The sequence below is a fragment of the Rhinolophus ferrumequinum genome, chromosome 11 (genome assembly GCF_004115265.2).
Source record: "Rhinolophus ferrumequinum isolate MPI-CBG mRhiFer1 chromosome 11, mRhiFer1_v1.p, whole genome shotgun sequence".
In the NCBI taxonomy this organism is placed as follows: domain Eukaryota; kingdom Metazoa; phylum Chordata; class Mammalia; order Chiroptera; family Rhinolophidae; genus Rhinolophus; species Rhinolophus ferrumequinum.
The window spans coordinates 64832562-64951372 of NC_046294.1; the positions used below are offsets into that span (position 1 = coordinate 64832562).

At 37.4% G+C, this 118811-nt stretch overlaps 4 protein-coding genes and 10 non-coding genes across 28 annotated transcripts; 5 read left to right on the top strand and 9 right to left on the bottom strand.

The window, feature by feature from the left end:
* The first annotated feature begins 12084 nt into the window (after positions 1-12084).
* Positions 12085-62319, top strand: CEP295 (centrosomal protein 295). Of its 3 annotated transcripts, none has more exons than XM_033121503.1 (28): positions 12085-12207; positions 16973-17105; positions 20757-20957; positions 22739-22863; positions 23579-23672; positions 25901-25996; positions 29752-29892; positions 32189-32372; positions 32597-32752; positions 35458-35676; positions 39451-39549; positions 39692-39795; positions 41561-41698; positions 42365-42462; positions 42726-45747; positions 46760-46931; positions 47068-47199; positions 50601-50753; positions 54505-54605; positions 55107-55206; positions 56641-56780; positions 57765-57945; positions 58754-59433; positions 60171-60308; positions 61338-61434; positions 61606-61773; positions 61848-61941; positions 62020-62319. In XM_033121503.1, exons 2-28 carry the CDS (start codon positions 16998-17000, stop codon positions 62177-62179), a joined length of 7101 nt encoding a protein of 2366 aa, XP_032977394.1. In that variant the 5' UTR covers positions 12085-12207; positions 16973-16997; the 3' UTR covers positions 62180-62319. The 3 variants fall into 3 exon arrangements, with proteins under 3 accessions (XP_032977394.1, XP_032977393.1, XP_032977395.1); XM_033121502.1 differs by lacking the exon at positions 12085-12207 and having other exon boundaries at positions 16983-17105; positions 62020-62119; positions 62204-62319; XM_033121504.1 differs by lacking the exons at positions 12085-12207; positions 16973-17105; positions 20757-20957; positions 22739-22863 and having other exon boundaries at positions 23632-23672; positions 29756-29892.
* On the top strand, positions 54729-54808 carry LOC117031376 (small nucleolar RNA U2-19). The gene has a single exon (XR_004424523.1). It is a non-coding gene; the product is annotated as a small nucleolar RNA U2-19 (small nucleolar RNA).
* Positions 54950-55019, top strand: LOC117031374 (small nucleolar RNA U2-30). Its single transcript, XR_004424521.1, has one exon. It is a non-coding gene; the product is annotated as a small nucleolar RNA U2-30 (small nucleolar RNA).
* A 138-nt stretch (positions 62320-62457) lies between the features above and the next one.
* LOC117031362 (small nucleolar RNA SNORA25) lies at positions 62458-62584 on the bottom strand. The gene has a single exon (XR_004424510.1). It is a non-coding gene; the product is annotated as a small nucleolar RNA SNORA25 (small nucleolar RNA).
* Positions 62585-62916: 332 nt separating this feature from the next.
* LOC117031368 (small nucleolar RNA SNORA32) lies at positions 62917-63038 on the bottom strand. Its single transcript, XR_004424515.1, has one exon. It is a non-coding gene; the product is annotated as a small nucleolar RNA SNORA32 (small nucleolar RNA).
* TAF1D (TATA-box binding protein associated factor, RNA polymerase I subunit D) lies at positions 62918-72158 on the bottom strand. Of its 9 annotated transcripts, XM_033121511.1 has the most exons (12): positions 71954-72158; positions 70336-70458; positions 69223-69598; positions 68183-68358; positions 67831-67891; positions 67303-67468; positions 66406-66446; positions 65335-65379; positions 65111-65145; positions 64171-64221; positions 63735-63781; positions 62918-63160 (listed from the first exon to the last, which is right to left on the bottom strand). In XM_033121511.1, the coding sequence occupies exons 2-6, from the start codon at positions 70392-70394 to the stop codon at positions 67340-67342; spliced, it is 801 nt and encodes a 266-aa protein (XP_032977402.1). In that variant the 5' UTR covers positions 70395-70458; positions 71954-72158; the 3' UTR covers positions 62918-63160; positions 63735-63781; positions 64171-64221; positions 65111-65145; positions 65335-65379; positions 66406-66446; positions 67303-67339. The 9 variants fall into 9 exon arrangements, with proteins under 9 accessions (XP_032977402.1, XP_032977404.1, XP_032977406.1 ...); XM_033121513.1 differs by lacking the exon at positions 66406-66446; XM_033121515.1 differs by lacking the exon at positions 65335-65379.
* LOC117031439 (small nucleolar RNA Z40) lies at positions 63466-63538 on the bottom strand. The gene has a single exon (XR_004424574.1). It is a non-coding gene; the product is annotated as a small nucleolar RNA Z40 (small nucleolar RNA).
* Positions 63920-64051, bottom strand: LOC117031363 (small nucleolar RNA SNORA1). The gene has a single exon (XR_004424511.1). It is a non-coding gene; the product is annotated as a small nucleolar RNA SNORA1 (small nucleolar RNA).
* On the bottom strand, positions 64292-64430 carry LOC117031361 (small nucleolar RNA SNORA8). Its single transcript, XR_004424509.1, has one exon. It is a non-coding gene; the product is annotated as a small nucleolar RNA SNORA8 (small nucleolar RNA).
* Positions 65219-65290, bottom strand: LOC117031384 (small nucleolar RNA SNORD5). The gene has a single exon (XR_004424530.1). It is a non-coding gene; the product is annotated as a small nucleolar RNA SNORD5 (small nucleolar RNA).
* LOC117031370 (small nucleolar RNA SNORA18) lies at positions 65426-65557 on the bottom strand. The gene has a single exon (XR_004424517.1). It is a non-coding gene; the product is annotated as a small nucleolar RNA SNORA18 (small nucleolar RNA).
* On the bottom strand, positions 66623-66749 carry LOC117031380 (small nucleolar RNA SNORA40). Its single transcript, XR_004424527.1, has one exon. It is a non-coding gene; the product is annotated as a small nucleolar RNA SNORA40 (small nucleolar RNA).
* Positions 72159-72206: 48 nt separating the features above from the next.
* On the top strand, positions 72207-90129 carry C11H11orf54 (chromosome 11 C11orf54 homolog). Of its 5 annotated transcripts, none has more exons than XM_033121505.1 (9): positions 72207-72330; positions 77493-77644; positions 79600-79698; positions 82338-82411; positions 82598-82699; positions 83681-83857; positions 85832-85981; positions 87892-88008; positions 88942-90129. In XM_033121505.1, exons 2-9 carry the CDS (start codon positions 77590-77592, stop codon positions 89113-89115), a joined length of 948 nt encoding a protein of 315 aa, XP_032977396.1. In that variant the 5' UTR covers positions 72207-72330; positions 77493-77589; the 3' UTR covers positions 89116-90129. The 5 variants fall into 5 exon arrangements, with proteins under 5 accessions (XP_032977396.1, XP_032977400.1, XP_032977397.1 ...); XM_033121509.1 differs by having other exon boundaries at positions 72310-72330; positions 77498-77644; XM_033121506.1 differs by lacking the exon at positions 72207-72330 and adding an exon at positions 76576-76870.
* A 5363-nt stretch (positions 90130-95492) lies between these two features.
* Positions 95493-113498, top strand: MED17 (mediator complex subunit 17). The gene is made up of 12 exons (XM_033121279.1): positions 95493-95968; positions 98702-98868; positions 99915-100134; positions 101821-101957; positions 102047-102131; positions 102480-102632; positions 103531-103658; positions 104528-104712; positions 107040-107177; positions 109889-110006; positions 111765-111924; positions 112946-113498. Exons 1-12 carry the CDS (start codon positions 95719-95721, stop codon positions 113155-113157), a joined length of 1953 nt encoding a protein of 650 aa, XP_032977170.1. The 5' UTR covers positions 95493-95718; the 3' UTR covers positions 113158-113498.
* Positions 113499-118811: the final 5313 nt, after the last annotated feature.

Sequence of the window (118811 nt, forward strand, 5' to 3'; positions counted from 1 at the left end):
GTATTTAGTCCTGAGACCAGTGAGATCTCCTAAGGAATGAATGGAGATGGAGAAGAGAAGAGGTCTGAGATCTGAATACTGGGATGCCCCAAAACTGGGGGTGAGGGGGACAAGGAGAAATAAGCAAAGGGGACTGCAGGCAGTGAAAAGCAGTGACTGATAAGAGAAAACCCAAGAAAACGCTTTCATGAAAGGCAAGGGAAGAATTCCCAGAAAGAGAGGAATAGTCAATATGTCAAAGGCTACAAGAAGGATAAAGACAGAGGACCAGCCATTGGGTTTGACAACATGGTGGTCACTGATGACCTTCATGAGAACTGTTTGTGGAGGGCTGCGGATGAAAACCTGATGGGAGTGGGTTCAAGAGACAGCAGGAGGATAGAAAGTATAAACGCCTTTTTCAAGAATTTTAGATGTCTAGGGAAACAGAACATATGCGGTAGCTGGAGGTGGAGTGACATCAAGAAAGATTTTTTTTTTTTAAGGTGGGAGCTATTATTTGATATCTGTTTGCTAAAGACACAGTATGGCAGAAAGGAAATGATGACAAAGGAACTAAGGGAGATAAGATGGGACCCAAGTAACAAAAGAAAGCATGACTTGGATAGAAGCAGATACAAAGAATTTGCTACACAATTGTTTATAATGATAAAAAACTGGACATAAATGAAAAGTTTATCAATAGGAACTGGACAAGTGATTTAAGGGATCTAAGTACAATAAGATAAAACACAATGATTAAAATTGATACTGAAGAATCTCTACCTAAGTGGTAATGTATGCACAATAAAAAAACAAAAAAATTTTTTTTTTTTACAATGACTACATATAATTTGTTTAAAGACGTTTTCTCAAGTTATAGCTGCTGACATAAGACAATGACCCACCCTGAAGCCCTCTTACAGGCTTTGAACGGTGACTTATTTACCCTCTCAAGACTCATCTACCCCCTCCTTCACATACATCAGTTCAAATTTCCACTGCTGATAATTAGATTCTTGCTTTTGAGCAATATACTGGGGGTGCCAAAAACATGTATACACGTGGACACTTTGGTTAACGTTGCTCAAACAGTAGTTCGCCATAATCAGAAGTGCCTGGATGCTGATGGTAACCACTTTGAGCACCTCTTGTAATTGCAGAAGTCAAACACGACTTGTATGCATCTTTTGTTGTCGGTATATATTGAGTATTACAATTTTAATAGTTTTTTCCCTTCTTAATATGTGTATACATTTTTTTGGCACTCTCTGTATTTAATGTTAATAAGCCTGTTTCTTCACCTGTGAAATAGTGATTTAAAAAATTTGCTTCAGAAGGCTGTTGTGGGATCAAAGACGATAATGTAGGTAAAACGCCTGGCTCGGTGCCTGGCATGTAACAGGTACTAAGTACTAGGGTGTTACCGCCTGGATGTGTTACCTGTTTACTTCCCTAGGGTAGGCTAGACACACTTAGAGAAAAAAATAAGGAGGAGAACCTGCTCTTATCGATAGCAATGGCATTCACTTTGCTTTTTCCTATTTCTGGTGACTCTGGTGTCTTCTCTTGCCTAAGGCACGGGGATTTTTGAAAGCAAGAAAAAAAATTCCCACAGTTTAACCGCCAGCAAACATTCCAAAATTTGACGAAGCTGCCCTCTAGTGGTAGACATAATAATTGCCACCACTTTTCCTCCGATTAGAGTTGAAATAGAAACTGCCCATCAAGGGTAGCATCTGAGGTGTTTGCCACACCTCCCACTACCGGTCCTGCCACTACCATGTAAAGGTGGGAAAGTGCCTAAAACTGGCGCAGGGCTCACTCATTACCTTGTGCTGAGGCTTTGAAAGGCTTTCTTAAAATGCAAACCTGTGCCTCTGCCTAGAAGTAGTCTGCCTGTGAATCCTTGAGCTTGAATTCAGACAGCCTGGGACTCAGCAGGATGAGGATCAGGAAAAGTCCATGGAATGTTAGCCATAAAAGCAAGCTTAAAGGGGCCCCTGGATATTCCAAGGGTGACGAGCAGAAGGCAAGAGTCCCCCAAAATGCTTCTTCTGCTCCCTCAAAAATTGCAATTATCTATCTAGGAGTAATACCACAGAACAGTAGTTGATGTAATAAGACTGGAAATTAGGTCTTGAAGGAAAGGAATGCAAAACTACCTAGCCTAAAAGGTGATTCTCTTTAATATATGCATTAGTATGCATTTGTGCTGGCATAAAGAACCTTATATTTTGGGTCAAAAGACCACGGATTGAGTGCCAATGAACTGGAAATAAGAGACTTAACTCACAGAAATATGACAAGGCTTTTTTTGAATTAAAGCCCAGAGGTATTTTCAAAGCTAGGTCATATTATAATAATCAGAACACAGACCTGAAAGCTATCTAATGTCTAGTAACTGTGGGTCCATATATTCTTTCGCTTGTTCATCAGATGTTTATTGAGGACTATGTGGTTCAAATGCTGTCCTCTACCCAGACCTATAGAAGTGCAAGATAAATTAGACAGGGCAGTTTCCTTCAAGATGTTTACAGTCTACTAGAGGGTGTGGCATAGTTATAAAATAATTACAAAACTAAGTAGAAGGTGCCACGGATGTTGAACAGAGATAGTTCATGATACAGTCTGATCACAGCTGGCTTGAAGAGAAACACAGAAAGCACAGAGCATTATTCCCACAAGCACTCAGTAAATCTTTATTGAGTGATTGGAGTGGAATAGAAAACAGGGAGTGAATGGGAAGAGTATGGACTTTAGTGTAAGAAAACCTGGGTAAAAACTAAGCTCTGTCACTTGAGCCATGTAACACCAGGCAACTTAAGGGCTCAATAAAATGGGAGATATTATGAATGCTGAAGATTACCTTGGCCTTGAAAAATGAGTATGTTGTATAATAGATGTGCGAAAATAAAGAGAAGGGCATTTGTATCCTACTACTTATCAAGCTTGACACTCTAAGAAATCATCCTTCCGAACCAGAAGCTCCCGTTATAAGCAAGCAACACAGCAGCATGCTAGGAAGTGGAAAGCCACCCTGGGAGACACACAACATTGAGCCCACACTAGTAAGGAGCGAGGAATCTCACACACTTTCCACATCGATGATATTGTGATTTTATGCTGTGAAGTCCTGAGCTGTAAGCATGGGAACAAGAGTCATTTCCTGTACTTCATAGTCCTTGCACTAACTTCAAGAGGAAGTGTTATGGGTTGAATTGTGCTCCCCACCCCCTTAAGAATTCATGTGTTGAACACCATAGACTGGCTGGCTTATAAACAACAAACATCTATTTCTCACAGTTCTGGAGGCTGGGAAGTCCAAGACCAAGTCAAAAGCAGATTCAGTGTCTTGTGAGCACCTGCTTCCTGGTGCAAAGATGGCTGTCCTTCCGCTGTGTCGTCACCTGGTAGAAGAGTGGGGAGCTCTGTGCAGCTTCCTTTATAGGAGCACTAAAACCATTCATGAGGGCTCTACCCTCATGACCCAAAAGCTCCACCTCCACGCACTATCAGATTGGCGGTTAGGATTTCACATATGAATTTGGGGTGAGGGACATAGACATTCAGTCTACAGAACCTCCCATTGTAATTGTCTGCTTGGTCATCTGGCCACAGATGGGGAAAAGATCATCCTTCCCACCAGCCACGAGCACCTTGAGAGAAGACTCTAATAAACAAATAATAAGCTGTGTGACACAGGCTCTATGTGTAACATTACCTAGGTAGGAGAAAACGGAAGGAGGAGACTTCAGAGGAAATAAGACATGAACTAGAACTGAAAGACATGGTAGGCTATGAGGAGCACTAGCCACAATGGCACCAGAAGTGACAGCCGCAGCAAACACATATCACACTTCCTGCACGCCAGGCCCCATTCTAAGTGCGTCATACCAGTAACTCATTTAATCTCCAGGACAAGAGAATCTCCGTATAAGAGATTCTTAATCTCCGTATAAGAAAGCACCAGCTATCATCCAGACGACAGGCAGTCTGGCCTCAGGGCCTAGGGTCTTCCCCCATCTCGCTGGGGAATGACACCAACTCAGAGAAGTGAACGATCCCAGCATGATGTAGCCCAGCTGAAGGGCAGCAGAAGGGGTGTCATGAAAGAAGGGGGGATGGCTCAGAGCACCAGAATAATAATAGTAATATTTGCATAGTACTTGGTAGTTTACAAAGCGCTTTCAGATGCATCCAGTTGTTTGACTGCCACACAGTCCTGTGAGTTTGGCATGGTGGATATTATTATTTGTATGTCATAAAGAAAGAAAGTAAGGCTCAAAGCTATTAGTGATAAACTCACACCCTGAACTCTGCTCTTTTTAGAGCCGTATTATGGAGCATTTGGAAAGATATTAAGAGACATTTGGAGTTGATGTACTATGCAAAAGAGAACCACGGTAGGTTTTAAGCAGGGCAGGAATGCTTATAACGGAATGTCTGGCTGGCTGCAAGATTCGTCTCATGTCACCACTGTTCGGAATGCTGAATCAAAAAACAAGCCCAAACATACAGACATTGACAGCATAAATTTATTCTGTCAGCCGTGCTTGGCAGTGTTTTAGAAGAGCAGAATTCCTTTCAATATGCCTGTTTCACTAAACTACAGTCATTTAAATAAATATTTTAATATTTTACACCGTCAACACACAATAATACCATATGCATGAGACATTGCTCCCTTTGAACTTGCTAGACTATCTTAGATCCTCACCTGTCTTCTTCCTGGTGCCAAAGAATTATAGCAGAAATTTCTCCTTTCTGGAAACCGTAGAATATTTACCATATGTGCTGGATCTCTGGTGTAGCTGACCCATCAATTGTGCCCTCAATAGTCACTGTCCCCTTCTTTCTGCTCATCCTAGCCATCAGTTCATCAGTTATGTGGGAACCCCATTTTAGGCTTAAAAAAGGCCCTGGCTAGGTATACAGGTATGTAAGGAATGAACAGACTGTTATTGCACTTAGCACTGTCTTGAAAGAGCCCGTTCACAATTCTGCACTGACTTTTTGAGGGCAGGATCATGTCTATCGCGTGCATATTTGTAGTCTCAATATCTGGTCAACCACTGTATTCTCAACCAAAGTACCTGGTACTTAGTAGATGCTCAATGAATATTCAATGAATGAATCTAATGCAGCCAAAATGCCTATAAATGGATAATACCATCTTAGTAAGAGGCCCAGTACATACACACCTCCCAGGTTTCTGGGTGAGAGCTCCTGTGAAGGGAAATACGATACGTGACAAAGATCACACCCATTATATTATTACCCTCCTGGACGCACTCCATCAAAGGAGTAGAAAGGAACGATGGGTTCTCAGCTCTGTGCTCAATGCTTCATGTAAATTACATTGTATTTTCCCCATTTTATAGGTGAGAAAATTGAGCACCAGAGTGACTGATTTTCTAACTAAGTGGCAGAGTTAGGATAAGAACTGCAAATCCAGTGTACTCTTTCTACCACACCTCATACCTACAACGCCAGTGGCCAAGTTCTACATTAGTAAAAGGAAGCACTATCTCATTTTTGATGGTGGCGTGGTCTACCTGTTACTTATTTATATTATGACCCACACACTTAGCCTTTCCTATTCTATTACCTTGTCCTAAATGTACCTCACGTGGGGTTTTGTGTAGAGCAGTGCTTCTTCTCAAACTTGAATGTGTGTACGAACTGCCGGCAGGTCTAGTTCCAATGTACATTCTGGTTCAGCAGACCTGGGGTGGGGCCTGCGAGTCTGCATTTCTAACAAGCTCCCAGATGCTTCTGGTCCTTGACCACACTTTGGGTAGCAAGGGTGTAAATTCTTGTTATGTCCACAGTAAATGGAAACAATTTTGGATGAAGAGAACTCTGACCAAATAGGGCTAATTCATGTTGTATAAAGCTGGATCCGTTACAGCAGGTCAAATGGCAGTCACAAAAAAACTGCAGTACAGAAATTACCTTCCCTGAGTCTGCACTGGTGGCCAAATTGTGGTATGATCTTTTCTAGTTATTCATATACTTTTATGTAGGATATTTACAACTTTTCTGTTCGGTCTTTACAGCTACTCTATAAGACAGGACGGGTATTCACATCCCTGGCACATAGCATGCCTGATAAATTTGGGGTATTTTTATCCCCATTTTATAGATAGGGACTGAGCCTCAGAGAGATTAACTGTTGATAAAGCAGATGTTCAAAGCCACATTTTCTGACTGTAGCTCCAAAACACTTCCCCACACCTCCCAATCCTCTTCAACTGCGATGTACTTTTCTGGGTTGTAAATAATCTCCCTTTTCTCCCCTTTTCATTCAGGTGTCCCTGTCTTTTTAAGTGTATAACTCACAGTCACCTATGGCTTAATTAATATTAACAATATTAATAAGTATCATATTAGCAATGCGTTGAAAAGATTTAAAAGATGAAACAAAATCAGTTAATTTCCCCACTCTTTCCTCTCATTTCTCTCTCCTTAAATAAACGGCCCAGTTCCTCCCCACCTGCATAGGTACCACACACCTTAAAAAAAAAATATTGACAGCTTTTAAAAGCCTTTCCCAGCCCATCTTTTCTCTCCTGCTGGGCACTCTTAATCTCTCTCCTGGTAGCAGCTGTAAATGATCCTATCGAGATACTATCACTTTTCAAGCTTTTGTGGTGTTTATTCCAGAGAGAAAGAGGGCAGTTTGCAGGTGGTCAGATGGAAGTTTGATTACTTCTGTTCTTGCAGAGATTCATCTCTTCTGGATTTTATACAGAATTATCGAGCCTCCCTCCCCCCGCTTTAATGTCAGTCTCTCACAGTGGATGTGGATAAAGATTCAAGTAAACTCAGAACAGTGAAACTGTTACCATCAAAGAAACATCTTAAACTAACTCAATCCTTAAATGGCCTCAGTTGCATTTTGAGATGAGGCAGCGTTTCATGGTAACCAGTCACACAAATGCCATTACCTCCTAGGGACAATGCTTCCTCTTCCTCAATGTTATTAACATTCATTCCTACTGGGATAACAATAGGAAAAGCTTAGCATGCATATTTCTTCCTAGGTCTGTAAAGTACAAAAGGACCTGATGAAAAATTAAACCAAAAACACCAATGAACACATTTAAAAGGGATTTTTTTTTTTGCCTCCTATAGTCTAAAATTATCGTATTAAAACCAAAGCCAAAAAAGATAACATTTATTGCACACTTTGTGCCAGGCACTGTCTTAAGTGCTTTAAACCTCACTTTTACTACATCCCTTTTAAAGATGAGAAAACCGACTTTGGGGGAGGGTCAGGAACTAGTCACAGAGTTGCTAAGCCAGAAATTTAAATCCAGGCAGTTGGACTCTAGGTCCAAGATCTTAACTTTTATTCTATACTATTTCCCAAGACGCCCAGATGTTGTTTGTCTATGAGAATTTAAATATAAATCTGCAGCCTTTTTTAATGTGCAAAAAAAGAGAAACTCCCATTTGAAGCAGCTTAAGTAAAAGGGGGTGAGGGGATTTAACGACTTCCTATCTGTAGGTTACACAATGAGCTGACATCAGGGACGTCTGGATCCAGGAACTTGAACACCATCAGGATTCCCTCTGTGTGTTCCTTGCTGAATGTCAGACTCTTTCTTCCATACCAGCTTGTGGGGGTCCACATGGTGGGGAATCTCACTGGGGAAGTTCCAGCTTTATATCGTGACATGAGCCCAGAGAGGAAAACATTTGTCCCTGCTGTCTCAGGTAAGAAAAATTCATGTGAAAGACTCTGACCCAGTTCAGATTACATACCCATCCCTGGGTCAATCCCAGTGACAAGAGAGATAGAGAACTATGATTTTCCCCGTCTGAGTCACAAGCCTACCCCTGTGGCCTGGAGGCCTGCATCTGTACCAGAAGAGGGCAGAAAGGTGTTGGACAGAAAAAATAAAATAGCCGTTAAACTACCTAACATGTGTATATCTCTTTAGAGTTTACAGTGCTCTCATAGGATTCATGCCTTTTGAGTCTCACAACCACTATGTAAAAAGGGCAGGTCAAGTACCGTGTTTCCCCGAAAATAAGACCTAACCAGAAAATAAGCCCTAGCATGATTTTTTAGGACGACATCTCCTGAACATAAGCCCTAATGCATCTTTTGGAGCAAAAATTAATATAAGACCCGGTCTTATTTTCAGGGAAACACGGTATTACCGAGGAAAACAGTGGTGGATAAAGATGGCCACAAATTCTGTGTCACTCTCTCCATAGAGAGATGGTGTTCATTTCTCCTTCAGTTGAATCTGCACTGGCCCTTAGGATACTTAATCAATAAAATGTGGCAGAACTTACTGTATCTACTTTTCTGCCTGGCCTTTAAAAAGACTTGCAGCTTCCATTTTCTTTCTCTGGGAATGCTGACTTTTAGGACACTCCCTCTTGAAACTCAGCTGTTGAGCAGTCCAACTCACATGGAGAGGCCACATGAAGGCACTCCATGCAACAGTCCAGCTGAGCTTTCAGCTGACAGCCAGCATCAACGGCCAGCTGTAATGAGTGAGCCATTTTGGACATTCCAGGGTGGTTTGGTTGGCAACAATAAAGAACCGAAACAGAAAGTAAGGCTTTGGCTTAGTTTCCTACAGCTAGAAAGTCTCAAGAGTTGTGATGCTAAACCAGACACTCTGACCCTACCGGGCCTTCTTTGATTCCTCACTGCCTTCTGTTAAAAATAGAACAAGCCGGGGTGGCCAGATGGCTCAGTTGGTTAGAGCACAAGCTCTGAACAACAGGATTGCTGGTTCGATTCCCACATGGGCCGGTGAGCTGCGCCCTCCACAACTAGATTGGAGACAACAAGCTGCCGCTGAGCTTCTGGAGGAGCAGCCGGATGGCTCAGTTGGTTATAGCACAAGCTCTCAACAACAATTGCCGGTTCAATTCCCACATGGGATGGTGGGCTGCGCCCCCTACAACTAAAGATTGAAAACGGGACTGGACTTGGAGCTGAGCTGCGCCCTCCACAACTAAGATTGAAGGACGACTTAGAGCTGGTGGGCCCTGGAGAAACACACTGTTCCCCAATATTCCCCAATAAAATTAAAAAAAAAATAGAACAAATCTCCAATTGTAGAATTTCTTCCCAGGATGTAAGTTGGGTGTCAGGCAGGGTCTCTGGTCCCGCTCCCCACACCAGAACGCAGGACATGGTGAGGCCAAAAAGGAACACCCACGGAGCCATAGATAGGGGAGTCATACCACTATAGTCTCACTGGCGGCTGGGTTGGAGACATAGGAAGCAGGAGCCACCCAATCCGCAATATGCCGTCCGCTTCTTCGCCAACCAACCAACTCCCTTCCCAGCATAGCCACATTTATAACATCAGTAGCCAGTTAGATTAGTGGCTAATGGCTAATCGGTAATAGCTGATGGCCATCTAATAACCAAGCCAGCACCTTTCCACGTGAGGTCGAGAGCCTGGAAACTGTTCTGCTGGCTCTGTCCCCACATTGGGGAAGTAGAACATATAATTACTTCTTTCCACAAACATTTGAGAAGCTCTATGTGATGGGCAACTGAACAAAAAGCACTCCCGGTTCTTAAGGAATTCAGGGTCTAATCAATAGAAAACCAGACCCATAAATAACTCATTTCAATAAGGACAGATAAGTGCCATGATGAGGAATACGCCGGGAGCTTTTGGACCACTAGACGTAGCCCAAGGCATGAAATAGTGGGCATATCTTTTGTTGGGTGTGGGAGTGTATTTCGGAGTCCGTGTTGAGGATGTTGAAGTACATATTTAGAATGAACAGTTACCCATCCAAAGAAATGTTACAGGAAGTGAGGAGGGAGACAGGGATAAAGAATCCTAGTATTTGGGATAGGGACATGAATTCTAGACCTGGTTCCCCCTCACTTGGCCAAGTCACTGAATCTCTCTGTAACTCAGCTTCCTTTGTAAAACTGAGGTGGGGGTCACACTATTTCTCCATGTACTTGACAGTTCCTTTCTCCAACTCCTTTCAGTTTTGGTGTTCCTCAGAGTTGGTCCTAAGCTCATCACTCTTCTCATTCTGCAAATTCTCCCTAAGTGATCCCATCTACTTCTTTTTTTTTTTAATTAAAGTTTATTGGGATGACAATTGTTAGTAAAGTTACGTAGATGTCAGGTGCACAATTCTGTAATATATTAACTATATCTCACATTGTGTGTTCACCATCTAGAGTCACTTCTCTTCCATCACCATATATTAGGCGATCTCATCTACTTCTATAGCTTTGGTTACAATTCATATGGAAATGAACCTGAAGTCTATATGCTAGCCCAGTTCTGTGGGCTACTATTGTATTCCTCAACACAGGCATGTGAAGTTCAACGTGTCCAAAACTGAGCTCATCACCTTGCCTACTTCACTGACTCCCACTTCTGATTTCTTTCTTGGTTGGTGGCACCATCATCAACATTGCTCCCCAAGCTAGTAGCCTGTGAGCTTAATTCAACTCTTCCCTTTCTCTCAACTTCACATGCAATTGTTTGTTGCAGTGCTATCTTGCTTCCTAAGTACTTCTGCAATTCATTCCTTAGTCTCGGAATCCTACAAACAGCACAAAGTCAATTATTCAAAGCTTAACTCATGACCCCTTCAAACCTGCTCTTCCTGTGTTCCAGGAGGATGTTGTCCCCAATCCACTCAGTTGCCAAATATGGAACTCAGGCATCACAGTTGATTTCTCCCTCTCCTTTGCCTTATATAACTAGGTAACTACCAATTCCTGATGTTTGGCCTCCTATTTGCCTCTTAAACCTACTGTCACGCAGGGTGTCATGCGGGGTCTCTTGTCCCACTCCCCACATAAGAACTCAGGACACGGTGAAGCCAAAAAGGAACACCCATGGAGCCATAGATAGGGGAATCATACCACTATATTCTCGCTGGCGGCTGGGTTGGAGACACAGGAAGCAAGAGCCACACTATCCGCAACCTTCCGTCCACTTCTCTCTGCCAACCAACCTCACTTGCTAGCTGCAATCTGCCATGCTAACCGCAATCCGCTCTTGCTAGCTCAGCCACCATCTTCTTGCTAGCCCCCATTTTCTGCTAGTGTAGCCACGGCTGTTATATTAGTGGCCAATGGCTCACTGGTTACAGCTGACGATCAGCTAACTAGCCACAGCTGATGGCCATCCAATCACAGTTGATGGCAATTTACTACCTGAGTGAGCACCTTTCCACGTGTGGGCGAGAGCCTGGAAACTGCACTCCCGGCTCTGTCCCCACACCTACCCACTTCTCTCCATTCTCAGTGTGATCATCTTTCACTTCCTGCAGTTGTATCCTAATTGATTTCCCTGCCTTCATTCTTCAGTCTTAATTCCCTGTGACCTCTGCTTTAAAACCAAGACAGAAATGATCATGTCAGTAACTTCCCTCTCCACCCCTCCCACCCCATTTTCTAATCCTGATTCCTGGTATGTTTAACTAGACTACAAAAGCCAGGATAAGGGCCCCAATCCATTTACCCTCGTCTCCCCTGCACCTAGCCGACTGTACTTCGCACGTAATAGATGCTCAATAAATATAAACCTGTACTCATGCCCTCTCTGATTACAGGTTATTTACAGCAGACAAATCCTTGACATGTTCTAGGTGTGTCAGACCTCTGGAGGCACAGCGGATCGTGACACGGTTTACTGTTGGACGAGTTGGAAGCCTTTAATGAAAGCAAGCAGAAACTAACTGTCGCATAATCGTACCAAAAGAGTCGTGTACTCAATACACAAAAGGATGCAAATCCCAAGGCATCTTCATGATTTGTACCTTAAGACTACAGCCGCCCTCCTGGCTTTGTACAAATATCTTCCCCTATTTGGAGATCTGTCTCCTGACCTGTGAATTGAGCATGTTGAGAGAGAGGAAGTAAAACTTCAAAGCCGCTGTACGAGAAATAATGGGGCTGTACGTACTTAGGGGCTGGCGCGTGCCCGTGCGCGTGCCCGTGCGCGTGCCCGTGCGCGTGCCCGTGCGCGAGGCGCGGGCTTTGCCGGCGCGGTCGTCCCGCTGGCCTCGGGGGAGGCGGGACCCGGCGGATTCCCGCGGTGTGGCCCCGCCATTGGCGGGCGGTTTGAATGACGGAAGTGACGGCGGCTGGGCGATGGCTGCCCCGCAGGCGCACGAACGGCTGTTGGGAAGCTCATCGGCGGCGGCCGCCGGGGCCTTCCCTGTCTGAGCGGCGGTTCCTGGCTCCCGGCTCCCAGTTCTCAGGTGAGTGACGGTTCTCACGACCTCCTGACGCCCGGGAGCTGGGAGTGTGCGGGGAAGGAAGGGGACGTCGGAAAGTCGCGGCGCCGCGGATACAGCACGGCCCGCGGTTCCCAGGCCTCGGCGGGCGACGGGCCCTGGCTCGGCTTTAAAGAGCTCCGGGGCAGTGGGCACGGCCGGACCCCGACCCGGAACCCCCGCTCCACGTGAGAGTCTCCCCGGGGACTTTACGCGTGTGGCTTTGCGCGCTTGTCCGGGGACGGGTCGCGCGGGGACCCTGAGCTTCCAAGGCCGGGGCTCCCGGCAGGGCCTCCGCTGTTCCTGGTGCTGCTGAAAACTCGAATCGGTGCGTCCTGCCCATCTTCCCCCCCCAGGTCACTCGCGGACGCGGCGTGAAACCTGGTCGCCGTTTAAAAGCACCACGTGGAATGGTTTCATGCGGAGACATTGCTCTTTTTTGGTGTCTGTCACCTTTAATGTTTTGGGCATTAAGTCCTGCCCCAAACTGAGATTTTAAAACAATGGGGAACGTTTGAGTCTTTATATAGAAAGCATTTGGCAGTTTCAATTTCAGTAAGGGACAGAATCATCAGATCGTGTGGGGTAAGGTATTATTACTCCCAGTGTGTAGTTTAAGAAAAGACCCAAGTGACTTGACCAGTGTCTTGTGCTATAAGTGGCAATGTTGGGTCTTGAACCCAATCTTCTAAATCTAGTATTAATTTTTGATTACAATATGCCGGGTGTCATTTAATCAGAACAAAATTTTGCAAGATACATAGTCTTTCTTTTATTGGATAGTAATAATACATAGAATTTAAAAATCTATATTAGTATAAATAAGTGAGGAAGCAGGGGAATTCCTTCCTTGCAGTAGAATTCCAATTGATAAATGTAGAAGGAATAGTGGAAATAGAAAATACTTTTGGATAGTTGCCACAGTAATTGTTTCAGACAACATTCATCAGTGGATGCTAAACAGAGTGGGCAAAAGTTTGATGAGCTTCGGATTTATATAGCCTCAACTGTCTCTTCATCAGATATTACAAAGGAAAAGTAGTAACTACAGTGGAGAAACCCAGTAGATACTGCCTTAACCACCTGCTCAAAATTCCCCTCACTAGTCGTGAGACAGGTTATCCACATTTACCTCCCATGTGATGCCCTGAGAAGGGTGTGTTATCACTTCTGTGGTGTTCTCGCCACACATACATAATCTCATTTTAACCACAAGAAAAAGATTGAACAAATCCAAAATCGAGGGACATTTTACAAAATAACTGGCCAGTATTTTTGAAAAATGTCACGATCTTGAAAAGAAAGACAGGCTGAGGAACTGTCCCAGATTAGAGGAGTTGAAGGAGACATGACAACCTCTGCAGCCAGGAGAATGTAATTCACAGACTTTCGGCACCTGCGTTCTGAAGTTCATATGGATGGATGCTTCCCCGTGGGCTGCTCCTAGCCAGGGACAGAGCCTAGCCAATAACATAGTAGGCCTGCTCCTGAGAAACAAGGGACTTTGGCTTGAGGACTTCCCAGAGGTCTTGCAGAACCTTCCTTAGACTGCATGGCAGTCTTAAGAGGCATCTACCCAATTTTTCTCCCTCCTTCACTCTGTCAGATTTGCATGAAAGTCTGCATTGTTCCCAGCTTTTACTAACTCCCCATTTTTCTCACACAAGCATTTCCCCGAATAAAATCTTTGTGGGTTTAATCTCATCTTGGTACCTGCATAGTACCACGACAATCAAATGCAATATATTGCCCTTGGATTGGGTCCTAGTGCAGAAAATGGACATTAGTGGGATAATTGATGAAATTTGAACTTTTAACTTTCTCTGTAGACGAGTTAAAAGTATTGTGCCAGTTGATTTCCTGGTATGATTATTGTACTGTGGTTACGTAAGATGTTAGTTAACATTTAGAGATGCTGGCTGTCATGCGGGGTGTCATGCGGGGTCTCAGCTCCCACTCCCCACATAAAAACGCAGGATATGGTGAGGCCAAAAAGGAACACCGATGGAGCCATAGATCAGGGAGTCATACCACTATATTCTTGCTGGCGGCTGGGCTAGAGAAACAGGAAGCAGGAGCCACACGATCCGCAACCTGCCGTCCGCTTTTCTGCCACCCAACCTCACTTGCCAACTGCAATCCGCCATTGCTAGCTCAGCCACGGCAGTTATATCAGTGGCCAGCGGTAACTGGTTACAGCTGATGGCCAACTAGTCACAGCTGATTGCCATCTACTACCCGAGCCTCACCTTTCCACGTGAGGTTGAGAGCCTGGAAACTGCTCTCTGGGACTCTGTGCCCACACTAGGGAAAGAGCATATGGGAATTCTAAGTCTGAAATTATTTCCAAGTAACTTTTTTAAGTATATAAATGAGAAAACAGTTACTCTATCCCATCTTAGGAAGTGAAAATAACAAATGTATGTATATTTTCCTATAATCCTCTAGCAAATGAGACGATGAATCCTCAAAACAATCTGAAAAATGCGGTTTTTTCTTTTTTATTTAGGTATAATTTAGAATGAAGTACACAAATCTAATATACCATTTGAGGAATTTGCATATTTATACACCTGTGTAACCACACAGATCAAAACAGAGAACATTTCCCCACTCCAGCGGGCCCTTTGTGTGCCCTCCTAGTCAGTAACCTCCAGAAAGATGACCCCCTAGTTCTAACCTTTCATCATGGATTAGTCTTGCCTGTTTTTGAACTTCATATAATGGAATTTTATAGTATGTGCTCTCTCTTCCTTTCCTTGATGCTATGTCTAAGATTTATCAGGAATTAGTTTTAATAGTCTCAATATGAGTGAATTTTTGAAGACCTTCAGACAAATTAATAAAGACCCATTGTTAAGACTGAATTTAATCTTGCTGATTTTTTCTTCATTCAGTTCTTTCCTATTCTTCAAGCCCCGCTTGCAAAAAAATACTAGCCTAAACAAAATTTCTCATTTTACATGTTTTAGCATGTCAGAAAGTCAGGAGCCATGTTGAATAAGGAAACCAGATTCTTCCCTTGGCTTTGCCAGTAAATATTGTCACTTAGGTCAAGTGCTTTAACGCAAGAGGCCTTTATTTCTTCATGTATAAAATGGGAAAAACAAGTGGCACTTACCTGCTATTACCAAAGCCTTGTGAATATCAGCTGAGGGCGATGTATTGGAAAACCTTTTCAAATGCAAGCAATTATTCCTTTTGGCATTGGAGTCCTATTGAAAATAATGACAATGAAGTATACCACTGTAGCACTTTATGAGTATTAACTCGCTGAATGAATCATTTTTTTTAGTCAACACAGTTACTGAAGTACCTCGTATTTATTTATGTTCAAGGCTCTGTTTCTAGTCTGTGGACATAAAACCATGAATAAGACCGTTCCTGCCCTCATTGAGCTTGTGTTTTGATGGAGAATTCACTGGGAAAGTATTAGTCCCCATTAGGTAGTTCTGAATTCTCCTAGCCACTGTTCTGTTTACACTTTAGTAAAAACAGTATCCAGCCACGGTAAGTGAAATACTGCCTAATAGTTGTTACATATTAAATTAATATTAAAAGAAAACTATAGGTTTTGTTCTTCAATTGTTGGGAATCTAACTAGAAATGGCAAACTGTAATTGATGAAAAACTAGAGGAAAGTCATACCAAGACAACATAAGATTCGTCCCCATACGAATGTATGATCGGTGAGCAAGTCAGGAATGAGTGGATGGGTGGGTGGAGCAAGAATCACTAGAAAGCAGCCTCTTGGATAGGTGAGGCTTAATTAAGCGAGCTTCAGAAAGATGTCAGTATCCAATCACCCACATTGCCTGCCTGGTCATTGTGAGGGGACCTGAGAAATACTGACTTACCTCAGATAAAACCATGGTCATATACTGATTGTATCTAATTTTTGGAAATGGCGGTAATGGGAACGAGAAGATACCAGAATCACCTGAGGAGGGTTTTCAAATTATAGAATCTCATAGATTCTTACATTCTTTCCATTTCTCCCTAGCAGACTCCCCCAGATAGGGGCACATTAATCTGGTACAGAGAGTGTGAATGTATTAAACAGTACAAGTGTAAACAGTACCCCTAGATAAACAGAACTGGGTATCTGAATACCTGACTCATCCAAACAACAGAATTGTTCCAAGAGGAAGTTCTTAAAATGATTATTCATTTAAAAATCACACCATTGTAATTAACGAAGAATTGTTTACTGTTCAGGGCTTGATGTGATTCCATATGACATGGTGACACTTGGTGATCAAGTTATATACAATGGGGAGTTGAATCTAGGGACCAGGAGCCCTTGCAATTACAGCAGTCTTGCTGGTTATGAACGGTTATCAAATGTCTAAAGTGTTAAATTGTAATTGTGGAAACATTTATTCTGTGCTAACACATCTTTTTAAGTCTTTGTGCTTTTTTACATGTAAGCCAGGTAAACCCTGGAAATCCCAGTCAGGAATGTCAGGTCCCAGATACTCTGTGTAAACTATTATCTGCTGTAGATGGGGAAAAATTTTTCAAGTAATTCTGATTCACCCTCCACTTACCCCCTTCCCATCCATCTGAGAACCACTGATTTAAGTGCTGAATTAATAACTGATATCTGTAATAAGTTGGACTGTGTTTACCCAAATTACTCTATTTGCTTGTATACAGCCCTTTATCAAATATATTAATATGTGTTTTAAAAATTATTCTCATCTTTGCTGCCCTATTTTAATAGACATTTTTCTCTTTTCAAATTCAGAACCTTTATACATAAAGACACAGAAATGAAAAGAAAGGTAATAAATGCTGGCAAACTGAGATTGAGTCCTAATGAGGAAGCCTTCATTTTAAAAGAGGATTATGAAAGACGACGAAAACTAAGATTACTACAGGTAAAAATTTATTTGGAACAAAGTTTCAAATTCTTTGTCTTCCCCAAATTATTAGTAATTTTTACATTAGAATGTTCTAAATAAAATGTTTCCTGTAAAAACCTTTTCTGGCTGTACAAGACCTCTGGTTCTTGCATGTTAACTAGTTTTTGGAGCATTTGAAAAAATAGGCTGAAATAGTAAATAGATTGAAGAAGAATTTGAGGATAGGGATTATTTGACTCAATAATTATTGGAAAACAGTTCTTTAAATATTTTTAATTAATTAATTTTTTAAATTAGTTTCAGGTGTACAAAGCAACGTATTAATAATAGACATTTAAACCCCGCATAAAGTGATAACCCACCCTCCAAGCTACTACCCCTCTGACATCTTATGTAGCTGTTACACTACCATCGACTGTCTTCCCTATGTTGTACTCCACATCCTGTGACTGTCTATACCTATATATTTAGTTATAGTTGATATTCAATATCATTCTACTTCAGCTCCTCAGGTGTATATCGCATTGGTCAGGCATCTACACCGTCTGTGACATGATCCCCCTGATAAGTCCAGTGCCCATCTGGCATCTTACATGATCTTTACAACATTGTTGATTATATTCCCCATACTGTATTAACTACCAATTTGTATTTCTTAATGCCTTCACTTTTTTTTTACCTTGGCCCCAACCCCATTCCCATCAATCATCCTGATAGATCTAGTACCTATCTGGCACCATACCTAGTTATTACAGTATTATTGACTATATTCCTTATCCTATACCCTACATCCCCATGACTGCTGTATAACACCAATTTGTACGTCTTAATCCCTTCCCCTTTCACCCATCCTTATCCCCACTCCTATCTTAAAGAAGTGCCCCTAAGATTCCTTATAATACTGGTTTGGTGGTGATGAAATCCTTCAGCTTTCTCTTGTCTGGGAAGCTCCTTATCTGTCCTTCAGTTCTAAATGACAGCCTTGCTGGGTAGAGCAATCTTGGTTGTATGTCGTTGCTTTTCATCATTTGGAATATTTCTTGCCACTCCTTCCTTGCCTGGAAAGTTTCTGTTGAGAAATCAGCTGACAGTCTTATGGGATCTCCCTTGTAGGTAACTAACTGCTTTTTTCTTGCTATTTTTAAGATTCTCTCTTTGTATTTAACCTTTGGCATTTTAATTATGATATGTCTTGGTGTTGGCCTCTTTGGGTTTATCTTGTTTGGGATTCTCTGCACTTCCTGGGCTTGTATGTCTATTTCCTTCACCAGGTTAGGGAAGTTTTCTGTTATTATTTGTTCAAGTAGGTTTTCAATGCCTTGCTCTCTCTTCTCCTTCTGGTTCCCCTATAATGTGAATGTTGGTATGCTTGATGTTCAAGAGGCCCCTTAAACTCTCCTCAATGTTTTGGATTCTTTTTTCTTTTTGCTCTTCTGGTCGGGTATTTTCTGCTACTTTCTACATCGCTGGTTGGATCCTCTGCTTCATCTACTCTGCTGTTGATTCCCTGTAATATATTCTTCATTTCTGTTATTGTATCCTTTATTTCTGACTGTTTCTTGTTTATGGTTTTCATCTCTCTGTTGAAGTTCACCCTGAGATTATTGAGCATTCTTATAACCAGTGTCTGGAACTCTGCATCTGATAGATTGCTTATCTTCATTTCTCTTAGTTCTTTTTCTGGAGCTTTGTTTCTCTGTGTTAGGTAGGGCTCCTATGTCTTCTGGTCTTAGTAGAGTGGCCTTATGTGTTAGGTGTGCTGTGGGGTTCAGTGGCACAGTCTTTCAGGTCACCTGAGCCATGCACTCCAGGTATGTCCCTTGTGTGGGTTGTGTGTGCCCTCCTCTGTAATTGAGCCTTGGTTGTTAATTGCACATCAGTGGAAGGGACTGACTCTTGGGCTCACTGGTTGTGAGGACTGGCCTTGACTACAGTGGAAGAGTTGTTGTGCAGGGGCTGATCCTACAGAGCAGGATCTGCCTCAACAGGACTCTGGTTCCTGTGCAATCCTCCCCTTGGGTGTATTATACTTGGAGGTGGCTGGGTGATGCTTCAGCTCATTTTGAATCTGGCCCCTGGGGGTGCCAGCCCCAGGACTCCCTTGGAGGAGATTTGCTGTAAGTCTACTTCAGCCACAGCCTGTGCCCCACCTGGGGCCACCTAGTGGGAGCCAGAAAGAAATCTGCAGATGGCTGCCGCCCTTGCCATGCTTTGGAGCTCCTTCAGAGGCCAAGCCGCTAACCAAGGCCAGCTGCCACTAGTGCCAGCTTAGGGATGCTCAGCCCGAGGTATAGGACATGCTCAAGCCAGATGCTGCTTGTCTGGGTTCCGTGAACCTTTGAGAGATTATAGGAAAGTCTGCAGCTTGAGCCAAAACAGGCGGGGTGCATGAAAAAGCCACTGAAAGCAGCCTGGGTGTGCCCAAAAGTTGGGCCTGGCCAGGTCTCAAATTGCCAGGGTGTGGCGAACGACTGGCAGAGACTCAGGTATGGCAGCTGCCTGTGTTCTCACGCTGGGAGGGGGAGGGCTCAACAAAGAAACAATGGCTTCTACCAGCTCCGCCATCCAGGAGAAAGCCACCTCTCCAGCCCCCATCCCAAGCCAGACAACTCAGTCCTCCACCATTTGTCCCTGCCGTCTTTCCAGTTGCTGCCCCAGCGCTGGAGCTCAGAGAGAGTGATTCCACTGGTGGTAAGTCCGTGCACAGTCCCTTTAAGAGGAGCACCTAGGAGTACAGCCACACTCAGTCTCACTCAATCACAATCTCTGCTGGTTTTCACAACCAAAAATTATGGGGTCTTCTCTCCCCGGCACTGGAACCCTGGGCTGGGGTGGGGCTGGGATCTCTCGCTCCTTTAAGGGATGTGGGGACCCCCCACAACCGAAACAGCCCTCCCAATCTTTAATGGTTACACGAGGGTGTGGGACTAGCCTGTTCCGCGTCTCGGACCTTCCTACCCGTCTGGAGGTTGTTTCTTCTGCAAGTCCTTAGTTGAAGGGCTTCAATTCAGTTTGATTTTAGGCGATTCTCAATAATGGTTGTTTTGTAGGTTAGTTGTAATTTTGATGTAGTTGTGAGAGAAGGTAAACACAGCGTTTACCTACTGCGCCATCTTGGTTGTCCCCTCTTTAAATATTTTAAAAATTAGTGTAACTGATGAAGATTATAGCAGGAAGATTAGAATGACTTTGAAGACGACTTACTGGAAAGATTAATAGCTGTGAAACAAATTTATTAAGAAATTGTTTTTTTAGAATAAGTTAGTTAAGTCTTTGTGCAGCATGTTTTAGGTGCCATTCTGCCTAGAATTGGGGATGATGTAGCACAGGTATAGAGTTCTCATCCAGCCTTATCTGTGCTCATCTGGGCTATAAATTTTATTGAATCATGCTTAACCATTTTAGCCTCTTAAGTTATTAGAATGATAATGGCAGTACCGTTAGGGTTTAGGGGGCAATAACCAATCAGGAAACTTTAGAAGTTGTCTTGAGATTTTAGTTTTCTTCTATATCACTTGGATTTTTTGCTTATCTAATATAATATGAATATTCAGGAGAATTGATAGACCTAAAGAGAATTCATTTGGGTTCCTATTTCTAAATAGCTTTTCAAAAAACTTTAAGTAAGCCTCTTGTTATATAATCTGTTAAATATTCATTCTTTAGGTTCGAGAACAAGAAAGGGGTATCGCTTTACAGATAAGAGAGGATATAAAACAGAGGAGAAATCAGCAATTTATTCGTTTGGCAGAGGCACTAAGGACAGAATGGGAAGAATCACAAACTCAGAAAATAAAGAACTTGGAAAAACTCTATTTGGCAAGTTTAAGAAATATGGGAGAGGGACATCAACAAGCCAAAGAAAATGTAAGTGAACACTTATTTGACTACTTCTCTGTGGTAGTCATATTGGTTAAAAGTAAATTGTATTTGTTAAATGCTTGTGTGATAAAAATATTTTCACGTAGAATTTGTTTTGAGCAGCCTGAACTTTGTAAATTTAATATAATTCAAGAATGCTGCTAGGTTCATTTCCTAGTAAGAATCATGTTAAGTAAAATCTATTTTCCTGTGATGTTTAAATTATCATTATTCTTTTCTGTTCCTTAACTATGTGGGTAAATAAAATAGTAACCTTCTGAATCAGAAGTTGTGGTTTCAAGGATTTTGGACAGATCCAGGGGGGGAATTCAAATTTCCCACTTTGTTATTCCTCATACCTGTATAGGTGATGTGTACTTTTCACATCAATAAAATGTGTACTTTTGTAAAACATGTATAGATGAATGTGCATATACTTAGATTTCATTCACACATAGTAAAAATTCTTTGATGACGGGGCTGGCCTGGTGGCTCAGGCGGTTGGAGCTCCGTGCTCCTAACTCCGAAAGCTGCCGGTTCGATTCCCACATGGGCCAGTGGGCTCTCAACAACAAGGTTGCCAGTTCGATTCCTGGAGTCCCGCAAGGGATGGTGGGCTCTGCCCCCTGCAACTAAGATTGAACACGGCACCTTGAGCTGAGCTGCCGCTGGGCTCCTGGATGGCTCAGTTGGTTGGAGCGTGTACTCTCAACCACAAGGTTGCCGGCTCCCCTCCCGCAAGAGATGGTGGGCTGCGCCCCCTGCAACTAGCAAGGGCAACTGGACCTGGAGCTGAGCTGTACCCTCCACAACTAAGACTGAAAAGAATAACAACTTGAAGCTGAACGGCACCCTCCACAAGTAAGATTGAAAGGACAACGACTTGACTTGGAAAAAAGTCCTGGAAGTACACACTGTTCCCCCATAAAGTCCTGTTCCCCTTCCCCAATAAAATCTTTAAAAAAAAAAAAAAAAAGTGAAGTTTAAAAAAAAAATTCTTTGATGACTTTCAGAAAGGCAAAGTACGTAGAACTTAACTCAGTACTTAAGACTGCTTCCTGGCCTTACTTTGTTTATTGTGATTTATGGTTGGAAAATACAGGCATACCTCAGTGATATTGAAGGTTTTGTTCTAGACCACTGCAATAAGGTGATTCACCCGAATTGTTTGGTTTCCCGATGAATACAAATGTTGTTTCTCCTGTAGTCTATTAAGTGTGCAATCACATTGTATCTAAAAAACATTGTACATACCTTTATTTAAAAAATGCTTTAATGCTAAAGAATGCTAACCATCACCTGAGCCTGTTGGAAAAATGGCTCTGATAGACTTGCTCAATGCAGCGTTACCACAAACCTTCATTTTGTAAAAAAATGCAGTATTAAGTACAGTAAAGCAAAGCACAGTGAAACGAGGTGTGCCTGTACTAGATTGCAGTCCCAGAGGTAGTCACACAAAATAAACAAGCTGGTTCCAAAGAAGGGAGGTATTTGATATCAAAATGCTAGCAAGGAAAAGAAATACCTGTAAAGAATGTGGCAATCAATTATGTCCCTTGTTTTAGTTTGTGTTTTTAGTAAAAACCGTAAGTTCTGACATTAGATATTTGTAGCTTTATTTATGCCCCTTGAACTTTGTGTGTTAGTTCAATATTTACTAAACTTCAGACATTAGAATACCGCCTTCATGATTTTTGCCTTGATCTGGGGAATCAACCAGGGGTTGTACTGTGTATTACCTTTTAATCTTGTTTAACATAACATTTTAAGTAATATATATATTTTAGGAACCTGACTTGAATGCTGTGGCACAGCGGGCAGCAGAAAGAAAAAGAAAAGCAGAAATGAGGCATAAAGAAGCTCTGAAAGTACAGAAAAATCAAAAAGAAATGTTAATGAAACAAAAAACCTGGTAAAGTAATAATTTTTACCATATTTTCCACGGAAACTGATTTAGCTAGAAGTAGAGGCTGCGTTGGATATTGTTGAAGCAGATATTAAATAAAAGTCATCACATATCCATTGTGTTTGTTAACTTGGTTTAAAAATAATGCAGTGAGGGAGTGGTTTGCTGAGGTGACCATAGTAACAAATGAGCTTTCCTTCTAGTCTGACTGTAGCAACAATTACTAAGTGTCTATAGAAATGTATGGCTAGTTCAGAATGCATGTCAACCAAAATCTCTGCCGCTGATGTAAAAAACAGAAAAAAATCAGTGCGATTAAGAACATTAAAAGAGGTTGTTGTAGACTCTTTGGAAGTCATTAGTGAGTCTTTTTGCATATTCTAAAAATGAAAGAGGCTGTTACTGATCAGCAGTGGTCATTGTATCCAGGGGCCCATCCTTATCAACATTTCTAGTTTTTTACTCTACACTATCCTAAATTAAGGAACATTGGATGTGTGTTGAGTCAGTTCCACTTTACAGGTTTAGATACCTCTCCTTCACTTGGTAAACATTTTCTTACACGTCCACTGTGTAGAGACTCTTTATTAAACAGCATACTGAGCCTGTGGAATCAGACTGGAGGATTTCCTCAGATCCTATGGTTTTTATATTTTTAACCCCAACAGTTGTGCTGTAATATTACCTGAGAGATTAATTTATGACATCTCTTGTTTTTAAGGCATATAAAAGCTCGAAAGGAAGCACTGCTTGTGGAAAAAGAGAGATCTGCCAAAATTACAAGTCTGCCGCCTCCTCCTCCAACTCTTTTTGAGGTGAATTATTTTGACTGTTAAGAACTAGGTTATACTAATTCTTTACTATTAGAATTCACTGTAGATCAAAACACCATTTGTTAATTTTAAATTGTATGAGTAACACAAGTATATCTGTAGTATTTAAAAATAATGCTACAGGGGGTGGCCGGTTAGCTCAGTTGATTAGAGCGTGGTGCTAATAACACCAAGACTGCCGGTTTGATCCCTGCATGGGCCACTGTGAGCTGCACCCTCCTAAATAAATAAATAGATAAATAAGTAAATAAATAAATAAATAAATAAATAAATAATCATTTTACCTGTAAATACTTTAGTATGTATCTCTGATATATAAGGACTTTTTTTTGTAAGCACAATACTAATGTTATTCCCTATTTCATCTAATATCCAGTCTGTGGTTCAGTTTTCCCCGGTTGTCTCAAGAAATCTTTTTGTTGTTTGAAAAAACCTGCAGTGTTTTTGATTTTTTTAAAAACTGAATAGTTTGGCCCTTAAAAAAAAAAAATGTCCTTTATATATATTTTTTTTATTTGGATTATTTGCTCTATAGACTTTCCTACATTCAGCATTGTAGGAAATTGTACATAGATATCATTTTATAAATAAAGAAATTAGGTTCAGATAAGTTAATAAATTTACGTAAGATTACATAAAGTAATGAGAGAGGTCTCTTAATGGGAGTAAAATGTGTACTTTTGTGGCTTGGAGCTGATTTTTGAAAAAAAATTTATTAAGTAAAGCGGAAATTATTTTTCAAAGGTATTGGTTCTCTTGTTCACATTAGCTTGTTGTGGTTATTGAGATGGCTATTTGGATGATTATCAGAATTAAACTGTTATTTTTATCTAATAAGTTAAATAGAAAAGAAAATTAAGACCTAAACAAATACAGGAATGTCTAATTAGTTGTATATACAAGTATATATATGTGATCAACGTTAAGTACTAGATGTTTGCCTCTTAAGCCTTTCCTTTTGTCAGCCTTCCTGCTTTTATGTTGAGCCATCTGCCGTGCAACATTTGATCCAACAAAATACAAATGGAGCAGTCAGATTTCAGTCACTCCCTCAATACCGTGTTAAAAGGCAGGCAGTGTTTTATCCATGATGCCTTTTGATTACCTTTGTCATAATTCCTAATGTCCCTAACAAGCCAAGGTCAAAAAAATTTTCAAAAAGCAAACAAAATAGTGTGTGTAAGTGATTTGGCAAATATGAATTACATGTAAATGTGAGGTTATAGCTTTTTCCCAAAACTTTTTATTATGAAAAGTTTCAAAATTTTCAAAATACAGAGAAGTTAAAAAAAGAGTACAATGAATAGCTGTTTGCACTGTGTATAGATTTCAAATAGGTGTTTGTATATATGTATGTATTTGAAGGTAAATTGTAGAGATCACCTTTTACCCTAAATACTTCATAATGCTTCTTGTAAGAATAATGATATTCTCTTATGCAACTACAGTATCACACTAAGAAAATTATTGTTAACTCCTTAAAACCATTTAATATACAATCTATAATAAAAATTTTCCAATTGTCCCTAAATTGTCTTATTTTACAGCATATTTTCTTTTTTTATACCAGGATCCAAGTCAGGGTTCACCGGTTGCTTCTGATTATTTTGTCTCTTTGGTCTCTTTTAATATAGAACATTATCTCTCCTAACCCTAGCCAACTTCATTATTTCAGATTTTTTGAAGACACTAGACTAGTTTCTCATATTATGTATTTGTCTCGTTTAGTTATGGTGGTGATTACATGAGATAGCCATCATAAAGGTATATTTTTCTATTTTTAATTACCAAGTAATCTGGGAGATGATATTTGGTACCAAGCAGGTATCTATTATTCTTCTACATGTATTCATTGGCCTACTTCTATTTGAAAAAAGAAAAGAGAACTTTCTCTTATTAGTGGGCATGAACCACCGTAACCAAATGATCAAACTTAGAATCAGTAATAGGAGAGCATCTTACCTTTATGTGCCTATTGATATGATACATTAAATTATACAGCATCACCTATTTAATATTCGTGACTAAATATAATCTAGCTTTTAAACCTAAATTCAAGTTTAGTGGAAATACAGTGCACATGATCCCATGTGAAAAAAACAAATAAGGATAACTGATGAAAATGCAAAATTATTTTTTTGCGTTGGGTCCAGCTTTAAATGAAAATTAATGCGTTTAACGTAATCTATTTTCTGTGCTCCGTTTTTCAGAACATCGAAGTAAAGAGGATTTCTAATGTGAAAACAAGTAGTTCTACCTACCATCATCTTCATACTTTCGTGAATAGAGAGGTAGACACAAAGCAGGTGATTGACTTACTGTTTGTTCATGACCGTCACTTTGTTATTTCTCATTGAATTGAGTTATAGCTTGGTTTTGTATGGGTTGTTTCCATATATCAAAATTTGAACAACTCTACCAATGCTATAGAGTAATGATGAAAACATCTTTGATGATGAAAACATCAATATGCTTTGAATTATCATGTCATGTTTAATATGAATGATGGTTTAATATGATTGAAAGGAGTTGGCTATTTAAATGGTTATATTTTAAAGTAGCTGATTTAAAAACTTTTATTGTAAAAATAATACATGCTCTTTGCGAAAAATTTGGAATTATCCTGTTTCCCCGAAAATAAGACCTAGCCAGACAATCAGCTCTAATGCATCTTTTGGAGCAAAAATTAATATATGACCCAGTATTATATTACATTGCATTACATTACATTATATTATATAAGACCCAGTCTTATGTTATAGTAAAGTAAGACCGGATTTTATATTAATTTTTGCTCCAAAAGGCGCATTAGAGCTGATTGTCCGGGTAGGTCTTATTTTCGGGGAAACATGGCATACATTCAAGCATAAACTGTAGGAAAAACATGTATTATTTCATCACTAAAAGGAAATGTGATTAATATGTTAACGAATTCTTTAGTCTTTATATATAACTATACACACTTTTTAAAACATGAGTTTTGTAGGTGCTTAATATTTCGTCAAAGAATTTATTTAACCATTTTTCTATTATCCCATTTTTTTTCTTCTGTAAATAATGCAAACATAATGATCTTATATGTTTTTGTCTACAACTCTGTATTCCTAGAAGAGAACTTACTGGTTCCAAACTGTAACATTCGGCAGATACTTGATATGGATCATTAAATTGCCTTTTAAAAAGCATTAGGAATATATGAGAATGGCCATATTATCAGACCCTTGTCTGTGTGGAATATTATAGTTTAAAAACTATCTCCAGTCTTAATGACAAATGATATCTCCTTGTTGTTATAATTGTTATTTTTTTGTAACAGTGGGTTTTAATTTTTTTTCCATGTTGGATATGTTTGGCTACTAGGAAAATCAGCATTCTAAGTTTTGCATTCATTTGGACTTTAGAGTGCCACAAACACACATTTTGGTTGACTACTTAATAGCAGGTATTAAAATCAGTATTCAATCAAGACCTAAGATGAATATCGTCGTCATAGAATTAACTTGTAAGAATAAATATTGAGATTTGTTTAAAATCGTAAATTATCACAAGTTCAGTATTATAATACAGGAATAATAATTTTAGTCTATTGCTAACTTGCTTTTGTGGTTACTAATACTACATTTTTGTAGTATTAGATAGATGTTCCTTTTCAACTCAGATTAATGAAGAAAGACTTTTTTTGCCTAGCCCTAATACAGGGTACCACTATTGGTGTTACAGGAAGTTATTAAACTTTCCTCTTTAATAGTAACTAAAAGACCTACCTCCTCTTCAATTTCTGGACTTGAAGATTGGATCAGTAGCTATAATACAGTTTTAGAAAAGCAGTCCCACAAACTAAAGCGTTCTAATATTTTCTTTTTACTTCTTCACACCATCACTTAGGAAAAAATCTGTCCTTAAACCTTGGGTTTAAAATATGGCAAAAAAAAAAAAAAATATGGCAGTGGAACAATGTGCTTGGTTTGCAAGATAACAAAATTATCTCTGAATTTTAATCTGCATCTAAGCTTATATCACATGCACAATAATTTAGCATCTTTCCTGGAGTGGAATGATAGGCTCTTTAGCAGGTTTCTGTAAAAAAAATACTTGCACTTTTGGCATATATGTTTGGTTATTTCTTTAGTAGCTTCCTGCAAATAAAGTATTTTCATTTATTCAGTTGGCCTTTTTAACGTGTGAGAGCTGCTATTATGTTTTGTTTGAATATCCTGGTAAAGTACTTCTAAAATCTCTTGTATGCCACAAAATTTGTCGTTAGCTAAAGAATGATGAAAGTGGCCTGCTGTATTCCTAGAACCATTCGTTCTCTAAATTATGTTTTGCTGCATTTACTTTCTATACATGCAACTAAACAAAACATCATATGCTTAAAATTCCTAAATTACTCACGGCCTTCATCATGTCTGTTCTTTGACAGTGACAGTTGCATAGCACTTTTTAAAAATGGATTTTTCATTCTAGAAATATTTTTCCAATCTGAGCCATTATGTTGGTTGCTGTGAGACCCAGGAATATCTGCAGACAAGTAAAGCAGAAACAGTTAAATTCATCAATTTAAAAAATAACTGATGTGCAATCCAAATGTCTGATGTACAAGATATAGAAGTAACATTATTTAATATCATTTACATTTTGTGCACTGCAGATTATAATTCATGAAAAATTTTTTCAGAAACATGTTTTCTAAAAAGAATTTTTGCTTGGGATTCACAGTTTTTGCAAATTTCACATACCTTTTGAAATCAACTACTGAAAATGGAATCTAATAATTATTTTAGTCAGATTTTTGTTTAAATTTTTAATTGCATTGACACATATCCATAAAGGATTGTCTTCCTAAAGCATTCTTGTAAAATCTTATTTCGAGGTTTGGACAATAACAGTAAAATTTGTTTGGGGTACTTCATTTTTCTCTAACTCTTTATTTTCTTCCTACCCTTTATATTCCTCATTGTGTCCAGACTTAAAATGTCAATCATGAATGTTGCATGTTTTAAAGTTTTTCTTCCCTTAAAATTTTGGTTTACCAAAATTCACATTCTGCTTTTAATTTACCCTTAAATGGTGTGAAGAATCCCTAAATGGAATGAAATATTGTTCCTGAAGTTCATTTGTTTAATGTTACACATGTTAATGCACTAAATAATTTTATGGAGATTATAATTTTGATTTAATTTAACTTTTGTTGTTCTGCCCGGCATATTTAGATTGCATAGCTATAGGCTCAAAAAGGATATAATATTTTTCATAAAGTTGTTTGGCCATTGCATTCTCTCTTAATATATTAACTGTCAGTCTCCTTACCTATTTATCTCCCTATTTGAGAGTTTTAAATAATTTAGCATACATACTTAATAGCTTCCATGGTCAACCTTAATTATTGTTTCACCTGATCAATAGATTTCAACATATAAAATACATAAGATTTTTACTTAAAGTTACATTTTCAGTGTTTACCTATATTTGAAACTGAATGTTTAGATATAATAGTAAATCCAGGTTATGTGCCTCTCCCCCCTTTTCGTATTACTATTATGTTAATGAGATATGATGACTGAGAACAATCTCATAATCATTGGTTATGCACAATTTCTAGGAAGCCAGAAATTATATTAAAGTAGGTGTTTTGGTGCTTTGGGCTTCCTAAGGCCAAAGCTAAGCAGCAGATGTTGGCTTAAAACCAAAGACAAATCTCCGTGCTTCTCTAAATGACTTACATAACCTTTGATGTTTGTGGTTTCTTAACTACTAGCTTTGTGGGTGTTTACCTTTCAACATTGTCAGTTTTAATAGAATTTCTCTATTAACAAAAAATGATGGAGTAATGCATTTGAATGAGTATAGCGTAATTTGGTTTGAAATGAACTAGTAAAACTAAACCAACAATTTGATCTTTTTCGTAGACACATGCTGATAATGGTGGGCACTTAAAAACAACTTTTGTTATAGTTTAATTTTAGATAAGTAGAAAAACATCTTAAAGTTGCTTTGTTTTTTAGTTATCGCTTTGTTTCACACTTTTAAATTGTCTAAAATATTACTGATTGACTGCTAGCCAGATCCTCATTTGGCTGCTGAGGAAGAAGCTAAAAGATTGGAAGAAATACAAAAACAAGCAGCGAAAGAGAGAATGGAACAGAATGAAAAGGCACATGCACGGGGTTTCCAAGCAATGAAAAAGATCCATTTGGCTCAAGTAAGAATTAAATTCTGGCTGTGACCACTACAGATAGATTTACAGATAGCATCGTAGAGCTGATCAGTGAATGTGCTCACATTATGGAAGTGTGAAGAATGTGAAAATATGGTCTGAGTCATGATTTCAAGTTTCCAGACTTTCTTTTACCTCCTGTTTCAAATTCAGCTTGGGCGAAGCTGTCTGTTCTCACTTATAGTATATTACTATTCTAAAACTTTTACTAATGATGAATTTATTAAAAGTTTAATATTTTAATCAGTTCAAAAATAGCATGGGAAGAAGTCACTTTTCTAATTACTTGAATTGCATTTGTGATCTGCAAATTTTAGGATTCAGTTCATTAAATATTTCTTGAACAAAAAGTGCTTGATGGCTTTGCAGAGAATTGATTCAAAGGCAGAGACATGGTCCTTGCTCAAGGAGCTTTGAAAAAGCAACTGTTGCGGAGTTGCAAAATACATATAATGAAAACTGGCTTTATCATTTTTGCTTCACTTCTGTCATGCCTACTCAGTGAGTGTTTATTCTTGAAACAGCATAAAAATGATTCGTCTTTTTAGGAGTCTGATTTTATATTCTGAATTTGATTGATGCATTTGGGTGTTTTAAATACTCATCTGAGGAATGAGTTTTTAAGTATTTTTGGATAGGAATTAAATGCCTATCTTATTAAACTATCTTGTATAGTTTGGACTGAATTATGACATTCTCCCTTAAATTTTTAGCTTTTATAAACTGTAAGTAAATTATGACTAAAATAACTGAATGGCTGAATTATTAGCAGGAATTCTCATCTAAGTTTTAAGCCTATAGAAAAGAAGTGTGAAAGCATCATAAACTGATCACGTTCTTGCACAAATCAATAGTATGTAATGGTTAAGAAAGTAAACTCCGCAGTCTGCCTGAGTTTTTCTCCCTTCTTCACTGCTTTGCTGCTGGATCTCAAGCAGGTTACCTAACCTCTCTGAACTCTGTTTCATCATCTGTTTTGTGAGGATGAAATGAGCTTAGTAAAGCCCCTAGAATTGTGCCTGGAATTTTATAAGCTCAGTGGTAGTGGTAGTTGTTAGTATAAGTAATTCAAGTAGAAAAATATGTAGTGATTTTAGAAAATTTAATGAGATGATTTGAATCTTAATGTAAATGAAATTTATTCATAATTTGAGTTTCAGGGCATGGCAAAAAAATTTATCTTCAAACGACAAGATATTTAAAACTTTACATAAGAATAAGTAGTGTGTGTATGTTATCACTTGACAAACACCTTGTTATTATACAGGAGGCTGTCCACCTTTTTGTAGACTTGGTGTCTCTTACACAAAATTGGCACCAAAACCGTGCAGTCCCATTACTGTTAGAGCATTTTTTTTTCCCCTCTCTGAACCTTTTTGCTGTAGACCCCGTTGTGCTTTGGGATCTTATTTCCTGCTAATGTCTATTGTAACTATTTGGCCTCTACCTGCCTCTTTAACTTTATCTTTTTTGCTTTACTACCTTTGCCCTCTATGCCCTATCCATAATGAACAGCATACTTTGAACACCCCAAGCCTTCATCTCCATACCTTTCTGTTTCAGTTGTTACTTCTCTCACTTGTACTCTTCCTTCACCCACTTTTGTCTTGCTAAATCCTCATCCCAAGGGATGAGAGCTTTTGTGTCCCTTCCCTGTCCTCCATCACCAAAATTCGGTTGGATAACCTCACTAAAACATTTGTTTAAATTTCCATATTAGCTAGACTCTTTAAGCTAAAAGAGATACTTACAGATCCCCTTTAGTCATAGGGATTTCTAAGAGTGTGAAGTAATAAAAAGTATCCTCTGTTAAGCACAGTCACTGGTTCTTGGTGCCTACCTGAGACTGGTATATGCTGCTGGCTCTGAGGAGACCTAGCAAAAAGTACATTGCAGGAGCCATGGCAACTTACATAGAACGTAACTTCATGACTGTCCTGAGAAAGAACTGTAAGTGGCAGGTACTTTTGAAGCTTTGTGGCCTAGTCAGTACCACCATCTTACAGTACTTGCTAACAGAATACTAATTACCTATTTGTTGGTCTGTAGGCTATAGGTGAGATTATGTCTGTAGCATCTACCATGGTATCTGGCATTCCGTAAATATTTTTTTGAATGAATAAATTAACTAATATACTTTGGGGGCAGAACAAATGGTAGAGGAGGAAAGGGAACCCCAGGCCTTGTTCCTCAGGATTTCTCCACTTTTCCCGCACTATTAATGTTACTATCCAAAATTTGTGACTCAGCTGTTGTTAATTAATTTTCTTTATTCTTGAAGAATCAAGAAAAACTAATGAAAGAACTCCAACAGCTACAACAAGAGGACTTGGCACGTAGGAGACAGACTGTAGCAAGAATGCCGCCACAACTACTTGAACTTCCATACAAACGTAGTGAAATGAAAGAAGATTGGCAAAGAGAGCTAGAATTTGCCTTTGAAGACATGTACAATGCAGACAATAGTAAGATATTTTCAGTTAACTTTCAACAATTATTTTAAATGTTTTGGTGGGAAAATATATTTGTATTGATGAAGCAAGTTTTATTTTGAAATGAATTTTCCATTTGAAGGAGGCCCTCACATTTTAGACTTAGAAACTATGTATGATGTCCTTTAAATTTTTATGCTCAAGTTCTTTTGAGTCGTTTTTGGAATGGAAACATGTCTCTCTATTTCTTTATTGAGAGGTGAAAGGAAACCTGATTTTGCACCTTGAACCAGAGCCTTTGCCCACTGTGACTGATCAGATCCAAGATGAAGAACTGGACCTTTCAATGGAGCAAGAAAATTTAGGCGAAACTGAAAACCTTCCAGCGACAATATGTTCTAGTGAAGCAAACGGTAAAAAACTTCTGAGCTGAATATTACAGTATTTCCTAGAAAAAATGGTAATCATTTGCCAACAGTTAGGAAAGCTGGGTCTACGTTAAGTGCAAACAATGACTAGTACTCATAGGAGTGACAGAAAGAAGAAACAATGTTTTCCGATTTCCATCATTAATGATCCTTTTCATATACATAGGAGGAAAGTTCTTTTATTCATATGTATATATAGTCTGAAGATTTTTAGGTTATTTCGTTGAGATATTTAATTCTGAATTCATTTGTAAGGTCAGCAATTTTTTTAGACTTCCATCAAATCACCAGAGATCCTACGGTGTTCATTACTGCTGGGCCCTTCATGTGTAATGACGAATAGCACACACTGAGATCTCTCTTCTAAACTTTCTCTTGCTCTTCACATTCTGAAATTTTTCACTGGGCTGTCGCACAGGTACTTAAAATTTATTGTCTAACGTAAATTTATCCTCTCTTGCCTACTGACACCTTCCTGTTAGGGTTTCCAGGTGGCAATTCCCGCCTGTTCCTGGGAATTTTTTTCGCTTTCCTGTTCCCGAATCCCAAGAAAAGTTGGTCAGGGAATCGGGAAAATCGGCTCCTTGAACCCAGTAATACCCACAGTGGGAAATAAACGTACTACTCACAGTGTATCTATCTCTTAGACAGTTTTCCTGTTTATCGCTAGGGTTTCCGGGCGGGAATTTTTCTGGACAGGAATTCCCTCCCGTTCTCAGGAATTTTTTTCTCTTTTCCGTTCCCGGATCCCAAGAAAAGTTGGTCGGGAAATCGGGAAAATCGGCTCCTTAAAGCCAGGTAGTTAGTAGTATTGGCTGTCACTTTGTGGAAATAATTCATCACGGAGAACAGAAAACAGTTTGTATCTCGGGAGTCGGGAATGGGAAAGCGAAAAAATTCCTGAGAATGGGCGGGAATTCCCGCCCGCCTGGAAACCCTACTTCCTGTCTTCCTCGTCTTAGTGAAGGATACCACAGTCTGCAGTTATCCAAGCCAGACAGGGAAAGTTACTTCTAACACCACACTCTCTTTTACTCTACATCTCCTTAAACACCAAGTCCTTTTTATTTTGACCTCTTTTTACCCCCACAGTACTGGTATTGCCTTTGTTCAGAACCACTCAGGCCTTCTTAATCATTTTTACCCTACACTGTGGATGGGTAGCTTTTTGGGGTTCCAGCTTTATGTGGGTCTCCTATCAGACTCCCTGGGTGAGGACTCTAGGCTTTATCCCTGCCCCTATGCCCACAGTCTGTCCAAACAAAGTGTCAGGTTATTGAGGTTTGGCGTAAACTTCAGAAGATAGTTTCAGGGCTCACTTGCCTTCCAGAATTCCCACTTACACTTCATTTCTGGCCTCTACAGAATCTCTCATTTTCTTGCCAGATCAGCCTTTAAGAAGATATTTTATTGTTTCACCCAACTCTTTTAGTTTTTTCATTGGGAATATCATTCAGATCTCTAGTTTGTCAGAATTAGAAGTCCTGCCTTATCTAACAGGACAGTTACTCTTCTGCTCCTGCCTCTTCCATCTGGGATTGCTGGCTTGGTGTTGCCAACTGTCTTGATTGCTCAAAAGAACCTAGGAATCCCATTGTTTTTAAATCCTTATTTTTAAATACTGGCAATTAATTTTATTTCTTAAAAATGAGTGAGTCACAGATTAATGGTGAGTGAAAGAAGCCAGGCAGAAAAGACTACCTAAGTGTAATTCCCTATCTATATGACGTTAAAGGAAAAAAACATACAAAACTAACCTGGTCTAGAATAGAGGTTAGAATAGGGGTTATCTTTAGGGGTGTATTGACTGGCAAGGGACGAGAAGGAGTTTAGTAGGTGCTGTAAATGTCCCACATTATGATTTGGATGGTGTTACATGGATATATGTGTAAAGTTCATTGAGCTGTGCACTTAGATTTTGTGCAATTTATTCTTTGTAAATTATAACTCAATTAGAAAGTTTAAAGAAAAATGTGGATCAGACAAAACCATAGTCTACCAGTTTTCAACCTCTGTAGATTTTTTAAATATTATTCCTTGATTAAGGCGGAGATCTATGTGTTCGCAACTTAGTTTTGTCCCCTTCGAGATTTGTTAGTATTGTACTGAGTTTTGGCATTGTACCATTTGGAAGAATATTTTGAGGAAACAACTGAAGAATTTTTTTTAACTGTAGAGGTCTCTTTATGATGATAAGTGGGAATAATTTAGAAGCACTTGATTTGCTTTTAGTTTATAACTGGTATTGTTTTCCTCTAGCATAGTGCCATATTTGGCACAGAGTCATATCTGGGATGCTTCTCTAGCACAGAGTATAGAACCTTATAGCACATATTTTGAAGGCTAATGTTGCCCACAAATTAATTAAGAGATATGCATTCTGACATCATTCAGCAAGCAGAATAAACATGTTCCTGATAAGTTTTTAAGCTGGAAATTTGTGTCGTACGCATATTGTTGGGCAATAGTTGAATTTTGGTGCCTTTATTTAAATTTAAGTTGAAAAATTATTTCTGGTTATAAAATTGTGATTGGGGTTGAATAGTATAGTATATAGTGTTAAATAAAGAGGAAAATAAAGTTGTGCTTTTGTTTTAACTGGTGGTTGTAGCGGTAACTAAGTATAAAGATAGAATAATTAGCCTGGTATATAACAGGTGCTGAATAAGTTATTTTTCTTTTCTTTTTAGTTCCCTTGGCAATGAAGACCCACCAGCTCCCTTCAAAACTTCTTTTCAAAAAATTATTAAATAAGATCCGAAGCCAAAAATCTCTCTGGACAATTAAATCCATGTCTGAGGATGACAATGAAATGATGACGACTGTTAATGAAACTGAGAGTAAAGCACCAACAGTTGAATCAGAAACAACGACTATTGAAGAGAGAACATTATCTGGGCAGGAGCAAGGTGCTTCTCTCCAATAGTCTCATTTTGTAGTCCATCAACCCTCTCTAAGTTATTCAAAACTATGCTCATTCCTGAAAAGTCTTATAGAGGTCAAAAGCAAGAAAACATTTTAAAGCCCAAAATGCTGCTATTTAAAGGCAATACACGTTAGAAATTTTAGTGAATCTCCTTCCAGACCACTTTCAGTGTAGTAGTGTTATTCATATATATTAATCCCAATGTAATTGATGAAACAAAATTAACCAGTTTCCTGTTGTTAATGAATTTAGGCTGGGTCTAAGTTTTCTTGTTATTTTTTAGGCTGCAGTGAGCATTCTTTTAGCAAAGTCTTTGCCCACATCTTTAATTATATCCTTAGGAACAACTCTTGAAAGAATTACTGAAGGAGATGAACATGTTAACAGCTTTAGAGTGTACTGTGTACTGTGTATTTATTCTTAGAGTTTTATCTTCTGGATGTTTTTCAACAATGTGACTGGATTTGTATGGAAATGTTTTGCTACCAGGATTCTAAAAGAAATGACTTGTAGTTTGAATTTTAGATTTTATTTTAAGTACAACAGGGAGCCTTCTGGAAACAGTTTCTTCAGTTGACCTCTTGACCCCACTCGGGGGATGGGGAGTCCTACCACTGGCTCCTCCCTAAGCTAAGGGTTTCCTTAGCTGCTTATCTTCATCTCAAAACCACTGGTCGTTTCCCTCAGAGCTTGTTTCTCAAATCTTTTCTCTTTGTAGCAACACTCCCTAGTTTTGATCTCTAATGTCATGATTTTACATTATGATCTGTACACTCATGATTTCCACAGGTGTCTTTCTGGGCTTGGACTCTCCTTTGAACTCCACTCATTTAAATGTCTATTTGACATCTTCCCTTGTATATCTAATCACATCTTAAAGTTTTTCGGAACTGAATTTTCGATATCCCCTTCCACCCTACACCTGCTTTTCCAATAACCATGTTTCCCCGAAAATAAGACTCAGCTGGACAATCAGCTCTAATGTGTTTTTGGAGCAAATATTTTACTATAAGACCAGGTCTAATATAATATAATATAATATAACTGGGTCTTATATTAATTTTTGCTCCAAAAGATGCATTAGAGCTGATTGTCCGGCTAGGTCTTAATTTTGGAGAAATAGGGAATCTCCCACATTTCAATAAGTGGTAGTAAAATTCTCTCTCTTGCTCAAGCCAAAAACCTTGGTATTCTGGTTCCCCTCTTTTATTTTTATTTATTTATTTATTTATTTATTTATTTATTTATTTATTTATTTATTTATTTCAAAGATTTGATTGGGGAAGGGGAACAGGACTTTATTGGGGAACAGTGTGTACTTCCAGGATTTTTTTCCAAGTCAAGTTGCTGTCCTTTTCAATCGTAGCTGTGGAGGGTGTAGTCCAGCTCCAGGTCTAGGTGCGGTTGTTAGTTGCAGGGGTTGCAGCCCACCATCCCTTGCGGGAATTGAACCAGCAACCTTGTGGTTGAAAGGACGCGCTCCAACTAACTGAGCCATCTGGGAGCTCAGCGGCAGCTCAGCTCAAGGTGCCATGTTCAATCTTAGTTGCAGGGGGCGGAGCCCACCATCCCTTGTGGGACTCGAGGGGTCGAACCGGCAACCTTGTGGTTGAGAGCCCACTGGCCCATGTGGGAATCGAACCGGCAGCATTCGGCGTTAGGAGCACAGAGCTCTAACCGCCTGAGCCACCTGGCTGGCCCCTTGTTCCCCTTTTATATCATACATCCAAACCGTCAGCAAATCCTATTGGTCCTACCCTCAAAATATCCAAAGGCCAACGATTTCTCAGCGCCTGCTGACTTAGTTTAAGCCATGTTCAATCTTTAGTGTAGATTCTGGCATTAGCCTCCTAACTGGTCTTCTGTTTTCAGTTTTTCACCTTCCTGCTGTAGTCTATTCCCAGAGTCATCCTGTTAAAATATACATCAGCTCATGTCATTCCTCTGGGGGAAGCCCTCCAACAACCGACCGTTTCACTCAGTAAAAGCCAAAATGCTTACGGGGGCGTCAGAGCCCTACATGATCTCCACACAACACACACCTCTCCCCCACCACTTGTCTCATTCTCATTCTCTCTCTGACTTCATTTTCTACCACACCTCCCTTCTCAGCAACTGTACCTTGGGCACTGGCTTCCTCGCTATTCCTCAAACACAACAGACGTGACTCACATGGTCTTTGCAACTGCTGGACTTTTTGCCTGCAGTGCACTTGGATATTTCTATGGCTCACTCTCTTACTTCCTTCAGATATTGGCTCAGATATCGCTTTCTCAATAAGACCTTCTCTTAGCACTGTATAAAATGGCAAGCTTCTACCCCTCCCCATACTCTTTCCTCCCTATTCCCTTTACCCTGTCTTTTCTCCATAGCTCTTACCAACATTTAATGGACCATAAATTTGTTTTCTTATTTGCTTCTTCACACCTATCCCTCTCCACCCTGAGTATCTTCCAGTCACAGAATACACACCCACGAGGGTGGGAACTTGTTTTGTTCATTGCTATGTCCCCAGAGCCTAGACTAGTGCCTTGTGCATCAAAGGTGCAGTTAATATTTGTTGAATTGATTGAATAGCTTAAAACAAGAAAGGTAAATTTGGAAGTCAAGCATATATATAAACATTAAAGCCATGGGCGTGGAGGAGGTCTTTTAGGGGAAAGAATTCAGTGAGAAGAAGGCCTGTAAGAGCATCTGAGGGACTCGAGCATTTGTAACATGGTGAGAAAAGAGGCAAATAGCAAAGGCAGTTAAAAGGAGTAGCCAAAAAAGTAGCAATGAAAGGGGACTCTTTCATCTTCAGGCCATAACGAGGTTATTTTGAGGAAGGCCTGTAGGAACAGGCTTTCCCTAGCCTCCTCTTGCTGCATTTACCCCCTGGTCTCTCTACACCCATGTACATCGATCCGCTTTCAGTTCCTTGAGTGAGCCAAGCTGTTTTTATTCTCATAGGGATCTGCTGATCTGTGTGGAAGGGTCTCCTATCCATCCCTGCATTGTTTACCTGGCTTATTTCTTCCTTACTTTTCAGGTGTCTGCTTAAGTGTCATTTTCTAAGAGAAATCTCACCTGAGCCCCTAGTCTAATTCAAATTCCCCTGTAATACTCTGTTGTACAACCCTTTGTTTCTCTTATATAGTACTTACCACAGTCTCTAATTTTATAATTTTTTTCCCTAGTATACTTATATAATGTTTCTGCCCCCACTCACCCGGTAAAACCCCTTTGAGGCCTTTTCTTATTTACCATGGTGTCCTCTGCATGCAGAGCGTAGGTAGGTGCTGAGTGAGTAAGTGTGTGAATGAACGACTGAATGAATGATGCAGAATTAGAGTTTCTGGCTATCCTGATATGATTGCTTTAACTTTCTTCTCTGCTCTGGTTTCATAAATAATCCTAATTTCTGTATATGTCAAAGATACAATTAAATTTTTTTAGCTTCTCTTTTTAAACTCTGGTGCCTTGCTTATTCTACTCTGATGCTTTTCCATTGTTTAAAATTGTCGGTGTGCCTTTTTAATGTGTTCTTGTTCATTTCTCTCCTTTTTGTTCAAAATTTTAATCTTCCATCTATCTTCTGTTAGCCTTGAATTTAATGTATAAAATATGTGGTTGTCTGGAAGGTGACTGGATCTTAATTAAATAAGACATTCAGGTGGACCAATATTCAGTTGTTACTCTGAGTGTAGATTTTTGTTACTTTGTTCAGATTTAAGTTTGACAGTGATAATATGTTCATAATAATTTCCTGTTACAGTTGTTACAGTTGCAAGTGATACGCTAACAGTTGACTCTGGACCACTTACTAGTGAAGATAAGCCACTTTCTTGTGATACAGATTCTGAAAAGGAAAAAGGTATTTCTTTTTATGACATCCTCAAACGTTGACTCTGCAAATCTTTTTCCTAATAAAATTACATGTAATGAATGAATTAAGGGTATCCTGGTGGGGTCAGAATTCTAAATTATTGAAACTAATTTTGGGGGGATTCTTTTAGAAATGAAGGAGACTCAACCTATCACAGCTGTAGCTCAGAGTTCAGTTCTACTTCATCCTCAAGAAGAAGCAGCCAGAATTAGAATGGCAGCAAGGCAGAAACAGGTAATTTGAAATTTTTATTTTTAAACGTTTGTTTCTTCCCGTAGGTACTATAATTTTGTTTGACCAGTGAACTTTGTCTTAATGTCTGGCTACTTTTGATACCATTTCTTCTATTTTATTTTACACATTGAACTGATAGAAGGCACTTCACCTTCTCTTAGACTACTCATTTGACCCTTATGACATTCTGCTTTGTATTTTATGCTTTTGTATGTCTGTTATCTTCCCGTAAAGTTCATACATTTTTTAAAGGTGGAGACTCTTTTTTTAACAAATTCAAGTCTACATAATTTCTGGTATAGTACCTTATACATAGGAAGTACTCAATAAATATTTGTTGAATAAATGAATCCCTGTCATAATATTGGACATTCAGCTGGGCATTGTAGTCCCAGAAGTTTTTTTGAAAAACGGTGTTTCAGAAGAAAATTTTTAATTCAACCTCAACTATAATTTTTGTCCCATCCACTTTAATAAAAGAACTTTTAAATACAAATTACCTTGAAAGAGGCTAATTATTACTAAGCCAGTTTATAGTCATATTTTTTATAAAAATATGGGGAGTGCGAATTCTATGAGCTAGTATTCTCAGACAAATGTTATCTAATCATATTCCAAAGCAGTATCATCCAACAGAACTAGCTGTGGTAATGGAAGTATTCCTTATTTATGTTGAGTGTGGTGGCCACTAGCTACATGGGCTGTTGGGTATTTGAAATATGACTAGTGCACTTGAGGAACTGCATTTTAAATTTTATTTAAGTTTAATAGTCACATGTAGCTAGTGACTTTTATATTGATAATGCAGTTCTAGAGGTACTACAAAACTGTAAGTAGTCTAAATTCAGTGGCTATCATGAGTGAGGGAAAGTAAGATGAAGATAGGAACTCAGCTATAGCCTGATTATATTAACTATTGCCTGATTAGAAATAATTAAAGTATCAGGTTTAGGCATTTTTTATTTTGAAAACAAGGTCATTCATCATTACCTCTAGTAAAAGCGTTCCTCATAATGAAATTTCACATATCTTTTTCTACATATTCAATAAATATTTATGTATCACGTATGGATCGGGAAGTGTACAAGGTGCTGGATTTAGCAGGCAACAGACAGACTCGTCCCTGTCCTTAGACTTAGTCAGTCTGACATATGTTCTTATTACTTGGATCTGTGTGTGTGTTGGTATAAGAGAAAAGTTTAGGTGTCATCCCTCTGCCATTTTCTGACCATTTGTTTATTGCCTGACAGAAAAGATACAGAATGCTGTTCATTGTATTATTATTTGGCTTCTAGGTAACTGCACCCCTTTATGGGTATGCTTAAGAAATCAATGTGTTTAGGGAGGTTTTGCTATTTAATTTCTTTAGTAGTATTCTTACTGAGAACAATGTAAAATTAAAGATGTGAAAAACAGAATTTGGCTGGGCATCATTTGCTGCCCGTCTGGAAGTGGGTCTTCAGTGATGATCAAGGTTTCCCTTTGCTCCCAGAAAACAGAAATATAACAGTTAATGTGTTTATTTTTTTTTTCCTTTTGCCTCTTTTTTATTTCTCTCACTTTTTCTCCTTTTCCCCCCTTTCCCTGCTCTCACTCTCTTCTTCCCTCTGTCAGCGGTGTAACAGATTAAATATCACCACTTTCTTCTCTGATAATTGGTACTCCCAGTGATAAGACCTATTTGTTTTCAATGTAATGCATACTATGAACTTTTCTTTTGTGTAAGTTTGTTGTTAATAGATCGATAGTTTTTTTTGTTACTTAGATAATGGAAATAGAAGAGCAGAAGCAAAAACAGTTGGAATTGCTTGAAAAAATTGCACAACAGAAGTTAAGATTGGAAACTGATTGTTTCAGAGTTCAGCTGGAAGAAGCAAAAAGAAAAAACACTCAACAGACTGGGGTAGGATGTGGGAAATCTCATCTCTACATTGATCATCGGGGGATAAAAAAAAAATATGTATAATCTTAGCACCTGGAAAACTAAAATGCCTTTCTAATTCTTATTTGGTAATTTTTTTCTTTTTAACAATGTATATATATAAATAAGTTTATATAAACCTAATGGATTTCATCTTTCAGCTTCTAGAGGGTGCCAGTATATCGTGTTTCCCCGAAAATAAGACCTAGCCGGACAATCTGTTCTAATGAGTCTTTTGGAGCAAAAATCAATATAAGACCTGGTCTTATTTTACTATAATATAAGGCCGGGTCCAATATAACATAGTATAGTATAGTATAGTATAGTAAAATAATAATGTAATAATATAATACCTGGTCTTATATTAATTTTTGCTCCAAAAGACACGTTAGAGCTGATTGTCCGTCTAGCTGGGTCTTATTTTCGGGGAAACAAGACTGATTTGTATATAATGTGTATGTCGAGCTCTTGGACATGGCACTAAAGAGAATGGTAGATTACTTTGTTTTTTAATAATGGAAGTGCCAGTCTTTTTTATTAAAAAATAAAGCTATATGAAAGTTACAATTATAGAACTTCATTCATATTAAATACTTTAGTACTTGTTTCTGGATTTATCTTTTAATTAGTAGCTTTGTCTTTTTTTAGGTTGGCACTGCTTCAGCATCATGCCCCATAAGCACTGATGAAGATAGTCACAGGCGGATGATTCATAACTATCAGTATCACCTTTTACAGCAAAACAGGTATTAGCTTGGGTACAATTCATATGTTATAGTGTTTGGCTACATCTTCAGAATTTATTACTTTGTGTATATGAAGGTCTAATCAGGATTCCCTTAGAATTAGGGCATATAGATTTCTCCAAGGGCAATGTGAACGTTGTTCCTTTTCCGCCATGTTTATGGCCAACCCAAATTGCTGTTGAATTTAATGTATAGACCTTTGAGAATACGGAGCATTTTTTTAATCACAAAAGAATATTTGTTTTTGTGTTTGTGTTTGGTAGGTTTCACAGACAGTCTGTTGAAACAGCCAGGAAACGATTACTCGAATATCAGACTATGTTAAGAGGAAAGTACCCATCCACGTCAGCTACTTCATTACCACCCGAGTCTATTATATCAGCTCCACCTGAAAGGCCCACGATTATACCAGACCATTGGGATCAAGATCAGAGACCCTTGTCGAGTCTTAACAAACGTCAACCTATACAGCCCATCCAGATTCCCAAATTAGAACAAGATTATTTTCAGCTTCCAAGACAAAATCACATTCTACGAAGACCGGTTGAAACAACAGACACAGATGTTTTAGCCAAGCAATGTTTGGAGCCACAAGAACTGCCAAAGCAGTTTTCACAGATTGAAACACAGCAGAGAGACTGTAAATCGGTCCCTAAAGAATTTCCTATACTTTCAAGGGCTTTGTCAGATGATAGACCACTAATACTACAGCATTCTGGTGAAATCGCTGAAACATCTAGGGCAACGACTTTTCAAACTTTAGACTCCCAGCAAATGTTGTCAGAGAACAATGAAAATACATCTTCTAAGCTAGCTGAACCTTCTTCATTCCTACCACTGGTCGCTGAGCGTTCTTTTAGTTCTTCTCTGCCTGCCAAAGTTGAATCTGGAAAAATCCAGGAACGCTTTTCAACCATGAGCAAAAGTGCAGTTTCTGTAAGCCATTCTAAAATCAGCCAAATGCAGGATAAGTCTTTGCCACCCTCAGAGAATGTCATGGCCCAGCAAGGTCATCTGAAGGCTCTCCAACAACAGTTAGATCTACAGAAGGAAGTTCTTCAGTTAAGACAGGAAGCTCAGGAACAATTGCTTTTGTGCAAACAGAAAGAATTGGAAAGACAAACTGGTGTCTCTGTATTCCTTCCATCGGTACCTCTGGATTCTTTTGCCTCACTGCCGTCTGCCAAAGCTCAATCTGGGAGAATCCGGGAATCTTCTCCAGCCAAGAATGATACTGCAGTTTCCTCGGGCCATGCTGGGGTCCCACAACTTCAGGATAGGCTTTCGAGTTTTTCACAGCCTGTCTTATCACAGCAAGATCATTTTAAATTTCTTCAGCAACAGTTAAATATTCAGAGGGACAGCCTTCAGGCTAGGCGAGAAGCCCAGGAAGTATTATATATAAATAAACAGGGTGAACTGGATGGAGGAGTATGGTCTGAACAGACTGAGCCCCCTTCCCTCCCATCTCAGGTCACTCAGCATGCATTTACTTCACTACTTTCTGCTGGTGCTCAATCTGGAAAAATCCAGGAGCAGTATTCATCAAAGAGTGAGGAGGGCCTTCTCTCAAGCCAGCCTGAAATTCCAAAATCTCAGGATGGCTCTTTGAGTTTCCTACAGCAGTTCCTACCTTTACATAATAGTTTGAAGTTGCTCCAAGAGCAGCTCACTGCACAGAAGGATGCTCTTCAGGCTAGACATGAAGCCCAGGTGGAATTGCTTTTACACAGACACAGGGATTTGGCAGACAGTAAGTCTGGCCACATGAGTTCTTCATTCCCACCAATGGTTGCTCAACGTTCAGTTGCTTTGCAAGCTTCTGCTAAAACTGAGTCTAGATTTCAAAACCTTTGCTTGTCTAAGGAGAGTACAGTTCCCTCAAGTCACTTGATCATCCCAACATTTCGGGATGACTCTTCCAGTTTTCGACAGCATAGTCTGCCACAGCAAGAACATTTGACAACACTCCAAGAAGAGTCACACATACAGAGGGTAATACATGGAGCTGAACAAGAAACTCGGGAATTTGTACACCAACAAAGTGAATTAGAAAGAGTTTCTGAACAGACTGGCACCTCTTTAATCCTACCCCAGGTGGCTGAATCTGAAGGATGCCAGGAATTTATGTCCATCAAGAGCGACAGTACAGTTTCCTTAAGCCATTCAAAGATCCCAAGATTTCAGGACAGAGTTTTGAGATTTTCACAACAGGGTAATTTGGAGACACACCAAGAATGGCTAGACACAGAGAAGGAGGCCCTTCATTGTAACAGAATAACCCAAAGAAGTACATCTCTTGAACAAACTGCTTCCTCCTCATTCATACCCCAGTTAGGACCGCATTCATTTACTTCCTTACCTTCTCCTGAATCTGGTACAACCCAGGAACCTCTTTCAACAGAGAGTGATGGTAAAATTCCTTCAAGCCATTTTCAGATCCCACAATTGCAGGATAGGCTTTTGAGGATATCACAACTTATCCAGCCTCAACAAGATAACTTGAAGGCACTACAAGAACGGTTAGCCACACAGAGGGAAGCCATTGTTCAATCTAGACAGGAAGCTCAGGAAGAATTACTTTTACATAAACAGAGTGAGTGGGAGGAAGGTATATTTCCCGAGCAGGCTGGCACTTCTTCCTTCTTACCCCTAAGCGTGCAGCATTCATTTGCTTCATTACCTTGTACTGAATCTGATAGAATCCAAGAACCTTGCCCAACTAAGAGTGATAATACAGCCCCCTCAAGTCATTCTGAGATATCAGGATTGCCTGATAGGCTTTTGGGTTTATCACAGCTGCCTCAGCAAGATCATTTGACAGCCCAATTGCACTTGCAAAGGGAAGTGGTACATTCGAGTGAGAAGACCCAGGAAGAACTGCTTCTAGACAAAAAAAATAAGTTGATTGAAAGTGAATCTTCTGAGCATGCTGTTCCCTTTTTGTTTTCACCCAAAGGAAGAGACCATTTCTTTATTCCACTTCCTTTTGCTGAAGTTGAATCTAAATACATTTGTGAACTAGATTCATTCAAGAATGAACATATAGTTCCTTCAAGCGATTCTGTGATCCCAAAAGTTCAAGATAGACTTTTGAGTTTTTCACAGCCTATCTTAGCTCAACAAGATAACTTGGGATTTCAGAAGCAATTGGATCTACAAAAAGAAGTACTGCATTATAGCCAAAAAGCCCAGGAAGAACTACTAGTACAGAGACAAACAGCATTGCAACAGCAGATACAGCAACACCAAGAGACTTTGAAGGATTTATTTAAAGACAGTCAGGTATGTATTAAACTTGAGTATCTAAATATTAGTAGAGTTAACCAGACTCAGACAAGCTAAATGTTTGTTTTAATCTTAGGCTTAAATAAATTCTTAGTTATTGAGAATAAGTAGTTTTACCTTAACTGCTTTAATTTTCTACCTTAAACAATGTGGAAATTAAAACAAAACATTGAACTCACATGGTATTTATGAGGTTAATAGTTATTTGAAGCCCAACTAATATCAGCCAGTAGTGTGATACAACCAAATGCAAACACTTAAAAATGTAGACTGTCATTGAAGTTTTGTTATAAAGGGTTTTTGGCTTACCATAAGAAGATTAAATTGTAAAATAACCGGTTAGCAGCATTTCTCTTATGCAACTAGCAGACCTTGTGCTTTCTATAGCACTTTGCTGACATTTGTTTATGAATCAAAAGCAGTACCATCTTTTTCCTTACGCCTATTGTATAATTGGCATGATTTTAGGCTGATGGACAGCTGGACCTGCTGCTTGTTACTGAATTATTGAGAAGACTCTGGCATGATCACTCAAGACATTCATATATGGGAGACAAGAGTATATTCTCTTAAATATGAATGTGTCCCTTTTACTTTAAAAGGCCATTTCCTGAATTTATTATTTAGCTTAAATAGAATTCTATAAATCCTTGTTGTTCAGGAGAACCTTGAGTTGAGTTCATGAGAACTTGAGTTCTATGGGTTTACTAGTCATTTGAAGGAAAAGTAGTGGGAAAAGAAAGGCAGAGGGGTATACTCGAGTGAGACCTCATATTGAAAGGTACAATGGAGGCTAAGTTTTTAGGTTGAAGCCTGTGAGTGGTTGGACTTTCCAATGGAAATATATCACCCTTTCAATATTAGAAGCGTTTCTCATTTTTTATCTGTGGATAAGGGTTGTGATAGTGTGATTGATGTAACTATTTGGTTGAGGTTCTAATTTAAGAAGGAGATAAAGGCTTTACACGGTCCCTCATCCTGTGTCATCCCCACCCTCGTCTGTCCACAGTTTCAGACAAGTAAGCCCACACTTGAAAATGATTTAAAAACCCAGATGCTCGGGGATGGGCTGCCTCGTCTCCAAGACCAAGCAAGAGATGATCATGAGAACATTCGTCCTGCAGATAGGAGCCATTCTGATGATAATCAGCTACTTTCTGAAGATAGTAGTAAGATAAATGGTAAGCCAATCGGATTTTATTGTAATTATTCCACTGATTATTCTTTGCTTTCACTTCCTGCAACTTGCTAGTTGAAGAGAAGTTTGTAGTATGTTAATAGATTTTATCATGCCTACCTTTATCATTGACTTGATAGGTGAGAAGCTGAACAGAAGAGCCTCAAAGCCACCTGTAGCGAAAGTTAAATGTGGATTGGACTTGAACCAACATGAACTTAGTGCTATACAAGAGGTAGAATCACCGGCAAGAGGCAGACCTTCTGTACTAGGTAAACAGATGGTTTGATAATATATGGTTTCTTAATAGTTTGCCAGTTTTCTACATTTTTTTTTAAGATGCTAATTTTTTGTTATTGGTGAAGAAATTTGTCTTTGAGTACTTAGGAAAAAAATGGTTTACATAAACTGTATATAAAATTGGGACTTAAATGTGGCATTGGGTAACTAGTTTTTTCTTGTATATGGGGGAGACCGGTTTACGGTAGGCAAAAATTCTTTGCTATCCCATATTCTGACTCTTGCTTCCATCTGCTTCCTTTGATATCTGCCTTTTTAACCTGTCTCTTTAGGATATAACTCAGTTTTTTTTTCTCTTTTTCCCTTGTTGCTCTTCTACTTCAGTACCTTTGTTGTTCTTTTCCCGTATCTTTAATAGGGTAAGTATTATGCTTAAAATCCTGGCCTTAGGGACAATTAGGTATATTTCTTCACTGTACTTTTTCCTAGATCCACTTATCTACAAAAATTCCTCCCTGAGATCCTTAGTAAATAGCTCTCTTTGAATTTCATCATTGTTTTTAGATTTCAGACTCACCAAATAATTTTCTTAACCAAACTTATCAAAGCAAACCCTTTTTAAAGGGAAATTAGCCTTGTCAATAGAAAGGTACGTAGATGTGTAATGTTAATATTAACTATTTTGGTCTTCGGCCGTAAAATACATCTGTTTCTGACTAAAAGAATTAAGGAAGGTAGAGGTTGAGAGTAATTCTTAAGAATCACTCTCTAATACGTTCTTATTATGTCTTATGAAACTTATAACATAGAGTAATGATTTTATTTATTACTAGGCTTTAAGAAGCGTTTCTCCTATTTTGCACTGTTTGGCAAACCACAACTTCAGGAACTGATTGGTGCGTTCTCTAATTCAGAATAAGCATTAGGAAATTCTCACCATTGATTCAAATAATTTAATGAGTTCTAATTGAAGTTGCAAAATGTCATCTTGTCTAAAAAGGAAAGCTACATATTATTCCCTTACCACCTCCTCCTTATTCTTCAAGCCTTCTTTTTTTAGTGACTAAGTACCCAGATATAAGCCTTGCTGCTTCCATCGTTTACCTCTCCAACACCCAATAAGTCACCAGTTCTTCTCTGTTCTACTCGGTCAGCTCTGGAATCTGTCCACTTCTTTCTTTTCCCACTACCACTCGTTTAATCCAGGCCATCCTTTCTTCCATGATTGACTGCTACATCTCCCAGTGTCTCCCTGGTTCCAGTCTAGCTTTATTCTAGTTCATTTTCCCATGGTATATTTAGAGTAATCTCCCTTTATTTTTCCTTATTTAAAAGTCTTCAGTGGTTTCCCTTTGATTCAAGGAATAAGCCCAAATTAAGGCTAAGTCCCCTTCACCTACCAGGCCTTTTATGATCTTGCTCCTCCCTTGAGAGTTGGCCCAAGTGCCACTTGTCTGGTAAACTTTTCCTGAATTGTCAAGTATCTCTCTCATGTGCTCTTTGGGAGCTTTCATTATAGCCTTTATCATACCATTTGGGGTAATACTTTTCATTAAAATACTATAGGCAAATAGTTTGAAAAAGCAAATGGCCCTAGAAGGTTATAACATGAAACAGCATTTCTTCCTGCGCTCCCCTCCCCCAACCTCTTATTGCTACTCACAGAGGCAGTCACTTTTCAAGTCTTGAAGTGTTGCTTCTTATTTTACCTCTATAGTTGGCAATGGATTTTAGCAAAAATTAAGCTAAGTTATCATTATACTGATGGATAAATATTTTTCACTGCTGAGACAATTAGTATTCTATAATTATATTTTCTGTTTGTAAAACATTTTTTTCTATAGTAAATCGTCTCCTTTTTCATTTGCTTAAAGCTTCTTTTGAATGGCTGTCTTCCCACACTAACACTTCTATTAAGTATCTCTAATATAATTTGAGATCACATCATTTTCTGTTTGTGGAAAACCTTTTAGTTGAAAATTGGATGACCTATCTCATGCATTTTTAACAAGAGTGTTGCCCTCAAAGGAAATGAAAATTGGTTCTTGATGAGGTGAAAAAGTCTTAACTCTTTTTATGTACCAAAGCACAGATGTACAAAGAAAGATACACAGTATATCTGTGGTTATTAAAATTTCATGGAGTTAGGAGGCAATTAAAAAAATAAATAAATAAACTAAAAAGGCTCCTTAGGTGGGTGACGATAAAAGTAATGTTGATCTATATTGATCTTCCAATTTTCTTTTCTACAGTTCATTTCTTTTTCTCTTGGTTTTACTTTCTGAGAGAATTTCCTCGACTTTTTCTTCTAACTTTTTTTACGAACTTTTTTTATTATCAAATTGTAGTTTTTAAAAACTTGCTCTTCTTCCTGATTTTTTTCCCCTTTTTCATAGCATCCTGCCATTTTCACGGATGCCAAATATTACCTGCTTTGAATGTTGATAGTTTTCGTTTATTTAGGTTTCTGTTTGTCTGAGTTCTCTTGTTCCTTTTTTTGTTGTTCCTGTGATATTGTAGAGACTTTCTCTAATAGCTTGCATGTGGGAGTTGGATGCTAAGACTAATTGGGAATTCTGTAGGTGGGCACCTGATGTACGGCAGGACTTCATTGGAAGAGGTGGCTTTTCATGGGGATCCTCAACTTAGTATCTGCAGTTCTTTTCTCTAAGGCAGTTTACAGTTCAGTTCCTTACACAAAGCTCCTGCAAGTTTGACACAATCCTGGCTGCTGCTGTTACGTAGCCAGACGCCAGACCTGAGCGATCTGGGTTGAGGATGCAGACTTGAATGCCCCGGGTCTTTTTTAATGGCATTCTGTCTCTTCCTTCAACCCATGAACCTTGCAGTGCCCCATCCCCCTGAATTCAGTGTGTATCGGATTCATTTTCTCCAGAGAATAAACCTTTAGTCTACTCTAGGGATGTCCCTGGATGGGAGGCACTTGTCCCAAGTAATCAAAGTGTTACATTCACCACCCTGGTCAAGAAGTGGAATGTGAGAGAACTCCATAAACCCTTCCCTGTACCCTCCCGGTTACCATCTGCTCCTCCCCAGGGTGAATCCCTGTCTTGATTTCTTATACCACAGATTGGCTCTGGGTATTTTTGAACTTCATATTATCAATGCATATTATGTCTTCTAATAGTATTATTAATGGTTAGTAAATTCTCTAGGCATTTTTCCTGTGATTAGTCAATTCTGAAGCATTATCTGGTCTAAGAAGTAGGTGTTTCATTAAAAACTTAGTAAAATAATTTAAAGGCCTTGTGAAAGATAGTTATTTTCTTGCTACATAGGTCAAGTCTTTAAGAGTTTAGAATTTTGCCCCATAATCTAAATTGCCGTTTTAGTTTTGTCTAGCGCTAGAAATGAATCCTGCATGTGCCTGATCTAAGTGGAAATCTAATCAGTCAGTTTTTTTCCCTATCAGGTAAACCAGATTTTTATCAAGACAGAGACCCCCTGAGGGTCTCTATAAGTCGAGAACAAAGTTTCCTTGGGACCCCACTGGACCATGATCCATTTGGTCGACCCTTCCCAGTTGCCCAGGAGAACGTCTGTGGTGATGACTCCGACGAAGCAGGTGAGAGATAAAGGCATTGAAAGTGGAATTGCTGTGAGCAGGGAAGGGTGTGTGGACAAAGGATATTTACTGGAGTGTTATTTGTGATGAAAAAATGCTAAATACTTTCTGTGACTGTTGGGAATAGAATCATGGTGCACGCATCCTGTGCAGTTCTGTGTGGTGTTAAATGAGTGTGGGGGGAATCTGTTCATGCTTTAAAAATTGTCTGGATGATAATCAACCAAAGCACTGGGACAGGTTTACCTTTGTTGGAGACTGGGTTTCACTTTCTATTTTGTATGTTCACGTATTATGGATTTTTTTTTATAAGCAGCATATATTATTTCTGTACAGAAAAAGTTGAATGAGGGAAGTGAAATTTATTTAAAGGATAATTAACTTTGCTTTTCAATTGTTTCACTAAATAAATGCTAGTAGGAAGTATGTGAAGGTAGGTTTTTACAGCTGACAATCTCTATAGATTTGGTGTTTAAGTCTATTCATAACAATTCACATTTAATTAAATACTATTACATGTTATAAATACTGTCTTTAAAAAATTCTATCTGTGGCTTTCTCAATGAACTATTTTATGCTTAAATATTTGGAAAATAAAGAGTTATAAGGAAAAAAACTTTAAATCTCTTAATTCTGCCACCCAAAGCCCACCAATGTGCATTTTCTCACTTTTGAATTGATGCATGTATATAACAAGCTGTTTTACAAGTATAATATGCTTACACTACAAAAGATACTCCTGCTTTACGAGTTCTAAAGACCTTTTAAAATGAGAGATGAGACACCTATTCTATTTTTTGAGAGTTTATAGAAAAATGGACTTTAGCATCTTTAATTGGAGATTGAAATAATTGCAAAGGATATAATTTCCAGTGAATTATAATATTTGATATTTTAAAGTGAAAGTTACATCATTCTTTTAGATTTAGCCAATTGGATACTTGTATTTTCTTTTTATTCTACCATTGATATTCTCTAGCCAAAGACTACCCAGGAACACACCTGTAGTTGAACAAAGTTAGGTGTTTTGACTTGTTGCAGTGAGGTAGAATGCCACCACAGGGAACGTGAGGGCCTTAGAAAGGATCTACCTGTAAGGTTTTCCTTGTATTAGGTGATTTGGGGGAGGATTCAAGTGAATGGGGCTTTGCTTATTAGTATTGGATATTATCAAGAAGCAGGGTAATTCTATTTGGGGGTACCTAAAAAATTCTTATTTAGGAGGTAGGAATAAGGGAGTGAGGCTTATTAAAGCTGTGATTAAAGCTATAACTAGTCACTCACATTAACCAGGATAAGGAGATGCTCGGTCATTTCTGTGGTCTGGATAATATTCATGATTTTGTCTATATTCAGAGATGAGGACGGGTGGTCTGATTTTTGTCTTGATCAACAGAGTGGACTTTTGTGATATTACTGTTCTGTGAAATTGTTAATGTTTAACAGGAGAACACCAAGGCCACGCTGATAGTGCCAGATCAGCTCCTGCCTCTCAGGGGCTGCTGTTCTCCTTCTCATAATCAGCCTCAAATTTGTATTTTTATCTTAGGAGGGTCTTAGTTTTGTTACTTCTCCATTTCCCTCCCCACCACTTTATTCAGGTCCTCATCACCTCACCTTTATTTCTTAAAAGCTTTTAGTGGTACCCCTTGCGTAGGAAAGCAGGAAGTATTGCCTTCCTGCAGAGCATGGGATTACTCTGTGTAAGGCATTACTTTCCTGATGTTACTTCTTTTGAGGAACCGCCTAATGGGTTCCTACTATTAGTGAACCGTGTTCCAAACCAGTGACAGTAATTTCTCTTCCAACTACTTTCAGGGACCTATTTGTTGAATTCTTCAATGTCTTAAATAACTCAGACTTTACTCTTTTCTCCAATTGTTATTTTTCACTTTTTACCACTAGTGAAATGCTACCCTGTTCACTCATCTCTCCTCTGGGGGAAATCTTGCCATGTTGTAGAGAATAGTATATAATTGTGAGTACAAATTTAAAAACCTCAGATAAACTTCTAATGTCCCAACTAGCTCTTGAAATGAGATGCTTAAAAAATAACTCCTTATAAAATTTCACCATCTCTTATTTTCTTTACTTAAAATTTTAGTGTGTATAGAAGCAAGTAACAGTTTAATGGTTAAATGAATTATGTCACAATAATATATTTTTAAATGAACTAGATTATGAGACAGTAAAAAGTTGTATTAAAAAATAAATTCTATTTTACTATAATATTTGGTATTAGCCTTATCTTACTTCATTATGCATAATAGACATTTTACAAATATATATATATACACACACACACAGAGCATGCCGAAATACTGTAGACACATTTTAAGAAAGGAAAACTATTAAAATTGTAATACTCAATATATACCAATAACAAAAGATGAATACAAGTCACGTTTGACTTCTGCAATTATAAGAGGTGCTCAAAGTGGGTACTATCAGCATCCAGACACTAATTATGGAGAACTACTGCTTGAGCAATGTTGACCAAAGTGTCCACTTGTATACAATTTTTTGGCACTCCTGGTATATAAAGACATATACAGATATGTGTGTGAGTGTGGGTGTGTCTATGTCTGTGTTCTGGGTTATCTTTTAGAAAACATTCCCTACACACTTAAGAAACATACTTTTAATGTACATGATCTCTTTTAATAATATTATGATAATGAGAAAGAAATTTTTAGTTTGTACTTGGTGGAACAGTTTTAATCTATTTTATTTTCTTTATAAATTTTTATTGGGGAACAGTGTGTTTCTCCAGCACTTGGAGTGTGTCAGCTCCAAGCCGTTGTCCTTCAATCTAGTTGTGGAGGGTGCAGCTCAGCTCCAAGTTCAGTTACCGTTTTCCATCTTAGTTACAGGGGGCACAGCCCACCATCCCATGCAGGCAATGACCCAGCAACCTTGTTGTTTAGACCTCATGCTCTAACAAACTGATCCATCTGGCTGCCCCTTTGGAAGCTCAGTGGCAGCTCGTTGTCTTCAATCTAGTTGTGGAGGGCACAGCTCACTGGCCCATGGGGGAATCGAACTGGCAACCCTATTATTCAGAGCTCGCACTCTAACCAACTGAGCCATCTGGCCGCCCAATTTTAATCTATTTTAAAACCACAACCATATGTCTTGGCTGGCTTTTTCACAAACATTGACTGTTGGGAATAAGAGAAAAATTAACTCAGAATACTTAAATTATTAATAGTGAGACAAAACGTGTAATTTTACATGTATTTCAAAGATGATTAGAAATGATAATTCATAATAAAAGCAGTGCACGCTCATTGTGATTTTTTTAAAGCACTAAAAGTTACAAAGACATAAAAGTCCTCCTTGCCCTACCATTCATAAGCAGCCACTGGTTGTATTATGATGTTTTTCTTTCTCTTTGTTATATGCATTTTTCTCAACTTTGAGATTATACTGTATTTATGATCGAATATTCTTGCTTCTGCACTTAAAATAGTAACAAAAATATTTCCCATCACTTTGGCTCTTTTCAAAAAGGTTTTATTCATAGAATAACAATGATAACTGCAGTTTTCCAGGAGTATATTGTGCTGACTAGTAAATATTTGAATAAGAAAATGAATGATATTTTCTGTTTGTTTTTTTCTTTTTGGTCTAAGATAAGGCAACTATACAAGCAAAATATGAAAGAAAATTGTAGGAAAACAGGAAATAATGTCCTCTGATGACAAGAATTAAGTATGTCATAATCCAAACCTTTTTTCCCCCGTTTCAGTCAAGGTCAAGGAGGCTCTGGTTGAGAATCATGCAGTATTAAGTTATGCTGTGGAGGAAGAACTTACACATTCGAGTCCAGCTGTGAAGCCAGATACTAAGGTTAGTCATGTCTTAATGTGCACCACGTTGTTAGAGCTATTTGGCTTTGTATTTTTTGTTTAGTTCACAGACGCTGTGAAATATTAAAATGTGTGTTCTCTGAGATCTGCTGTTACTTAAGTGGATCAGTGATGAAAATAGCCAAATCTGAGCATCAGAAGACCTTCCAGTCTACCTGATGCATGATCTGTATAGTTCTGAGAAGCAAAAATGTAAACAATAAGGGTGTGTGCGTGTGTGTGTGTGTGTGTGTGTTTAGGTGGCGGCAGATAACTGAGGACTGCTGATGGATGAATGAGAATCGGGGGTGGGAGATTCGTGTGTATGAAAGTCTAACCAGTTCTGAGCAATGATGAAAAGGTTTTACTACTGACCTTTATAACTATGAAGGTTTCTACACTTGATCTGAGCTCAGAATTTGTAACTGCTGATATTGGTGATTTGGGTTTTTTCTAGATATTACTTTGTACATTGTGGTCAAATGTTACCCTTAATTTTTAGGCTGAAACGCAAGAGATTTATCATGAGCCATTATCTTCAATAACTGTTTCTACTGGGAGCTTAAGTTATGAAAACACAGATTTGAGCTTTACAGATCCAGGTAATAATAATGTCAAAATATTTGTAAATAAATTGAAAGAACAGCACCAGTTCAGTTACAATACAATGGTGAGAGCAAACACTGCTTTTGACATTGTGCTGAGAGGGTGTTTTTTTCTTTAAATCTCAAAAATTTTATGCCTGATAGCATATTGGACACTATGATATTTTAAACATGGTGGCAGTCACAGGCCTGCAGACCCTTGAGGATGCTGTGTGGATCCTCAATGACACTTTGAGAAGCATCCATTAATGTCACACTTCCCCCTTCAGTGGGAAGCTATCTGAACAAATTTCTTGGTATCACTGATCCCTTATCAATAGATACTGCTATGCCTCTCTACCAAAATTTGCCTCTAAGTACCCAGCCATTAAAATGTTCACTCAACTTAATTTTCAGTCATTTTCAGAGCAGGTGGACCATAGGGAACAAGAATCTACCCCCGGCAAAGAAAAGGAAACAATTATTTTAAGTTTTATAGTTCTTCCACCGCAAGTTATTTATCAAAGGCAGGACTCTTGGGATGTTCATAAACCTCTGTTGCCAACAGTGGAAAAATTTACGTCTGGTCGAGCGCATATTCAGCACATGACAGACAAGTACATAAATGAAGCAAATTTGATGACTGAAAAAACAGACTTGTGGGGTAAAATTATTTTGAACAAATACATTCATATGAACTGTTTTTAACTTAATTTTTCATCCCTTTTAGTTTTAAGTAGTGATGGAGCTCCATGTTTTTATGGCCTGCTATAGTAGTTATGCCACGGAAAACACTGAGTGCATTTAGTGAGAGGGGATTTGGAACCAATTAGACTGACAGAACAACACATCAAAGAGTTTAGCAGATCTTCCTCTCCTGTTAAGAAGTTGGCTACAACAGCTTGAGGCAGTCGTATACCCAACATTGAGAACAAGAGCTCAGAAATCACAGACTTGTATTTGACTCCAACTTTGACCATTTTACTAGCCGTGAGACCATTGACAAGTTACTTTTTCATCTTCTAAAAGAGGGATCTTGATGATTAAATAATACACATGAAGTACAATGTCTGGCCCATAGTAACACTCAGTACAGTGAGCTTTTTTTCTTCTTCTTTTTTTAAATTATTGACCTAAAGTGAGCTAAGTGAGAATAACAAAGCTTATAGCAAAGCAGTGATCATAATGGCCTCTTACTCCTAAATAACCTCATAAGACTTTGGGCCTGGTAGAAATGGAGACATGTTTGTCGAAGGTTTGGTCATTGAGAATATCCCCATTTTTTGTACATGATAGGACTTAATTTGAAAACATCTCATAATGAAAAAAGTGGAAGTAATTTTGTTGAATTAGAGTTACCTAAAAGTAAGCTTTTAGGAATATTTCTTAGTACTATTTTTCTAGGCTTTATTTTAAAAATAAATTTATCCTTTTTTCTCAAAATTCCAACAGTTGACCTTGACTTTCCAGAATTGGAACACAGTTTTCCAAACTTTCATCATCAGCTGTTTAAACCCTTAGAACCACAGCCAGATTTTGATTTCTCATCATTTTCCTCTGGGATTTCTCAGGACAGCAGAGACTTTTACCAGGTATATTAAAGTAGATGCTTCATTGCAATGAATTTCCAAGAAGTCTGTCAAATTATATTCTGTCAGAACACAACAATGATTGTTAACTTTGGCTGCCAATTAGAATTGTGTGGAAAGCTTTTAAAAATCCGTGCCCAGACTGCACCTCAGACCAATTAAATCAGAATCTCTAGGAGTGCTCAGATATCAGGATTTATTTTTATAGTTCCCCAAGTGATTCTAATGTGGAACCAAGATTGAAAACAGCTGCATTAGAATTTGTCCTCATCAGCCTTATGTCCCGCTAGTGAGTGTGACCCATAAAAGGCTTGAGAATATTTTTGTTTGCTTTTATGTTTTTGTCTGTTTTATTTTAATGGAATTCAGCCTTAAACCGTTCAGATAAATGTAACTTTGCAAAATTGAAAAAGTCTCTTCGTATCTAGTAAAGGCACTAAGATTCCAGCCTGAGTCTTTCTACTCCACATCCCGACATCCCTGGCTTCTGTACCTACTAGTTCCTGCTTATCACAAAATCTCATCATGTCCTAAACTCAGTCCGGTTAATTCAGTTTGTTTTCTAAATCATCTTTTTACAAAATCTCATATTGACTGAAATGAAGAATTGGGTTTGAATAAGCAAGTTACAGTAGTACCTCAGTTTTCGAATGTCTCCGTTGACAAACATTTGTTTATGAATGCCATAAACCCGGAAGTAAATGCTTTGGTTTGCGAACACGCTTCGAAAGTCGAACATGTCACTCGGCTTCTGCTAAGTGCAAGATCCTGAGGCCTAGCTATCGGCTTTTTTCAGCTTTTTTCAAACGTTTCAGAACTCGAACGGTCTTCCGGAACGGATTACGTTTGAAAACCGAGGTACCACTGTATTAGTGTGGTAATAGAGTGGGAATTAAGGAAGAGTAGTATCAAAGGAACATAATGCTTATTGACTCAACTTGTAATGCATAATCAGTATTTCGGCATTTCCCTGTTGTTTTCCATCAGAGCTCAGACTCTTCATGTGAAAGCCACCATGCAACTGTATCATACAACGGTACAGCTGCTTTTACAGCACTGAGGAGCAGCAGCCTGCGTTCTCCTCTTAACACAAGCCTCAATCAGCAACGTGACCCTAATGTGGCTCAAACTGCAGCTCAGAGTTTTGCCACAGGAAGTATTGGTGAGGGTATGTATGACTAAGTTAGAAAAAGTGAAACCGAATACCTTTTTTCTTGGAAATTGTGCCTACCAGCAGTGGTCTCCATTTGGCTACAACACAACAGCTGCTGCTCCCTTTAGATAGGATCCAGCCTCTGGTTCTGCACAGCCCCGTTACCCTGCACTTGGATTATCTCTTAGCTCTGTGAGCACTTGGGTTTGGAATCCCTGCAGAAGATATTTTCAGTTATCCCATTATTTCACCCATCCCCAAGTCCTCCATTCCTGTCCTCAGCTCGTCCCAGTGTTACAAGTTCTATGTATTTGTTTAAATAACAGAGGTAATGTATGCTCAGTTTGCATTTTCACAGTAGTGAACTTAATAAAAAACCAAAAGTGCTGCCTTTTGCTCAACTTCCCTACCTCAACCCTTAACAGTTAACAATTTAAGCACCCTTCTAAATCTTTTCGTATAAATTTTATATAGATCACACACAGCCACATACATGCATGAGATACACATGCACGTTTTAACCTAAATCCTTGTTATTACAACAAAATCAGTGTTTTTCTCTTATGGTGGAAAATGTCCTCATTGTGTCTAATAGCCATAGTTTCTAAAATTACTGTCAGGTGGAAATACATGGTGTGAGCAGTAGTTATTTGAAAATTACTGTGACCATCCCTTAACTTTCTATTCGTGTTTACATATATCAGCTTTCCTAAAATTGTAGGAAGTAACCTTTGCAATTTACTCACTGTTAGGGACTATATCTGTATCTAAGTTTGGTGACATATGATGATGATTAACTGATTTCTTAACCTTCTTAATGCAGGATCTGAACAATCTTTTCAACAACTTCTGCCAGAATTTTCTTCTCAGGAGGGGGGCCAGCATGCTGATCTACCAAGTATTTTTAGCATTGAAGCAAGAGATTCTTCCCAAGGCATAGAAAATCAGAACTACTCCTCTGAACAGAACTTCTCCTCTGAACAGACTGAAATATTACAAAATAAGAAAAAAAGTGTTCATTTCCAGCTCTCTGTAGGAAATTTGCAAAGTTCAGTCTTCAGTTCATCTCACGAGGCTAATGTATTTCATCAGTTAAATCTACAGCATAGCACTCCGTGTGGTTCCACCTTTAGTGAATGCTCGGTGAAAGACCAACCAGAAGGCAGGAAAGAAAGACTGGCCTTTGAAGAACTATCAGTAAGGGAGGCTGATACAGCGTTACAAAGTCAAGGACTCCTTGAAGATGATAAAAATGAAATCTGTGGTGTTTTAAATGTAAATGCACACACAGAGGAATCTGACTCACAATCACATGTGGGAACAGAAGAGATGGGAACTTCAACTCAGACACTACATTTATTAACTCGCCAGGATGAAAAATATTATGAGAACTCAACTAAAACAGAAACTCCAAAAATCATACGAAATCTACCTCAGGAATCACAATCAGAGCTGTTTTCAAGTTCTGGATCATTTTCACTACAGAGCTCTATTCCAGTCTGGGTAAGTGAATCTGTGTTTGTATAAATAGCATTTAAATTCATTTTCCGGAAATACTTTTGAAACAAAATTCAAGAGAAACAAGGCTTCTTGCTAGTTAACATACCTGAGATAGTCAATCTCTTAATCATTGGAAATCTCGATATCTGAGTTTTACAGAAGATATTTCCTCCCAATTCACATATCCCTGCTCCAGCTTCCCTGAGGAATGGTGGCCGGCCTATGCTTCAGCACTTTGTGTTGAACCTCATTACATTACATTGAACTAATCTGCTTGGTTTCAAGTCCAGTCACCTGAATGTTGTATTGTCCTTCCACAAATAAGCATGTTATAATAGATTGAAGATAAAGGCTGTATCTAGACTACAGATGTGATTTGGCTGCTTTTGGATATTTTTCCAAATTCTTATTCAGTGTTTAATAAAAGATGGTATTTCCCTTAAAAAGTTATTCTGGCAGCAGTGGCCTCCATTTGGCTGCAACCCAACAGCTACTACTCCCTTTAGATAGGGTCTACCCTACAACCCAATTATTAATCTGAACTTACATCTCTAATGCTGTGAGCATTTGTGTTTGTAATCCATGCAGGAGATATTTTCAATTGTTTCACCCATCCCCAAGCCCTATTTCTGAAAGTGGGGGTGCACTACCTTGGTCTGTTACTCTTCCTCCATAATATAAACTATTTTCACATTTTGAATGTTTAAGGCTATTGGTTTCCTTTTTAATTTACTGCACAGGAGACAGAGTCTGGCCGTGGTATAATGGAGGAACCAGAACTCACATTAGTAAGCACCAGTGATATCAGTATGGCTGAAATGGATTTTGCAAACTTAACCCTTGAAGAAAAGGAAGAGAATCAGGCACAAAGTTTTCAGGTAAATTTCATAGCTTAATACTCCTCATTTATAAGCCACCTGTAGCTGAGAATTGGGGAATAGAAAAGGAGTTTTCATTTTTCTCCCATTTTAATTATTTGGAAACTAATTTCCTTCCCCATTAGTTTGCCAGCTGACAGAAGCCTCTCAAATCCCCCAGTAACATTGTCTTAAATACAGTATTTCTGGTACTGTAGATGTCAGACTTGGGTTGGAACTCATGCTTTCCATTCCCCAATGAAAGATCTTTGTTCCAAAGCAGTGAGGCAGCAGAGGCAGAAGACAGGTAAGGAAATCCAGACTGAGGTTTTTATTGCTTTGAAAGTTTCACTTTTCAGTCCTAAAGTGAAAAAATGTATTTCAAATTCTGTTGACTGCCTGTTTCCTGTATTTTTCCACTACAATGAAACCATCTGATTATTTGCCTGGCTCGTTTCAATTTTTCTAAGGTTGTAATTGAAGAGAACTCTGCAGTGAATATCATTCTAACTTAGTAAGGACTCCAAGATGCCTGATGGCAAATTATAGAATTCACCTCTAGTAATTGTTTTTGTGATTACTGAATAGGGTAGTTTAAAGGCAATAGACAAGTAGTGAAGATACAGTAGGGGTGGTTTGGAAGGTTAGGTAATTAAAAAGACTTGACAAGATGAGGAAAAGCTATTGGCTAGAGTAGGATGGAAAAGTAGACTAATTGTTCTCTAGTACTGATGGTCAAAGCATTTTAATAGGAGTAAAAACCATTACTTTCCCTTCTCAGAAATTCAGTCTTAAAGCTATCGAGACAAATGTGAGGGCAGCACAAAGCAGTGAACAAATGAGCATGGGAGTCAAGTCAATTGGAAATACAGTCCGATGTTGCAGCTGAGAATTGAGCAGTCATTCAACCCACCCGCACCCCCCGCCCCTAAGAGCGCACCTTTTTGTCCACCAAAGGGAACCAGGGTTTAGAGAGAACCTGATAATGATTATAGCCTTTGCTGTACAAGTAAAAAGTGGTAAATTCATCTATGACTTTCTTGCAATTAGGTGAGTGAATTTATGCCTCTTGTACCAGAAACAGAAACCTCAGATTATCCAGCTATATCAGAGCATTGTGTGGAGAAGCCAACTACATTATCTACAGGTATGCCTTGAGCATCTGAAATTGTTCAGTGAACCCAGGGGCCACTGCGAATTCCCTACTCAAGTCATTCTCCAGTCGCAGCTTCTACATTTGAGTAGGAACCCCACAATCTTCCATAGTGCTGGACTAAAGTTCAATGAAGTGAAAATAGCTTCATTTTTGTTTTAACAGAAACGATTCCCAAGTTTACACCTGTACCAGGGAGCTTACAAGAAGCATTTGTAAAGAGAAAAAAATCATTTATAGAGAGATCCTCCCAGAGACAGAAAGAAATAAGGAGTAAAATTCGTGTGTCTGAAAATTCTCAAAGCAAAATAATTAAGGGGCAATCTTCTCCAGGTATGTTCTCAAAAACACTTGTATCCATTTCAGAAGGAGAATCTGGCATATCAAATTACTTCTTCTTTACTTAGGTTCATCTGTAAGTCCCCTAAAAAGTACGAACAGAGTGTCCCTTCCTGAAGACAGAAAGACTGCACAAGCCCTCGGGCACCAAAGGACACTAAGGTATGAGTGTACATACGTATGAATAGTCATACACATTTCTGAAACATCCGTCTTTAATTCCATTTAAATCTCTTACAGGTTTTATAATCAGTTAGCTGAGGTAAAACAGCAAAAGGAAGAGAAAGCAAAGCAAGCAGCTTATGCCCAAAACAGAGCAAGGGCAAAAGAATTTCACAAGGTGAGCAGGGGTCCCTACAATTTTCCTTATCAAAGGCACAACACAACTATTAACTGGTAAATCCCATTTTTATTCCCTCCACAGAAAACACTAGAGAAACTTCGAGCCAAAAATACATGCTGACTTTGAAGAAAATGTGGGTTTTTTTAATTATGTGTAACATACGCACAATTATTTAAAGTTAATAAATTTTTATTTAAGAAATTCCCCATGTTGTGATTCCTTCCACTCACTGCCTTAGTTCCTGAGTTTGAGTCTTAATCCCTAAAAAAGAAGAGTAGGCAGTGGTTAAACTTGGGAGACATTTATTTACTTTCCCATATCACCATTCATTGATCTTATGTATCTCCTCAGGAAAACATAGCACTAGTGAGTGACTACTGTATCCTATGGAGAACTTCAATCTTTGGTCACAGCGTTAAGAGCTCCTGGTTTTGATCCCACAAGCTCTCTTTGAAATGACCTACAAATTTTTCAATTTTTGAATGTATACATACCTTTTAAATACATTTTTTGCTCAATCCACCGTTGTCATGTCACTTAGTCCTATTTAACAGGAATAGAAATGGTCATGTGATCACATCAAACTATCTGGTCACTAGCACCCAAAAGGATTAGAGACACAAAGGACATCTGCATGACTCCACAGATCTAGGCACTCACTTCAATATAACAGCCACTAGCTATGGTTGTTGTAAAATCTTGCTGCTTACCAATGGCTATTACAAAATCACATACACCTTGTATTTATACTGGACAGTCTGCTCTAGGAAATGTAAATAAAACAAGGGATGATAAAATGTTCCCAATAGGATGAATGCTAGCAACGTAGCAGAAAGAAAACCTAGTGGGAAAAATGTTTTGTGGTCATGTCCACGGCAAATGAGAAACTGCATTCTAAAAGCCTTGGTAATGACCATTACATTATACTTGGACAAATAATTTGGTATGGTAAGATAAAGACAAATAACTTGCCATAATTCTTTTAGTTGGGCTTCTTTGATCTCTGTTGAATACGGACATAGTTCAAAAATCCCCCACCTATGGAAAAAGATTTTAAAATTCATATTGGACTAAATTTTTTAAAATGAGGTATTGACTATCAGGTTCTAAAGTATCCTGAAACCCAGTTCCCAACTAGCGTGTACTGAAAATTCCAAGCTTAAAACTGCAAATAGTTGGAATAAGCATGTTTTCAATCCAGTTCATTTAAAATAAATTTTGACTGATATGAAATGCTCTCCAATCATTAACTGCAAAGGCAGCTTTTTGAAACATGCATGTTTCAGGGAACTTTCATCTTAGAGCTTTCATGTTTTAAAATGTAGCACATGTTTAATGTAGATGGATGTTCAGAAAGGCTATTCTCATTCAGCCCATTCAGAGCAGTTGAACATTTTGCCCATCATCATAACATCATGCTGATAAACATACAAACACACGGTGGCCTAGTTAACATCTAATCTTTTGTGGTGATTAAATAAACTACCAGGATGGGCTGCTGGAAGAATTAGATAAATACATGCAAGGACATTAATGCTGAAGTTTTATAAAGTTTAAAAGTCTCCTTTCTTTAAACTAGGAGGGAATTTGAGGGAATAAATGAAAATCTTACCTGTAATCATTGGGACCGAATTTCTTCAAGCAGTTTACTTTAAGGCCCTAGAAATTAAGTACATTGCTGTTTTGGCAAATGATCTAAAATATATTATTCCTTAATTGTTTCTACTATTAAGTTCCCCCCCACCCCCCAATATTGACTATTATTACATCCAGATTTTACTCATTGAGCCTAGCAAAAAATGTTACAGGTCTCATTGTCACCACTGCAATAAACTTACTGTGATGGAAGCATAACCTGTGTCTCAATGTAGCCACATTAACTTCTGGACACCATGAACAACAGTGTCCATTTTCATCTAGAATGAGGCTTTAGTTACGTTTTTCTCAAGCTTCTCTACACCATGCAAAAGAGTTCTATATAGAAGTTTCTGATTACATGCTATCAATAAAGAAATAAGCTCCTAGAAGCAATAAATAGAAAGCCTTACACGGTTTGGGTCAGAGTAGATGCATCTGTCTGGTTCTTAATTTCAGACACCCTAGAAACCGAGAAACATTAGTTCATACTGAAGATTATGTCACACGGAACAGAGTGAGAAACTATAGGAAAACTGTATCAATAAAAATACCAGGTTTCACATGCACGAAGACAAGAAAACCAACGATGCCACATACTGAATTTATATTGCACTGTCCTTTGAACACCCAGCAGGAATAAACTGCTGAATGCAGATACCATACAAGTGCAATCGTGACTGAACTGTAAACGCCTACTTCAAGTTTGCAAAATAAACTTATTCTCACAAAAATCTCTAAAATTAAGTTCATATAACAGGTAAAATAATTTGACCTTTAATCCTTAATTGTCTCAGTGAGGCAACCACATTAATTGCATTATAAACCCAGTCATCATTATTTCTCCTGTCTTTCTCTGCACTAGAAATAAAGATGCCAGTCACTCAAATTGTTATTTGGTGGAATTCCTTTCCTGTTTTAATATTAATATATCCAAGTACACGTTATTAGGATCAACCATATGGAATTGTCAGTTTAGTAAGTGCAAAAGGGGGGCATTTTCATTTGGTAGCCTAGACATGAAGTCTTTTTTTTTAATTTTTTATACCAATTCTGTATATAAATGCAAATATTAGGGAAAATACATTTGCCAAGATTTTGACAATTGTTTTATCCCTCAAATAACATCCTTTTGTTCAATCCTTCCTGATAATGTTGATGAGATAAGAAGTTAATCTTTTCTTTATTATCAATTAGCCTTTATAATAAAGGTTAAAAAGGTTCCCTTATACACCATTACTTCAGTGAAAGTCACAGAACCTTTCGATGACATTGAGGACTTATTGTACTCAGAATTTACATTTTTTCTAGAACTATAAATCCTTAATAAATTTCAATCAATATTCCACTCACCTCTAAACATGACTAAGTTCAATTCATATTCACTCCTACAGAGAAAATACCAAATAAAAGATTGACAAGTGTGTGATTAAAAACTAAAACCTACAGAGCTATATTCGGTTCTGTCAGAATTAAGTTTTAGTTCATGTCTGGATCATTCAGCAGTTGAACAGTTAAATTCATCATCTGAACTGCAATGGCAACCCAAAATTACACTGTCACCAATTAAAACTTACCTAAGCTATCACACCCTAGACTAGATCGTTGGGATATACCAATACCTAAGATAAAAGAAATTCACTATTAGGTCTTTATCATAGTTTTAGCAGCTGTCTTGCCATTCCTTCCCACAGATCTAACACATAGTTCTGTGAGTAAAAGAAAGCATGTTATTTACTCTATGAGGCGTTTCCAACGATGTAGGTCTACAGACAAAGCCCCATCGGGATAGACCTCAACCATTATTTACACTTTTAAAAAGATATAAACACTCCACAAAAAGATAATTACTAGAAATGTGATCTGCTCCAGCCTCTTCAATAAGTTAAAAATTGTGCAAACAGTAAAACATCCGCTCATTTAAAATAAACTTAAATCATCCCATAAATTAATCATAAAGAATTTTATCAATACTGCTTATAAGAATATACTCCTATACTGACAATAAAAACATGTAAACTGCCAAATAACTATTATACATAATCCAAAGGAAAAGATTTCCATGTATAAATTGACCTCTTGACTTTTATGAACTTCGATACTGCAGTATTTTACCTATGAAGTTCCCAGAGTACAGAAAAATTTTAACTGAAATTTTTGCCTCAGAATTTAAAAATTATATAAAGTATTTTCTCCTTACTTAAAAGCAAGTATAAAAATATCAAAAATTTTACTGTGCCTGTATTTATGTCCTTACTGTTTGGGGAACACAAATCAGGCACTTTTTAAACTTTACATCATTCAAATTTTGAAATCTCATGTCGTGTGTCATCATTTCTAACATTACAGTACTAAATCTACCTCAAATTTGCATTAGGCATTAATTAAAAATGTTACATGTAGTTAAAGTGGGCATATTCAAGATTCTGATTATTGCTATAGCCTAACTTAGTTTTGAGACCCTTTCCTGCAAGTGACGTGAAGCTGGCACAGTATCAATATAAAACATGTGACTCCTAAGATTTTCTGAAATCGTATCATAAATAGAAATTAAATTTAGCAAAAATGTCTTTTAATAATGAAACATGCAGAGGTTTAGACTATCTGACAATGTGCTACATTTAAACAAACTAGATCCAAAAACTCACCTATGTCCTTAAGTCCAGACATTGTGTTTCAAGATAAAACCCTAATAAAAAAGAAGCCATCGCTGTTTCATGTCAACATTAAAACTGGAATACTAAATCAATACAGTTGAGACTCCCTGCCCTTATAGCCTATGCTTTTCAATGATCAGTTCTACAGTCCTGGAAGCAACTTTCATGTTTATCAAATGCTCCCATCACTTTAATCTGTTTTAGGTATCATGTTCCTTCTTATATGTATCAAAACTCATACTGAACGATGAGTCCTGGGTTGCAAAAGAGGATTTATTTTTGCACCTGTCTGTAAGTCTTTGTCTACAAATTAAACAGAAACAAATACAAGTGCCATTGTAAAATGCGATGAATATATAGCGGCATAATCATCAATATACAGGGTTGACAAAAACTGACAGTTGAAATATCGGTTAAGAAGGGAAATTTGCGTTCATTACAGTACTCAACATTTCACAATAAAAGTCACTTGTCTAAATAAAACTGGGATAAAAATACAGCAGGGATTTCAGATACCGTAACGAGAGAGGTTGGTAGTGATTATTTTAACTAAAATTTTCTTTTTAGGATGACAATCTACTTCTTTGATTCAATGCTTCAATGACACGTTTACATTTTCTTGCCCTGAAATAAACAAGTATAGGCAAAAATAATAGGACCCTATTTATTATTAATCAAGTGATTACTTCTGCTGTGAAAGCTTCAATTTTTTACACATAATTTCACTGTTTTAAATTGATTTTCCCAAGACTTCTTAACTCTTGCAGTTTCTTTCACAAATTTGTTCAGAGGGTCTTTTTTTCTCCTTAGGTTTTTAATCACTATGTTGGCATATGTATTCGCATTATCTTTACTTTCCTTCTGTCAAGTTTCTTTTTCTCTATTTACCTTGTTTGACATGCAAATTCCCATTATTTCTTTCAAGTCATTGTGTCTTCTGTCCAATGCTTTTTGACTTATTCTTTTTAAACACAGCAGCCTCTTCACTGAGTTCTTGGTCTAAATATACATTCATCTTTGGGAATTCAGAACTTATTATGAAATAATTATCCGCCTGCATAAAAACACCAATATTAAGCAACAACTAAAACTTTACTGCCTTAATAATTACACATAACTGAGCTCCAGGTTATTTCAAATAACCTGGAGACTACATCTACAAGTTAAAAATCCACATTAACTTCTGCTTTTATTTACTCATTTGACATCCTAGTAGCAATACCACATACTAAAACTTAAACAGAATTGAAAAGTCCACATTTCACCAACTATCCAAAAAATTCATATTCTTATCCCTGCACCAAATGCATTGAGCCTTTCAAAAATTAAATAGACTGTAAGACAACTACTGGATAAAATTCTTCCTACACCAACTGCTGCCCTTCCAAAATGAAATGGGATAAAAATATCACTTACCACCAATTTAATATCACATTCGTCATCATGTTCAAGATTTGTTGCAACCTCATCCTCTCCTCTGTAATATTAAATACACCACCACTCAGATGACAAAATCTTCTACAACCCAATTAAATAGTATGCTGTATGACGTATAACTGAAGTAGCAATACTAGACAAGGAGAAAAACTACTGTCATGTATAACACCCCCAAATGAATGTCAGGTGCCAAGCTCCTTGATTCCATGCTCACATCACTATTAAAGTATAAACAAATTGATAACATAATATGGAGCAATTCACATTAAAATTTAAAAACATTTATTTGGTAAAATCTATGACCAAAATCATTTCACATGATTAAACTTACGCTGACTCTTCAATAGGAGAGAGAGATCCATCGTCATCCAAGTATTTATACCTACGACTATCAAGGTCTTCTTTTTCTAAATCTTCACCAACATTCATCTGTTTCAAGGATTCCTTCAGGTGGTATTCATACTTCAGTTTTTCAAGGTAGTTAAAAAATCCTCTTGCCACTGCTTGCTGTGTTATCAAAACCACATTTTTAAGTCATGGCCTTACAAAATAAGTTTTTCCTCAATCACTCAGCAGATGCCTTTGTTCCAAATTAGCAAGGATCCCCTTACCAAGAACTCAATGACCTTGATTTAGCTACTGCCATATATATGCAGTTCACACGTAATATCAAAGGTAGTAAAAAGAATTCAGTGCTACCTATCAAGTGAGCAATGTTACCTAAGCTGGTATTGAGAAAAACTGAAGCACAAGTCTTGCGCTGTTTGGGATTACTAAACACTTTTACATGCAGAGAGAAATTTCTAATGTTTATTATAATCACCATAAAACATAAAAGGTTAAGGAGTTATTAATCTCTTCAAATAAATCAGATACTAGATCAAGGGTTCATAAGTTAACTACACAAACATTAACTCAAATATTTGAGTATTCTATTAAGGGTTATTTATCAGGCAAGTCTGTCAGAAACTAAATACTCAGCCTCTGTAAGAAAATGAAATTTACTCAAGTTACTGAACATGAAAATGAAAGGTGGGTGTGGATTTGACCTACGTTACAATTGGGAATCATCTGAGTTTTGGGTTGTTAAAAACCTGATAGATTTTACTAACAACTGGCACCCAATAAATTAAAAAAAAAACATGATAGGATAAGATCAAGGGATTTTACATAACCAGCGTTGGAGCACTTCACGTATAGGTTGTCACTGAACATACCAGGGAAGATTCCAGCCAGAAGCCCACGTGAAGTTTGAGCTGAAGGATAGGGTGGTTTTTAAGTGGCAGTAAGTACATCAAAATCTAAGTGACCAACAAATCATTTCAAGCACTTTTGCTATGGTATATCCACATATATAAAATACTGACTCACCTCAAAGCTTAAAATTTTTCTCCAAGGTAGTGATTTTCTCCCATTCTCTGATTCTAAAAATGGGAACCCAGGTCCTTTAGCTTTAAATTGTTTATTTATTTGTGACCTTCTAGTGTTTTTCCTTCCTTCTGGTCTTCCCCTTGGTCTTCCCGTTGGCTTATATTTCCTCTTTTTATACTTCTTTTTTTTCAGTCTTTCAAAAATAGCTTTTAAAGTCAATGGTCTTGGTTCAAAAGATGAGTCACTAGATGAATCTCTTGCTTCAACACTTTCAGGTGAATGAACAAACTTTCTAATTGTGTTTCTTTGCCTCCGTTTAGGTGAGTGAGGAACACACTGAGTTTTAAATAAGCTGCTACCAGAGGAAGAGTTATCACTAGGGAAAAAAGGGGGAAACTTAATTGCATCCTCTTTATATAATAGAATGCTTATTACCAGTAAAGTACTTTTCTTTCACCAAAGCAGGAAAACATGCTCAAGATAATTTTTAAAGATGGGCTCAGTACTAGCCAAGCACTTAGTTCTGATCGCTCTACTTTAAAATAGCCCCAAAGGCCAAAGCACTCACCAAATAAACTTCCAAGAGAAATACAAGTTCTACTCAGGCAGTCTTGTTCAATGCTGGAGGCTCCTTTAAATAACTCAAGAGTTGCCTAGTAGGTATACTAGAAATACTGATTTGATTACCCATTGAAAACAACAGATGAAGTAAGGAGATACCGCCATCAAAGACATAAGCCAAGCATAATGTGCAATAAGTTGTGTTTTTATTTTCCGAAGTTGATTTTTAAGCAAGATTGCCCACTGATGTCCATTTTCTTGTTATAAAATTAGAGTTAGTCAGGAAGAGATAGATATTAAGTTGGCCCAGAGAATATACTGTTTTCCTGGGTTAAGAAAGTGTTCCACTGTTAACTACGTAAGTACATAAACTTGGAAGGTCTATGTAAACCAGGTTTTTCTTTTCATTCCTAATTCTTGAAAATTACCTTTACCACTCATTATCTACAACGATTGATGCCTTCCTGGTGATTCAAATACAGTAAATATTATCATCGAATCTAGTGTTTTCCAGTAAAAAACTGGTGGTTAACACAAAAAAAATGCACTTACCTTTGATTGTCAATTTCCATAGCTGAATCAGATGCTGTTACATAGTCAAGAGAATCCATTCTTGATATGTATCTTCTCCAAGTCAAAATTATATGTCACTTGTTCTTTGCTTTAACCAAATTTCTGACAATATAAAAAACAAATATGTAGTTTCCTTGAACAAATCAATGCCAGCACAAACAGCTAATATACCAAAATGCAAAATCTGATGTAGTTAGATTATGCCATTATATGTAAATCATGGCAAAAATCATTTACAGGCCTTCAATATTTTCATTTAGGAAGCAACCATTTCAGATCAAATTTTAAAATCTAGAAGTTTTATTCACAAGTTCTTTCATTTGTGTCTCCAAAGTTATCCAATGGAACAAGATTCTAGAAAAGTACTGTCATTCCCAAGAAAAATATCAAACATCTTCCTATAACAGTAAAAAATATAATTTCATCACTAGCCATATAGTAATGTGCAATTACGAGTATTAACATTCAATTAGTGGCCCAAAAGCCATTTTCCAAGAGCAGATAGGAACTCCTAGGAAAAACTTATAAAGCAAGAAGGCAAATCATGGCCTCAATATACCAGGAAATATAATCATCACAATTTACTATCTCAATCCAATACACCACACTAAACTCCCGGTCTGGAATTTTCATTTATGGCCTCTTTCCATTCATAATACGGCTTATCAAAATCAATGAAACCCTCTTTCCTGGCATATTATCTCTTTGCCATTATGGGTATTAATTTAAAAATTTTGAATTCTCAAACGTTTCAATGAAAGATTAAGACTACAATGGTGCCCTTTGTCTTCCTTTTAAAAAATCTCTTTGGAAGATTTTAGAGTAGTTTGGTACAAAATAATTTTTAAAAAACATAACATCTCAATACTGCATCTCCCTTATAGAAGATGCTATCATTCTGCCACTTTTGTATAGGTGGGAATGACAAAATTGAAAGGAATCTTAGGATAAAATAGCAAAATATTTCAAATATTGGAAATCAATAAAGTCACAAAGATCTTAGATTTGTAAAATATCCAGCAGATTCACGTGGTATCTTCATGGTATCATTGTAGTTTTTTAATGCAACTTCTAATTAAGTCACGAAATAAATGCACAAAAACGAATTCAACAAAATTTGGACCAAAGGCACTGGTGGTATTCTTGAGGTTAAAGTGGAGTTAACTCAAAAGCCACTTTTTCGGACCCTTGTTTAGAAAGCATTCCTACTTAAGCGTCGCTTCCTATTCTAAGATTCTACGATGAGAGGCCACGTGGCCAGACAATGCACTTTACCAGCGCTAACTATACCTTTCAACCACTTACCATGTGTGACCTTGGGGCGAGTGTTTCCAGGAAGGACCTAACCTCATGCATGGAAAATGGCGTAATTGTTACTTCACACTAATTAACTCAGAAAACCTGTATTTGTCGATAATACTTTATAATACAACCCAGACACAATGGATCACGCCCAAAACAACCGCGAGCCCTCCACCCTCAAGGCCTGACTTCTACGGCTCGCTATTCCCTAAGCAACGTGGTGGACCCGGTAAAAGGTAGAAAAGCAACCCCTCCCTGCCCCACCAGCCCCGTGCGGCCATGTTCTCTTCCTTACCCATCCAGGTCGGCAGTCAGCTTGCACCAAAAAGGAGCGGCTCACTACGGAACTCCGCAGCCTACTCGCAGGCTGTAGCCCAGGCCTCGGGGGTCTGCACCCAGCAACCTTCCGGGCTCAGCACTCCAACGTGCCGACATCTACCCACCTCTCCAAGGACCGAAAGAAAAGGCTGAGGTAACTGCGCGACCCACTTAATAGTGGGGCCAAAATCTCGCGGTAACAATGTACTTCCGGAAAGAAAATGAGAGGCGGGAGACGCCATTTTGATCTCCGCGAAAAGAGGAGCGATTAAAAGTGGGCGGAGCTTTAGGGAACTCAGAGGAGGCGGAGTTGAAAGAGACAGGATTCTGGTGCAGGTTTCCCTAACCCAGTAGGTAAGTAGAACAGCCAAGAACATTTCAGCAAATGACAAAAAGAAATTGTAGGATCAAATGAACGGAATGGATGCAACCTGAGAGGAAACAGCCACTCAACATGATTTGTTTCCGGTGGTCTCGCCTTTGCTTAGCTGTGGTCCAGGGTGTGTGGGGGTGTGGGGATGAGTGGGGTGTCTGTGTGCGGTGCCGAGTGTGTTTTGTCATATTATGGATAGTTTTGTCTTCAAAAAAAAATGTTCTCTGTTACATTGTGAAAGGATCATGCCTTGACCATTATTCAAAATACGTAACCTTTGTACTAGAAGCCAGTGTTACTCTGTAGCACACCCAGTTCCTCTCTGCACCTTTGGACTTGTTAGCTCCCTCTTTCACTTCAAACTGAGGGGTCAGCTTCTCAGGAGTTGATTAACGTATCACAAGAGAAAACAACTTTTTTTTCTGTTTTTTCCCCTTAGTTCCCTAAACGGTTACTGAGTGTTAAAACAGTTTAAACTAGCTAAATTTTGGTGGGGTTTCTTTCCCAAAATAGTTACAAAAAGGAACTAGCTGGTTTGATTTGTCCACTTTCATACCTCTTTTATCATATGATAAACCAGTAAAGCTGTCTAGTGTTAGTTTATAGTTACTGTCATCTCAGGATTGGACAGACGTGGAAGGTAATCTGGTCTCTTCACTCAGTTTTCCTCCAAATATTGAACAATTCCAGGCGTAAAGTCTAATCCTTTAGGCATTTCCAGTCTATGAAAGGTAAGTATCACATATCTTACGGCCATATTCAGGAGCAGGCCTGGCCATGTAATCTGTGAGGCTCAGTACAAAATGAAAATGCAAGGTCCCTTGTTCAAAAATCAGGGGGAAAATGTTAGTTTATTATTGATAGCATTATTGTGATATTAATTATGCTATTATTAATTACTAGCATCAATTTGCTATTTAATTCACTCTAAAGAAAAATTTTAAATTATTAGCATGAATTTTACCATTCTTTATATTGTGCGCTGCCAGTTTTAAATACACATATAAGAACATTTAACTCGTATGGAGAATCACTGAAATTTCACAATTCATATTTCATAACTCATATAAACATCTACTGTTCTTACTAAAACGGTGGGGAATGCACAAAACTAACTCACCTGTATTTATTTTACTTTTTGATGTACACTCTATCGGTACTATGGAATCTGAGGACTTTTGTTGGGATGGTTTTTCCTGCAGGCAGCCCCCCTAAGAGCTCAATCCCCCTCCTCCTCCCATACCTTATCGGAGATGTCTCCCGCGGGGACAATAGTTAGAGGCCTCCCTGTCAAAACAAATGTTAAAGAAACACAGCTGCTAGGGACAGATCTCCCTGGCCCCCTGGCCAGATTTCCCCCCCAACCTGGAGGCCTAAACATATAAAACAAAGCGCCTGACCCCAGTTAGTGTTCAGTTCTTTGGGAACAATCCCACTGAGCCTGCTAGCGTAATAAAGCTGTGTTCTCCCTGATCTCTGCGAGCCGCTTGAGTCTCTCGGTCCTCGTCATTTCTTCCGCAACACTTTGAGTCTTCCTAAACCCCCATGTATCATGAGTCCACCAGAATTCTATGCTTACCCAGCTTCACAAATGCTTTATGTGAATGGGGGTAATTTGGAATGATGGTGGGCGTGCACATCGTGCCTCTCTCCTCTCATCCCAAGCATGCTCCTTTGTCCTATCAGTCTTAAACAAAAGTTCAAACATAACATTAAGAATTTCAAGATGGTGACAACAGAGCATTAAACCAAGTGCCATTCTGAGCATATTGCCTTGTGTAACTACCCTAGTTGCACACCCATGAAGCCAGCCCTGTCCCAGGGCCTTAAGTCTGGTACATTGTTAATGTTCAGTAAATAATTAGGCTGAACTGGTGTCCAGTTTGCTACACACTTGGAAGTGCTAGAAAAAGAAACAAGGCAAAATGGGATCACTTTTGCTAAGCACATTCACCAAACCAAAACCTAATAACTAGTCTAATTGCAATTTTAGCCTTTCCCAGGAGTGGAATTTTTAAGTAATCGGTATAGAATATCTTGATCAAAACTAGTGAGGTAAACTGCTTGATAAAACCCTTGGCATTCCCTTTACCCCAAAAGATGACCTGGCCTAAAAATAATCCTTTCTATTCTTTTGCTAGTATCTTGCCAGCCACACCCTTCTGCTTATAAAAACCTTCTATTTTTTACAACCCCTGGGAGCGCCCTTCTACTTGCTGGATGGGATGCTACCTGATCCATGAATCGCTTAATAAAGCTAATTAGATCCTCAAATTTACTCAGTTGAATTTTCTTCTTTAACAGAAGTCAGATAAGAGAAACACAGTTCTATCTTCAGGGATCACAGCCTAGGGGGAAGAAACAGAGCAACAGATGGTGACAGGTAACTCCTGTTACCCAACTTGTGGGTTGGGTTTTCAGTTCTCCCAGGATGGAAATCGTGCGAGAAACAATGAAATAACCAGTTGTCAGTAAAGGAGAAAAGAATTTTTATTAAAGGAGGATGGGATGGTTTGATGCATCAGGAGAGCTCACAACTAATGCTGGAGTGCCTCCTCATCTGGCTGAGTCCACCTTTTACACGTTTCTCAGTCCTTTGTTCTTGTTTGCTCGGGGAAAACTGCTGGCTTCCGCCTGCTGGTTCCTCATGACTTTTTTGCGCAGGCATAGTGGCCGTACATATTCTAACCTACTGCTTCATGCATAGCATGTTTAATTAGCATATGAAATCTCCCAGGGGTGTGTTTTGTACTATGCTAATAAGCTAAGGTCAAGAAAAGGACAGATTCTAGACTTAAAGTGCCTGCATCTATCTAAAGTGCCTGCATCTATCTAAGTCGGAACTTCCCGGGCCTGTCAATTTTCTTTGTGGTCTTCCAGCCCTCATAGCGGTTGTTTTTATTGATTAGTTAACCTTGGCTTCCTGCCCTTTGAGTACTCTCACAGATGATTTTCCAACATCTACCCCAACATTCTGAGTACTGTAAGATCACTCTATGCAAATTCTTCCTATTTGTTGAAATGTGTCATTCCTTCACCAGTTAACTCACATGATATAAAGTAATAAGTTCTGGCTTTACAGTGGGCTGGACTTAGTTTGAATTCTGTTTCTACCAGTTAATAGCTGAGTGATCTCTAGTCAATATAGTGTTTTTAACTGACTTTCTCTTTTATGAAATGAGGATAACATACATCGTTGTGAGAGGTTTTGAGAGAATGTAAAGTGCCTAACAGTGTGTCTAGTACATAATATGCAGTTAATAAACAGTTATCAGCTTGGTTGCCATAGTTTGTTTACCCCTTTTGGGCCTTGTTTCTGCAGCTCCACTTACCCAACTGCCTATTTCTATTCTTCCCTTCGCTAGACCTTACTTCTGGGCCACTGACTCCCAGCAATGGAATCTGAAGAATAAATATTGTGTGCCTCCCTGTGGCTCAAAGCTGTCCCCCTGTGGCCACTCTGACTTTGTATTACAACCTTTATAATTCCTTTCTCTCATCACTCCAACTCCAACCTCCTCTTCCCTCTCACACTATACACGCACTACCACACTGCCTTCCAGAATGTTGGCGGGGCTGAAGTTCTACATTTCTAAACCAATTATTCAGGTAGTAGCCTCCCAGGGTTGGACTTTGTTTCTATTTTGGTGGGTTTGGGGAAAACAAAAAGCAAAAAAACAACTGATCATCTTTTAAAGGGTGTAAAATCAGGTTTGAATTTAAACTTGAGTCTTTATTATTTCTACTATAAGTAGAAATATCTAGTGCTTTTATTATCCTCATTATAAATGTATTTATTCATTGAGCAGATTTTGACATGTTCTTAATTAGTACTTGCTGGTTTCTATAAAGAAAATGTGGTAAGATGTTAATACTTGGGAAATATTGTTGAAGAGTATACAGAATTATTTGTATGTAATTTTCTGTCCATCTGACATTATTTCAAAAGTTAAAATGGCTAATTCCTGAACAGTTATAGATTATTCAATTCAAAAATGTTTGAGAAAATTGAATTATGATTATATAGGACTTGGGGCCCATTATCAACTGTTTATATTTTATTTGAGACCAGTTTATGCCTATTAAGTAATTAAAGGATAATAAAAGTACTAAAGTAAATGTCAAGTCCTAAATGTATGCAATAGCATGTTTGTAGGGGATGTGTTTGGAATTATCATCAAAACTAAAAACCCAATTTCTAAGAAACTTGTGAATCTTTGGAAAAGTTAAAAAGAAATTTTTGAAAGAATTTTTCAGGGATGCTGAAGGTCACCTTTCAGTTACTAAGTAAGCATGGACCAGACTATTCAGATTAATGAGGTTTTCCATTAACAATTTTAATGAGAACTCCAACAGTGCTCTTAGAGATACTCTCCAGTTTTGCCTTTATACCCTATTGCAACTAGCCTCCAGTGGGATTTCTCACCCACCTTATTACTTTTGTTTGGGTTTATTTTTTTCTTTTGCCTTCATTTTATTTATCTCCCTCTGCTTGCACACCTCATCACCTGAACATTTGAGGTAAGATACTAATTTCTATGTATATATGCCTACTTACTGTAAAATACACTTAACCATATATTTTTAAAATATTATAATTGGTTATCAAAATAATTGAACATTAAAGCTGCTTACCAAGAAATGAAAGTAATTTGAATTTCAAAAGCTAATCTTTGTATAAGTTTCCATTTATCTTAGTAATTTAAATTTCTTTTGTAAAAGTGATAATCTAAGAAACTTAATTTTTAACCTAAATGTCAAATATGGAAAACACAAATGATCTATTGCAGAAGTACTTAAGCGTCCTGTACTGTTATCTGCAACCATTTTACACATATTCATAAATCTCAGTGACACCTTTTGCTTTAGGACCTATATTCCTTACACCAACGATTAGAAAACTCCATGTTCAACCCAGATATGTAACTAAAGAAAATGAACTTTGTGCCCTCTTGGTTTGCATTTCCTATTGTCTTTTGACTTTAAATGTCAACTGTTTAACGTATCAGTTTTTTAAAAGAGGTTACTTGGACGCTTCTTACCCGGAATTAAATATTAGCTGTGGTTGCCTTGCTGTGAGGACAGAAACCTAAACGCCCTTTTGCCCTCTTTATATAACTGAACTCTTAATGTGCATTTCCAGAGCAGCTGCTGTTCCTGTTGGGTACACCGTTAATGCTTGTGATAATTAGCCTACAGTAGCTTTATTTGTATATTCTTACACCTAAAGAAGAAAGAAAATGGCTTGTGCTGAGTATTCCTTTCATGTGCCAAGTCTAGAGGAGCTTGCTGGAGGTAAATACAGTACTAACTTTGAGTTTTTTAAATTATTCTAAAGAAAAAAATTAAAAACCAAAAATATTCTAAGAAATGATTTGTGCAATAGTACTTTCAATACAGAGCTCACTTTCCTTTTCAATATCTGTTCTGTACTATTTTAATTGAGAAAGTCCAAAATTTTGCCCCTTCAAAAAAAACTAAACTCACCATTTGAAGATTCTTGTTAAGATACCAACTTTACAGAATGAAAGTTAATATAATAATCCAAGATTTAAGTATGTGTCATGCCTAAAGAGTTGCACAATTTTGCTTTATTAACTTTTTACCAGTTACAATATTCTGTATATAATCTATGGTGTTTTAATCATATTCCCAATATACTTTTTCCCCCTCTCCTGATATGATAGGTTGCCAAAGAACTTGCTTATATTTCTCTGTCTGCATATATTTCATGTATTTCACCTTGTTCAAACAAAAATTTAAAGCAGTTTCACAAGATTAATTAGAAGGAAGATAGATAAGAAAATGAAAATACAAATAGAAATGTAAAACGAAGCCAGTAGTACTAATCCAAAACTGTATAGCCCTGAATGCTAACATTTGACAACCTTTTGGTTGTATTCTGATGGTAACTATAAAACCTACCCTTATTTCTCAACGTGTGTCTTTCCTGGTAGTTCATATCTCAGATTGAAGTCAAGAAGTGTACTCAACGTTTTGCTTGGTTGCGGCTCTCCTCTTATAACCTTATTTTTTCCTAAACTCAATGGCAGCTAGTAAACAATCTGTATTGCTAGTATTCTTTGCCTGTGTTTTTCTATCAGTCTTTCTGTCTTCCCTGATAGGACAGTTAGGAATCTTTTCTTTGAATACCTTTCTTCTTTTGAGTGCTTACGTTTTTATTTTCCTTCTACATATAAAACATATATTCAGTACAAAACAGAAATGGAATCTATGTTTTTGGGTTAAATTTTCAGTGTTTATAGAATATCTTATAGCAAGAACTTGTTCCCTTTGTAATTGGTGAAAAATAGATTTTAATATATTTCCACACACTGAGTCTTAATTCTTATTTATAAGTCTACAGTCATTAGTCTAGGTAGAGGAATGTTCCAGTTGATTTGGTTTCTTTTCTCATATAGACAACAGATCTGGTATAGAATATCTATCAGGCGAGATTTAGGATGACTTCATGTTTTTAGAAAGTCTGATTCTACAAGACCTGAACTACGGAGTGACACCACTATCAGAGACATTTTCATAAGAACTTTTCATCCTTAAAAGTACATTGCTCTTAAATTTATAAATTTGAGACATCTGTTTGCACTTTTATATTTTTATTGTGTTATAATATGTCTATAGTAAAGTGCACTAATCTGAAGTGTATAGCTTGATGAATTTTAACACATTTACACCCATGTCACCACCATCCAGATCAAGATATACAATATTCCCAGCATTCCAAAAAGCTCCTTCACTTTCCCCATTAATATTTATACCCCAAGAGATAACGACTATTCTGACTTCTGTCAACTTAGTTGCCTGTTTTTGAAATACGTATAAGTAAAATAATATTATATGTACTCTTTTGCATCTTGCTTCTTTTGCTCAACATTTGGTCTGTAAGGTTTAAGGAAACTGTTGCATGTAATTAATGACACTCTAAGTTTAAATATTTACATTTCAATAGGTCTTTGGAATTCTCCCCAAAAGAAGTCCTCACCTATGTGCATCTTCAGTGGTTTATAATCACTATGATTTACACTTGTATTTGTGTCTTAGTCTACATTATATCTTGTGATTAATTATGTGTCTAACATCAAATTATATTCATTAATAAGACCATTTCCCTTTCTTTTTAAATTATATAAATTTAGGTTGAATGTGTGACACAAAAAAGTTGAGGGAAGATTTGATGTGGGGACAGTTTTTACCAAATGTGAAATAACCCTTTTCCTTGCCTTCCGTAGTTCTGCAGAAGGGGCTAAAGGATAACTTTGCTGATGTCCAGGTCTCTGTAGTTGATTGCCCTGATTTGACTAAGGAGCCATTTACCTTTCCTGTAAAAGGTAAGCAATTTTTGCAATAAGCTTTTGTGTTTCAGTCCTAATCTTTTTCTGAAACCAGAATTATGTTGAAAGATTATCTAAAATTATCTGCGCATAAAGGACATTGGCCTAACTTTTAAATTAAAACGTGCTTAATTTCTGTGCTCACTGTTTTTTTATATTGGTCAAGTTTCAGTTTGTACCCTTGTGGAAAAGTATTGTGTTTTATGTACTTTCATAATTTTCACAAGTTACATAATATTCAATAGGCTAGAATCCTTGGTATCACATGAGAATTTTGTTTTTAATTGCTTAAGTGACTGTTGTGGAAACTTACTGTGATTTTTATGTTTTTATTTATTCATTCAAGACCAGAAGGGATCTTGTATCTGAATCATCCATTAAATACTTATATCCCTTCAACCAATTTGCCAAATGATCATCCAGTATTTAAAGTGAGAAGGAAAGGAAATACTGGTTGAGTAAATATAATTTGTCAGTATGATATCTATGTTTGATGCCTTAATTTTTACAATAATACTGCAAGGTGATACCAGCCCTAATTTATAGATGAGAAAACTGAAGCTCAGAGAGGCTTAGTAAGCTCCGTGTGAAGCATATCAGGATTCAAATCCAGGTCAGTCTGCTTCCAAAGTTCAACATTACACCCCACTGTGATGAGGAATTTGGAACTAAACACACTCACTCATTCTTTTATTAAGTAATTGACATCTTTGTTAAATAGTAGTTTTATATAGAAGTCCTGGATTCTAGTTCTTTCTCTGCCACATTTCAGTTTTCATTTACTTGGGTACACCAATTAATGTATTTGGGCTGCAGATTGGGGTTAAATGTTATTTTGGCGTCTTCCCAGTTTAAGCAACCTTTGATTTTTAAGTAGGCATGTAAATTCTAGAAGGTTTGTGTACCAGATAGCAATTTCTCTTCATCCATTAAAAGCATTTAGCATGATTTTTTATAGCCAAGTTTCTTCTAATTATAGAGTAATACATTTTCTCCTAAAGAATGAATGAATGAATGAATAAATAAATAAATAAATAAATAAATAAATAAATAAATAAATAAATAAATTAGAAAACACAGAAAGGTACAAGGAAAAGGAAAAAAAATGTTTAATCTAAATTCTGTCACCCAAAGGATTATACTTTGAAAAAGAGTTTTCTGGTCAATAATTTCCGAGTCTTTAAATTACAATGTAAGGAAGCCAGATATGTATGTAATATATACTTATGATTTTTCTACATGAACTGGTCTTGCTGAAGGACCTTACTATGTTTACTAGTATTATCTGATCTCTCTACATAGTTCATACTGTTTGGCCATGGCTGCCTGACATTCTCTCTCCCTTTGGTTCTCCTCTGTCTTTGGTTCTTTTGCCTCTTCTTCATGGGTGCTATTCCTACCTCCATGTTCTTTCTTCCTCATTTTTCCTGATTCCTTTCTTTCTGGCAGGCGCTTAAATTTAATTCTTTCCTGAATTCTTTCCTCAGTCTCTTCTTATTCTGTACAGTCTCTCTGGGCTTTTCTTTCTACTCCTGTGGTTTTAATTACTATTTGAATACAACTTTGAAATCTGTACATCTCACCTACATCTTTTTTTTCTTAGCTGTATATCAGTAATTCCAGCTATTTACAGGACATTTCCACCTACTTGTATATACACATATGTTAAAGACAACTTGAGGTCAACATGTCTAAATTTAACTCATTACTTCACCATAGTTGCCTATTCTTTGTTTTTTTTCTTAATTTCCTCTTCCCTGTCTTTACAAGTTACCATTTTTAGTTCATTACTTGTCATTTCTCTGGATTACTAAAATAGTCTTCTAATGGTTTCTCTAAACTTCAATGTTACTGTCACCTATGAGAAAAAGTTTTATCCATGAGTAATTTCTGCTGATCCCATAGAAAACATTTCCAAAATTCCTAATTATAATGGGACCTAAAAGGATTTATATGTCTACCCTGTGCATAGCTGAAGAAATAGAGCAGTTATCTCTACTGTGTACTGGTGTTAGTATGAAACTGATGAGACTACTTTTTCTCAAACAAAAGGTAATTATTTTCCACCCTACATTAAAAAATAAAATGTCTTCTCCCAAATTGTGTCTAGCTATACCTGTGATGTTAATTAAAAATGTTAGGTAGAATGTTCCTAACCTATGAAGTTACCTCTAATTACTTGTCATTTTTATAAACCTTGGGAATAAACAACTTTGACAAGAGGATTTCCAAATATGGATTTCTGAAAGAACTAATATTATATTCTACCACAGCAAAATATTTTAAAATACAATTTTATCTAAATCCCTGCCCCACAAACCCAGATTTTTAAAGGAATAAGTAATTGTATACTAATTCTAGAAACCTCATCCAATCCAGGCTTTGGCCCAATTCTAGCCCTTGCCCTATTTCTATTACCTTTGGGTTACCAACTATATCAAATCATGCTTGGAATGACAATGTTGGAGTCACAGGTAGTTAGAATAGGACATAAGTCCTAGTTGCTTACATCTCCCAAGCCCTACTATTTGTAAAACTATGAAAATGGAAAAGTTATATACTCTTAGTGTCTCCTGACTTTTTATAATACTTGAATTAGATGTTTGCCTATTTTTAAGATGGCTTACTTTTTTTAGGCATCTGTGGGAAAACGAGAATTGCAGAAATAGGAGGTGTGCCTTACTTAGTGCCTCTTGTAAATAAAAAAAAAGTAAGTGTACTTTTTTACTCTTCACATTCACATAAAAATTGTAGAAGTTGAGTTGATTCCTCTTTTTAGTAATAGAAGACCCACTGACCAATGTGGCAAGGAAGTGTTAATGGACTCAGTAATAAAAAGTAAACTAGGTATTTGTATAAGTTGTGATTTAAATAACATTTTTTTCCTCTCGTATAGGTTTATGATCTAAATAAGATTGCAAAAGAAATCAAGCTACCTGGAGCTTTTATTCTTGGAGCAGGGGCAGGCCCATTTCAGACTCTTGGGTTCAATTCTGAGGTCAGCGTATATATGTAATTATTTTATTGATTTATATGTGTATATTTTATTGATTCGACATTTTGTTTGCCATTTTCCTTTTACTGCCCTATCAGAAATCCTGCTTTCTGAATGAATTGTAAGTGGCTGATGTCAGTTCTCTCTACAGGTTTGATACTGATTGACACAGACTTGGACTACAGCACATGCTCCAGTTGGTCCTACTGTAATGGAGCACGAACTTGTAGTGCTCAGGTTTTCTTAGGGTATACACAGTCTTAGATGAGTCCAAGGTCCTACTCTGGTCTGCTGAGGACCCTGAATTGTGAACAATTTTAATCCTTATACATCAGAGGATTCCTAGCTTCTCTGTGAATCTTTACTTTTGGTATGCTTTTTCAATCAGAAGATGAATGGAATATTTAATGATCTAGTCAACTCCCCCTTTCAGACCAAATAGTAGGAACCTACTCCAGTAGTATGATGATTATTCACAAAAGGAAATATCTGTTACTGTGAATGTCAATATAACAACATTAAAAAAAAAATCACTTTGTTTCTTCACATCTCACGAATAGAAGAGTGAATGAATGGCTGCTTCAGTCTGCCCATTCTCTCCCAACCTTTACAGATGTGCCCATTAGTCAATAAGCATACTAGTTCTTTTGCAGAATCATTAATGTAATTTGCCTAGTGTGCAAAATAGAAAAAAAATATAAAATTAAGACATTTTAAAGCAAATGTTACGTTATGGGAACACTGTAAGAAATACTATAAACATTTTGTAAAATGTTTCTTTCAGTTTTTTGGTATTTATAAATCTTTCAATATTTTGTTTTGAACCTAAAATTAAATGTTTCATATTTCATGTTTTCTTGTTAGGTCTTGAAATAAAATGTCTTAAAGTCTAGGATAAAATTGTGTCACATCATTCAAGATATTCTGTTTTCAAAGACATACGAGGATTGACTAATTTTACCTTATTTACTTTTCTTTTTTTAGTTTATGCCAGTCATTCAAACAGAAAGTGAACACAAACCTCCTGTAAATGGAAGTTACTTTGCACGTGTTAACCCTGAAGATGGAGGGTGCCTACTAGAGAAATACAGTGAGAAATATCATGATTTTGGGTGTGCATTACTGGCTAATCTTTTTGCCAGTGAGGGCCAACCTGGAAAGGTGATTTTGTTCATAAGAACGTTGTTCTTTAAAAGTTCTCAGCTAAAAATTTGAACTTTTTTTGCCACAAATATGGTTTTCTAAAGAAACTCCAAAGTACCTAAGTCAGAGCTTTTTAAATAACCCAGTTATGAAAGACAGAGAGTACTGCAGGCAGAGTGAAAAAGTCTCATTTAAAACTGAGGTTAAGAAGAATATCTAGTAAGCAATACTCTTTTTTTCCTGAGGAACAAAAACGTAACAGGATATTCATGTGGGGAGTGAGTTAGTCAATTAGATGAACCAAGTAGCTGTTATAGATAATATCTACTTATAGTTGGTTTATATGTAATTCATTTATTGCTGACTATTGATTGAACTAGATAGAAATGATGGTAGCAAAAAATTATAGCAGGAAGGAGGTAAAGAAAATTAGTGTCTCACTTCAAATTTACTTCCTATTAGTACATAAAAAGTTGATTTCAGTTTTAGCATTTGTGAAAACTGATTTTGTAGGCACAGATAGCTACTTCAGCTACTTTGAGAAATGAGGTAGTGAACTAAAAATTTCTAATAAAGTAGAGATAATATAAGTCCAGAATTTTAAAGGAAGTGAGAAAACGTAATCATTTTCTCCTCCCCTGCAATTAAATAATCTCAGTTATGAAAGATTCAGAATACTACAGGCAGAGTGAAAGTCTCATTTAAAACTTAAGTTAAAAAACTTAGGTTAAGAATAATACTTAGTAAGCAATGCCTTTTAAGCCAGGGAATTCTTAACCTATGACCACACTGACATATGATGATAAGAATCTCTAAAGTCCAGTGTAAGATTTAGCTATCACTCTTTCTCAGTCTAAGAAAGCATGAATAAGACTTATTATTAGAGTAAATTATACACACACACACACACACACAGAGGGTGCCAAAAAAAGGTATACACATTTTAAGAAAGGAAAACTATTAAAATTGTGTTACTCAATATATACCAATAACAAAAAAGGAATATAAGTCACATTTTTTTTTTTTTAAAGATTTTATTGGGGAAGGGGAACAGAACTTTATTGGGGAACAGTGTGTACTTCCAGGACTTTTTTCCAAGTCAAGTTGTTGTCCTTTCAGTCTTAGTTGTGGAGGGCGCAGCTCAGCTCCAGGTCCAGTTGCCATTGCTAGTTGCAGGGGGCGCAGCCCACCATCCCTTGCGGGACTCGAGGAATTGAACCAGCAACCTTGTGGTTGAGAGAATGCTCTCCAACCAACTGAGCCATCCAGGAGGCAGCTCAGCTCAAGGTGCCGTGTTCAATCTTAGTTGCAGGGGGCCGCCTGAGCCACCGGGCCGGCCCCCTATAAGTCACATTTGACTTCTGCAATTACGAGAGGTGCTCAAAGTGGTTACCATTAGCGTCTAGACATTTCTGATTATGGCAAACTACTGCTTGAGCAATGTTGACCAAAGTGTCCACTGGTATACATTTTTTTGGCATATATATATATGCCAAATAATTAATTTATTCCTGACTATTGATTGAACTAGATAGAAATGATGGTAGCAAAAAATTATAGCAGGAAGGAGGTAAAGAAAATTAATGCCTCATTAATAGATAACATTAAGACATGTTATTTATGTATTACTTTTTGAAGTTGAATTACGTGGCAATGTGTGGTGACATTCGATCAAAAGATGGCGTTTATCTAATGAATGCTAGCATCATTCATTGTATTACAATTTTAATAGTTTTTTTCCTTTTTTAAAATGTGTATACATTTTTTTAGGACTGTGTGTGTGTGTGTGTGTGTGTGTGTGTGTATTTGTGTAAAATTGATCAAGACTTGACACAGAATTGAGATACCTCAACTCATATTTGGGTACTCAATTGGGCACACAATTGAATATTTGCTTGATGGCATTAGATTATATAATATTTCACTCTGGTAGTTATTTACATAAAATTTTGCACCTTAGAACAATGCTATGCATATTTATGTCCTCTCTAGGTCATTGAGGTGAAAGCCCAAAGAAGAACTGGAAAACTTAACTTTGTGACTTGTATGAGACAGACTCTTGAAAAACACTATGGAGATAAGCCTGTAGGGATGGGAGGTACTTTTGTAATTCAGAAGGGAAAAGTGAAGACTCACATTATGGTAAGGGCCTGTGGGTGCGTGATGGCATGTATGTGTGGTATGTAGGTATGCACATGCTGATGATCTTAAGGATTTTAATATACATTGACAATTCTACCTGTAAATACACCCTGAACAAATCCTTTTACTAGATTGCATTACTTTAAAATTTAAATGATAAACAAAACTGTAAATCATGTTGTGCGATAATGTCTAGCTAGAGTCCTTTTTTCATGTCAATATATTAGAACTTTCTTTTCAATATGTTTGCTTTTAAGATCAAGATAGATGTGAGTGTAAGCCTGAGAAACGGATTATTATTTTTATTATTTTTATTGACAGAATCCCAAACTCTGTACATAGATTTTGCTATTAGGATGGTAGTGGTTTTGGGGCAAGAACTCATGAATATTACAATGTTATAGGCTAAATACAATAAGTTTACAAGACATTAAGCATAGAATACTATATGCATACAGACCCAGGGCATTCAGGATTTTTAAAATGATTTTTGGTAGGTGAATGAATGAATAAATGAATGAATGAAGTGTATAAGTGATTACAACTTAATTTCCTTTTTGTTTTATCAGTAAAGCCATTAGAAAACATTTTGTTTTAGTGGTTTTTTTATCCTGATAATTTTAAATGGCAAGCCAGCTTATCCTGCAAGGAAAGATACAACATTTGTGAAACTACTTACTTTTCCGAATTATTTACAAGAAAATTACGGACAAATCTATTTGTAAATACCACATTATTATACAGTTGTACAGCCAGTATGGAAAACAGTATGGCGGTACTTCAAAAAATTTTTAAAAATAGAACTACCATATGATCCAGCAATTCTACTTCTGGGTATATATCCAAAGGAAATGAAATCAGTATCTTGAAGAGATTATCTGCACTCCTGTGTTCACTACAGCATTATTCACAATAGCCAAGTTATGGAAACAACCTAACTGTCAATGGATGAATGGATAAAGAAATTGTGATCATCTATCTATCTACCGTGTTTCCCCGAAAATGAGACCTAGCCGGACAATCAACTCTAATGCATCTTTTGGAGCAAAAATTCATATAAGACCCGGTCTTATTTTACTATAAAGACCGGGTCTTTATAATATAATGTAATGTAATATACAGAGTCTTATATTAATTTTTGCTCCAAAAGACGCATTAGAGCTGATTGTCTGGCTAGGCCTTATTTTTGGAGAAACACTATCTATCTAATCTATCTATCTAATCTATCTAATCTATCTCTATCTATCTATCTAATCTATCTTATCTATCTTATCTATCTATCTATCTATCTATCTAGCCATCCAATTGTGATATATATATGGAAAATGATTCAGGCTTAAAAAAGAAGGAAATCCTGCCATTTGCAATAACGTAGATGAGCTTGGAGGACATTACATACTAAGTGAAATAAGAACAGAAAGATAAATATTGCATGATATCACTTATATGTGGAATGTGAAAAAGTCTAAATTAGAGAAACAGTAGAAAGGTGGTTGTCAGAGGCTTGGGAGTGATAGTGCGGGGAAATGGGGAAATTTGGCCAAAGAGTACAAACTTTCAGTTATAAGATGAATAAGTTCTAGAGATCTAATGTACGTTGTGGTAATTATAGTTAATAATAAAATACTGTGTACTTGAATAAGTACAGATGACATTTAGATTAGGATGAGGATATATTCACAGGAAAACTGAGGCAATGAACAATAAAAATATAATAGACTCATTCCTTCATTTATTCATTTATATGTTTTAGTGTGTACACATTGATCCCTTTGAAAACTAGGGTGTATAACTTCTTTTGATGGCAAAGATAGTCAATAGAATACATAAGAAGTCTTAAAATTTTTAACTTAATATAAAATTTTAATTCTTAACATTATGTTTATTTGTTTAATGATCTTTTATTGTAGCCTGCAGAATTTTCTTCCTGCCCATTGAAATCTGATGAAGAGGTGAATAAATGGTTGCATTTTTATGAGATGAAGGCTCCTTTGGTTTGTCTCCCAGTTTTTGTCTCCAGAGACCCAGTAAGTCTACATATGTCTTTTACATTGCAGCATGTACAATGATAATGCTCAATTTTTAGGATATTCTTTTAGAATTAAGCACCTTTTATGTTGTTCGTTTAAGAAGTAGGAGAGTGTCTAGAATTATCTTCAAAGATAAAGGAACAGGTAGCTAACAACCCTGTAAGTTGGCAGGGCAGATTTCAACTTTGAGAAAATGAACGCATAGGCAACACCCAAGTCATGTTATTAAATACTAGACTCATGACTGGATTCAGGTCTCCTATTATTTTGTTTGTTGTTCATTATACTCTTCATTATATTCTAAAACTATACACTAAGAAAAAACATTATAATATAGACCAATTCAAAGCAAGTATCTACCAAAATACTAGCTAGTGATATATTTTATTACATATCTAGGAATATTAAGTATTTTCATAAGTGTGTAAAATAATGAGTTAAAAGGTTATTCATGACAGCATTGCTACAATAGCAGAATTGGAAATAATCTAAACATCAGTTGGAAAGTGGTATGTACCTACAATAGAATACCATGTAGGTGTAAAACAATAAGGAAGCTCTTTTATGATCTGATATACAAAGATCTCAAAGCTATATTGTTAAATGAAGAAAAGCAGTATACAGCACAGTATGTACAGAGTGCTACCATTTGAGTAAAAAAATAATAAATCTTTCTAGAAGGATATAGGAGAAATTGCTTACATTGGTTGCCTACAAGGAAAGAGAGTGGCGAGGTCAGGAGATGGAAAGATTTTTTTTTACTGAATATATCCTTTTGCACCCTTTGAATTTTGAATCATGTGAATGTATTACCTACTTAAACAATAAAATAAAAACTACTATAAAAAATAAAAAAGGTCTCCCTGCCCCTTAAATAAATTCTATCCAAAATAATTTCAGTATTAACAGAGAGCTTGTCTGTCATCCTAGGGGTTTGATTTGCGATTGGAGCACACTCACTGTTTCAGCCATCATGGAGAAGGTGGCCACTACCATTATGACACTACCCCAGATACAGTGGAGTATCTTGGCTACTTCTTACCTGCAGAGTTTCTCTATCGTGTTGATCAACCAAAAGAGACCCATTCATTTGGGCGAGATTAAATCAACTGATATTTAGAAAAAGAAATGATTAACTAAGGTTAATTAATTGATACAAATATAAAATCCAACAAAAGTGATCTCACTATACACCCTATTTTTCTGGCCTTTGAAATGAAAAGTATGTTGACATTGCTCTGTGTTATTTCATAGATCTATCTGAAAAGTTTATTGGGAACAAAGATAACATGATGGAGATATTCTTCGTTATTTTTTTATTCTAAAAATCAGTCCTATATTTATACCTTAAATATAAACTTGATCTGGAATTATGTGATTGGTTATTTTTACTATTTAACAGTAATAACTTACATTTGTTTAACATTATTAAATTTTTCAAATTAGTCTCACAATTGCTAATTGCTATTTCTGAGTATTAGGAAAATTAGCATTGGAAGTTTGATAGTTGTTGACTCTTTGTATTGAATTTTAAAAATCTATTTTAGAAGTCAAAGTATACTTTTTTCATGGAATAAGGTGGTCAGAGGGAGCAACTTTATCCCTTTTGGTGCCTATTGAACCAAACTCAGTTTGCAATTTGCCTTTCACAAACATTAGTAGCTAGGTTAGCAAATATTAGTCATGATTCCTCCTTTGTTTGGATTGCTGACTGGCAGCAGTTTGTGCCTGGTTGGTTATTTGCAAGAAAGGGAAAAAAAACAACATCAAAACACAACATTGAAGTGAGTATACTTTAATTTATATATAAGGCTATTGCTAAACACGACCATTGTCCATGAAATATAAAATTACACTCTTACTAATTATGGTTCAAATTTTCTTCAGTGTTCTTCTATAATAATCATTAGCCAAAAATCAACTCTCTAATTTTACTAATACCAACAATGTGCAGATTTAGGAGCTCTTCAGTACTAAGCACATAATAAATCTTCAAAAAATATTTTTTGATTGTCTTCTTTGTATGTTAACTATTACATGTCCTTTGAGTATAAATTACTAAATATTTAAAAATAAGCACTAGTTTGTAGCAAAAAAATAAAAATTTTATATTCATAATGTGATACTGTGTTTCTTTTTAATATTCTTCCTCCTGACAAAAATATCAGTGCTCATATTCATTCATTTAACAAATAGTATTAAACACCTACCCAGTCCTCTGGAATGTAAGCTCTATGAGGGCAAGGGTGTTGGTCACCACTATAGCACTAGTGCCTTTAACAGTGCCTGGCCAAAGTAGGCACTCAATAAATATTGGTTGAATGAATGAATGGGTGGATGATTTTGCCAGATACTTAACTAGATGCTAGGATCTATCATTCAATCATTTATATAGTAGGGAAGACAAATTAATAAGCAGATAAGCAAATACATAATAATGTCAGGTGGTATCAAGTGCAATGAAGAAAAGTAAAGCATTGGATGGACTATAAAGGTGGATGCTATTTTGTTGCCTCTGGAGAAAGTAGGGCAGCTCCCAAGCAAGTCCAAAAATGGCTTGAGCGAACAGGGAAAGGAGACTGGCTTGGGGTTTTTATGGTAGTTAGAGGGCCAGGTTCATGGTTCCGCATGAAGTCTGAGTTTCTCACAGGTGTAGAAGGATGGAGCAGCCAGGCTTGCTTATCAGCTTGCCCAAAAGTGGGACAAAAGGGGAAGAAATAGCTATCAGCAGTGAAACATCAAAAACAGAAGCAGACTCTATTAAATGTTTTATATAGGGAGATCAGGGAAAGCCTCTGACAAAGAGACATTTGAGCAAAGACCGGAGAGAAATGAGAGAGTGAACCATGAAGTTATTTGGAAAAACATCCTTCCTGGATTCAAAGGCCCAGAAGCAAAAGAAAATTTGGTATGTTAAAGAAACAGCAAGGAGGCCGCTATGAAGACAATAGGATTCTCTGAGAAGCAATTTAAAAAATTACACACACACACTCACAAAATTATATGTTAATGCCATATTCACTCTAAAATTAGGGATGTGACAAGGATGCCCAATATCGTTAACTATTGGAGTTTCAACCAGGAAAACGGACAGGTAAGAAAGAATAAGTGTGACTACTGAGAAGGAAGAAATGAAGTAAGCTTTTTAGCAGAAAACGTGATTGACTTCTTAGAAAACCAAAGAATCTATAGCGAAATTATTAGACTGAGTTCAAAAAGGCTCCTAAATGGGGGTGGCCAGTGGTGCTGGTAGCAACAAGGTTGCCGGTTCGATCCCGCATGGGCCACTGTGAGTTGTGCTCTCTTTAAAAAAAGAAAAAAACCAAAAAAACCCAACAAGGCTCCTAAATATAAACTCAATATACAATGGGTTGTATTTCTGCATACCAACAAGAAACAAATGTAAATGTGAAAAAGCTATCAAGTACAATGTTATCAAAAGTACATAGTATGTAATATTTTTATTTAACAAAAATTAAATGTAATCTTTATGGAGAAAGTTATAAAACTTGAAAATTTAAATAAGTGCCAAAAAATAGTTATAAATAGGAAGATGCAATCTCATAAAAGTTACCAATTCTTTGCAAAGCTATAAATTCAATTCAATGCCCGTCTAATCCCAGTAGGGCTTTTCATAGAACCTTACCAGTTGATTCTAAAATATATGAAATAGCAAAGGGCCAAGATAAGCAAAGACAATTGTCAAGATGGGTATTTGATTAAGTAGGTATCAAAATGTATAAACTCATTAAAAGTAAGACAGTGTGGTTTTGGCAGTGATGGACAATCAAACCAACAGAACAGAAAACCATGGCCAGAAACAAGATCCACACATATGTAAATACTTGATTTGTTTTGACAGGTGGCCTCATAGATCAATAAGGAAAGGACGATGTACTCATATAGTGCTGCCACAACCAGTTATTAATATGGAAAAATAAAATTGGCCTGGATTCAACACTAGAGGAACTAAAGACTTACATGTGAATATTAAAATTTTTATTAAAGTTTTAGAAGGAAGTATAAGAGGATATCTTTATGACCTAGAAGTATGGAAGGATTTCCTAAAGAACAGAAGGCACAAACTATAAAAGATAGATAAATCTGATCTGACAACATTACAATGTAAAACTGTCCTTTTTTAAACTATAGCTCAAAAATGCAGACCACAGTCTGGGAAAACATTTTCAAAACAGCTGATGAAATTCATATTGAGATTGCATTAAGAACATCTTGTAAGTCAATAAGGAAAAGACAAACACCCAATAGAAAAATAGGCAGAGATTGTGAACTGGCATTTGGCAGAAAAGGGAAAAAAACAATGGTTGGTGTTAAATGTTAAGGTTTCTATTTCCAGTAATAATGGATTAGATAATTCAGACAAATCCTCTCACTAAAAACAATTTTAAAAGCTGGAAAAATATAAAAGTACCTCCTTGAAGGTAGTAAAAAGTTAACAAGATAGCGACAAACTACTTGGCCAGTCAGTATCTGGGAGAGAATGGAAGCCTAGCTCAGGTCAGCCAACCCCTAGGACCCGTAGATGCTTCAAGTATGAATGATTTCTGTTTCAAATCTGTGACTTTTAGGGTGCTCTATTTCAGGGCCCATCAGCTCCAAGTCAAGCAATAGATAATTGATTTAAAATTAAACACATGGAAATAATACGTTGTGGTTATTTCTAGAAGGGAGGGAGATGTGAACTAGGAAGAGTACAAAGGAACTTCAACTATATCAGTAATGTTTTATTTCCTAATAAAATGGTGTGAATACAAAGATGTTTGTTGTTACCTTCTTTTTAACTCTTAAAGGACATAGTACCTTGAATCTTTTTGGAAGTATGCTCTTTGGTACTTAATTTTTCATGTATTTTCTTAAAATAGCTTTAAGTTTATACTAAAGAATTATGGTGATTTAGTAATTAATGTTCAATTATTTTTAAATTAAGTATTTCCCTTCTGTTCTCTTGACTTGATTAAAATTATTTTCTGATATATTGACATCCCATTCCTATAATACCATTTTTTCCTAAGGAATTATCTTTTGTATATTCGGTGACCTCCATTTATGATAATGGGGAGAGTGGTGGACAGTAATGGGGCGGGATGACCATGTTGGGTGAGGATATCCTATCTGCCTTTGGGGAGCATGGGAAAGTGTCAATGACAATATACTATGTGATGTTTTTCTATGAAATGTATTGGAATAGCTATCAAGATTGGATCATCACATACCAACTTCTTTGTCTTGGATACTAGCGAATTCTTCTGAGGCATGTTATGAATGAAATGACACGCCTGCCCTGGTGCAGTGACAAGAAAAATCAACACAAGTGTAGGTAAAGGGTTAAGAGGCCTTGGCTCTGAAAAGACTATTCACAGGAAGAGGGTTCTGTATTCAGCGAGAGAGAAGTGAAGGTAGAACTGCAGAGTGAGCTAAGAACCTGTTACAAAGAAGAAGCCTCTCCAAATAAGAAGCCAGGAGATGATGGGCTGAGTTACTAAGGACCACAAGCCCTTGGGGAAGTGAGCTGTCCTCCTGCACAGTTCACACCTGAGGTCTCTAGAAGTTGCCTTAAGGACCTAAGCTGAGAACTTCTGCTCTATTAAAAAACTTCTTGAGTGAATTGGCTTGGGTCCCACTCAAAGGCTGTTTCCCATCTGATTTCAAATATTGGGGGGGAAGGAAAGGTGTGTCCTCTGAAAAACTCCAGGGCCTCTTCCCCTGACTAGAAAGTGGGAATACTGCCTTTACCCTTCCATCAGTGTTCTCCAAAGTGCGGTGCATGAATCATAGCAAGTGCACAGGACATTCCAAGGGTTGAAGGAATATTAGAATGTCTGTTTACATATTTTATTTCATCCTTTTAAATTTCATTGTTGCGTATATTTCTTAAACTACATTATGTTAGGGATGTCAGCTGAAATTTTTTTTGCTGACAGAAGTTCAAAAAGCTTGGAGATTAGATGTGTTTATATCATCTTTCCAAACCTAAAATGAGAACACAATCTGACAGATACAAGGGCAATTATGTGACTAATCAAATCTTAAAAACTGTTATCTACAGAAAAATCTAGTAAATTCATTGGTCAAATCTATGGTTACTGTTTCTGGAACTCCCATCTTTGGCCTTATTTCTCTGATACATCCTGTTTTTCTGAAACGTTCTCTTTTTCCGAAGTATATTAACTACAGCAAAGACTGACTTCCTTAAGTTTAGAATAATGCTTGGGATTTAGTTCCATTAGCAAACCTAATGTTTGCCACTACAGTAGATATCTAAAAGTAGACCCCATTTGCTTTTCGTTTTACTCCAGCTTCCATCTGTGAAGCCTCTGTAACGCCTGTTGTATCATTCACCACCAATTGACTGGGCATCATCAATGTGCCAGGCACTGTGAATATACAAAGATGAATAAGACATGGTCCCTGCCCCAGCCAAACTGCAGAGGTTATGAGCACCGTATAAAGATTAAATGAAAAATACATTTAAAATACTTCGCACAAGTGACTAGCACAAAGAGAGCCCATGATAAGTATTAGATCTAAAATAAAGTATTAAAACTTTTTATAAATGTATGCATAAAGAGTACAGTAGTTCTCAAACTGATTTTGCAACAGAATCACTGATGAGCTTGCCAAAAATAGGTTGCTATGGAAAACTGACATGCCCCAACACACCCTGCCCACATGTATTGTTTTGGTAGAGACTGACACCAAGGTAGTTTAGGAAAACCTTATTTTCCTAAACACCTTTGGAAAGTGTAGTTCAAAAACTTAATTTTGGTCAGAACAAAACATGGAAAGATTCATAGGTGATACACATAATTCCTTAAATTAAGCAGAATTTTGTAATAGAAAGTAATCCATCTTCCCTTGTGGAATTACTACCAATGAAATACTTTCCTGGGGACTCAGAGACTGCAGTTATACTACTGCTTCTTAATCTTATAAATATTACTTATTCTCAGTTACTTAGGCATGAAATAAACAAATATTATTAAGTGCATATACGTACAAGCATCTTGGAGATAGTCACCGTCATGGAGTTTACAACTAACGGGAAAACAGATACACTGATTATGTAATATAACTTAAAGTAGTAATAAGCACAATTGTTTTCCTCAAACTACGCCCTTATTTTATAACTCTTCAGACATGTATCTACTCTAGGTGTAAGCCCTCAAATCTCAGTACTGCTAGAGGAACTCTCATTGCTAAGATCCAGGGACCCATTCATTTCTTTTTCCCTACTTCTTTTCGGCCTTCTTCAGCTTTTCCTTCCTATTTCAAACAAGTAACACTTAAAATGCAGACGGACAGCAGGGACCAGCCTCTCCACGTTCTCTGCACCAGGATCCCCACCTCCCGCCGCGGTCCAGCTCTTCTGTAGGAGAGGGCACGTTTTCCCGGCCCCAGCGCTGGGATTCACCGGAAGTTCTCGGCCGGAAGTCGCGAGCGCCCGCGCCTGCCGCTAGTTTCTTTCCGGGAGATTCCGAGCGGGGAGTGGGTCCTGCAGTGCACCCTGGGAAGGTCGCTGAGCCTCCGGCTTTGTTTCCGGCAGAGGAGTTACGTTCGCTTTCCCCAGGACCCGCAGAGGCACCGCGGTTCCTGGGTTCCGGGCTCCCCGCGGAGGCGCCTCTGCTTCCTCCTCTCTCGGTGTTTGGCTTGTGGGGGCTGCTTCCGCCGCTCGCCCTCGCCGCCAGCATGTCTGGGGTGCGCGCTGTGCGGATCAGCATCGAATCGGCCTGCGAGAAGCAGGTCCAGGAGGTGGGCCTGGATGGCACTGAGACGTACCTGCAGCCGCTGTCCATGTCGCAGAACCTGGCGCGTCTGGCCCAGCGGATCGACTTCAGCCAGGGTTCGGGCTCCGAAGAGGAGGAGGTGGCGGGGGCCGAGGGCGATGCGCAGGACTGGGCGGGTGCCGGGTCCAGCGCGGACCAGGACGACGAAGAAGGTAAGGACCGTGTCAGCTGCTCGAGTTCACTGAGCGGGTCCGGGGATCCCAGGTAATGACCCTCGGCCTCTTCTGCGCTAGGTGAGCTGCTGTGCGTCTTTTTAAAAGTAACACGTCTGTTTGAAAGTCACACCCGCGCGGAGCTGTGATTGTGCTGCTTGTCTTTTTCAAAAATAATTTGTCAGTTTAGGGCACTGCTTGACTCTTATGACTCCTTATCCTTCTGCAGGTTTCCTTGAGTTGGAGCATTTGAGACACTGTCACTGGTGAAGTGCTTAAATGCGTTTTTAATAGAGCTTTTGTACTAACGTGGCACACTCTGGTTAAGATCCCTGTAGTTCATATCGTGGCTCTGCATCTTTCTACCTGTGTGAGCTTGAACTTTTGTTTCCTCGTGCAATGTTAAAACTGGCAATAACACCTACCGAAAAGAGGTCTGTATTCACTGAAGTGTGAGATAATGTTTAAGAGGTAAGCAGGGGCCAAATCGTGTAGGGCCAGTACGCCAAGATACGCAGGATGCTACGTAGTAAATGGAAAATAAAACTGGAAGGAGGGAGGCTAGTTAGAGAATTGTAGAAAAAGTATGATTATCATTATTGTCAAGGATTAAAAATATTCACAATTCTTGATTTAGTTATATGCAACAGACCCTATGTACATGGGAATTTAAGGATGGAATTTCAAGCTAGTGAACTTGGGAAAATTGAGGGTCCATTTGGGAATCAAAGGTAAATACCACCTTGTACCTCACAAAAAAATTATTTCCACAAGGATTGACATTCAGATGAAGAGAATAAAACAAAATATTGGAAGGAAATTATAATCATATAACTTTGGGAGTAAGAGACCTTCTTAAGCAAGATAGGAAATACAAGTTAAAAAGGAAAAGATAGAGATATTCATTACGTAAAAATTTAAAATATTAATGGAAAAAGATGCTGTAAATAAAGTAAAAAGATAAGTGACAGACTGGGGAAAGTATTTGCAACATATATGACACACAAGTGGTTGATATTCAGAGGCCCTTCAACCTGCAAAGGAAAACTAGACCAAAGATATAAACAGTCAGCTCACACAGGAAAGACTTCAGATTTCACTAGTAGGGAGAAACAAACTAAAACATCCTTAAGATACTATTTTCATGCATAAGATTAGCAGAAATTTAAAAGATTGTTAATATCCAGGGTTGGGACTGCGTATTGATAGAGCCTTTTTGGAAGACAGTTTGGTAGTTCAGTATGTGTCAAAATCTTAAATGTGTACCACTTTTAACCCACTAATACCATGACTAAAGTTTAACCTACAGAAAATGTACATGTACACAAATGTTTGTTCAAGATGTTTACTGCAATTCAAATTTTCAGTTATAAAATAAATAAGTCACGGGGATGTACTGTACAGCATAGGGAATATAGTAAAAAATATTGTGAGAACGTTGTATGCTGTCAGATGGTTACTAGATTTATCATGGTGATCACTTCTTTAGGTGTATAAATGTTGAATAACTGTGCTGTACACCTGAAAGTAATACTGTATGTCAAATAATACTGTATGTTAAATAATAAAATTTTAAAAGAAAAGAAAAGATTAATGATGGCATATGTAGATGCTTAGTCCAAACAAATAAATCTGGTAATAAATGTAAATGGGTCCAAAAATAAAAGATGTTTACTGCTACTAACGTTGTTGGAACCAATCTATATATCCAACAAATAGGAATGGTTAAATTTATTGTATATCCATATCCATGCTCCAGAATATCATACTGTATTAAAAGAATGGAGTAGATCTATATGTACTGACATGAAAGTGTCACTAAAACATATTAAGTAGGGGAAAAAGCAAGTAATAGAAAGATGGGAGTATACGTATGTAAATACATAGAAAAACACTTGGACAGCTACACCCCAACTGTTAGTAGTGGTTATCTTTCAGGAGTGGGGAGAATTAGGAGTGAGGAATAAAGGAAAACTTTCACTTTTTTACTCTGTAACTCTTTTGTTTGAACTCTGTACAGTAAGCATGTGTTCATGAAATTTAATTTTAAAAATGTTTAAGAAGTTGGAAGATATGTTATTGGTATATAATAGTTGAGTGCTGCCATTATAAGTCATTTTTATTTTTGTACTTTTCTGTATTTTGGAAATTCTCTATGATTACTTATTCATGTTTTAAAAGCTGGAAGAAAAAAGGTTATTAAAGAGACCTGTACAGGGGCGGCCGATGGCTCAGTTGGTTAGAGCGCGAGCTCTGAGCAACAGGATTGCCAGTTCGATTCTCACATGGGCCAGTGAGCTGCGTTCCCCACAACTAGGAGTGAAGGACAACGATTTGACTTGGAACTGATGGTCCTGGGAAAAACACTGTTCCCCAATAAAATACACACATATTGTTCCCTTCCCCCAATAAAATCTTAAAAAAAAAATCTTAAAAAAAAGCCTGCATGAATTTGAAAAGATATTTGAATGCCTACCTGTCATGTTGTAATGTTAGATTTAATCTATGGAAATTAGGTATCATATTTGTTTCACCATGTAGGAATTGCTTACTTAAATGGTAACAAAGATTCAAGAAAGGGTGGAGAGATCAAACAGAAGAGGAAACAGTTTGAAATAAAATTCATTATTTCTTCTGTTAGTACTTCTAAATCTCTAAATGAGTTTTGTATCTTATATTCAATGTAACTAAAAGCTATGTATTTCTTTTTTTTTTTTTCTGTTCTCTTTTTAGGGTTGGTAAAATTTCAACCTTCCCTTTGGCCTTGGGACTCAGTGAGGAACAATTTGAGAAGTGCCCTGACAGAAATGTGCGTTCTCTATGACGTTCTCAGTATTGTTAGAGATAAAAAATTTATGACTCTTGATCCTGTCTCTCAGGATGCACTTCCTCCAAAACAGGTATTTGTGGGCTTTCATTGAATAATGGTACAATTTTATTAAACCCCAGGATCAGTTTTTAGGCTTTGTTCCCTTTTCTTTTCATGCAAAATTAAATCAAGCTAAAGATTTAAAGACTAACTGGTTCAAAAAAAGGCATAAAACTACATCTTCTTTATTATTAATATACCTGTGACCCTCAGAAGAGTGAAGTCTCATTAATAATATAATACTTTAAAAGTTTCCCAAATCTTAAATTCTTACGGCCTAGATCCTTGGTCTGTACTGTAGTATACAAAAATGTGATGTTAAAATGACTTTGGAGTCAGATCTGGGTTCAAATCTTTCCTCTGCCCTCACTGGCCTTGTAACCTTGGACAAATTCTTTTCTAAGTCTCAGTTTTCCCATCTAACACCCTAACCCCTGGTTAGAAAAATGAGAAAGGCCAAATTATGGAAGATATTAAAAGTAAGGTGGAGTTACTGAGATTTGATGGCGAGTATATTTAATTTTTGAGCATTAGAAGATGAAAGGGAGGTAGCAGAAGGATGAATTGGTGAACGAAGAGTCTGAAATCAGGGAGGCCACTTAGGTCAGTTAGGATATAGAGAGGAAGCAATGGTTGTAAGAACTCATTTATAAATCAAATTAATTGAATATAATTACTCGTGATAATAGTTTCGGAATCTAGAAACATTGCACTGGAAGACTTCGTAGAGATAATTAAATCTGCTTCCTTCACTTTATAGAGAGAAAACTTAAGGCCCAGATCTGTGAAGATTTCGTAAAGCCAGTGGTTAGAAAGCCACGCCTACATCTCCAGCACCTGACTCATAGCCCATTGCTTTTTCTACCATTCTGTGCTTTTCCCAGAAAGGAATCTCCAAGAGTTTCTTGAGCTCTCTAAGAACTTAGAATTAGGTTCCCTAATATGAACAATAGATTATTGTGATATTTTTATGAAACTGCTCTTGAGTGTGTATTTTATTATTGAGAAAATATATAATTTTAAAACCATTTAAAAATAATACATTGAAAAACTATACTTTTGGATTGTTTTTGATAGAATCCTCAGACATTGCAGTTGATATCTAAAAAGAAGTCACTTGCTGGAGCAGCACAAATCCTTTTGAAGGGAGCAGAAAGACTGACTAAATCAGTTACTGAAAACCAAGAAAATAAGCTACAAAGAGACTTCAACTCTGAGCTTTTGAGATTAAGGCAACATTGGAAACTTCGAAAAGTTGGAGATAAAATTCTTGGAGACCTCAGCTACAGAAGTGCAGGTATAGACTTGTTAAAAACGACGCTTTTAAACAGTAGTTTGTCAAAAAAAACTATACAGCGTTGATTGTAATGTTACATGTTCTATAATATATTGTTTCTCAGTCACATTTTGAAGTTTTAATTTCTATACACACAAGCCTGAAAGAAGCTAAAATTATTCTTATCATACCCTTATGTAAATATATATAAATAGTTTAGATTCACTTTGAAAACCTTTTAGCTACATGAAACTGAAAGTTAAGAGATAGGGCTTATGTGCTAACACACCCTGAACTATAATTGACATTTTAGTCAGAAGTAAGGAGGTAGGACTGGAATCCTTAATCAGGGGCTCACCTGTAACCCTCTGAAACTGGGCATAAAAGGAGAAAAGAAACATTTCTTCATTGTTCTTTTTTCCTCCCTCCCTTTAGTCTGCTAAGCTGTTGTCACATGCTGGGTGAAGGCAGGGTATGGTGAAAACACTTAGCCTGCCTTTTCCCATTCAACCAGGGCTGCAGCACTAACTTAAGAAGTATATTTTGTTGGAGTATACCAAAGTTTGCTGATCCTGAATTCACATCTTTTGGTATAAATTCTGTGTTGTTGCGCTATAATGCCACGTTTCTCAAGGTAATGATGGTAATATCTTCAAGCTGCTGAAGTGTATTCAGGGGAACACAGGAAAAGTTTGTAAGAGTCACAGCTCTGTGGGGTAAAGATTCTGAATGCAAAGGAATAAAGCAAGGAACCCTGGCTGTAATTGGTGAGATAACAGTAGTGGCGTACTATTTTAAAAGGATTCATTTGCCAGAGCAAACCATCATTATCCTAAAATTGAAGTGGTTAAGTTCAATACTGGAGGACCTGCGTGCCTCGGCATTGATGTGAATTGGGAAATTGTGAATTCTGAAGGTAAAGTCCCATCACAAAGATAAATTCAAGATGACAGAGACATTTTTGCATTGCATAAGGTGGTCTGTAGAAGCAGTACTTTCTGGCTCTGGACATTGTAAGTTCTTCCTAACAAATAGTTATGTGCAAGTACTTTACCTAATTTTTCTCTATGGAACAGTCACCCATGATTATAAAAGGATTTGTTACGTTCTATTTTTAATTGCAAGAAAATCTTAAAACAATGTTATAACAATCCCTTCTTACAAAATATCAGTTATATTTAACCACCCACTCCTCACATAATTTAGCAACCAGAACAGCTTACCCAAACTTTGGCACGGAACAAAAAGACATCACATATAAATCTAGGAACTGACTGAAAAAAAGAGTGGTCTGTGCCCTATCCTTTTGTCCTTCTCTTGCTGGATCAGAACACTTCAGTTGCAGCATTATTTCAGAGGCTGAGCTCTAGAAGTATTTAATCTCCACGGTTTAAATCTGAGAAGTATTTTCTAGAAGTACATTGATTTTATCAAAACTCCATTGGAATAAAACAATTTGTATGGCTCATGGAGTTTGTATGATAATGATACCATTAGACTAAGGAGTGTTACTTTTCTAAGGTACATAATTCTTTTCTCCTGCTTCCCTTCTTCCCTTTGCTTACTGCTCCTTCCCTTTTCTTCCTGAAATACACGTTTTGGTGGAAACTTAATTTAGGATTCAGTGATGTGGATGTGAAATATTACTTAATAACGTATGTTAAACACGTTAACTTTTTAATTTTCCTGTTTTTAATACCCTATTAGGATCTCTCTTTCCCCATCATGGTACCTTTGAAGTAATAAAGAATACAGATATTGATCTGGATAAGAAGATACCTGAAGATTACTGTCCTCTCGATGTTCAAATTCCTAGTGATTTAGAGGGATCTGCGTATATCAAGGTACTTGTCAGAGTATTTTTCAGTTCATTTTTTTATTTATAGCCGAGAAGCTAATTTGCTAACATTTTTGTGTTTTTATTGTGACATAGGTTTCAATTCAAAAACAGGCTCCAGACATAGGTGATCTCGGCACAGTTAACCTCTTCAAACGACCTCTGCCCAAATCCAAACCAGGTGTAGTTATGTTTTGTCCTCTAACTTCTAGTTGATCTGAGCTTACATGTACAAATAAACTGAAGATAAATAGGAATAATAGGTATTTTTGGAGTATGAACAATTGAAAATGAACTACTTATAATTTGTTAATTAACCATTAGTGAATAGCTGTGCAATCTTTTTTTTAAAGACTGAACTTATTTACCAGTTTTCTTTGTGTAAATGAAATCATTTTTATATTTTGGAAAGGATGTGCTGTAACATAATGTTTCTGAACTTCCGTTGTATGCGTTCAGATCACCGTTTAAGCTAGTTAATGCATCATGTAGTTTGATAATTAATATATACATGTCTCCTGTCTTTTAGGTTCTCCACATTGGCAGATGAAATTAGAAGCAGCACAAAATGTCCTCTTGTGTAAAGAAATTTTTGCACAGCTCTCTCGGGAAGCTGTTCAAATTAAATCACAGATCCCTCACATTGTGGTGAAAAACCAGATTATCTCTCAGCCCTTTCCAAGTAAGAGCAGCCAACCCTTTTGAGACTTATAAATAGGACTTTGTGGTTTAGGGAACAGGACAAAGTGAGTAGTTATTAGGGTGTATTGAAAGAACAGTAAGATCAAAGGGGTGGTGACAGCTGGTAAAGCATGCAACACAAACTGCACTGCTAACTATTCTGTGCCCCAAATACTGTAACTCCTGGATTCTAAACAATACATATTAAAAATTTGCACTAGCAGGGCCATTATTCAGCAACAGTGGCTTTGAGTATCTATACTACCATCTTTTGTGGAAGATTTTTTAGGGATCCTGCTTTATTGTCTAAATGAGATGTCAATCAGAAAAGGCTTAATTCATTAAGTACCCATAACATTCCTAAGTTGGTGGAAATTTAGTTTCAATAATATTATTTAAAAGCAGTTAGACGGAGATCAGTTTGTAGTTAGCTGTGCATTTGTTTTTTACATACAGTCTGAGGAGTATCTTAGATCTTGTGGAGGTAATCGGTTTTGGGAATGAAAAGTTTCATCCTGGTTCACTTGGGAGCAAGGAAGGGTATCAGCTAGTTAGTGAGACCAAATACCAACTTTGTGTTTTTTTTTAAGGGCATTTTAAAAAATTTATTTAAAGGCAAAAAGAAACAAATTAATTCATAGATAGCTTCCATTCCCATCTTTAGCCACAGCTCAAAGTCAGCAGCCATATTGTAGATCAACAGAATTTGAATTGTTAAAATACATGGTAGTTCATTGCCTTCATGAATAGCGTTTTGGTGTAAAAATGTTACTCAGGAAGCCTCCTCTTCAAGATTAGAATGCGTCTTTTGAAAATCGGCTGTGATTTTATATAAAGACAGGTTGTGCCTTTTTATACTTTCAGTTACTTATATCTGTTCTACTTCTTTTTATAAATAGGCTTGCAGTTATCTATTTCTTTGTGCCATTCCTCAAATGATAAGAAATCCCAAAAATCTACTGAGAAGCAAAGTCCGGAGGACCACCTTTATGTCCTAGAGCATAATTTGCATCTACTGATTAGAGAGGTAAGGAAATAAATATTTTTGTTTGCACTGTGGTAAGCATATCCAGGGCAGTGAATATACCTATACAAGCTCCCCTCTGCTGAGTCCTGTTATTCACATTGCAGCTACATTCACTATCTGTGATGTGAAAGATCCTTGCTATATGCTCAGGGAATACAGAGATGATTGGAATACAGCTTCTAGTGGTAGAAATATACCGTAAGTTTTAGAGAGAGGTATAAGAAATACATGCCAAAGGGTACAGAGGGAAGTGGTTCTGATTGGGTTATCAGGGAAAATGTTTGGCTAGAGCCTGTGAACAGGATAGTTGAGCTTTTCGGGACATAATCTACTTTCAGGTCATCTAGAACTGTGTTTCCTGAGTGCTGGTTGATAGTTTAGGCTAATTTCAAAAGAATTCCCCCTGAGAAACTTTGAATCGGAATATGTATTCTAGCCTCCCTGCCTTACCCCAAAATCTGGTCAGGTGTTTGTGATAGTGCAAGAATCAGTATTCTTTTAAAATTCCTTGGGTGGTTCTGTTAGGCAGCCAGATTTGGGAACCTTTAACCTAGGGTATAGTGGAATAGCTGTCACTGATGGCCTGTGTTTTGTCAATGAGACTTACTGAAGAGTTGTGTTTGTTTCTGTACTTTAAAACTTGTTTTAAAAAAAATGACAGCTGAGAGGGTGAGAGGGACCCTTCTCTTTACAAACTCACATTACACAAGGCCTAGTAGATGATAAGATTTATCTGTTTTCCAAGACTGCCTTTATATGTGGTTCAGATCCATGACTTTCATGTTTCCAAACTGTAAGCTGTGCTTTGAGCATTGTGTAGTATTTAATGTGTGGGTGTTGGGCGTTTATAATGGCTGTTCTTGTTACAGTTCCATAAACAGACCTTGAGTTCCATCACGATGCCTCATCCAGCAAGTGCACCTTTTGGCCACAAGAGAATAAGACTTTCAGGTCCTCAGGCTTTTGATAAAAATGAAATTAATTCATTACAGTCCAGCGAAGGGCTTCTGGAAAAAATAATTAAACAAGCAAAGCATATTTTTCTGAGGAGTAGGTAAGGATGAACAAAGTTACTCTTTTTCTTTGCAACTGCAGTTCTTTTTCCTTTAATAGTTATCTCATATACATTATTTTTGGAATGCTTTAACCTTTTTTCCTAGAGAGAGGAAGGTGACGGCAGTGTAAGAATTTATGGTTGTAGACGGTCCTGTCAAATTTGGGGAAACCTCAGATCTATGGCCCATGTAACTTAATCTGCTGTTTCTAACATGGCACTAAACTTTTCAAAGATGACTGACTAGGGATGTGCCTTAGAACACCATACTTTCTGTGGCAACCCATCCTTGATATACTTATTCCTGAACTGATTTAAATTTTTTTTTTTTAAAGCTTTCTGTATTTTTTGGTTGTCACACATTTTAGGACGTTGGAAAGTACTTTCCTGTATGTTGACTTATTTAATCCCTGTTCTTTGAGGTAGAGAGTGTTAACCCATTTTTGCTGATGAGAAGATTAAGGCCTAGAGAAACTATGTAACTTGCTCAAGATTACACAGCTAAAAAGTAGCAAAGTCACTTCCATACACATTGTTTACAAAGGAACTTGACATGATTGGACCTAAATGTATCTTTTTCAAATGTTAAAGGGTGCTCTTCTATTTTGTTATTGGTACTGAATGAAGGAGTCTGTTTGCTAAGTAACCACTTGCCAAGTAACTTTGGGCAAGTTAGTTAATAATATCTATGGCCCTCAGTCTATTCCTCTGGGGGCGTAGGAGTCTGGTCTTAGGATAAAATTAAATAATGTTTGTAAGAAGTTCCTTACAAACGAAATATTATGTGGTAGGTTCCTGTTACTTTTCATTTGTGCATTTCAATGATAAAAGCTGTTAATTTAAGTATATTGTTAATCTTTCAAATTTCTGACTGACCATCAAGTTAAATATTCCCTGAAATAAATGAGGGGCATGGAAGGTAGCTATCTGTAGAACCATTCCATATTTCAGAGTAGTAGTAATAGTCTTAGAAGCAGCAAAGCTTTAAAAATGTTCCCTTTTTTCCCTAAGTATAGAAGTAGTCTTGCAGTATATCAACCCCACCTGTAAACCATACACAGCAAGATCTTCTATTCACACGCTCGTATACTTTGATATATATGTGTCAGGGCTTGTGGATCTTTTTTTAAAAACTAATCTGGGATCATAAAATTTCCTACCCTGCCTTCAAAGATATTTTAATGTATTCCATTAAGTGAATATTTCATGATTTCTTTCACCATGTCTCAGTTGCTAGATATTTTATATTTCCAGTTTGTTGATACATGTAATGTTGAGATGAATACTCTCACATACATATTTATTGGCTGTAGGAATTTTTGAAGCCCTGTCAAGGAAACAAATCAGAAATGGAAACGTAAAAGATGGACTGAAAGAAACCAGCACTAGAACAGAAGCAGTGAAAGAGCAAACCCCTGTTTATGTAAAACCCCTTGTCCTCAATGGCTGTTATTGTTTCCTCCTGCCTTTTCCTACTCTTTTCAATCAAGTACTAGAATCAGATCATTAGAAACTGAGGACCTCCAGTAGTTTGGTTACCTTCATGATTTATACTTTGGTTCTAGGCAGTGGCCGTTGATTAGTGTGTATAAGATACAAAGGAAAGATTACTCACTTTGGAGTTAGACTCCCAGTTTTGTACTATGGCTCACAGCTCTGTAACCGTGGGCAGATTACTTAACGTTGCAACACTGCTTTTTTCTTTTCTGAAAAACGGAGCTAATAATAGTACCTACTTCACAGGGTTGCTTGTAATGTTATATAATTCATAAAAGCACATATTGTAATATTTAGTACATAATTAGCACTTGATGAAGCTTAGCTCTCATTTATATTTATATTTGTCTTTCTTGGAGTTAAGGTTTGAATTGTGCAAAAAGCCTCTCTAGCTTCTTTTGGAAATAATTATAATTCCATTACAGTAATAGGTCTCAGGTGTGGGTGTGTCCCAAGTCATTTGTTATCAGGGACCAAGTATTGACATTCACAAATGATTTTCTTTAGAGCTGAGGTTACCCTGGAAGTATCCTTCTCACTGTGTTCTGATAAGAGTTCCTGAGTGGGAGGAAGCAAATGGAGGTAAAGGAAATGAGCCTGTGCGTGCGAGAGGGTTGTGATGTGACGCTGAGAACCAGCACGTCAGAGCAGTGTGAAGGACGGAGGGCCTCAACTACAACTGACCTTGCTTTAAAATCTTGCCTTTCAAATGGTGCTATTTTCAAAAAGTAGTCATCTGGTTTTCAAATGGCCATACAACTGATAAGTGATGTATAATCTTATTATTTTAGGTTGACTTTTGATCAATTTTAACTTTTTTTCTTTAAAAGAACTGCTGCAACTATCGACAGCTTAGCAAGTCGCATTGAGGATCCTCAGATCCAGGCTCATTGGTCAAATATTAATGATGTTTATGAATCCAGTGTGAAAGTTTTAATCACATCACAAGGTTATGAACAAATATGCAAGTAAGTGCAAAAATGAGTTATTCATTTAGTATGTTTGTGTTGTTATTTAGTATGTTATGTGTTGATGTTTGCTGAGTGATTATATCAAGATTTTGGTTTTTATTTGCTAGGGTGACATAACATTCTAGTAAATTATATCAACTATAGAGTGTTTATTAGAGTGAGAAGTAAAAATAATATAGTCTCTATGAGGTAAATGTCACATATTTGAGCTCTGGTAAAAAATGAACCTCAGCATTGAGCAGAAAGCTACCAAACCTCCTTAGACCTAACTGGCCGTAGTGGTCTCTCCAGTGAGCAAAGCAGCATACCTTGAAAGAAAATCATCACCCTCAGGAGTAGGGGAATATAATGTGTTTATTTATAATCGCTATTTTTTATTATGAAGGTTATAATTTACTATTTTTTAAAAATAAAAACTAGTAGATGAGCATGATTTAAAAGACCAACTATAGAAGATAAAAGAATACACAATGGAAAGGAAATCAGTCTTGAAACTTGTAGGAAAGGATGGTGGAGTGAAGCTGGGTCATTTTTCCCTTACACCTAAGGAAATAATGAAACAACTGGGGTGACTTGGGGGTGGGTGGGAGTGCAGGTGTTGAATACAGGTGAAACGAGTTTGGTGTGCGTTTTTAACTGTCAAGGCTGGGTGATGGAGCCATTAGCTTTCGTTACATTGTACTATGTTTTTATTTGTGTTTAACATTTTCCATAATGAAAAGAGACAGAGTGAGCACAAAGGAGAGGGGAAAAAATTATTAGCATTGCGCTGTTTAAATCTAGAACTAAGACCAAATAGCGGTGGGACTGTGGTGACAGGACCCAGTGTAAACATTGTAAACATCTGTAAGACAGGCCAGTGATAATGCAGCCTTGACAAACTCAGGAGCGGGGAGAGGAAGTAGAAGGAAGTAGTAGAATGCCTTTCCCTCATCTTTTACAGCTGGGGTCATCTTATGCTATTTCAAGTTGGAAGTAATTCTCTTTCTTAGAACTCCTCAGAAGCAAGTATTCAACATAGTTTCTTAGATAGCCTCTAGGAAAGTCTACACATTTACAAGCATATACAGCCTACCTATACCCTGCCTCATTCACACAATATCATATGCTTTTTAAACATTAAGAGATAATTCACATAACATAAAATTCACCATTTTAAAGTGTACCATTCAGTGGTTTTAAGTATATTCTCTATATAGCTATCGCCACTATCTAATTCCAGAACATTCCCATCACCCCCAAAAGAAACCCTATACCTATTAGTAGTCATTCTTATTTAGTTTGCCTTTTTTACTCGGTAGTATTGTATTGGTGAATAAGTATTCCTTATCAGCACATACAGACCTACTTCATTCTTCTCCACAGCTTTATTGTGTTCCATTGTATGTACCAAGACTTTTAAGTAGCCATTTATTGATGAATATTTCAGTTGGATGCCAGCAAAATAACTTGTACATGTGCAAGCATATCCATAGGAAAAGTCTACAAGAGTAATTGCTGGGTCAAAAGATGAGGACATTTAAAAGTTTGATTAATGTTACCAAATTGCTTTTTAAAGTGGTAATGCTCCTACCAGTAATGATAAGAATTCCTCTTCCCTGACACCTTTGTTTAAAAAAAAAAAAAAAGAATTTAAAGAATTTGGTTAGATTTATAAGGTTTATTTTAAGCCTTCTGAAGTTTGTGTTTTTCTTTGAAAGAAATACATAAACTTGAATTAATCAGAATTACAATTTTATGTAAACAATTGCCAAAGTGTTTTATTCTTAAATATTCACTGTAAAATAAAGTTTTATAAAGAGGTAATATCAAATGTGGACAGATATAAGTGCTATTTTTTGTGCATTTGTTCATCCAGATTATTTGACTTGGGAAACCTAGTGCTTCTTATATATGTCATATGCTAAAAATTTGTACATTGGTTTGTAAGTGTCGTGTTTTGCATGTTATTCATGGACCATTTTATGAGTTTCTTTGTTTGACCTAAGGCAAGTTAATAGGGTGTCCATAATGTGACTTGTTTGCTGATTATTTCAGGAGAAGTTGAAGAGTTAACTGAACCCTTCCCCTTTCTGTATGAGAACGTAACCTTTGGTGAATTCTCTAGCTCTAGTCCTCTGGTAACCTGATAAGAAAAGATGCCATCTGTGTTACTAGGCAACATTGACTATGGCACAAATGATCCCAAACTAGTAAAATGGATCTGGATCGGGAGGAATTGTAAATACCTGATGGGGATGCCTTTGGATTTCCATGGCTGGGGTGACTTCTCAAACCAGGCAGTGTCTCTTGTGGGGACCCTGGAAACCAGACCTGTGGAGTTGTTACAAGAGCGTGTGGCTCATGTGGGAATGAGGTGTGCAAGTCAGGGCAGGTCTCACTCACACCTAGGGTGGATATCATCTCATTGCTGTGCTGACAGCTGCATGTCCTGCTGCTTGGACTGCCAAAGAGAGGAGCCCCTGCTGCTGGCCTCTGGCAAGCTGCGGCTCCTCCCCTGTATCCTTCTGTACACTGGGGCTCACTGTGATCTGCATGGTCTGGCCTGAGTCTGGTGGTGCAGTGGAGCCTGAGAAAACCCCCGCCCCATGGGTATTGGTGTAGGTTATCAAAGCTATCTGTTGTGTTCTTTTTCTTTGATGTTAAGGTTTAATATTTGTGGCTTTGTATAAGGTCATTTCTGATTTTTAGTATCTGTATCTATAAAGGTCCATTCAGCTGCAGTTGAATATTGGAGTCGAGCAGATCCGAGTGGTACACAGAGATGGAAGAGTGATTACACTGTCTTATCAGGAGCAGGAGCTACAGGATTTCCTTCTGTCTCAGGTAACAGTTGCAGACTATTAGTCTCGAGCGCCTTCCTCTCAGAACCATTTAGAGACCAAAGTGGGTAAGGAGTAAATTATAAAAAGAAAACCATTTTTCCTGCCATCTTACTTAATGTCTAGTGCACAGTTTACAACCTATAAGTTAGTTGAAAGTGTTGATAAACTATCCTAGATTTGTTTTCACTTAGTTCATGTTTAGAATGAAGGACCCGTTGTGAGACTAGCAAACTTTTTACTTTTCATGTTTGCCAAGGTTTACAACCACTCCAGGACCACAAAATAGCGGAGAAGTATTAACCCAAGAAAACCAGAGAAAGGGTGATTAGGTGCAAAACTATAGTGGTGACCATGATCCGCAACGTTAAATGGAATATTTTAATGTTAAGCCCTATGAAAGAATTCCTCATATCAAGGGGCGTATGGAAAGGGCTGGGTTCTGATGCCAGCCCCACCACAAACTTGCTCTGTGACACTGGGTAGATTTCTGGACTTTTCTTTTGTCAACTGGAAAGTAACGACAGTATTTTTCCTTCTCTCTTCCTGGAGTTGTAATGATCCAGTGAAATATTAACTTAGGGGAGAAAGGGTAGGTTTTGAGATACTAATGTAAGATACTATGTTTTTACATCAAACTAAAAATATACTGACACTCTCCATCCTAGAAGCAATAATCTTTTACACTGACTTGCTTCTTTGGTGCCAAGTAAATGCACTTGTGAGGTATAGCAGCAGCTCTTGGCTGATTGCATCTAAAATGGCTTTGGCCAACTGAAGCACACAGACACAGAAATGTATCGGAAGGCTGCTGGGTAGCTCCTGGAATCAGTGGGTTAAGTCCAGAGAACCAGGCTTGCAAATGGGTAGGGACCCTGGGAAACTAGATGGTGAGAACCACAGCCGGGGAATGCCACTGTTGCCATCCTGACCTCACTGCCTTCACCGTTGGTGGCAGAATGTACTCTGCGTTGCCCCTGTGTCCCAGTCAGGGTCTTAATAGGAAACAGGTGGCACACTTAGGAGAGTCTGTTTACAAAAGTGTGGGGGTAGGAGAACCACCGGGAAAAGTGTGGCAACCTGCTGCTGTCGTAACCGTAGAAGCTGGCCCACGGGGCTTGGTAGTCACCAGTCTTAAGCCAGAAGAATAGAGGAGGAGCAGGGAAGGAGCCCTAAAAGGGACAGTCAGGTAGAACAGACCACCTTGAGAAGACCAGCAGCCTTTTTTCACTGGATACAACCAGCCTAGACACCCTCACAGGGAAGGTACCAGGATGATAAATGCCCTGATCGCACTCTCTTTCTTGCCATCCCACTGGCTCCCGTTGTCTAAACCCAGCCTAAAACCTGAGTACATGGAAAGCTGTTAATGGAACCATGCAGGTCAGGCTCCTAGGGCAGAGGAGGGTGGAGAGCAGATTTGAAGGGGTAAATGGAAGATACTCAGCCTGCTACTCTCAATGTTGCTCCACATTTAGGACCCAGGTAGGGGTCTCCAGTGGCCACGGTTAGGTCACGTGCCTGTGTTCAGGCTGCCGGCGGACAGAGAAAGCGAGTATCAGGCTATTGTAGCTTCTGCAGGAGACGTTGGGGTCCTACTCTCTCCCCTCAGTGGTCACACAGAGGAGGACTCCTCACACATAGGCTAGGGGTCCGTGCTAGGCAGTGAAAACCCACCACAAGCTTATAGTCATAATGTCAGGTCACTACAAAGTAAATATCTGTGCTGATTGTCAGTAAAGTTTCCTTTTTCATTTCGCAGATGTCACAGCATCAGGTGCACGCAGTTCAGCAGCTAGCCAAGGTCATGGGCTGGCAAGTACTGAGCTTCAGTAATCACGTGGGTCTGGGGCCCGTAGAGAGCATTGGCAATGCCTCTGCTATAACGGTGGCCGCCCCCAGTGGTGACTATGCTATTTCAGGTACTTTGCTTCTTTGGCCTTAACATTAGCTTTAATGGTTACATATCCTGAAGAGGAATTGATCTGCAATAAGTGAGTTCATGTAGTGGGTGTGCTGACTTGTGTATCTGACCACACTATTCAGAGCAACAGATTATTACTTCTCTCTCTGGTAGCTGTAAAAAATGTTTTGCTTGGGAACACATTTTCGAAGGAGAGCATCTGAAAACTGCCATCAGCATTGTTACTCCTGTAGTTCAAAACCTTTAATGGAGAAAAACTTTTTAAAAATATGCTGCTGCAAATATGGGAAGAACGGTATCTGATTCTAAAGATGTTAAAGGAAGGGATCAGAGAAGAGAGAGGTGTTTTATTAAACGCCTGCTATGAGCTGGCACTTTAATAGGCACTACACAAATTACCTAGTTGAAAATTATATTTGGAGTAGTTATGGTTTTAGAGTGATCTTTTCTAATACCTGTCCTAAATATTTGAAAGAGTGGGTATTCAGAAATTTTTTTCCCACAGCTTGAAAACCTGCAAGCTTGGTATTGCTAGATCTTTATTGATACAAATTTTTAAATATCCTATTCTTCTTCTCTGAGTAATAGTTAAAGCCTCATTAAAACCTGAAGTTCTAATTCAGAAGAATATTTCCTTTATCCTTCGCTGTCCTGATTCTGAACATTTGAGTTTCATTATATGTTGTATATTAACCAACTTACTAGATGTTTGGATTATTAAATAAAGTTTTAGAAAAAAAAAATAGGGGATTTTCTGAAAATACATAGGACGTTTGACTTTCCTAAACCAAAATTCTATCTTGCCCCATTTTTACAATACAAATAGTAATTCATGAATATTTATACCAGCCTACTACATACGAATTAATAAATAATTTTCTAGCATATTGAAAGTGAAAAGCACTTATAAACAGAGCTTTCAAGTTAGTAAAGAGACAAAGTTTTTGTACTCATGGAAGAATGAAGTTGTTTACTAGTTTGGAAAATGAGTGTGTTGATGTTTTGGTTTTGCTCCACAGTTCGTAACGGCCCTGAAAGTGGCAGCAAGATTATGGTTCAGTTTCCACGTAACCAGTGTAAAGACCTTGCAAAAAGTGATGTTTTACAAGATAGCAAATGGAATCATCTTCGTGGACCATTCAAAGAAGTTCAGTGGAATAAAATGGAAGGTCGAAACTTTGTTTATAAAATGGAGCTACTTATGTCTGCACTTAGCCCTTGTCTGTTATGATTTTTTTCCAGAAGAGTTTCCAGATTTCTTTTTTCCCCGGGGAAGTTTCCAGAAACTTTGACTTGAGGTATTTGCAGATCAATTATAAGCAAAAGGAAAAGAAGTCTTCCAAAGCAGTATTATTTTTTAAAAAGTATTAATTAGCAAACATTTACCTAACATTTTGGAATCTTCACTTTATAAGTGACAGGTGTTTTGAAATGTAGAAATTTATGTACAGTTACAGGGTTTACAGTATGGGGAAATGTGAAATAATACTTTTTTTATGCAGCTAACTTATGGGTTTGAACTTGCTTTTTAAAATATCCCTTTGATGTTACCATAAAGTAAAACGTATGGTTAAAAATTCCAGATACTTTCTGAATTCTTAACAACCTATTTAAATTGTGTCTTTAATCAACTTGTCTCGAGTCCACAATTTGTTTTAAAAGATTGCTTAAGAATATTTGAACATTCTTATGGCCCAGCGTTCATACAGGACTTCACTCACCCTGAGAGAAGCAGACCCTTTCCCTGAAGTGTAACAAAGTATATGCCCACCACAGGAACCTATCCTCCCTTCCCTACCAAAGCTGTTAAAATGCCCTCTTGTCTTCTGAATAAAATACCTCTTCCTCCAGTTGTCTTGATGCATGCCTGGATCTAATCTAAACAGGTACTTGGAGAACTTCCACAGAAAGCACCAGCTGAAGGCACAGAAGGAGGAGGCAGATTGTATCTTTCGGGCTTCTTGGGTCCCTTTTTGGTTTGTCCTCCCACTTGAATGACTAACCTCACTCCCCTGTGGCACTCAGTGCATGCTCCTGCCTCTGGCATTCTCCAGCCTCCACCCAGTGAGCCTGGATTGCTTTTTCCAATTAAAGTCTTCTCCTGTCTCATTCTATCAGCTCTCTGCTTTTTCACAGGGAAAATACTAATGGATTAATGGATTACATTTTGCAAATAACATTTCTTGGAATTAGTGCCCCAACCCAAAAATGCCTGAGGAACTTCCCTTAAGAAGAGATTTAAGTTTAAGAAGAGAAGGCTTAGGGGCCTTTTAGTACCATTATAAATAATGTATAGGTGATGTTTTCCTTATGAGTAATGCTTTCAATTTTTAAAAGATACTCTCAAGAATTTATAACATGACTGTGAAGTAATGATTTCCAGAGTCCCTTATATTTCTCGACCTTTTTTCTTTAAAAAGTAAAATGGAGCTTATAATACCATAACGCCTTTGTGGTTTTACTTACTTTTTTCCCTTTCTGATCAAAATACTGTATCATTCTATCCATGGAAATTGAAAGAGTTGGGATGAATCTGCAATTAATTATTTTAAAAATCCTACTGTAGTGCATCATAAGTTGTGGTGGCCCACCAAAGCTGCCTCTGCTAATTTTACTAAGCTAATCTGTATAGTTTCTATACACATGAGGAGTCTTAAGTGATTCTGAAAAGCTCACACTGTAGTACAATGAATCTCAAACTTGCACCAAAGGACCAGCTTTTTAAAAAAATTTCCATCCATTGCAAATCGGTACTTTGGTAAAAGATAATAAAAATATATTACTAGAAAACTTTTTAAAGATACAAAATAAAAGCCCCCTTCCCCCTTTTATTATACTAGATATAAAACAGCTATCAAATATAAAACTTTCAGAACGCTTTATTTTCTGTTTCTATGATCATCTCTTCGTGAACCAGTAACCATACCACATTTTGAGTAGAACTCATGAGAATACAGGCACAGATATTACCACCTGTTCTTTTAAGCTTCATCTGAGTGCAATAACTTAAGATTGATGTGATCATATATGCCTTCCTTTCCACATTATTTGGTCACTGTTCGGTGACTAGCCATAACCCACCTAAAGAGTAGTGGAAATTATAAGCAAATGTGGCAGGCAGCTCAGTTGCTGTGCCAGCAACTTGTGTGCCTTGTAATTACACTTTCCAGCCTAATGTTTCAACCCAAATTACCTAGAGTAAGAAGGATGTACTTTGGAACTTGGGAGACTGGTTGGGGGAAGCCAATTAGTCCTTCACCAAGTACTGAACAGGGTGGCAAAAAGAGCTGTGCTGGGATATTGGTTCTACTACTACTTAGCTGTATCAGCTTGACAAGGTTACCCTCTGTGCCTGTTTATGCATAAAATGGGGACAAAGGTGCTTCTGCTAACCTCATGGGTGGTTCAAAGGTTTCAGTATGGTTGACAATAGATGCTAAATTTTAAAGTGCTATGCAACTAAAAGCATTAAACAACTGTTATCTAAAAGTCAACTAGAAATTAGAAAAACATAAAATGCCAGCTTTATTTGTATTTATCATTAAGAGAAAGTATTTCAGAATGTTCCGTGTTGTTTAGATTTATAGATGTTACACACTTGAGGCTTGAGTAAGGTCTCTTCGAATCTCACTGTAGGATGGGAACTGTTTCTCAAGCTTTACTGATGTAATAAGCAGTTTATAATTGAGAAACCCTGTCTCTTTGACATAGCACCGTAACACAAGTGCTGCTCAGAAGTCAGAGTTTAGACTTGATTCTAAAGTATGCTGTTCCCTATCTGCTAGGCCACTTCCAGAAATTCATCCTATACACATATCTCACAAAGCACAGATTCACAAAGGTGAGTGTGTAAGGATTACTGAGGAGGTCTGTAAAAGTGAAAAATTGAGTCCAATTTAAATGCCCTTCATTAAAAAAAACTACAGGCCAATATCCCTAATGAACGTAGATGCAAATATCCTCAACAAAATACTAGTGAACAGAATTCAACAATACATTAAAAAGATCATACACCATGATCAAGTGGCATTCATTCCTGGTATGCAAGGGTGGTTCAACATCCGCAAATCAATTAATGTGAAACACCACATTAATAAAATTAAAAATAAAAATCATATCAATAGATGCAGGAAAAGCATTTGACAAAATCCAGCAGCATTTATGATAAAAACTCTTAAGGTGGGAATAGAGGGATCATATCTCAACTAATGAAATCCATATATGATAAACCCACAGCCAACATCATACTCAATGAGGAAAAGCCAAAACCATTCCCCTTAAGATCAGGAACAAGGCAAGGTTGCCCACTTTCTCCACTTCTATTCAACATAGTTCTGGAAGTTCTAGCCACAGCAATCAGACAAGAAAAATAAAAGGCAACCAAATTGGTAAGGAGGAAGTAAAATTGTCATTATATGCAGATGACATAAGTTACTATATAGAGAGAACCCTAACGACCACCAAAAATCTAATAGAACTGATAAATGAATTTAGTAAAGCAGCAGGATACAAAATTAATATTCAGAAATCAGTTGCATTTGTATATACCAATAATAAAATATCAGAAGGAGAAATTAAGAAAACAGCCCCACTTGCAATTGCTTCAAAGAGTACAAAATACCTATGAATAAATTTAACCAAAGAGGTAAAAGATCTGTACTCAGAAAATTATAAGACACTGAAGAGAGAAATTAAAGAAGATACAAATAGATGGAAACACGTACCATGTTCGTGGATAGGAAGATGTAATATTGTTAAAATGTCCATACTGCCTAAAGTAATATACAGATTGAATGCAATTCCTATCAAACTACCAAGGACATTTTTCACAGAAATAAAACATACAATCCTGACATTTATATGGAACCATAAAAGACCCTGGATAGCCTCGGCAATCTTGAGAAATAAGAACAAGGTGGGTGGTATAACAATACCTGACATCAAATTATACTACAAGGCTACAATAATCAAAACAGCATGGTACTGGCATAAACAGATATAGATCAATGGAACAGACTAGAAAGCCCAGAAAAAAAAATCCATGCCTATATGGTCAATTAATCTATGACAGTGGAAGCAAGAATTTGTGGTGGGGTAAAGACAGTCTATTCAATAAATGGTACTGGGAAACCTGAACAGGCATATGCAAAAAAATGAAGCTGGACCATTTCCTTATACCATATTCAAGAATAAATTAAAAATGGATTAAAACTTAAATGTAAGACCTGAAACCATAAAACTAGAAGAAAATATATGAAGACCGTTTACAGACATTACCCGGAGTAAGATTTTTACTGATCTATCCCCTCGGACAAGGGAAGTAAGAGAAAAAATAAACATGTGGGATTACATCAAACTGAAAAGTTTTTTCACAGCAAAGAAAACCATCAATAAAACGAAAAGGGATCCTACTGAATGGGAGAAGATATTTGCCAATTATATATCTGATAAGGGGTTAATGTCCAAAATTTATTTTAAAAACTCCAAAAAAAAAACCCAATTAAAAAATGGGCAGAGGACATGAAGAGACATTTTTCTAAAGAGGACATACAGATGGCAAACCGACATATGAAAAAATGCTCAACCTCACTAATCATTAGAGAAATGCAAATAACCACAATGAGATACCACCTCACCCCAGTCAAAATGGCTATCATCAATATATCAACAAACAACAAGTGCTGGCGAGGATGTGGAGAAAAGGGAACCCTTGGGCACTGTTGGTAGGATTGAAGATTGGTGCAGCCACTATCGAAAACAGTATGGAGGTATCTCAAAAATCTGAAAATGGAACTGCCTTATGACCCAGCAATTGTACTCTATCCAGAGAAATCCAAAACTCTAATTCAAAAAAATTTATGTACCCCTATGTTTATTACAGCACTATACACAATAGCCAAGACATGGAAACAACTGAAATGCCCATCTGTAGATGACTGGATTAAGAAACTGTGGTACATTTATACAATGGAGTATTACGCAGCCATAAAGAAGAAAGAAATCTTACCAGTTGCAACAATATCGATGGACATAGAGAACATTATGCTAAGTGAAATAAGTCAGACAAAGACAAATACCATATGATCTCACTTATATGTGGAATCTAAAGAAAATAATAAATGAACACCCTACTCAGAAACAGTTTCAGAGACACAGAGGAAAAACTGAGGGTTGCTAGATGGGAGGGGGAGGTGGGGATAGGGGGGAAGGTGAGGGGATTAGAAAGCACAGTAACCACAAGATGGCCACGGGGATATGAAAGTCAATTTGGGGAACGTAATAAATAATGTTGTAAAGATTTTGTAGGGTATCCGATGGACACTTGTCTTATTAGGGAGACCACCTCAGGGAAGATGTAGATGCCTGATCACTGCACTGTACACCTGGAGCTGAAGCTGAACAATAATGAATGTCAACTACAATTTTACATATATATATATATATATATATATATATATATATATATATATATATATATATGTTTGTATGTATAGTCACAAGAAGCAGAGTACAGCATTAGGAATAGAGACAGTGGAAATGTAATGGCTGAGTGCGATGCCAGAGGGGTAGTAGATTGGGGGAGGGGGTTATCACTGTGTGAGGGATATAAATGATAAATGTCTAACTATTACAGTGTTTTGTACACCTGAAACAAATAAATAAGTGTCCTTCAATAAGAAAATTAATAAACAGAGGAGCTCCAAATGCAGGCACTCCTTTTGACTTCTCTAAAAGCTGAGGAGTTTTTCTACTCCTGATACTCTGGCTCCCTTTACTTGGGAATCAGAAAAACGTCCATATTATACTGTATTTGTTTCCCTATTTACTGATCATGAAACGTTTGTTGTAAAACAGACTATTATTTGAAACTTGATGGATGAGGGA

Coding starts and splice junctions, on each gene's coding strand:
- CEP295 (XM_033121503.1), top strand. CDS start 16,998: ATGAAAAGAAAGGTAATAAATGCTGGCAAACTGAGATTGAGTCCTAAT. Junction 25,997..29,751: donor GAGAGGTAGACACAAAGCAG/GTGATTGACTTA, acceptor ATTGACTGCTAG/CCAGATCCTCATTTGGCTGC. Junction 46,932..47,067: donor AGATAGTAGTAAGATAAATG/GTAAGCCAATCG, acceptor TTGACTTGATAG/GTGAGAAGCTGAACAGAAGA.
- TAF1D (XM_033121519.1), bottom strand. CDS start 70,394: ATGGATTCTCTTGACTATGTAACAGCATCTGATTCAGCTATGGAAATT. Junction 69,599..70,335: donor ATGGAAATTGACAATCAAAG/GTAAGTGCATTT, acceptor TTTTTTCCCTAG/TGATAACTCTTCCTCTGGTA. Junction 67,892..68,182: donor TCTCCTATTGAAGAGTCAGC/GTAAGTTTAATC, acceptor TTAATATTACAG/AGGAGAGGATGAGGTTGCAA.
- C11H11orf54 (XM_033121505.1), top strand. CDS start 77,590: ATGGCTTGTGCTGAGTATTCCTTTCATGTGCCAAGTCTAGAGGAGCTT. Junction 82,412..82,597: donor CTCTTGTAAATAAAAAAAAA/GTAAGTGTACTT, acceptor CCTCTCGTATAG/GTTTATGATCTAAATAAGAT. Junction 88,009..88,941: donor TTTTTGTCTCCAGAGACCCA/GTAAGTCTACAT, acceptor CTGTCATCCTAG/GGGTTTGATTTGCGATTGGA.
- MED17 (XM_033121279.1), top strand. CDS start 95,719: ATGTCTGGGGTGCGCGCTGTGCGGATCAGCATCGAATCGGCCTGCGAG. Junction 95,969..98,701: donor GGACCAGGACGACGAAGAAG/GTAAGGACCGTG, acceptor TTCTCTTTTTAG/GGTTGGTAAAATTTCAACCT. Junction 101,958..102,046: donor AGGGATCTGCGTATATCAAG/GTACTTGTCAGA, acceptor ATTGTGACATAG/GTTTCAATTCAAAAACAGGC.